The sequence below is a fragment of the Podarcis cretensis genome (assembly GCF_951804945.1).
Source record: "Podarcis cretensis genome assembly, chromosome: 6".
Taxonomy (NCBI): domain Eukaryota; kingdom Metazoa; phylum Chordata; class Lepidosauria; order Squamata; family Lacertidae; genus Podarcis; species Podarcis cretensis.
The window spans coordinates 75190726-75321610 of NC_137175.1; the positions used below are offsets into that span (position 1 = coordinate 75190726).

The window sequence follows — 130885 nt, forward strand, 5'->3', positions numbered from 1 at the left end:
GAAATGCAGTTCAATGATTCCTGTACGTTGATATAAATAGCGAAAGCAAAAAAACTGAAAGTTAGAGCAGCTCATAAGGTTGTTTAAGAATTTCCTGGATACCATCTATTTATATGAGCAGGCCTTCCAGACAAACCTATTTCTTCCCCTGCAATTTGCAACTGATTGGGTTTCATTGTTTGGGCAGCAATCCTGTGTATGCTTACCTGAAAGAAAACCCAACTGAACTCAGTGGGACTTATTCCCAAGTAGACATGCATAGGAGTACAGTGTTAGTAAATTAAGAACTTTGACCCTTTGAACTAAAGCAATCAAAAGATACCATTCAGAAATTTATTTATTTAATTTAATCTAGAGGGGCTTCCTCCCAGGTACACGAGCAAATTTAAGCACTTTTGCTAAGAAGTAAAATTTACTGGATTCAGTTGAACTTCTGAATGCATATACCGTATTTTTCGCTCTATAACACGCACCCGACCATAACACGCACATAGTTTTTAGAGGAGGAAAACAAGAAAAAAATATTCTAAATGAAACAGTGGATGTATGATTTTCGTGGTTCATGCTGTGGCCACAGACATGTGATCTGACGGTGAGTTTGAGGTAGCCCAATGCAAAAATCCTGAGGATCCATGTGGATCCATGCTTTGTAACCACGTTTTAAGTGGGGAGGGAAGGAAAAGCACTCAAGGGCCAAGGAACACGCGTGGAGTGGGTGGAGAAGGATGCTGTTAATAATGCAGAAGAGGGGTATAAGAGGAGAAGAAAGCAGGCTCTGCTTCTCTCCCTCCTCCCTGGTTCGCTGAAAAACTTTGCTGCTATTTAGCCAGCTGAGTGGGGAGAAGAGAGGGACAGAGAGCCTGCTTGCTTTAAAGGAGCCAACCGGACAGGAGCCGCTTACACTCGTGTAAGCGGCTCCTCTCCTCTCCCGCTTTGCTCCTTTAAAGCAAGCAGGCTCTCTGTCCCTCTCTCCTCCCCACTCAGCGGCTCTTCTCCCGCTTTGCTGTTTCAAAGCGAGCCACGGAGGAGGGAAGGAAGGGGAACCATGGATCCTCTGCTCACGACTGCAGCAGATCCCCCCCGCCACCCGTAGGCATTCCCTCCATAACACGCACAGACATTTCCCCTTACTTTCTAGGAGGGAAAAAGTGAGTGTTATGGTGCAAAAAATACGGTAATTAAAATCAGGGTACAGTGGTACCTCGGGTTACAGACGCTTCAGGTTACAGACTCCGCTAACCCAGAAATAGTACCTAAGGTTAAGAACTTTGTTAAGAAACAGTCCTAGGTTTCTCTCTTCCTTGTACTCACTCTGCAGAGCATCTGTGGCATAAAATTCATCCTCCTGATTACTTAGCTTAAGACAGAGAAACTGAAAGCAGCATATAAACAAAAGCAATCTTTTCCTTCTCTTATTCATAATTGTCATATATATCCTAAGTGTATTTTCCAGTTAGTAAACATTTTTGTATGTTTTGTAGTATTGTTGTACTTTTTTTCTTGATTTTATTGTTATGTAGTAAAGGGCAATAATGTTGAGCTGTTTTAATAAAATATAGTAACCGATACTGTATTTTGAGAAACACTTGAACAAGTAACTGTTTAGCATCTATTAAATCATGAAAAAAAATTTATTATATAGTTACATATACACAAAGTTAAAATTTCAGTCAATAGTGTCATTTGGAACACATTTCAGTAGGGCATGAATCTGTGGGTCATTTGGTAAGCAGAGGTCTTAAAACTAAAATTAGTGTTTTTGCCATTTTTCTCATAAACATTTTCCAATTTTACTTGGTTTAAACAGAATTTCATTTCCTTTTAAAATGCTGAGACCAGTCATATGGTAACATTTACACTTCCCATACAAAATTCAATGTACATTTTTATGCAGGGCCAAGGATATATAAATATATACAAAATAGACATTATTTGTAGTTAACATACTCTGATCAGGTCCATTAGCAACACATCAAAAGCAGATGCACGGAACGGTTAATGGTTTTCTTTAATCCTTTAGAACGAAGTGTGACCATTAATTATTATATAAAATAGCACAAGTAAAGGCTTTAGATTGGAAACTTTGGTGGTTTCCAATAATAGAGATTATGTTAATTAAAAATAAGACACTCAACCAGATAAATGTTGTATCTGATATATCCATTGTGATCACAAACAGTTTATGTAAAAAGAACACATTTGTTCACAGAGCATTAAATATTGCACAAGTACACTTTTCCTTTGAAGACTAAGGACTTCCCATGTTTACAAACTGTAGTATGGTCCTTGAGTGGGAAGAAGTTGTGAGTGTGCATTTTCTAGCATGAGAAGCATACGGGAAATATTAATACTGTTAGAGTTGTCATCCATCCAACCTCTTCCCAGTCCTACTCTATGGCAACAACAAGTTGGAGATAAAAGATTTGGCAAATACAGAGGCCAATAGTAAGGTGCAACACATCACGTGTCAGATAAGATGTAAGAGCCAGTCAAGTCCAAGAACTTTTAAGACAGTCCTCTTGACCGTGGAATAAGCTCCTAGAGAATGAAGGCCAATACCATTCACAGTGATTACACAGTAGTAGAGTAAGACTCCACTCTTTTTTGGTTATTTTCCTTCTGAACGATGGTGTCTGATGTTTCAGTGTTTTCAGTATCACTGTCACTACTGTTTGCCACGGCTGGAGTCAAGTCCATCGGACCAGTCCTCCTGTGCAAGTGAAAATGGACCCCAGACTCCTGAACGTGGTTTGATATAAAGTCTTCGTCGGATGAATGCAAGGACTCATAATCTCCTATCAAATGGTTCACAATATGAATCCCATCAAAGGTGTGTGGGCCTGGGAAGGGTTTCTTGCCTTTTAGGCATCTGATCTGTAAAAAGAAAGGACAGACATATACAAACATTAGCCGACAGGCCTATCATTTCAGCTCAAGAAAGGAGAATATGCCCATATTCAACTAAACATTTATATCTTAAAGTACATCCGCAAGTTATAAGGACAGGAGTAGCATTTGAGTGTACACAAAATCACTGCTCACCCTCACCAGAAATAAAAACAAATGTGTGTATACATATCTAATGATCCCAAGTTGTCTGTCCTTTCATGAGCTGCGTTCAGAGGTTCCTGCTGACTGAAGATAGGAGGTGATTTTTGCCAATTCCTCCTTCCCCCCTGTGACCCCCAGCAATACTTCCCCCCACTGTTCAGGAAAGTACCCCAATCCTCTGGAGAGTTTTTGGTGGCAGAGGGGATGCTTCCTAGACAGCATTACATGGCATGAGACTAGGAGTGGGAAATCTGGGATTTGACATGGTGCAAAGGCCAAAGTTCAGAAAAAAATGTGTAATAGTAAAGAAGTACTTTCCCCTTAGAGAAAATAAAAAAACAGAACACAAGCACAGCAAGCTTTCACTAGTGAAGTCACACTTTTACTCCACCGTCACCTTCAATACATCTTTAGTTCACTATAGCATTCGATAATCAGCAGAGTACATAAACACAGCCAAATTTACTTAAAATTCATGTTAAATGCACCATCTTCTGTTCACATTGACCGGACAATTAAATTCTACTCCTGGTGCCCATTCTTAGAATTTACAGTGTAATGGTTAGAAACAGAGAGCAAATACTCTTGCTATTTAAAAAAAATGGGGGGGGGGGGAGACATTGACTGAGGAAAAGATGAATTCCAGAGATTTCAAAAGCAATTTCGCCAGCTTGTTGAACAAGCGCTTTGTTAGTGCAGTGATCTATACATTTCAATAACTGCAAATGGAACAACCTAGATTTCAAGCCAAAGGGTGACATGCTCAGTTCCTACATGCAGAACACCTTAAGTAAGATGCTACACTGTAAACAGAGGGACTGCTGAATTGAAATCAATAAGTTTACACAGGGGCGGGGAACCTTTTTTCTGCTGAGGGGTGTGTTTTGTGGGGGTACTTTGTTGGGGGGGCATGCTGGAGGTGGGCAAGGCAAAAGGCAGATGTTTGGCAATGTACCGTATTTTTCGCTCTATAAGATGCACCAGATCACAAGACGCACCTAGTTTTTGGAGGAGGAAAACAAGAAAAAAAAAATCTGAATCTCAGAAGCCAGAACAGCAAGAGGGATCGCTGTGCAGTGAAAGCAACAAGCCCTCTTGCTGTTCTGGCTTCTGGGGTAGCTGCGCAGCCTGCATTCGCTCCATAAGACGCACACACATTTCCCCTTACTTTTTAGGAGGGAAAAAGTGAGTCTTATAGAGAAAAAAATACGGTATTTCCCTTTTCCCACTTTCCCCTTCTCTTCCCACTTTGAAATTAAGCTGTGGTTCACGTGTAGCCCCCAGGCCACAAGTTCCCCCGGTCCTGAGTTAAGCCCTTATACAAACTGAAATTGCCATGGCTGCTTTGCATGAAGTTTATGCACAGTGGCTGACTCAAGCTGAAGCCACGTATTGAGCTATGAGTTTTATTTCACGAATATTTTGCAAGCGACACTTTGTGGGACAGTCCACTACAGCTGGCAATGGTGTCTGACAGAACTAGGAGCCCTCTCTAAACCTGATCTTGTGTAAATATTCACAAGAAGAGCTGTAGAATTCCTCCTTCTGGTTCTGTATTATGACAAAAAGAGGGAGAGAGACAGAAGGACACCGCTTGGGACATTTCTCAACTTTAAGCATGAATAAACCAGCCATCTTAGGATGAATTTCAACATCTTATTTTGAAGCTTTCTTAAGTTTCAAAATAGACATATTCGCATCCAAATGATCCTTAAAGTGACCCACACACCTTCTGAATACCTTGCAATATTTAAAAACAGCACAGTAATAGAACCGAAAGGAACAAACGAACAGCAAAATCCCTGTGGATAGCTCAGTCAGCAGAGCATGAAACTCTTAAGGTTGTGGGTTCGAGCCCTACTTTGGGCAAAAGCTTTCTGCACTGCAGGGGGTTAGACTAGATGACCCTCATGGTTCCTTGTAATTCAACAGTTCTATAATTCTCCTTATGCTGCTATTGTAGTACTAGGGGTTTGAAATTTGCCTGAAACGTGCAATGATGCAACATATCCATGACGGGCTCTTGAGTTAATGAGATGGTTAGTGTTCAGTATGGGTCAGGATTAAGGAAGGTTCCATAGGCTTTAGATTAAAAAAAAAAAAATTAAAGCGAGGTTCAGCAAACGGACAAGGAAGCTATTCTCTCCAACTCAACAAAGTTGGCTATGAGTTTACCCTAAGTGGCAAGACACCACATTCCAAAATGGGGAAGAGTACTGTGACCTTCCAGATAGAGGACAATTAATCAATAGTTCTTGTCCCTAGTTCCAGTCTTTGACACCACCTTCCACTTGTTTGAACATCACACAGAAAGCTGGTGCCATTTCCCAGCTTATAACTAAGGAAGAACATTCCAGGTCTTAGCTTCAACTGCAGGAGAGGGGTCTGTTTTCAAAAACAAGTCATTCTGTTTCTATCTCTTTTGACGGAACAGAACTAGGGATGCTGATCACAGAAGAACGTTCTTGTTAATACTAAAAAGCGGCAGAAAATCTCTTGTGTTACCGATATAAATCTGAATTATTCATTCTAAATAGATATGTGGACTCAAGCCCCCTTTAATTTGGTTTAATGGAAGAAGAATGGTATCAGAACATGGGGCTGATCCACAGCACATAGTATTAAGGAATGGAAATTCTCAAGAGATCCTGCCAAATTTAAATATAAGACACCATAGCATGCTGGCTACTGTCCCAACTATTCAATGGCTTTTATGGAGTTGTCAAAAATTTCAATGCCCATCATTAATGGTCTCCGGTGATGGTTGAAAGTGGCAGAATTGACTAGTGGCTCAAAGTACCTGATTTAGAGGCCCAGTGGATAGAGTACACATGTTCCACGGGGCCTTTTTAAAAAGACTCTCCCTGTACTTATACTTTATGTACTTGTTATTTACCAGGCTGTGTATTATTATATTTGAGAACACAAAGCAGCCATGCTTAGAAAGGTAGTCAAATTCATTCCACTTGAACTTTCTCATAACATGCTCTTACCTGTTGCTGACTGTCAGCCCAAGCATAAGCAAAAAGAAAAAGACAGCAGAGAAAAATTTAGAGGTTTAAAACATTCCTAAATAATCCAGATTAAAAACGCGCAAACTAAGGTAGCATTTTAAAATAAGAATATTTGCTTGAATCAACTCAACTTAATTTCAAGAGCAGATTGATTTTTCTGGGGGGAAATAGAGTATTAATTTCTATAGTCATTTCCTTGTTAAGACTGTGTGTGTGTGTGTGTGTGTGTGTGTGTGTGTGTGTAGAACTGTAAACATTTAGTGCAAAATTCAGTTGTTAAGTCAAAGTTCGTGAATAAGCCAGCTGTATTGCCTTGATATCAAACATGCACTTTTTGAAAGTAAGATCTTTAGAATTACGGTACTTCCATTACCACAAATATAAAAGGTTAAAATCTTATCAGTTATTACTTCCTTCAAAGAATCTTGCAGAACTGCAGCTTTGTGGTGGTTCTGAGAATTATTAGAGATCTCTGCTTTTTTGAACAGTTAGCATTTAATTCTTTCTCCTGTGTTTCCCTGATCTAAACTACTCTCCCTCAAGCTGCTCTTAGCTGCACATTGGTGTTTTCCACCATATGCAGGGATGGTAGGAAGTGGAAACCAGCAACTTACGGGGAGGGCGTGTGCACAAGTTCCCCTGGTGTATATAACATATCAACACAGTTCACATGTCACACTAAACCAAGGTTTCATGAGATGCAGACAACCACAAGCCTCAGTTTCCCTGTCTCCTTTTGTGTCATGTGGACAGTTTGTAACAAATTCCGGTAACTTTCAAAACCAGCCAACTTCAAAAATGTGCTTTTGAAGCTGCCTTTTTTTCAACTGGAGTTTGTTTTAAACCTTTAACCCAGATCTCAAAATATCTCAGTCGGTAGAGCACGAGATTCTCAGTGTTGTGGTTCGAGCCCCACATTGGGCAAAAAGATTCTTGCACTGCAGAGGGTTGGACTAGATGAGCCTCGTGGACCTTGCCAATTCTACAGTTCTTTGATTCTATGATGTAGATAACAGGACAAGGCAACTAAGGGGAAGTGAAACTTAATGTTGTTGAAGTCCTTCTCTTGGCCACATGAGGAGAGGAAAGGGATGGAGTGAGCGTGTGAGTCTGAGGATCAGAGTGGTTCCTCCCTGTTCACATTTGTCTTACAAATAATAATAATAATAATAATAATAATAATAATAATAATAAGTGGTCTGGCTGGGTTTCCCTTGCCACTCTGGGCGGCTCCCAACAGAATATTAAAATGGAATAAAACATCAAACATTAAAAACTTCCCTAAACAGGGCTGCCTTCATATGTCTTCTACAAGTCAGGTAGTTGTTTATTTCCTTGACATCTGATGGGAGGGCGTTCCACAGGGCAGGCGCCACTACTGAGAAGGCCCTCTGCCTGGTTCCCTGTGATCTCACCTCTCGCAGTGAGGGAACCGCCAGAAGGCCCTCAGAAATGGACCTGAGTGTATGGGCTGAGCGATGGGGGTAAAGACGCTCCTTCAGGTGTACTGGGCCGAGGCCGTTTAGGGCTTTCAAGGTCAGCACCAACACTTTGAATTGTGCTTGGAAACGTATTGTGAGCCAATGTAGGTCTTTCAGGACCATAGTTTACCGTATGTACACAACAATCCACTGTAATGAAGCAGCTTTGTCACAGCAAACCTCCCTAGGTTATGCAGTTGGCAAGAATACAGAAGCATGAAGGCTATATATTTAAAGTTATGCAAAAGACTTAATATTGAATTTCTAAATTTCCTTTGTTCTGTTTTAAAAAATATCAAGGTGGTAGCAGTTGGGGTTTTCAGCTTTTAGCAGTTATCAAGAGCAAAACTGCTGAAAGGAAACAAGAGGCTAAGGCAGGGCAGCTGTACTGCTTACATGACAAAGATCAAAACTAGCGACACACTGAGACCAGAAGCTTTCATGTCAGAACAGGAAAGCAACAACTTGATCAGGCAAGGTCATGACTTTTTGATCAGAGCATTACCATATAATCAAAAGTTTTGAAATCTTAATAGAAAGTGCGTGATTGAAAAGATAACAAGTAGTCAGAAGAACAGGCTTCCATGTCGTACTACGTAATTGCATCATCAAATTTTACTTCTTTTGTATGTTGTAAAGACGTATAAATGACTTTTGGCTGAATTTGGCCCTTGGGTGCCATTTTCAAGCAACACGTTTCAAAAGAGAGAGAAGTTACTTAAAACAACAACAAAACCCTCTTCTTGCATGAACATATAGAAATCAGCATCAAAAATTAAATGTAGGATTATAATCCTTGGCAGCTATTCAAGTGCCATGGTTTATTTTAAATCAATAGCTCTGAGGCTATTTATAGATCTCAATCTTTGTTTTTTTCTGGTAAACAGTTGGGAAAGGAAAGGTTGCTTAAGGTGACAGATTATGGCCTTCATGTCTATAACTGGGCCAGGAAAAGAAAATGAAAATTTTGTTTACCTGTGTCAGCATCATCTAGTAATCTACTGAAAAATCCGCTCAGCCCTATCTAACGATAGCTAAAATTATGTCCAGATTTCATTCAGTATTTCATTCCAACATCTCAATGCTGAAGTTAGAAATCTGCAAAATACAGGCCCATTTCCATCAATTTATCTGAAGTGGGATGATTATAACCAACTCCCTTCTCTCTGCCCTTCTCTCAATGTTATTTGCCTATCAAAACTTTCTATTAAATGCATATACAGTGGTGCCTCGCAAGACGAAATTAATTCGTTCCGCGAGTTTTTTCGTCTTGCGATTTTTTCGTCTTGCGAAGCACGGACTTTGGAAAAGCTTCAAAAATCACCAAAGTCTTCAAAAACCTCAAAAAAGGCTACCACACCGCGTGCTATGAGTTGCTCCTCGAAGTGAATGCACGGTTTTAAGAAAAAGGAAACAAACTTGCAAGACAAAGGAAACAAACTTGCAAGACGTTTTCGTCTTGCGAAGCAAGCCCATAGGGAAATCCGTCTTGCGAAGCAGCTCAAAAAACGAAAAACTCTTTCGTTTTGCGAGTTTTTCATCTTTCGGGGCATTCGTCTTGCGAGGTACCACTGTATTGATTTGATATATTTTTTAGTAGTTTCCTCTCTTTCTCCATCTCTCCTCTTAAGGATGTCTCTTGACTTCATGAAAAAAACAACAACCCCAAATCATTTGTATGTGCTTTAGAGGTTCAGCAAAAGAGACATCTCTTCCACTAGATCATGGCAATAATCATTATTGAGAAGGAAACCATCAGCTCTGAAAGTGAAGTACTCCTTTTTGGGGGGGGGATGCTAAAATCATTAACGAACATGAACAACCTGATTTTCTAGAATTCTGTAGTGTTTCACCAACACTATGCTGTTCCCACATACCTATGTTCACCACTAAGATAAAAGAATGAGGTTGAAATCAAAGTATGGAGCGAGACCCTATTATGAAAAATGCTACTGAATCCTCAGTTTTAAGTTATTCAGCATGAACAGCAGCTCTGGGTCTAAGAACACACAAAACACAGCACACACAGCTGAGGAGCTATACTTATTTTTACTTAAGGTCCACTAAGCTGCTATTTTAGATTGGGTGTTTGTTAACCACATGACCTCACAAGCGCTATCTTATCACATCACAGTTTCCTCAGACTGACCACAACTATTGAAATCTGACTCCGCCAGCATAGAGGTTCAGTATCTGACACGTACTAGCAAAAACAGCAACTTTCTAGCTGTCCAATAGCTGCGCTGACTTATGGGAGGGCAAATCTGGTGGTCTTGTCTTAACTGCACTTGCAAGATACCATGTAAGGAAAGCACATGATTTATTGCTCTGTAAGCTTCAACCACAAGTTGAAAAACTCACATTTTAAATCTGAGAGCTAACATGTTTCCTTTTCATGTCAGGGGGTTATGGGGCAAAAAAAGGGGAAAAAAAGGTTTGCGTTCTCTCCCATACTTGATTTGGGCTACAATGCTGCACTGTGGTTTTTTTAAAAAATTCTACCTAGAGTAAATGTCGTATTACTTATTTATTTAGAGGGGGGAAATCTCACCCTTAATCTTCCGAGTTGAGGCAAAGCTTTTAAATGCTTATCTTAAGATTATCACAATGGCTGCACTTCAGTGTATTGAAAAAGCTTTGCTCCTGAAAGCCTGACAAGCATCACTCTGGCAGCGTGTGCTGATGAGCCCAAGGGCAGGCAGATGAAGACAACAGCAAAATGCTATGATAGACCCACAAAGCTGATGGAATTCCATTACAGACCATGATTACCGAAGGGGTGGGAACCTGTGGCTTTCCAGAAGTTGGTTGGACACCAACTCCCACCGACCTCAGCCAGCCTGGTCAAGGGTCAGGGCTGATGAGGAGTTGTAGCCCAGCAATCAGAAGCTATGAATGCCATCAACCATGGCAAGCTTGTGGGATGGGCTACTGCTAAGTAGTAGCTCACTCTTACCAGTCTGAAAGGTCTCCTAAGATGGTCTGCTGGATGGAATGGCTGTTCCACTTCATGGAAACTGTGATGCAACACTGTTACATCTTCCTTTAATATCCACACGAAGAGGCTGGGAGAGATTATCGAAAATGTTTGCAAAGCGGTGCCATCAGTACGCAGATGGCATTTATCTCCCATTCCTCTTTTTTTATCTGAACCAAGTTAAGTTGGAGAAGCTCTGGAGGTGTAGGTAGGCTGGAGATCAGCAAATGAACTGAAACTAACATAGACCAAACCAACATGTCATTGGCCGGTAGTTCAAATAACCCTGTTTTGAATGAGGCTGCACCCTTCCTGCATAGTTTCAGGGTGCTTCTGGAAGCTCAGCTAATGATTGTAGCCAGGAATGTATTTTTCTGGCAGCCTGCATGTAGGTAGGAGTTGGGTAGCAGCAGCATATACCAATCAATTCCCAATCAGCTTCTGGACCTAATTCAACATGTTTACTCTGACCAATAAAACAGCTCAAAAAAATATTGGAGAGAATGGTTCCTTTCATATGCACTTAGGTCGTCAGATGGGCCCCCGATACAGATGCCAGCATAGTCTTAGACTGTCCTGCGCAAAGGAAAGGGTATTTTCTTCAATTAACATGGCTTTATAGAATTTTCTCACTCGAAAGGTTTGGCAGCTCTGCTTGCTTGGTTTATAGAAAGGTGATATACCGGTATATGAGGATTTCCATTTATGCAGTGGAGCTTATCCTCCTTCTCCTTGTGCACCCCCCCATCCCCCCAAATCTGATATGGAGGGTAAAAGGAACCCCCAGAACAGATTCAGGGGCATGCGGGCAGAGGAAGTTCTGTTGCGCAGCCAGAGACCACTTTGCAAAGAGACCCTTTGCTCTTGCTATATATTGCTATTTATGTTGCTTAAGTTAATTTTCTTGTGCTGACAACAGGCCATTGTTGGTTTTAACAATGGGCAGAACGTGGCAGGCAGTGGTGCGGCTACGTAATTTTAGATTCTCGACTCAAAAGATCTTATGGGGTCGCCCCTTTAGACAACGATGTATATGGCTTCGTTCACGAAGCACAATTGACCTAGCATTTTTCAGCCCTAACTCTAGGGATTAGACACCATGCAGCAATCCTTATGTTGACCATCGTTCAATTTAGCCAGCACATGATCTCTTCCAATAGGCTTACATGTTTTAAAGAAAGAGAATTCCTAAAGTACAGTGGCAGTTTGAATAAGCTACCCGGGGAACAGCAAACACCTATCAGGTGACCGGAAACGAATGCCAACCCATTCTCTTCCAAATACAATAATGTATAGCCTAACCATGGTGGTGTTAGTTATCTTACTTCTCAATGTTCCAAGAACATCATTACCCTACAGGGAGCCATGTTGCCCCAATATTTTCTGTTTTGGATCAGCCTGTTCTCTGGTTAAAGAGGAAAAAACTTGCCGGAATTCAAGTGTTTTGTCCAATGTATATTCTGCGAGGTCTCAAGTAATTTAACTTTGACTTAGGGAGTCATTCTGTGGAAAATAAAAATAGGAACCTCACTCTAGATGGGATTTTCCACTTATTTAAGGTTTATTCTGCTAGTAACTTTTCTGACTGAGATTCCTTTAGTTCAGTTTCCTGGGTAAGTCTGGTTAGTTCTCTAGAATACTATTTCCTGAAGTCTAAGTTTTATTTAGCACATTTAAGCCCTTTTTTCAAGGAAGTTGGCACTCTTAAATCAAACTCAGTAGAACAAAATGATCAAGTTACTAAAAGCGGAACAAAAAAATTGCAAAGCAGATATTAATGTACCTGGGCATCTTTCAGCAGTACATGTATTATTATTATTATTATTATTATTATTATTATTATTATTGAGAGATCACTACAGGAATTTAAAAGCCATACAAGCCCCCAAAAGCCTTCTAAACAGAAATGTTTAGCCAACCAGTAGAAGGCAATTTATGATGGGCAAGAAGATGATCCTCCCTTGAGAGAAATTGCAGAGCCTGGGTGCAGTGACTGAAAAAGGTCCTTTCCTGCTCCCAACTAAGGACACTTCTGGGGAAACACAAGAAAATCTCTGGTCATAACAAGCTTGCCCAGCGAGACAGAGCTGCCATCAACAGCTTTCCAGTAGTAGTATCACTACTGGAGGGAAGAATGAGAAAAACAACCATGTTGGAAATACAGTGATACCTCGGGTTACATACGCTTCAGGTTACAGACTCCGCTAACTCAGAAATAGTGCTTCAGGTTAAGAACTTTGCTTCAGGATGAGAACAGAAATTGTGCTCTGGTGGTGCGGCGGCAGCAGGAGGCCCCATTAGCTAAAGTGGTACTTCAGCTTAAGTACAGTTTCAGGTTAAGAACGGATCCCCGGAACGAATTAAGTACTTAACCAGAGGTACCACTGTACATGAGTGCCCCAGTGGAGCCAACCTGGCAGACCAGAGCTTGACACTGTTAAGCGGCAGTGATTCTGCTGCCAGGAAGCCATAGTTGTGGATCCACCTCTCCAGGCAGGCTGCTCCAGCATCTGATGAAGATCTAAATACATGGGTAGGCTGGTATGGGAGTGGAAGGTCCTCTGGAAACCCTGGCCCCAAACCATGGACAGCTTTTAAGACTCTACATCAGCACTTCATCAGGAACAAAACTGGGAGCCAGTGCGGCTGCTTCAATAATGGAGTTATATGCTCCCTGTTAACAGCTGCCACAGTCTGGACTGCTTATAGTTTGGTGCTCTTTTCATAAGCAGCCCTATGTATATTGTATACTACACAAACCCAAGTGTGATGTAACTAAGGCACATGTCACCATGACCAGATCAGGAAAGCAGGTCCCTACATATGCTCCCACTATTCAGCCTCATCCCAAGGTGGCCCTTTGCATATATGGTCTGAATTATTTATCCATGAGTAATTACTTAGTGTTTACAATTTCATTTTTACAAGCGGAATCGTTTAAAAGCAGGGCATTTGATCTGCAGCTGAATGTCGATCTTCATTAAGTCCATCTTGAGTTAGTTCAAGAGAAGTGCGATCTGAAGGCGAGATAGCGCCTCTATCAGAATCTGTTACCGTTTGCATTAGGTTGTTAGGACAGAAATATCAGATGGGTTAGAGCATAAGGTGCATGAAGATAGCAAGAATGAGCCTCGAGCTCTGATGCTGGAGAAGAAGAAAGTGCAATCTATCTTTCTTTCTTGCGAAAAACTTCCTATCTGAATAAGCCAAGCAATTGTTTTTGGTGTGGTTGAAAGTCAATGACACACAACGACGATTGTTTACATGTTATTTAGCTAAGAAGCATTCCCTTCTTATCACAGACCCTACCTGAGCAGTTTTGGGCCCCAGCTTATCTCATCTCCCCTTATGTGACAGCTGCCTGAGAGCAAAAGAAGGCAAGGCAACCAGGGGCCATAAATAGGGGATTCTTTGGGGCTGATTATATGAAATTGTGCTGTGCATATAGGGGTTGGGGTGAGTGCATATGAACCACCAGCAAGAATATTTTTCCCCGGGCTACAGCCGGGAACTACTTTTAAATCACTATTATTGCTTGCACAGGCTAAAGGAGGAAGACTAGACAAGGTCTATTGCATGCAGTTACTCTTCTCACAAGAAATGATACTAAGCGTGTGAAATATTAGTAAATATACTTTTATAAATATCAATAAAAAGGTAAAGGTAAAGGGACCCCTGACCATTAGGTCCAGTCATGGCCGACTCTGGAGTTGCGGAGCTCACTTCACTTTATTGGCCAAGGAAGCTGGCATACAGCTTCCGGGTCATGTGGCCAGCATGACTAAGCCACTTCTGGCGAACCAGAGCAGCGCACGGAAACGCCGTTTACCTTCCCGCCGGAGCGGTATCTATTTATCTACTTGCACTTTGAGGTGCTTTCGAACTGCTAGGTTGGCAGGAGCAGGGACTGAGCAACGGGAGCTCACCCCGTCACGGGGCTTCAAACCGCCGACCTTCTGATCGGCAAGTCCTAGGCTCTGTGGTTTAACCCACAGCGCCACCCACGTCCCATAAATATCAATACCGATATGTAAATAATATTACATAATGTATCCATTTAATTGCAGGAACAAATACTGCACGCAGTCCATGCAATACTCAATCCTAATTGAGGACATCACAGAATCCAACAATTTTTGAACTGGAAAAATATAGGAGGGGCTGTTTCAGAATAGAAAAGTTTTCAGAACAAGGTATCGGATGGAGCCTCACTACTTCACCATCTGAAACTGGAGGTTCAATTAATTCTGCAAAAACGCACAATAGCAAACATTTGCTTTTGGCTCTCCCTTCGAAGAGTCGCTCAGCATTATAAATCAGGTATTACTGCCATGAGATTTACAATGCAGAAACTAGCTACTGTTGTTGTACAGGAAAATACTATCAGAAGACGGAAAGGGTCAGAATCTGCATATCGTGGAACTACAGCAGACACAGAAAACTGTACGACACAAACGTATTTTTTTTTACACAGTTCCAAAGTTCTTCTTCAACTCTACAACTAGAAGCCACCATTCCTTGCTTCTGGCTCCCAAAGTATTTTGTGGTCTGTTAAGCTTGTGTGAGAAAGGCTATCAGTTCTAATCTTACGCACCACTCTTGTAATCTACACTGCACATTTGTTCCTTGCAACATCCAACAGGAAGCCAAGACAACTGTTTAGGAATACAGAGCATATAAAGAAGCAACAGGAACTCCCCACTCCCCACCCTGCCGGGCAGTTTAGGCAGTTTATAAATCAATCAGTATGAACTGGGAACTAATGCAAGTGAGAGAATATACTCTAACACAGTCAACAGTTTATTTTAGTCCAGACTGGATGAGGCTGTCTAGATATTTGTTCCGCTGACCCCTTCAAGACCCAGTTTGAACTGATGATCGTTCCAATGCACCTTCCTTTCTACGCATGGAACAATAGTGGCAATGAAGCCAATATGCCTGATCTATATGTCAAGCAGGAAGCACAAAAAGCAGGTGCTCCTTTTGTGTATCCCTCCCTTCTTCAGCTTTTCATAAACAACAACCATTTCAAAGCAGTTGTGGCCTTGCCTTTGTAGAACATAACAGTGGCCAAGAACAGTTGTGCATCGAGTGGAAAGCCATCTTAAGTAGGGTTGCCATATTTCAAAAAGTGAAAATCCAGACACAAAAGTTGTTGAGCTGTTGGGGTGTTTTTTTGTTTTGCAAAATCTTTAAAAAATGAAGTTTCTGAGCTACTTTTTAAATGAAATTCGCCAAAAATCCACACTTGTGACATGGGTTACGTCTGGATATTCCAGGACATTTCAGAGATTTTCGCCCATACGCTGTTTCTGAAGGCCAAATTCTGGGTGTGTAACCCTATCTTAAGAGTAGATGGAAATCATTAGTCAATCTTTTGGGCAAATGTGCCACATGTTTAGTCCAAAACATGAGATAATGGCACTCTAGTCTGCACTACACAGGACAGAAAGCCCTCACACACAGTCATCTTATTATTTTGCATCTACTGAATATAATTTTGGAAAGACAAGCAAAAGGGCAGGCCTTATTAAGCCCAAAGACCTTCCCAATTTTTCACAGACACCACCTACAGACACCACCTACTCTACTGGCACCACTGGTATAGTTTCGCTACCAATTATTTAGCAGAGACTATTTCATGATCTGGGGCATTCATGTGGTGCCTTATTTTGCTAACTTTTCGGTGCAAAATTGATAATTCACTTGGTCTTCCTAAGAACTTCCATTTAGGTCAACTCCATCCAGACACATGATTTAGTTATCTATAATTACTTTTAAAGGTTTATGTATTGTATCCTTTGCTTTTAATGATGATACTTTTATATATATTTATTTTTTATTGTTTTGTGGATTTTAGCCGTGCTTTATAACTTTATTTATCGACCACTTAGGACTTTTTGGGTCAGCAGTTTATAAATAAATAAATGCTCTACCTGCTGTATACTGCTGGTTTTTAAACATTGTTGTAACTCTTGTATACAAACATTTCAATTTCTTCTTTTGGGTTTTTTTTAAAAAAATTGTTAGGTGCCTTGGGAAAATTTTAATGGAAGGCTGGATAAAATGTTTTAAATGAACCCCCACCCCAAACAATTTTTGCTTATAGTGAAGATTTTTGTGAAGGCCTGTCCAAAAGTGAAGGGATGAAGAACAGAAGAGAGAAGTGGCTTCAAAAATAGGGTTGGGAAGGTGAAAAGTTAGGTTAGTAGTTGTATGGAGTGGGAGGGGAAGCTTGGGGTGTGTGTGTGTTAATGTGACTTGTTAAGTGGAGCACCTCATAATAATATAAATACACATTAGGGCAGATCTTCAACAGGTAAAACTTTGATGTATCCTATTTATAGTAGCTTAAAATATTAACAGGACCAGATTTTTTTTGTTTTTTGTTTTTTCAAGATCAGGAGTACCATACATTGATTTGTCTTTCAAACTTGAAAATTGCAGGCATGCACACTAAAGTAACTTCTATTTCTTTCCCATGTTTTGCTGAGTCATCTGTGAATGTCTCCCTCATTCAGTTGGCCAAAAGGTTGTGGTTGCATTGTGTATGCCACAACTTTAAAAGGAAGATTAGCTTACAAGGTCAACCATAGAATGCCTATGAATGTTTAGAGAAGCAAAGTGAGAGGGACCATTAATCGTTTGGAGGGCAATTTTTTTTATTATTTGCATTTATTGAGTATAGAGTTGTGTAAGATACACACTACAAGTCAGAGTGCGATTCTGAGGAAATTCCTGCTTCCATATTTTTTTAAAATATATTAAATTAAATTACATCCCTTTGAAGTTATGACATTTCGTTGTCTCAGGGGAACAATGCCATGTTTGGGATGGAATGCTGAGTAAAACTCATAACTGCCCACATCCATCTGCCTAGGATGTCTTCTCTAGCTCTCCCTCTGGGTTTCGAGACTTCAAAAGACGATCTATAAATTTTATACCTGTTTACAAAAGTCAGGTCTGAAATTCTTGGAATCCCAAAATTGCATTAAGATTCAATATAAGGTGTTTATGTAACGCAGAAAAATGTGTGTTGTCATCCTGAACAACTCCAAAAGAGAAAATAAAAGTGAAGTGTAAACATTAGCAGGTCCTAATTTTCCACAGAGTATCACAGAAGCAGAGTATTAATCTGACGAAAAAGCTGCGTTCCTAGGCTTGTTTATCTGGGAATAAACCACACTGTACAATGGGACACGGCCACTATTCTTCCTTATTCTCAAACTACTCTTCAATTATTAGGAGGTTTTTTAAAAAATTAAATATGCAAAAGAATAGAATTATAGGATGTAGGCTGCAATTCTTATGCAGTGGTACCTCGGGTTACAAATGCTTTGGGTTACAGACTCCACTAACCAGGAAATAGTACCTCGGGTTACAAACTTTGCCCCAGGATGAGAACGGAAATCGCACGGCTGCGGTGCAGTGGCAGTGGGAGGCCCCATTGGCGAAAGAGCGCCTCAGGTTAAGAATGGTTTCAGGTTAAGAATGGACCTCCGGAACGAATTAAGTTTGTAACCCGATATACCACTGTATACATTGGGAAATACCTCTCTCCCCCACAGTCCAAATCGCTTTCCTTTTTTCCCTCAAATACTTTTTATTGCTTTTTTGTAACAACAACAAATAAAAAAATACTCTTACATTCAAAAATTTGTATGTCTTCTTATTTACCCTGCGTCTTATTGCGCCCGGACTTCCTTCCATCCCTTCAACGGTTTTCATGTCTCAAATCTTTTCTTACAGTTTCTTATTTACACTGCATCCACATCACAAGATTTACTGCTTCTGGTTTCTTTGGGAAAGTGTATTTAAATAGTTTTTTCATTTCGTTATATATCATGTCCCAATATTTTTTCCTTTTTTCACATGTCCACCAAGTGAGAAAATTCACTGTCTTTTGTTTTACAAAATTTTACAAATTGCTTTCCAAGCAGGTACTGGACTGCAAACACTTGCTTGAACTCGCACATAAAATAAGCTCTTAACCTGCAACTCCCAGTATTAGAATGGGCGTCTGGATATGGATCCCATTCACAGCAGGGCAGGGCAGTTAGACTGCATCCTTACATGGATGCAAATTCATTTCAGATGCATATCTGAATCTTTACTGTATGTCCACAGTTCCGATTCCACCAGCAAGTGATATGCACCTGTAGGCTGTTTGTATGCACAGATGTCCTTAGCTGGATTGGAGTATAAATGTTTAATGCAAGATGGTTGGATATTGATTTCTCAAGTGAGTTTAACGATTGTTAAAGGTGCTGTTGATAAAAAGGCAAAGCAGGAATTCTGCTATAATCTCAAGTGAGATGGGCCATACAGAAGTCCCAGGCACCTCTGAATGATTGCTGATTTGTACGATTATTCATACACATCAGCGACAAAGCTGCATCTCCCAGCTGCTTCTGTTGAAATCTACTATGTTCATGTTTTGGACAACATGTACTGCTGCTACATTTTAGAACAGTGATATTTTCGCACAAAATATATCATTTGTACAAGTATATCACGTTTCTTGATGGCAGAAAGGAAAGAATACAGATAGATGAACATTCACGTTAAGAGTGGAAATGCATAAAAAAATAGGACTGAAATAGTAAAGTCATTTAAAAACTAAAAGCTGTTTTATTTTCAATGCAAGAACTGGTGGAAATTTATTTCACATACAGGCAACTGCCTCTTAAGATGAAAAATCTAAATAAATCAAATGTTACTGGACTATTACACCTCTAACGCACATAATTCTTACAATTCATAATTCTTAATTCAGTTGGGTTAGATGTTCCAAAACACTGTCAGATTATGGATGTTATTAAGTCATGAGGAATCATTAAATGAAGAATGTTAAAAACACTGAAACAGTAATTACCTACGATCAGCAAAAAAGCCCCACATAAACCAAGTGGTTCAAGATAACTAAAAGAAACAAAAGTGAGCAAAAATTATAATCTTTGGCTTACCTCATGATTGAGCTCTGCTATCTGATCTTTCAGTTCTTGGATATACTGACTTGAGTCGGAATTATTAAGCTGTCCTTGAAATTTCCCTTCTTCTTTCTGTTCCAGAAAAGATGTAAAAAAAAAAAAAAAAAAAGGTTGATCAGGTAATACTATATTCCCTTTTATACTATTTCAGAAAGGTGGATTCAGAAGATAACATCATACTTAGAATACACCACTGAAATCAATGAATTAAGTTATAGATTTCCACAGATCTGCTCCAAGTATGACTTACTGGATACCACCCAGAGCTTTCCAGATTTATATAATGTACTGTATTACCTTTGTTTTCTTTATTATTAAAAAAAAACCATGCTTATAACTACATTAAAAAAACAGAATTTAAACAGAATACGAACATGCATTCTATTTCAGAAATAATAATACTACCCTTCACCCGCAGAACTCAGGGCAGTTCACAAAAAAACTATATAAAAGCACAAAATACATGATAAAAACAGGAACAAAAAAACAAACCAACTAATATCCCCAGCCACCTCCCATAAACACATTTAAAAGGAGTAGAAAGTAAAATTAAAGTAAAAAGGTAGCGGTTGGGAGAAAGAATCTATTTCAAAACCTTTTAACAATAGAATAGTAATCAATTATTCTTATCAAACCTGACTTCAACACAGCAAAAAAACACAATGTATTTTAATTAGCCCCAAATCTGTGGGATCAGCCTCATATAACCAACATTCTTTATTTAATGCCATATAAACCTTAAAACTTTTCTGACTTGTTTTTCATATTTTGGAAGTAATTTATACTTTCCTGAAATATAGCTGGGTTACATTATTAGTGTTCATAGAATCAGAGTTGAATGGGACCCCAAGGGTCATCTAGTCCAAACCCCTGCCATGCAGGAATCTCAGCTAAAGCATCCATGACAGATGGCCACCCAACCTCTGCTTAAAAACCTCAAAGGAAGGAGAGTCCACCACCTCTTGTTAGAGTCTGTTCCACTGCTGAACAGCTCTTACTGTCAGAAAGTTTTTCCGAATGTTCAGTCGGAATCTCCTTTCTTTCAGTTCCTTCAAGCACTCCCCATAAGGCTTAGTTTCCAGACCCTTGATCATCTTGGTTGCCCTCCTCTGCACACGTTCCAGCTTGTCAACATCCTTCTTAAATTGTGGTGCCCAGAACTGGACACAGTACTCCAGGTGTGGTCTGGCCACTGCAGAATAGAGTGGAATATCAACTACCTTTCACTCAGAGTAGATCCATTGAAATCAATGGCCACAACTCCGATATGCAATAGGTTTCGAAACCAAGCACGCTGATCCCTCAGGATAAGTCTGGTTTGTTAATCAAAATGTAATTTTTAGAAAGTGCACAAATACTTAATTGTATGCTTCTGTTTTTGGTAGCCACAGAAGCCACAGAAAGGAGAGATTCTATATAGGTTTAGCGGGGGGGGGGGGCTGCTTGCCAAAGGCTTGGCCATGAGAGATGGGGAATTCTGACTTCTTCTGAAAGCTTGGTGGCACATGAATCATGCTCACCTTTGGGGAAAACAGACATGCTCTTATTTCATAGCTAACTAATCGGATTATCCATAGTTAAGTTGGGAAAAATGGGTTGTGGAAGCTAAGCTATCTTGCAGCCTTTTCTCAGTTTGGTCTGCTTTATGAACTTTTGCTATTACATGGTGATGACATTTTACACTGAACACATAAATTAAGTTTATTCATTAGGGCAGTTGTGGGGGATGCATGGCCTTTGGGTGACTGGGATGATTCATTTTAGTTTTTCAGAAAACGCATCACACTGCTGAAGAGTACAACAAGAGTTTCCTGTAATTGCAAAAATAGAAATTCTCTCTTTAGAACTCTGCAAGTCCTGGATATTAAAGAAAGGTGCTATAAGATATAAAGACAGGCTTCTTCCCATGAAAGGTAAGAGTTTACTGTTGGGAAGGTGCCTTTAGTTTTTCCTTAAAAGTGAATGCTGGAGGCCACAGATAAATTTGTTCTGCAGAACATGCTAAACCTGAACACTGACAAACAGAAGCAACAGCAGATTTCTTGTGTGAAGTTTAACTTTTTGTACTTTAAAAAGCATGAAAAAACCTATTAACAGATTATATACACACACACACTCTTTTGACTAATTTATATATGTAAAAGAAGAAGAAGATTGAGATCCTGGTATCAGTGTAAATGCTCTCAATTAAATCCTCTTAATTTGGGGTTCAAAAAAATAGGGTCTAGTCTTATACTTGGGGGTGTCTTATACATGGAAAAATATGGTAGTATTTTAAAATATGAAAGTATTCAAATTACCGTAGATCAGCGTTTCCCAAACTTGGGTCTCCAGTTGTTGTTAGACCACAACTCCCATCATCCCTAGCTAGCAGGACCAGCAGTCAGGGATGATGGGAATTGTAGTCCAAAAACAGCTGGAGACCCAAGTTCAGAAAATACTGCCAGAGATGGACATGTTAGTTGTATCCACATAAAGCATAAATTAAACCCTCACCTCTGTTTTGCTTGGGATTTCTTTTTTTTTTTGGGAGGGGGGGAGAACCCAACACTTTTAGCTAATCCCCCCGACAAGCTCTCTAAAATGTGATTTAAATTAGGGACTTGACTGTAATTTCCGTAGTAATGTGGGTGTAGCGATACTAGGGGCACTTTAGATGTTTAATGCCAACATGTCTTACACTTACACTTACACCTAAACTCTTCACAGAAAGCTGTATGCTTTAAGGTAATTGCTATGACCCAGCTCTGACCCTGAAAGTAGAACTCCTAGATTCTCAAATGTGTAAAACTACTTTGAAGAAGAAATGCATCTAATACAATTATTTTTCCATTGCATCTTTCGTATGCCTCCCGACGAAGAAGTTAGCTAGCAGTTTGTGTTTTCAATTGCAATCTTTTTATCGTGTGTGCATATATGTTTGTTGTACACAGCTTTGCCTTTAAAAAAATGTAGTATATAAGTATTTTTTTATTATTATAAACAAGTGAATAAATCTGGAACAGTTTTAAGAAAGAGCTATGAACTATAGGCTTCTGAGCAGCAGGCACACTGCACATAAAATACAGTGGTACCTCAGGTTACATACGCTTCAGGTTACAGACTCTGCTAACGCAGAAATAGTGCTTCAGGTTAAGAACTTTGCTTCAGGGTGAGAACAGAAATTGTGCTCCGGTGGCACAGCGGCAACAGGAGGCCCCATAAGCTAAAGTGGTGCTTCAGGTTAAGAACAGTTTCAGGTTAAGAACAGACCTCCGGAACGAATTAAGTACTTAACCCGAGGTACCACTGTACTTTGCTGCAATTTTATAAGACTTGAAGTAGTGTATCACTGAAGGGATTTGAGTTCCTTATGCTTAGATAGAAGCAGCAATTAGATTTTGGCAGGGTAGGAAGTGGCCGCCAGGATTTTGGTTTCAGAATCTTCACAGAAGTTTGACTTAAAAGGAAAGCTCTGTGGCTTCCTCAGAGAAATTGTTTTGAGGCAAGTCAATGCTATACTCGCAACGTTATAACTATTGTTAATAATCAAATTAAGTGCTGTGTTTTAAGACACAGTTTAGCAATGTCTTCTCAGTCAGTAAGTGCAATAAAGGACCCCTGGACGGCTAAGTCGAGTCCAAGGTGACTATGGGGTTGCGGCGCTCATCTCATTTTCAGGCTGAGGGAGCTGACGTTTGTCCACAGACAGCTTTCTGGGTCATGTGGCCAGCATGACTAAACCGCTTCTGGCACAATGGAACACCGTGACGGAAGCCAGAGTGCACGGAAATGCCGTTTACCTTCCCGCCACAGCGGTACCTATTTCTCTTCTTGCACTGGCATGCTTTTGAACTGCTAGGTTGGCAGAAGCTGGGACAGAGCAATGGGAGCTCAGTCCGACGTGGGGATTCAAACCGCTGACCTTCTGATCGGCAAGCCCAAGAGGCTCAGTGGTTTAGACTATAGCGCCACCCATGTCCCAAGTGTATGTCTCAATAGGCCCTGCCCACTTCGTGTACATTGTCATGCTTAGCAAGTCTTCCCACCCCAGCAGCTAAAGAACTACAGTGATACCTTGGGTTAAGAACTTAATTTGTTCCAGAGGTCCATTCTTAACCTGAAACTGTTCTTAATCTGAGTCACCACTTTAGCTAATGGGGCCTCTCGCTGCCGCCGCGTGATTTCTGTTCTCATCCTGAAGCAAAGTTCTTAACCCAAGGTAATATTTCTGGGTTAGCATAGTCTGTAACCTGAAGCGTCTGTAACCTGAGGTACGACTGTACATCAGAACTGTTGTGTATGTACAGTCCCAATGCTATGTTTAACACACTCCGAAGACTTGAATATACCTATATGCAAGTCCACTCACTTCTGCCTACTTTTGACTACTGAGCCATCAGTCAAGTGTCTTAACAAAGACCACTGAAAAGCACTTCTCTGCGGTAGTATTCCAAGTGGTCAGTGAATCAGTGTGGCGTAGCATGGTTAGAACATAAGACTAGGACCTGGGACGCTGAGGTTCAAATTTCCACATAAGCTGGCTAGGTGACTTTGGGAGAGTCACCCTCTTCTCTCAGCTTAATGTACCTGGCAGGGTGGTTACCAAGAGAAGGAAAACCGTGTGCATTTTGGAAGAAACGAAGTAAATAAAAATAAAATATATTATACTTTTTATTTTTAAAAAAGCAGAATTTAAGTTGTAGGGTAGGAGTGAACAATGATTACAAGGCTCCTTTGGGCAGGGTATCAATTTAATAATAAATAAATAATATCAGCATAAAAAAGGTAAAGGGACACCTGACCATTAGGTGCAGTCATGGCTGACTCTTGGGTTGCGGTGCTCATCTCGCTTTATTGGCCGAGGGAGCCAGTGTACAGCTTCTGGGTCATGTGGCCAGCATGACTAAGCCGCTTCTGGCGAACCAGAGCAGCACATGGAAACGCCGTTTATCTTCCCACTGGAGCGGTACCTATTTATCTACTTGCACTTTGATGTGCTTTTGAACTGCTAGGTGGGAAGGAGCAGGGACCAAGCAACGGTAGCTCACCCTGTTGCGGGGATTCGAACCACTAACCTTCTGATCGGCAAGCCCTAGGCTCTGTGGTTTAACGCACAGCGCCACCCGCATCCCTCAATATCTAAAGGGGAGCTCACACATAAGGGTAATGGAACCCTGTCGCCAATTTCGTAAACGGGTGTAAAGGGCAGGCAGAATTATTTCTACACTGAGAGGAAATGTTAAAAAGTTACCCAACGTGTGTCAAACTGAAGGGGAAAAGAGTGAAAACACAAAGTGTTAGGAAGTGAAAAACAAAGGGAACAAAGGGAATGGTTTACACTCTTACTTGGATTTCTAGTTCTGCAATATGTTGCTGGAGTTCTGCCACAGCTGCTATGCTATCTGCCTCTCGGAGCCTTACAGCCATGACTTCTTCTTTATTCTAGGGAATAGAAAAAGTTCAGAAAAAAAGTGATTCCAAGTAAGTTACAGGTAGCAAGCTGACTCACATTTAAGGAAAAACTGATTTTGCTCTAAATTCATTCAAGAAGCTACTTCAAGAGACTGACTGACCATGCTATCAAAATAAATACAACAATATTAATGATTTATTGGTGTTGCGGACTCTCCTCCCCCAAGATCCCCCCCTTTAAAACAATTTGACCTGTGAGGTTTTAGTAAGCAAGGATAGGCAGTCTGTGAATACAAGGATATATATAACATTTTTGAATGATGCTGCTCTATCGCCAAGGAGAATGTGCAACTGAAGGCAGCCTCTAAAGTTACATTTGCCATTGCAGTTCTCTTTCCAGCATTCAAAACATACAAAAAAATTAATGCATGCTGAAGATACACCCTGCTCTGCACTTCTGCGGTCTGAAGTAGTAAAAGACGGTCTGTCCCCTACGTGTTACATTTCTGCTTTTCCCATGTGTGTGAGGGTACGTGCACAAGAAGCACAATAAAAAGGGACAAATAATTAAAAACAGGAAACGAACTGTACAATGCAGAATCTCATCCTGTCTTCAGAGGCACATCCTCGACATAAACAGGCATCCAATTAGCATTTGCTTAGCCCTCAAGGTATATTATAAAACTGTACATTACACCCAGTTGTCGCAAATGAATATACACACTCCCGGAAAGTCCCCTTACAAACAGTGCACGATTAAAATGTAAGGCGATGACTAGTTTTAGGATGATAAATGGTGCCAGAAATCACCAAATGTCCTTAGATTTTTGCCTATGGCACCTCTGCTTACAATGGATTCTGTAATTCATCAAAACACTGAAATTGAACTGAACAACTTGCATTTTACAAATATAAGGCAAACACCCTGAGTACACAGTGGCATAGCGTGGGGGGTGCAGGGGGGGCCGGCCGCACCGGGCGCAACATCGGGGGGGGGCACGCTCGCACTCGCAGCTCTCTGCCCCTACCTGGCTCACTCAGGGTTAGGGGGTGCAAATTACTTGCCTTGCCCTGGGTGCTGACAACCCACGCTACGCCACTGTGAGTACAGAAATACACAACTCTCTTAATCATAAAGTGAAAGGGTTTTAAAAATCAAACGTGATGTCAGCTTGTTTAATACAATTCTGTAATAGAAATCCAATATCCATCCTGGGAAAGCTTGCAGGTAGAATTTGCTAGTTCTCCCAAGATATCTTGGTTTTAAAGTGCACAGATAGTGTTCTCTGCATTTCTGTTTTGGGTTACCTTGCATTCAATCTCTGCCTGCTTTCGCTTTGATTCGGTCAGCTGAGCCAGAAGTCCTTTGTTCTGAGCAGACAGATACTGGACCTTCCCTTGCAAACTGGAAATCTCTTGTTCTGCCCTCCGCAAATGGTTGCTATTTATCTGGTTCTGATGTTTAGGAGCGATAACAAGGGGGAGAAAGAGGGATTACGTTAGCCTTGACCTCAGTCTTCTTATACATTTGCAGTAGTAACTATGTGAAAGCTAGTGCAAACCTAAGGGTTGTAACTTCCACTAGCAAAGCAAGACAATGATCATTTACTTGCTTCTGCAACGGTTTGGTCAGTCCCAATCTATTAACTGTGAAAAAACTTTTTTTTGGGGGGGGGACTATAATTAATCAGTAACAGTGAATTAATTGAGGAAAAGGGTCAGAATTGATGGAAAGTTAATTCCAACAACAACAACAACAACAACAAAAGACAGACACCAAATGGGAAAAACAGACTCACTCGTACAGAGGAAAAACCTAAAAAACCCCAACAAAAACAGGATTCACTACAAAATAGAAACAACAATCACACAAATAAACCATAAACAGTCAGAATAGCACCAGTGGAAAGAAAGGTCTACTTCAAGGAAGGCAGAGAAAAAACCCAGCTGTTACTCTTAAGGGAGGAGCAACTTAGAAGTTTCTCTAAGCGTTGGTGTTTTTTCCCTGCTTTCAGGCGAGTGGAGGATAACAATCCCTACTCGGTGGTGTACTAGTACCCACTCAAGAACGAAAAGTTACACTTAGCAGTATTTTTTGATGTACTTGTTTTGTGTGTGTGCCGCTTATATGAATGTGCTGCTTATTCAAAAGAAGATATTTGTACTCAACAAAAACACACCTCTCTCTTATGACACATATTGCACATGTGATCAGATAGAACAATTGCACCCCCTACAGGCTGAAAGTATTGTGGAAACCAGCGACTTTTTGCTGCATAACAGATAAAATAATATTAAATAGATTGGTGCAATCACGGATGGGTTTTTAGTTTCGGTACTGATCTGTTTATTAAAATGCTACAGTTATTTTTACTGATGGAGGCTGCTCAATTGTTTTAACAGCTGCTTCTCGTTGTTGTTCTCTGCTATTTTAATTTAGTTTTTATGTTTTGCCTTACGGTTATTCGCTACCTTTTATATGGAAGATATGAATGTCTTAGCGCTTTTGTTGCCAGAGAGCATATATTGGCAGGAGAAGCTGGATCAAAACACAGTTTCACGCCAACAAAACATATTGCCTAAGAATCCACATACTTCCACCCACTAATCAATTTTTTAGACCAGTTTAGGTATGATGTGTCAGTCTGACCTCACTATATTCTAAGTGACTTTAAAAGTGGCACCACATTTTCAAGATTGGACAAACTCCCCACACTATTTATTACAGGTTAGAAAGTACAATAGTATCATTAAAGAATTCTCTTCTCTACTGGTCATTGCCAGCATCCTTCAGACATTAGTTGCACTTCGAATTTATACATTGGATCTGACTAAGATCTACTCAAAGTAAACCTATTGAAATTAATAGACCCAAGTTAGTAATGTCCATTAATTTCACTGGGTCTGCTCTCAATGGACAGAGCTCTATACTTCCCAGTTCCAAACCTAATATACTACGTTTAGATATGCAAGTGGTTTTCATACTTAGGGAGTTATTTCCATGCAGTACCTGACATTCAGTTTCCTCTGGGTGAAGATGCCCTTACCTGTGTTTCCATTTCCATCATCCTTTGCTTTACTTCTTTCAGCTCAGCTTGTGTTTCTGCTTCTCGGAGCCTGACGGTCATGAGTTCATCTTGCAGTTCATTTACAGCGTTCTTTTTAGGGGGGTCTTTCCACCTCCCGGTAGTGCGAACTAGATGGCGCTGAAAACATTGCTATGTTTTAACAAAATCCCCAACTTGAATTAAAATAAAAAATAGTAATAAATCTTCAACTGGCATAAGGATGCAGGAGAATTCATTCAACTTGAGTAACCAAAAGCAGGAAAAATATGGAACACAGAGATTAAAGCAGCAAATTTTCAGCAGCTGAGCACTAAACTGTACATATACTCATAAGGACAAAAAGGCACGTCAATATCTTGAATGTTTTTGCTAATGATTTAAAAAAATGCCCAGGCATTGAAATATCTACTGTCTCTCCATATTTTCTCACTCCAAAATAATGTTTAAACTGCTTAAGACAGCATTATTTGAAGTCCTTGGCAATTGATGACTAAAAGCCACTCTAAGATTATAATGTATAGCTGCTTGGGTGTTACTCTCATTGAACTACTCAGTAGAAGTTACTTCTGAGTAAATAAGCTTCAAGACATTCTGCTTACACAGAAAACCGCCTATTTCGCAGAAAGTTTATAGCTATTCTCAGCTGCAGAGGCAAATGTAAAAACCTGCATTTGCTAAACAGGGGATCAAAATGAATGGCAGGGGCTCTCTGCAACTAGGACTCATTCATTTGCGGTCTCTTCTCATGATCCCCAGCCTCTTCAAACATCCCTCTTGTACACTAGCTCTCTGTAAGTCCAGTTTACACAATGCATTGTTGAATCAACTTTAGCCCTAGGTCTTAGGGCTTGGTCTATAGCCTTACCTGCCAGTGTTCCTCCAAATCTTTAACTTGTTGTCTAAGTTCTTTTAGACCCATTAGAGCTTCTGCTTCTCTTAGTTTCACTGCAATCAATTCTTCTTGAAGTCTAGCAATATTGTTCTCATCAGGGAAGGAGCTGTTCCTCTGCAAACAAAACAAGCTCTTAAGAAACCGAGAGTATAAGGCAGGCTTTTTGCATTAAACGATATGTGACGTAAGTGAAAGAAACGCAAGGGCCATCTAGCTCAAACCTCTTGCCACTGCGTAATACTTTTTGAGGTGGCATTTCAGGAATACAAAGCGCAGAAAGAATGCCCCCCCCCAAAAAAAACCTGAAGGACATTAAAATCTTCACAAATGAAAATGCAATGGATCAATGGGCTTAAAGTTTCAGTGAAACAAAACTCTCTATCTTGAGCAGGATCATTATAGAAGGGGACCTGCTAACCTATTAGTTAGTTCATAAAATTTATACACTGCTTGATTGTAAAAAAATAAATAAAAGTAAAACCTCAAAGCAGTTTACAAAAAGATAAAACAATAAAAATCAAGGGGGGAGGGAAATACAAACCTGCTCTAAGACATACAAAATTTAAAACATTAAAACGAGTTAAAGTTATCTCAACTTTCTAAGCATCTAGGTAAGGTAAAGGGTAAAGGGACCCCTGACCATTAGGTCCAGTTGTGGCCGACTTTGGGGTTGCGGCGCTCATCTCGCTTTATTGGCCGAGGGAGCTGGCATACAGCTTCCGGGTCATGTGGCCAGCATGACTAAGCCACTTCTGGAGAACCAGAGCAGCGCACGGAAACGCCGTTTACCTTCCCCCCAGAGCGGTACCTATTTTATCTACTTGCACTTTGATGTGCTTTCAAACTGCTAGGTTGGCAGGAGCAGGGACAGAGCAACGGGAGCTCACCCCGTCATGGGGATTCGAACCGCCGACCTTCTGATCGGCAAGTCCTAGGCTCTGTGGTTTAACCCAAAGCGCCACCCACGTCCCATCTACCATCTAGGTAGGTTTGTCTAAACAATAACATTTTTTGCATGCCTTGAAAAGAGTAAAGTGAACTCACCTGCTTGGTCTCAATAGGCAGGGAGTTCCGAAGGGCAGGTGCTGCCACACGAAACGACCCGCGTTCTTACAAAAGCAGAACAGTTTTCTGTGCCAATTCTGCCGATTGAAGCAGCCAAGCGGGCCCATGTAGGATAAGGCGATCTTGTTTTTAAGGGCTTTAGATACTAATAGCAGGCCTTTGGTTGATCTGATTTACATCCTATGCCCTTTTAAAATGTTTTTTTTTGGGGGGGGCTCTTGGGTTGTTGTTTTTATTTTTATTAGGTATTTGGTGGTTTTATATCTTGATTTTATTCTGTGAACTGCCCTGAGACCCCCCAGAGTATAGGACGGTATATAAATTCAATGAACAACACCACCACCTTAAACTTGGCCTGGTAGCAGCATGCAAGAATTCAATATGGATAAAACAGGAAAGCAGAACGATAGCCCACGCTAAAAACAGCTTGCCTGAAGTTTAAAGAGAGAACCTCTCTAGGGAGAGTTCCTAAAAGTGGGAGCTTCAATAGAAAAAGCCTGGTCTCGTGCCCCAAAAAACTGTGCTTCTGGGTAGGACACACGCCCTCCCCATGCTAAATCTAGTTGTGCCAAAAGGGACCGACGTTTTACGGAATGTTATGTTAAATTCCAAGGACTCGTGAAACGGTTTCACTCTGCAAAGCATTCTGGTTTGGACTTGCCTTTTCCATCTCAAGAACCTTGTCTTGCATTTCCTTCAAGGCACAGTGGGATTCTGCTTCGCTCAGCCTTGCTTGCACCAACTCTTTCTCCAGCTGCAGGACAAAGTCTTCACTATAGCGGGAGCTGCACTTTTGCTATATGGAGGGAGTAAGTTCAGCATTAAATGAGAGGAAGCAGTGCACGTGTGCTCAGAAAGCAAGAGGATGCAATGGGGAGGGGTGCTGCTGCTGTGAACTATGAAGGTTTTCCCCCCTCAGGCATTTCCATTCAGACTTACATACAGACAAAGTTTATTCCCACTAGGGAGCAGACACTAAAAAACAAAAACCCTGCTAACTTAGGAACCAGTCCTATTTTACAGTGATTTTTATAATACCCCAAACCTGAAGTTTAAGTAGTGGAGCAGGTTGCTTTTTTTAAAGCTGTGGAAACACACCTCCAGTTTTCTGAGGTTTAGTTTTGGTCATCCTGTGAGTCAGAACTTTTCAGCATTTTGTGGCGCCACTGCAAGTTTGTCCCTGTTGACAAACTAGACCCAATCTTCAAGATACAACAGGGGCTATTTTAAGGATTAAATATTTTTACTTTGCCAGCTAGCCATTAAGTCATTGTGTTCTCCCAAGTACAGTTCACGTTGAGTCAGCCAGTCTGCTGTGGTGACTAATGAAAGGCTGGGCCTTGCAATTCCAGGCCATCTTTATTTGGCAAAGCCGCTAGAGCTATTCTCCTCCAAGCACAATGGAGCTTCACAGAGCACTTGCGGGAAGCTACTCTTCATGGCAACAGATCTGCATTTGCGCTTCTGTTGCTGAGGATCCAGCTAAAAGGTTATTGCGGTGGATCTCCCTCAGGCCTTTCACCAGCGATATCACCATCGCCGCATTCAAGATGTCACCATTTCCTGCAAGTCGCAGCCAATAAACCATAGAGTTTAATGAAAGAATCCCAAAGGGTTATGCATAGAACAATTTAATACAGTACAATAGCACATTGTTTTTTACACTATAGGTTAGTGGAAAGATGTATGAAAAGCGAAGGCATGTAAGTCATGTGGGTAATTTATTTTCTTCCTGGTTTTCCCCGTAGGGCGGGAAGGAGAGAAAGAATGTGTTTAAATCTGCAAAGCTTATTTTGGCAAACTTAAACTTTCTGCTTAAACGAAAAACTACCGTCCACAACTTAGCATATAGAATCGTGTTTTGTTGATTTATGTTTATAGACAAATTCTAAGGATGTTTGCTCAGAAGACCCTTCTTTCGGTTAGTGGCACTTAGGCCCAGGTAAGTATAAACAGCAGCATCAAAAATATACTAACTTTGACACTGCAATTCTATACCTGCCTACTCAGAGTAAGGCCCATTTCCCCCCAACGCTGATGGGAGGACAACATTTGGAGGTTTCCCAATTCTGGTGCACAGGATTGAATAGTGAGGTTTCTTTTGTACAAGCAAAAGGTATGGGGAGGTGCAGCAGACACGCTTCTAAGCAGCTAATTGTAAGAAAACAAAAAGTCCTGTCTGCTTTTCTCATGAAAACAGCAAAACTCTCCATGTGTAGAAATGCATATTAGAGCTGAGAGACCTGTGTTTCTACAATGTACCCAGGATTTACCATTATCTAATGCTGTGGGGACTGCTTTACATTTGAAAACAAACGTTCCTACGACACATTTTGAGCGAATAAAATCTCATATCAAAAAGCATTTCACTCATTCCAAAAGAGAAAACATTTCATAGAGCTTCAGGGGTGGGGGCGGAGATTGCAGTGCCACCTAAGTAGATACAATTCTTACCTTGAATCTCCGTTTCAATGAAATTTCAGTGGCATACACTCCCAAGTGACAGAAGGTCTGAGAGTCAGTTCGTTGGAAACTAAGCTTAACGAGCTTGCTTTTAGAGAAGTGTGCGATAAAAACGGAAAGGGTTCCAAGAATTGGGCTTTTTCAGAATCTCAGTGTTGTTGTGTTGCTGTTTTTAAAAAGCTATGCTGGCCCCTCTTCTTGTTCTTTGTTTTATACCTCAATCCACACTGTATGTAAGAATTGCTTTTTAACCTCCTTATTCTCCCAATCACCTTGAGACAGTGATTTATCCAATGCCATCTCCATTTGATTCATAGATAAGTAAGGAGCACCAACCCCAATATATCAAATACCAAGCAATTCAAAATTATTTCACGGTAACAATCATCCACCAAGAACAGGAAAGGAAACACAAAGCCTAGAGATTTGCGTTTGGTGAGTATAATAATCTCCCCTTAGCTTTCCCAGGAATACAGCCTCTGTCTTTACACTTGTGCAACAGTCTCCAACACAATAGTAACACAACACTATAGTAATCCAAATCAATTATTCAGACTAGCTATATTTCTATTCCGTCCCCTGTCCCCCGTCAGATGTATTCATTTACATGTATATTTTCATACCTATGAAAATATCATTTTTAATTCCACATTTCATTACAAGACATATATTCAACACATAAATAAATTTTTGGATTATTCCATACATATCTATTGATTACGAGAAAGCTAAAGAACAAAGTAGGAAGTTTCCCATTTTGGTTGGGTTCCAATAATATTACTTGTGAGAAACAAATTATGGGACAAAATTAAGAGCTACCAAGATCAATGACCTGTCACATAAAGTTTATTATTCAGGGCATGCTAGAAAGGAACATTTATGTTATCATAATTAATTACTCTTCTTCCAGTAATGAAGTCACTCACTCACACACACACACAAAATATTTTCTTAAACAACAGCCAGGTGAATTGAGAGCACATGTTTTACCCAAGGAAACAATCATACTGACATTATCTCAGTATTTTAAAGTATGAGATTGAAACCACAGGTATCTATTTAAAAAATAAAAATAAAAATGTCAAATTATTGGTTGTGCAGAATCATCTTAAGCACATTCACCTGTCAGTCACACAAAGTTCAATCGCCTTACTGCCTAAGTGGTCAAATTTAATTTCTCTTTTTTTCCCACTAGGTGGTGCCCTAAAATTTTGAAAACTGTGCTAAGGGTGATCAACCTAAAGGCCTGCTGTCAGCTCAGGCTACGGATAGAGGAGGAATCCACCTTTAAGCAGATTTAAGGTTTGGTTATTCCAACCCAGCCGAGTCCTGTTTTGCACTGAACTGTGTCCTCTCTTCAAGTTCCTTATACATCACCAAGACACTCAGTTCCCATCATCTCTATGGCTATATTGGTTGCTAGTGATACGAGCTGGGAGTCTAACAACCTCCAGAGGGTTAGGAACCCCTTAATCTAATTATTAAAAACAAGCTAATTCGTTTTCGCTTAATTTTTATCCATGCATATATCACAGAGAGCAATATATATAAAGAGGAACAGAACAGAGATCATGCCATGTCCAACAGAAATAACCAGAAGTGAATGAGAAAGAGAAGAGAGTAGGTTACTACCAGGTACCTTACCCCTTGTTGCTGTTGCTGGAGCTCCCTGATGGTATTTTCAGCCTGCTCCAGTTTAGTAATGACCTCATTACTCTGCTGTTTGATGGTGGCCAGCTCCCGTTTTATGAGGTAGTTTTCCTCAGCCTCCTGGGCCCTTGTCACTTGTCCCTTAGGACATAATTTTCTTTTTAAAGCAATTGGAGGACCGATCCAGGGAAGACCGAGAGTTTTACATATTTATTCTGCCATATGGTTAAAATCTTGCAAATCATCACAGAACTGTTACAGCCAGTACATCAATTTAGCGAAGTAAAGGCAGTTTAGCACTGCACCGCATTAAACGCTTTTAGTATCCGCCAGCAAGGTCAATTATGTATTTGCATTCAGCAGAACTCTGTTCATGCATATATTACTCCATTGTGCATGCATATCTGTTAGAAGTTTTGTAGCTGGTCTACAGAATTAGCGCTGAAACAGAATTAGAGCCCAGCAATTACTCAGAATTTCGGGCGCCATTAGAATGAGCGTGCAGAGATATGCCTAAATATTATTCTAACACAGAGCTGCTAGATTACAGTTGTTTAAATTTACGAGGGTAGATATTCAGTTGTAAAAATGCATGTAGTTATTAATGCATGCATTAAAAACAGAAAGCTGTTTTTTTAGAATCGGAAAGAGTGAGATACTAAAGAAGTATATACCTGTATCAATCTATCTGCCAAGGAAGCACTTTCCTACAAAAAGGAAAAAAATTCAGATAGGAGTAAGAGAAAAAAAAGGAAAACCAAGTGACAAAATCAATGGTGGAAAATTATGCCCAAATTCTACCAACTTTCCATATACAATGAACTCCCAAATATTCATTTTTTTCACCCATTAAAGGTGGTACGGTTTAACAGCCAAATCTCAGCAGCACAGGCAGAAGACTTAATTCAGAAAAATAACACCGAGCTTCAAATTTAATAATATTCGTTTAAAGAGGGTAAGTTGTTTAATTTTCAGTTGGCAGTTTATTGCATGGAGCAAACATTATACGGTATGCAAATTCATGTAGAGCTCACTTGATCAAGCTTTGTGAAGTGAAAGGAGGTATAATTTGAGCACATTTCAAAGTTTAGCTAGTGAAGGGGCAGAGCAATTTGTACAACAGCAGTATTTAAAAGGCAGGAGTCTAGTGATGCAAAATGTCAGGCACGAAGAACAGTGAATATATGCAAAGTATATCTGATCTGATTTCGGACAACTCTTATCACTAACGCTATTACAGTTTAATCTTCCCTTGCTCAGATTTTGCAGCAAACTAGAATCTTCACAGCAATCTAATAATCCAGGCAGCTTTCAACCTGGAAAGGTACAATTTAACCCATACACATCAGTTAGTTTACACCTCCCTTAATGCACTTACAAATTCACAGAGAAGGCAGAAACTGTTAACACATCCACATAAAAATTGATGCATCAAGAAGCCAAATGAAGCTGTATCAGTAGAATCAGAAATGTATTAATTAGCATAAATTAAGTGGAAACTATCTTCAAGCTGAACGCACAATTGTTCTCTGAAGTGAGATTTGTTTAAGAACAGAATTTCCATCTTGCTTTCCTACTTTTGTTTTATGACAGTAACGGCCATTCTGTTCCCCTTGGAACCATGAATGCACATTGGAAAAAGTTCACTTTCCACGCTTATGGGAAAAGACCAAACTTCACTCCCCACACAGGGAGAACTCCTCTTTTAAGTCACAAATGAAGACTTCTGCCAACTATAATTTCAAAAACTAGGAAGCTATAGCTGTAAAAGGCTTGAAGGCCTAGAAAAAAATACCAGAAAAAGGAATCCAATCTATTCCTATTCAGCATCCACTAGAGATAGACAGCGTATTCTTTAGTACGATTAATGGGAACAAGTATTCTAGAGGCAAGGGGAAAGGCCACAATATCATAAGATTATTGGGCAGAAGGAAATTTTCATATGACAAAGGAAAACCATGAGAAAGTGATTTGGGTATAGAAAAAGACAAAACCTGCCCTTTCAGAGTTGCCCCAATGCTTGAAGAAGAAACACCTGTATTAGAGATCAAGGAAAGCTTGCCTTCTACCAAAAGGATAGCCAGCCACTCTCACAATGGTTAGCAAATGAGTATCAGTCTCTAGAAGCTTATATGTCGTGCTACAGCAAGCTTGAAGTCTTGCAAGGTTGGCACATTGGCAAGAAGATGGCTGTCAGGGCCGTTGGTGCTAAGGGCAATTGCAACAGACCGGAAAACAGTCTATAGAACCGTTGGAAGGATTGGGTTAGATCTGGACTAGACGCTTCCGTCACCTGCTCTGTTTGGATGCCATCGTTTCCTGGGCACTGGAAAGGTACCGTAATCACTGTGGATTTTGTTTGAGAACAACTCTGTACTGTCTTGGAATTCAGAACAATAAAGAAAAACACATCACAACCTTGCTCAGACTATAACAGGACAATGTTACAAAAACCTCCTCTTTTTAAGAGAACCGCGTCCCTATCACTAAGGCAAAACGAAAAGGAAATAAAGAATTCATAATGGGTTCTCCTATTCCTCCAACTGCCCTTGCCCATTGAAAGAACTGAGAAATAAAAGCAGTAAAAGTATTACCATGATAGTGGGACTAAAAAAAGCAGCAACACTGAATGAGAGGATCATCTAGAGGACAAACATGCTGCCTCAGGCTTGCTAGCCCATTGTCTAGTCAAGGCCCGTGTGACATGTAAAAAACAGATCCTCAGGAGAGAATGACTTCCTAAGACTGTTTTCTCACCAGTGCCACAAATATACTCGAAAATTTTCAAGTGGCTGAAAGAATGGAGCTGAAGTTCTTCCAAGGCGTCCAAAACACCCACCCACAACACAACTAGGTACACACACAGTTCAGTTTTTTGCTTCAAACGCTGCCTCTGAAACTACTCAAATTAACAGACTGCCTATACTAAATGGGACACTTGGGATTTTTTCAAAAATAATAATAAAAGCATACATTCCTCAGCACTTTATAAACTGTTCATATTATTACGCCCGTGTCAGTTATTCAGAAAAAATTTACAATATAAAATGCTCAACTCTCCTGTTTGAGCACCACCACTCAACAACCCAAGGGATGACTGTTTCGTCTATCACTAGTTTGTCTGGTTCTGGCACCCTGCAGTCCTGTTTCCCCCTAGCCATCAAATGATCAGTAGTGTCCACATGCTTGGAATAAGAAGGAAGCTCTAATGGCTTTAAGAAGGATAATAATAATAATAATAATAATAATAATAATAATAATAATAATTATTATTATTATTATTATTATATACCCCACCCATCTGGCTGGGTTTCCCCAGCCACTCTGGGCGGCTTCCAACAAAACTAAAATACAATAACCTATTAAACATTAAAGGCTTCCCTAAACAGGGCTGCCTTCAGATGTCTTCTAAAAGTTTGGTAGCTATTTTTCTCTTTGACATCTGGTGGGAGGGCGTTCCACAGGGCGGGTGCCACTACCGAGAAGGCCCTCTGCCTGGTTCCCTGTAACTTGGCTTCTCATAGCGAGGGAACCACCAGAAGGAAGAAAATGTTTCCAGGTACAGTTAGGGTTCTTCATGAAGCCAAAGCGGGCCAAGAGATTGAGATGAGGCAGAATAGAAACAGTGAGAAGCCCTTATTTTCCACAGCTCTTTGGTGAAAAAAGTAAGAAGGATGGGTGTTCTGCTCTCAATCTGCCTGGGAACAAAAATTATAATCCAAACTAAGAGCCTTCCCTTATCTACCACACTTTGTTACAGCTATCTGCTTTAACCTAAATTAAGAATGAGCTCTCTCAACTTCATCATACTATTCAGTCCAGGGATTGAACTTGAACAGAATGCCACTGAATTAAGGAAGAAGACTGCAAGTCAAAGCTGTATATGTGTTGTGGTTTCTATGGTGTGCTGAACAAAAACAAATAAATAGAAACTTGTTTTCGGTTTCTGAATATATTCTATACAGTGGTTATGCAAAGTGCGAAATCATTTCAGACACCTGGCTTAATGTTTCAGTGCATTTGGTGATGCAAAGAACCAAAATAACGTTGCCACAAAACTTTGTCCCAGCTTCCTTCCAACAAGGAGATTGTCCAAGGACACTGATCTTCCATCCAAAATTCATTACATACATCTTTCAGTTTCATTGTCTGACTTTTCATAAACCCAATGCCTTGTTCTTCAATAAAACTGTTAATTATTAAGGGGCCACAGAACGCTTTGTTGAATTCACTTCTTTAGTTACGGTTGTACGGAAAGCAAGTGCTCATAATTTAGAACCCTAAATTGTCTAATTATGAAGAAGCATCATGACACTGCCATAAAGCAGACATTAGCAGTGTTGTTCTTGCCAATGCTATTCATATTAGTACAGCTATTCAGAACTGCACCGGTATTTTAAAATTTGTCATCAAATACAGGATAATGGTGACTAGAATACTTACTTTTTCTAGTGTTTCAATGCGCTGTTTTAAAAGTCTATTTTCTGTCTGTAATCTCTGAAAAGCAAGCAAAATTAACTGAGCCCTAAATGCAGTGAGGAGACAGGAAGAATCCAGTAACCTTCAAGGCCCACTAAAGTTACAAGATACCATATCACCTGGTAAACATTACATGGAAACATCCTAGATTTCTCCCCTAATTATTCCCTCATAAGAGTTTCAAAGCAGATGGGCAATTTAAATTAACTGAGAAGTCCCAATGATCACTTTATATGCATGGTGCTTCTACTTTAGGGTGCTGATTCCACACACTTGTGGCAAAGTCATGCTTCTATGAATATTGTTATATTGGAAGGTCATATGATCAATTATAAATTATACAACCTAATGCCCAGCATCACAAAGAGCTAAATCCTGACCACATTCCCTTGAAAGCAAGACTGTGGATGCAGCCTGTTAATTCAGATCAGTAGAAGGCCTTCTGAAATTATCAGTGTTACTAAATTGCTTGCTATCACAATGCAGATAGCTTCTTTAAAAAAAAGAAAGAAAGAAAAGAAACCTTGCTGGAATGCAACGTGGAACCTTTGAGAAAAATACGGTAAATTTAAGGTCTGATGGTCACTTTGGGTGACACTGCTGCAAACAGCAGGGTGGAGTGTCAACCAGTCAGGAGAGAACAGAGAGTTAAAAAGAGAAGCTGACAGTTAAAACTGTGAGATAATGCTTGGAAAGGACTTGGGATGGGTGGATAGGGGTTTGCTAGGCAGGACAACTCACGAGTATTTCCCTGAGGAGAAGGAAAAGATCCTAGAAGTGGGCTGGAAGAGTTCTTACAGGCAGGACAAATCTGTTTAATTAGAAACAGTTCTAAAATGGAAGTTTATCAGTAAAGTTCTCAGTTATTTCTGTAAAGCATTTCTGCCTGGAACAAAAGCTCTGGGCCTTATCAGGGTCACCATTAGGCTTTAACCCTCATTGAGTGTGTTTAAGTAAAATTCCAGTTTTGCTTCCGTTGGGACTGATCCTTACTTTGAGGGATAAATGGCCACGGGTTTTCTTTTCACATCATCAATATTAGCAAACCCTGCCACGTACATAGAATCTCACACCTCTCAAGCGTTACTCCCAGGGAGTGTCTAAGTTTTAAAGCACCCTCAACCCAGCCACATTCCCTCGTTCGCATCTTTACTGAGGGAGCCTGCCACATTAGGGTTTTATTTTCTTACATATTCCTCCACAAAACGATCATTTCCCAGCCCACACATCTTTCACTGCAGCTTTGTTTTAAATGTACCTTTGAAAAGTGGAAAGTTACAGGTACTATATTAGCTTTCCATAATAAATGAGGATGCACTATGGAAAGTTAATATGGCACTTGCTTCCACAAAAGACTTGTTATTTATTCATTACCTTCGTATCCTGCCTTTCTTCCAAGAACCTCAGGACAGCATACAAATAGTCCCTGCTGCCCAGGTAAGGATTGAAAATATCCACATTAGTTACAACACTCTCTCACAAAATTCCACTTACTTTAATTTCAACTTGCTCTTCCATTTCTTTTGTTTTTATAGTGGTATATTCTTTTTCTAACCTGAATAAAAAAATGTAAGACATTTTTTTTAGTACAGTGGTACCTCGGGATGCAAACGGGTTCCGTTCCGGAGCCCCGTTCGCAGCCTGAATAGAATGTAAGGCGACTGTGCGTCTGCGTGTGCTCAGGTCGTGTTTTGTCGCTTCTGCGCATGCGTGTGACGTCATTTTGAGTGTCTGCGCATGCGCGAGCAGCGAAACCAAGAAGTAACGCGCTCCGTTGCTTCCGGGTTCTGCGGAGGATAACTTGAAAATGCTCAACCTGAAGCACATTCAACCCAAGGTATGACTGTATTGTGTGCATGTGCTGAACAGAATAAGTAACATGCAGATTGACTGTCAATATTCCTCTGCTGGACTCCCACCAAAGCTTTTGTTTTTCATTCACTAAACCTGACTTTCCTCTCCTTCACACTGAAACTGTACGTCCATGAAAAAGGCACAATTCTTTGTAATTCTTTTCACCATGTCTATGGTCTTAAGGCAGCATTGTACATGAGGTTTTGTCTTAACACACATGGTGAAGTAGAAAAAGAAAACCACACGAAACATCACCATGGAGTAGTTCGCTGTTAAGTTTACTTGTTGCTGTTAAGTTTACTTGTTGGAAAGCAATAACTGTCAGCATGTGCCTGGCAAAATGAAAACTTGTGAAATCTTCACCCAACAAGGTAAACCTCTTCTTCCTGTGTATATCCTTAAAAAGGTAAAGGTAAAGGACCCCTGACAGTTAAGTCCAGTCGCAGACGAATCTGGGGTTGCGGAGCTCATCTCGCTTTACTGGCCGAGGGAGCTGGCATTTGTCCACAGACAGTTTTTCCAGGTCATGTGGCCAGAATGACTAAGCCGCTTCTGACAAAACTGGAGCAGCGCACAGAAACACCACTTACCTTCCCGCCAGAGGGGTACCTATTTATCTACTTGCACTTTGACATGCTTTCGAACTGCTAAGTTGGCAGGAGCTGGGACCGAGCAATGGGAGCTCACCCCGTCGTGGGGATTCGAACTGCCAACCTTCTAATGCAGGAATATGCAGCTGTCTAACCTGCAACCCTGACATTATGAGCACCACATTCTCATTGTAGCGTGAAATTGTCGATATATGAATTAAGTGCCCATGCTTCAGCAATTGAGGCCTCATTTAGAACTCAACAGAAAACACACACCAAGTTGCACTGCTTTCAAAAAGCAATTATAAATGGGAATTGTGAAGCCCATTTCAAAAGCCCATAGCTAAAATGCAGTGTGATAAGACAGCTTTCTAAACAAAACAAAAAAGGACCTTAGCAGTAGATCTGCTAATATTGCTTTTCTGAAAGGAAGTTAAGACTTTATATCCAATGGGACCCCTTTAGTTCCCTGGAGATTCTTTGATTCAGTTGAGACTTATATGAATTAAAGAGCTGAGAGGGGAAGAAGGGCACAGGCAAAAACAGAAGCTTCCACTTGGCTCAAAGGTTTCCATGAACGCAACAACAGGAATAGATACTATCCAAAAACAGATTTTAATTTTATTTATTTATTGCCCATCAGGTCCTAAACAGTAGCTTTTGATACACAAATCTCCGTCAAGCTCTTTTTTAGTGGCACGCTTGTCTGTTTTGCCTGAAGAGTTTCTGAAGCTCAATAACTAGTTTGCCATTTTGTGACTTTCAGTTGATGTGGATAAAGTTACTTTGCTAACAATGCTTTTGCGTACAGTGGAACCTCGGGGTGCGGACATAATCCATGACGGAGGCACGTCCGCAACCTGCAGTGTTCACATCCTGAAGCTCTGCGTCTGTGCAGGCGCAATTTGGCACTTCTGTGCATGCATGAGCGGCGAAACCTAGAAGTAACCCGTTCCGGTACTTCCGGGTTTCCCGCAGTCTGCAACCCGAAAACACGAAACCTGAAGTGTCCGTAAAATGAGGTATGATAACATAGGCCAAGGTGGCTGATGTATTCTCCCCCTCCCGAGTGTGATACACAGTACTCTAGTTAGTATCATTGGCAAAGAAACTGCTGAGACTCTTAAATGGAAGCATGTTAAGAAGATTTTAAAGCAATTCAAAACCCAGGAACTCTTTTAGAGCACAGATGCTATTTTATGCAAAACGTACTACCTACTTTTTCATCTTTTTTGCATTGTATTTGACCTGGTAAGCTGCTTGGATTAATTTATCTGGCCCACCATCAAACTGACGCGGAACGACCTTCTGAAAGTGCTAAAAAGAAAGCACACCGTCACGGTAATTAATACCAACATTATACGCAAACATTCCAGCAATTTGATATGTCGACGTCACATTTAGCTTACTTGTAACATCCCTTCCATGTCGAGCTGCATCAATTCTGCTTGATTCATTTGGAGTAGTGCTAAGCCGACCCGAAACACTATCTCCAAACCCTAGGAATAAGGTATGTGTTTTACTTCAGGTAAGCATTTCGGATATCTAATATAAATATTTTTCCCATTTAGCTGAATACTGACAAAATTAATATTGACAGATTTCAGCGCCACACTTAAAAGAAATGAGGCTCCGCTTAGATTGACACAGAATGTCAAGTTTAACCCAAGTATAGGAGGCAACTGCTAGGGACCGAGGTCCTTTCCACCCCCCAGTAAAATATTTAAGGGGACCGCCCCCCCCAATTGATGGGCATTGTCATTCAAATGGTGTGCATGTGTTGTGTCATGTGATCAATTATGTGGGGGCGGCCCTTACCTGGACCCCTATAATATTTTATTCAAGTTGGCACCCCTGAACCCAACTAACAACCACAGTCTACATCAGAAAGAGTTGCCTTGGGAGATACAGTGTTTTGATTGTGACAACAGGCATTAGACAATAGCTTACCTCAGACATAAAGATATCAAATATTCTTGTTGCAATTGGTAATGGGAAAGATGTAAGAAAAATAGTTAAGAACCATGATGAGGCATACATAGAGGTATGAAAACTCTGAGCCTGGAAATGTACATACAGCTCTGGCAGTTGCTCCTGAAAGAAAATTTACAGTTGTTGGGGTTTTTTTTAGTTAAGACTTTCATAAATCATAAAATAAGTATCTATTTATAAAGGACTACACTTTGAAATGGTGGTCTCCTCCCTCTTTCCATAATATGATTTATATCATCTGAAGGCCACAGACTGATTAGACAGTTCCCATGTAATTTACCTCAGACTGAATCGCTCTGCATTTTGCTGTGTGAAAGCATCAATACCCATCTAGTGGTTATGAAGCACTGATGTTCGCTCTTACTGAGAGTATTAAAATAGGGATAACAAGGGAGTGTGAACAAAATACTGGAGACAAAGCTGTTCAACTTTCTTAGTTCAGCAGGGTTTATAGACTGAAGCGCTGCTCTCCACTTCCTGAACTCTGGCCAATTCTCTACACACCATTCCTTTCGGAAGTGCTTTTAATTTATGGCCTTCCACCTCTCTGCCACCCAGTTCTCCTAACTCACTGCTGAGAAAGTGGGAAATATCTGCAACTTTAAAAACAAAAAGAAATGAACTACAAAGCATGCAACTGGTAAACGATCTCATATAGATCTATATATACCTGTATCATCCATTCAAACTGATACATACAAAGGCCAAGCTCAGCCATACTTGGCTTGAAGAGTTCTCGAAGTCGATAATCTTGCATTAATTTAACGAACACACAAAACGCTTCCTCCTCGGGCATCTGTTTTGAAGGAGAACCAAGTCAGGAGCTCATTACTCATTGTCATAAGTAAAGTAAAGGGACCCCTGACCATTAGGTCCAGTCGTGACTGGCTCTGGGGTTTCAGCGCTCATCTCGCTTTATTGGCCGAGGGAGCCGGTGTACAGCTTCCGGGTCATGTGGCCACCATGACTAAGCCGCCTCTGGCGAACCAGAGCAGCGCACGGAAACGCTGTTTACCTTTCCGCTGGAGCGGTACCTATTTATCTACTTGCACTTTGACGTGCTTTCAAACTGCCAGGTTGGCAGGAGCAGGGACCGAGCAACGGGAGCTCACCCCCTTGCAGGGATTCGAACCGCCGACCTTCTGATCGGCAAGTCCTAGGCTCCAATACCACGTGGCTACAGGAATCATACAGGTATACATGGCGGGGCGGGGAGAAATGATGTTTCCTAGCCCTTCATAACCAATTTTCATCTGTAGCTCTTTTTTATTGCAGTATCTGAACAAGTGAAAAGAGAATGCTGTTTCTCAAGCCCTAGTGGCTTGGTAGTCTCATTGTGGCGGCTGTTGTTAAATGGAAAAAGCATTGCAGATACTCCCTACATTACAAGCTCACACCCAGGTTTGGAAGCACTGGCCATATTTGGATTATCCATTTTCGGATTAATGAGCATGCACAAGATTTTGGCTCCTGCACACAGCTGCTTCACCTGCTTCTCCATGGGAGGGAACAAGTCAGGAAGCTGCAAGCTAACCATAGTTCATCGTTGCATTTAAACCAGGAAACTATGGCCGATGGCTTCCAAACAGGCAGAACAGGATGCCAGAGGGGCTTAAAGTTGGCTTCCAAACAAGCTACGATGTGGAAATCATTAGCTGCTAGTTCATTAGCTGCTAGGCAAGCCATAGTTAAGCTTCCTGGCTTGTCCTGAGTCTTGTGTGAAGGGAAGAATGAAGCATTTGCACGAAAGAAGATCAGGCATAACTTGGCTTATTAAACGGAGATTTGCTTGTCTGAATGTTGTCATTGCCTTCAAACACTTGCAACCTCTGGCCAATGTTAAACATTGCAGTAGGGTTTTTTTAAATTAAATAATAATAAAAATAATAGCCAGGAGAGTTAGTGGGTTATGAAAGCCATGCTGGGGAATCTCAAGCTTGCCCAGGAATTTTTACCCTGTAGAACAGGTTTTCTATTACTATATTCTATAACATCTATGCAGAATGAATGTCATTGTGCCTGGGGCCAGGGGGAAAGCTACTTGTGGCCAAACATTTCTCTTTTAACAAGCAGGGAACAAATACACATTTACATTCTAGGGGCTAGCCGCCAGAAGATCAACAAGAAGCAAGGCTCCAACCTGACTCACATTAAGCCCGGGCTTAGAATTTACTGAACTGTTACAGTAAAACAATGTGCGTTCAGAGTCTGTGGTAAAGACCAGTTAAGATACCCCACAAGAAGAGCCCCAGTTCGTGGATCCTGTGTTACGCTTTATCATCATCCCGTTCTGCTTTCCAAAGTAATATATAGTTTTGTGAAGCAGCGTGGTTTACTTACCTGCATGAGAAGCAATCCAACAATAAAAGCACTTCCTTGGCAGTAACCAACCTCACGGTCCACTAATGAATAAGCCTAGAAAAGGTTTTTAAAAAACTGGTAAGACTCCAAGCAGCAGAAATCACTGCACATTTGCTTCCAAAACCCATCACATTTATATACCACCTTTTCTACCAAATATAAATAATAATTAAATTTGTATTTATACCCTGCCCTTCCCGGTTCAGAAAATCAGGCTCAGGGTGGCTAACAACAAATTTAAAATACTTAATTGTTGCAACAAAAACAGCATAAAATACAGTATAAAATGTGAATAACAATAAATTCAGAATTCAAAAATCAATTTAGGGGGAAAATCTATCCAACAAACATTAGATGATCACCAAGGCTAGCTGACTAAATTAGTCCTGTTTGGGCCAGCGAGACGACCAGGGGAGAATTAGCTGTGGGATCCCAGAGTGGGTAATCTTCATAAAAAGGGGAGGGAAGGGGAATAAAAAATCAGGCTAAGTTCAAATTGAAAGCCAGGCGGAATAACTCTGTCTTACAGGCCCTGCAGAAGGAAGTTAAATCCTGCAGGGCCCTGGACTCATGGGACAGAGCATTCCACCAGGTCGGAGCCATCACTGAAAAGGCCCTGGCCCTGGTGGAGGATAATCTGACTTCCTTAGGGCCTGGGACCTCTAAACTATGATTATTCATGGACCTTAAGGTCCTCTGTGGGGAATACCAGGAGAGGCGGTGCCGTAAATACGAGGGCCCTAAGCCACAAAGAAGAATAGCGGGGTACATACATGGTTCTCCTGCTCCCCCATTTCATCCTCACAACAAACCTGTGAGGTAGGTTAGACTGAGAGTTGGTGACTGACTCCAAGCTCACCCAGTGAGCTTCATGGCTGAGTGGGGGATTCAAACCCTGCCCTCCCAGGTCCTGGTGCTGCACTCTACAAATATTACACCACTCTGGTTTACACTACAAGGCAAACCACTTCCAATACCCAAAGGAGCACAGAATATGGTGGTGGTCACAAAATTCTGCTTCTTGAGGATGCTACCTATTACCTTTCAAGCATGTTTTTAGCGCTTATTGTTGCAGAAGCGTATGGGGACTTGCCTGCTAACATTTCAAAACTCAGAGAAGTCGCTGGATAAGGTTTTCCATTTCTTCCCCTGCATCATTGCCCCTGTCTTGAGCAGTAAATGCAGAAGTAACCAAAACAAATGGTTCGAATTTGATCAATGTGCACAGGGTTGTATGCAATAGTGTTCATGCACAAGAATGGCTGCCCAAACATGCAAAGGAACTTCCCCTTCATCTCCTCCCCCTGCAGCCTACCATGTGCCTCTTAAAATCAGCTCCAAAGGGTTGAGAAACCATCCAGAGCCAATTCCGGGGAAGAGTAGAAGTCATTTTGGCACCCTTTAATTCATACAGGTTGCAGACTTCAGGTTTCCTGGGCACATCGCCGTCATCACCGTCAATATTATCCTTATTATTATTTAACATAAGAAACACGAAGTGCACAGAGATTCTGCTAATACAGTGGTACCTTGGGTTAAGTACTTAATTCGTTCCGGAGGTCTGTTCTTAACCTGAAACTGTTCTTAACCTGAAGCACCACTTTAGCTAATGGGGCCTCCCGCTGCCGCCGTGCTGCTGCTGTGCAATTTCTGTTCTCATCCTGAAGCAAAGTTCTTAACCCGAGGTACTATTTCTGGGTTAGCGGAGTCTGTAACCTGATGCGTATGTAACCTGAAGCGTATGTAACCCGAGGTACCACTGTATCGGATTAAGTTTACATTCTACTGAAACCCAGAGGCTGTATGCATGCTAGCCTGAGAGGATCCTGGCTACAAGCTGAGATGCTAAGATGCCACAAACGCATGGCAAGAGGAAGAGGCAATCAATTACGTGGCGGGGCTATAATGGAAGCAGATCTGTATGTCGGAGGAAAAGTACAGTACCTAAAGGTCAAATGACCACTCATAGAAAGTGTGGGGAAGTGAAGGAAGCAGAGGGCTTCAGGAAGGAAGACTGGAGGCAGCAACAGGAATGGAATACGAGGAATGGAAAAGGGAAAAAAAGAACAGTGAGCAACAGATGTACCTGGAAATTTGCCTAATGGGCTCTTTTCTCAACCTTTGCACTAGTATGAGGACACAAGCACAGAAGGGTCTGTGTGCAGATTGTGGGAAGGAGTGTAGAGGCAAGACATGTTTGCAATTTTACCCCTCTGCTACCCGCAAACATGCTAAGTGAAAAACCAGCAATCCTAACTGGTAGGCGGTCAACATTTGTATGTGTGCTATTGGTTGAAAGTGGGGCAGAAGGCTGAACTTATCCTTGAAATCATGAAGGCTTCCCTCCATGCTGTACAAGAACTCCCACTATAGCTGTTAAATACACGTCCAAAACAGAGCTGAGATCTTCCTTTCTAAGGTTTCTGATTTGAGAGATATGAGTGTCGGTCTCCTGGTTATCCCCACCCTTCCAGCTGTATATTTGCATGTTTTATATCCCACGGCATTTTAAAAAAGGAAAGCGTGTTGATTACGTATACCACCTCTGATGTGCTGCGCAATGCACAGTAACGAGCTGCACCACGCTTCCAATCAAAAGGAAACTGCAATCAGCAGGAAATGTTTCGAGTGCATTCGTATGAAAAAGTCAATCGACAGTTCAACATGAGCTCATTCTCTTGGCTGGCTTAATGTCTACAACAGATGTGCCTGACTTGCAACAACAGGGTAATTCTTCCCTTCGCTGTCAGAAAGTCTAATTGCAATTGATGAGCCCAAGTAATTTCCCAAAGGTCAGTCCACGTGCTACATTCCAGTATTTCTCTCATGGAAGTCTTACTCACATGAGCCATATGATATGCAGGTCCCAATGTAGCAGCAGTTAATGTCTTTGAAAGATGAAAAATACAGATGGAAGAAAATGGGACAGCCGAGATCTACGATATACTGGCTTATATGCTACGCTGCTTGAGAACCAAAATGTTCTGGACATTTCCTTTGTTTTAAAACAAAAAACTTTTAAGCCCTCCCCTAAATTACTATGAGGAACGTGGGTGGAGCTGTGGGTTAAACCACAGAGCCTAGGGTTTGCCGATCAGAAGGTTGGCAGTTCGAATCCCCGCAACGGAGTGAGCTCCCGTTGCTCAGTCCCAGCTCCTGCCAACCTAGCAGTTTGAAAGCATGCAGTGCAAGTACATAAATAGGTACCATTCCAGCGGGAAGGTAAACAGCGTTTCCGTGAGCTGCTCTGGTTCGCCAGAAGCGGCTTAGTCATGCTGGCCACATGACTCGGAAGCTGTACGCTGGTTCCCTTGGCCAATAAAGCGAGATGAGCGCCGCAACCCCAGAGTCGGCCACGACTGGACCTAATGGTCAGGGGTCCCTTTACCCTTTACTTTTAAATCACTATGATTGGTACACCATGGGAAAATAATTCGCTGTAAGTGAAAGCTAGTCTTATCCATCAAAAAGATCTCCCTTTCTCCCTTCAAATATCTGGCACTTTTACCAGTCAACATGTTTTCATTGATTAGGGTGGCGCATTTTTTCGTAGAGCCAAACCACAGAGATACCCAGTAGCAGCCTGGGTATTCGCCCATCTGTCATGAGACACCTTGTTAATGATGGGATCTGACTCAGAAATGCAAAAACCTTCTGCCAAATACCCCATTTTGCCTTCTAATTTGGGGTACACATACAGCCGATAAATACTCATAAATATAAATTCATGTGCATGTATGTACACAAGCATAAAAAAGTGAGTCTTACGCTAGGTTATACCAAGGGACCAGGGTGGCTAAAAATTAATGGTTTTTTTTTAAAAAAAAAACAAATTTAAAAATCGGATTTAAATTGCTTTTGGAGGAAAAATCAAAAGATAGTTTTCTATTTAAGTCACATTATAGTCCAAAGGCTATTCATCAGGAAATAAGGATTTGAGTTTTTCATGTGTGCTAAAACTCAGTTTAAGGTTTTTGGGTTTTGTTTTTTTTAAAAAAGTTTAACCACATCAGTTAGCAAACATGGATACATATGCTATAATGTTATTGTTTTAGTTAAATAAATTGTTTAAATTGTTATTAAGTAAGAGATTGTTTTAGTGATCTGTCTGGGTGATGGGCTGTTCAGGGGAATGAAGGAAGTGGATCTGTGTGAGATGGCAAATGGCTAGGTGGTACAGTGGTACCTCAGGTTACATACGCTTCAGGTTACAGACTCCGCTAACCCAGAAATAGTACCTCAGGTTAAGAACTTTGCTTCAGGATGAGAACAGAAATTGTGCGGCGGCAGCGGGAGGCCCCATTAGCTAAAGTGGTGCTTCAGGTTAAGAACTGTAGTTCCATAAAGAAGGGTGATCGCTGAAGAATTGATGCTTTTGAATTATGGTGCTGGAGGAGACTCTTGAGAGTCCCATGGACTGCAAGAAGATCAAACGTATCCATTCTGAAGGAAATCAGCCCTGAGTGCTCACTGGAAGGACAGATCGTGAAGCTGAGGCTCCAATACTTTGGCCACCTCATGAGAAGAGAAGACTCCCTGGAAAAGACCCTGATGTTGGGAAAGATGGAGGGCACAAGGAGAAAGGGACGACAGAGGACAAGATGGTTGGACAGCATGAGTTTGACCAAACTGTGGGAGGCAGTGGAAGACAGAAATGCCTGGTGTGCTCTGGTCCATGGGGCACAAAGAGTCGGACACGACTAAACAACTAAACAACAACAACCTCTGTAGTTAGAAAAACACCGATGCTGGGGGAGAGAAAAACAGGGCAATGTTTGATTTCTGTTTGAATCCAAGGCTTGGAACCCCTGGAATCATGCACTGCTTGGAGACTGGGGTGCCATGCAACAATATGCTCACTATATAGAGACATAGCTTGGGTGTCACGGCTTAAGTTTAGTGTCAGAGTGAACATTTCATATTTATATACTGCTTAATCCATGAAAGAGTCTAAGATTTATGATTTACGTTTATAAAACCATTAAAATATGATAAAACACAAAGGACTTACACTTTATCAAAATATAAATAAAACGGCAGTTTTAAATCAAAATATAAATAAAATCGCAGTTTCAAAGCAAATATTTGCTTAAAACAATTACTTTTCCTATATGAGCTGCTGACTTACCTTCATTACATTAAATAAAACCTCCTGCCCAAGGCTGTCTTTTTCTTTAAAAAAGTCGTGCTCGGGGTACGTCCTAGCAATGTCCCTTCTTATAAGTTTTTCAGAAGGTGAAGTCATTTTCAAGAGTTCCGAGTATTGATCCTTAATTGGCATATTTTGAGCTGTGCATAAAAGCTGCCAAACTATTGCTCGGAAATGATGCGGTATCCCTTTTCGAACAAGTTCCTAGAGCGTAAAAAATAAATAAATAGAGCGTTTATTTATTAACTGCTCTACTTGCAATAATCTCAAAGCGTGCAGTTTACCAAAATCCTCATATTCACGCGCACATGTTCTCATTTTTTAAGAGGGATGTGATAGCAGAAAGACAAAAAAAAAGGCAAAAAAGGATAATATTGAACACGTAATTGAACACAATTACGTTTTACTGTCTCCTCTCTTTGCACGCACTGCCATTGTTGCTGGATAAGTGCTTTCCGGACTGAAAAATAAAACTGAGGGGGGGGACACACACACACACATCAGACAAAGAAGGCAAATAAAGCTCCCAAAGGAAGTAGCTGAAATGGCTGACTAATGCCCATGGCTTCTCTGGCTGGCAAGGGGGGTCCTTGCCTGCACACTCAATGAAATTCCATCAACCTGCTGCCAGTTGTCTCTCCACACTCCCATGGCAACCTTGCCTGGGAGGCTGTTGGCCTGCAGTTCAGGGGTGGCGTGCCAAGTCCGAGGCCTTCTTGCGGCCCTTTGAGGAAGGAAGAACTAAAGCGAGTGAGCCAAGTTATTCAAGGCTGGCTGCCTTCTTGGTCCCGAAAGAGGATAGAGATAGTCAAAAGTCTTTTTTTCTTTTTCTTTTTTTTAAGGGGGGGGCACATTTTATCCAGAAGGCTAGTGTGGGCATTGTGGTTAGAGTGTTGGACTGAGATGAGGGAGATTGGGTACCCAATGGCCTTGAAGCTCCCTTGGGTATCCCGTGATCAGTCATATTCATATTCTCTCTCTCTCTCTCTCTCCCCCCTCTTCTGTTATCTTCTGCTCTGTTTTCTCTCTGTGTGTCTCTCTCAGCCTGACAGGGTTGTTAACTCGGATCCCACAGTTAATTCTCCCCTGGTCTCCTTGCTGGCCCAAATAGGACTAATTTAGCCAGCTAGCCCTGGTGATCATCTAATGTTTATTGGATGGATTTCCCCCCTAAATTGATTTTTGAATTCTGAATTTATTGTTATTCACGTTTTATACTGTATTTTATGCTGTTTTTTGTTGCATCAATTAAGTGTTTTAAATTTGTTGTTAGCCGCCCTGAGCCTGATTTTCTGAACCGGGAAGGGCGGGGTATAAATAAAAATTTATTATTATTATTATTATTATTATTATTATTATTATTATCACAGTCTACGATGCCAGGCATTACATTCTGAACCGCCAGATTTTAGAGAGTGGTATTTCTAAATGCGGACACTGCCAACGACTAATGATTTTGAACACTGCCAATCAACACACCTTAATTTGCTTCTCTTTCTTTTTCCGCACATCTTCCCAATCATTCACAATTCTTCCCCAGAGGATCCAGGAATCTTCCTCGAGGTGGCTGAGGTTGCTAGAAGCTGATGAACTAGAAACAAGTGAGGACCCGCTGTTTCTTCTTGACCCATCGACGGAGCGCAGCGATTTGCTGTCGGTCTCCAACAATCTGCGGTAAACACAAAACACTTTGAAGAAGAGGCCAGATTTTGCATTTGAAATTGACAGCTCTGCCATGAACTAAACTTAAGCACGCTTGTTTGCACGACCTCCTTGATTACCCTTTGAGACTAAACAAAGTAACAAACAAACCAAGTTTAAATATTTTAGCACTGGAATCAGAACCTTGTTCTTTGAAATGGTCGCCCCCCCCCCCTAAGAGAGTATTTAATGAAGCTCACAAATCAAAAGGTAGAATTATTAAGGGGAGAAATGGAACACACAGGTGGGTTTGGATGGGTGTCACAGCCAGACTCCAAACATGGAAAGGGGGCATTTGCCAGGAAGAATCAGAAGGTATTGAAAAGCTCAAGTATATCCCCTGCTCCTGATCTGTCCCCATTCTATATTTGCTGTAATAGAATACACACATTTAGGGGAAATGTGTTTGCTGGCAATTCCATTCTTGATGTGTGAACAAGTTGTAGCTAAGTATTAAAGGTAAAGGGACCCCAACTCTGGGGTTGCGGCACTCATTCCGCTTTATTGGCCGAGGGAGCTGGTGTACAGCTTCCGGGTCATGTGGCCGGCATGACTAAGCTGCTTCTGGCGAACCAGAGCAGCGCACAGAAACGCCGTTTACCTTCCTGCTGGAGTGGTACCTATTTATCTACTTGCACTTTGACATGCTTTCGAACTGCTAGGTTGGCAGGAGCAGGGACCAACCAACGGGAGCTCACCCCGTGGCGGGGATTCAAACCGCCGACCTTCTGATCAGCAAGTTCTAGCCCCTGTGGTTTAACCCACAGCGCCACCCGCGTCCCTAGCTAAGTATTAAGCCCAACTTATATTAGTAAAATAAGTGAGGTTGAAACCATGAACATACTAAGTAGTGACTAAGCCTCATTTAACAAATGAGTAAGTCCCGTTGATTGGACTGAACTGATGCTATCATCATCATCATTATCATCTGCCAATAACTGGGGGAAAGTTCACTTTCCTCTCCTCTTATAGTCCGAAGCCCTATCAGCAGTTATATATTGCTTACAATTTTGCTGTTCACTTGGATGTGTTATGGTTCTACTTTGGGACATTTGATTTATCAATGACAGAAACAAATCCCAAACTATTTTCTCATTTGTGGTTTGCTCTGCCAAAATGCCCAAGTTAGTATTGTAAGCTTCCCACCCCCCATGCACCCAATTTCCCTGCTCCATTCACCACCTCCTTTCTAAATATATTGAGCAAATGAGTTGAGATTACTAAACTTACCCGGCACTTTTCCTTTCAGGCAGCCTTTGCCAAGCCGGTGCTCTCCAGATGTTTTGGACTACAATCCCCATCACCCCTGGCCAGTCATGCTGCCTAGAGCTAATGGGAGTTGTAGTCCAAAAACATCTGGAGAACACCAAGTTGGCATAGGCTACCTTAAAGGAATAGTTGTTAGGTCATCAACTTTATAGAAATACTTTAAACAAGCATGTGCAACACTGTTATGCTGAAAAGCAAATACCCAAATGCTTCTATATTTCCAGTTGTTAAGGTAAAGGTAAAGGGACCCCTGACCATTAGGTCCAGTTGTGACTGACTCTGGGGTTGTGGCGCTCATCTCGCTTTATTGGCCGAGGGAGCCGACGTACAGCTTCCGGGTAATGTGGCCAGCAGGATTAAGTCGCTTCTGGCGAACCAGAGCAGCGCACGGAAACACCGTCTACCTTCCCCTCAGAGCGGCACCTATTAATCTACTTGCACTTTGACATGCTTTCAAACTGCTAGGTGGGCAGGAGCAGGATCGAGCAACGGGAGCTCACCCCGTCATGGGGATTTGAACCGCCAACCTTCTGATCAGCAAGTCCTAGGCTCTGTGGTTTAACCCACAGCGCCACCCGCATCCCTATTTCCAGTTGTTAGCTTAATGAAAATTGCCGGTTAACAAAGAACGACAAATTCTCATAAACTGTCGAGGGAATGAGCCACCTATGATAGAACTAGACCACTTTATGGCTTAACATTAATCCAGGGAATATAGAATTAATGTTCTGGAGGCGGGAAGGGGGAACTTACAGCAGGCGCTGCTCCATTTCTACTTCCTTAGCTTTTTTAGCATTTAAGATTATCATAAGCTTATGAATCAGCTGTAGCAATAGCTTTTCTGTCACTGTTTATGTTTAAATCAACCTTGAACTCAATTAAAACAGCAATTATTTACCTGAACAGGCAAGATGTGAGGATTATCCGTAACTAAAAATTAGGGTAGGGCACAGGACGGGAAAGCAGGGAGAAAAGGAAGCACAAGGCCCAAATACAAGATTTGGAACTGGAACTCTTACCATCAGTGCGCAAGTGATGGACTACTTTTCGAATGTTAAGACATGGCTCATGAAATTTAATAATTTCTTACCCGACTTGGTCTACAAGGCACAACTGCTACGTTCCTTGCATTTGCAAAACACAAAGAAAACCTTTCCCTTACAAGCAGTGCAGTAAACAAGTCCAAACTCCAGATAAGCATAGAAAGTGTGGTTGTCTAACTCTTGAAGAATGAAACAAATACTTCACCATAGCAAGTCATAATTTTGCAAACCGGACTGGGGCAAACGTTTGTATTTTGAAGTATTTATCCTAATTCTCTGTTGTAATCCTTACCTTGATAAGTCCATGGTTCCTTTTTAATTCAGAATCTGCAGTTTATGATAACGTAAGCAGTCAGTAGAAAAGAAACCACTTCATTTCCATCAATGATTTACGTTCCTCAAACAGATTCCTGATTGGTTAAGAATGAGCCATTCCAATTTATATTGGAGGGGAACTTAACCCCGTGTGACTTTAAAAAATAAAGAAACCGAGTACTTGTCCAGAGAAAGGTCCCCTACTTCCTTTTTTTCACACTTCCGGTTTTTGTCAAATCTTTTGCACATGCTCAGGTCAAAGTTTGTTTTCCACAGTGACGGAATGTGTAATCTGAATCCTGCAGAGCTCTGAAGAACTGTTAGGTTCATACATTTAGTGAGTGAAAGCAGGCAATTCCTCAGGTTTCTAAGCAAGTTTTCAATAAGGCTTTCTAAACACTGGTATTCCGCTTTGATCTCTTAGGATTACAGTAAATCTAAAGGAATTTCCCATTTTAAGAACACACACAGACCAGCACCTGAAAATAGTTACTTCCGTTTTCCGAAGAATATAAGTGTTACCAAAACAGAGAAAGAGAGCAAAAGTGAAACAGAGAATGGATGGACTAGGAGAGATCTGTGATAAAATGAAATGACACAAAAGGCACTCTAAAAGAAAAAGAGGACACAACAACAACAAAATCTACTGAAGTGTATAAAATTATAAAGATGGGCACATAGATGTATCCTTGCTGGCATTCATGACTTGTTTTTAGGAGTACAGATAACTACTGTTCTATCTGAGTGCTACAGGGAGAGAGGATTTACAAGAAAATATATTCATCTTAGGGGACGCGGGTGGCGCTGTGGGTAAAACCTCAGTGCCTAGGACTTGCCGATCGTATGGTCGGCGGTTCGAATCCCCGCAGCGGGGTGAGCTCCCGTCTTTCGGTCCCAGCTCCTGCCCACCTAGCAGTTCGAAAGCACCCCTAAGTGCAAGTAGATAAATAGGTACCGCTTTATAGCAGGAAGGTAAACAGCGTTTCCGTGTGCTGCACTGGTGCTGGTTCGCCAGAGCAGCTTCGTCACGCTGGCCACGTGACCCGGAAGTGTCTCCGGACAGTGCTGGCCCTCGGCCTCTTAAGTGAGATGAGCGCACAACCCTAGAGTCGGACACGACTGGCCCGTATGGGCAGGGGTACCTGTACCTTTATTTTCATCTTATTTGGCTAACACAGTCTCTCGGAGACTCACAATCAAATTAAGAAACAAACAAAAATTGTTAAAAGCGGCCATCGAAAGGTAACAAATCAATACACGAAACATAAAACACCAACTTCTTAAACAAAACAAAACAAAAAATCACCAAACTAGAGGATACCAGCAGGACCATATTCCATCAAGAAAAATAATAATTTAAAATTTAACATACTTGGGCAATGATATAGAAGGGATAGTTTTGACAGTGGTGATAAGGGACAGCTGATATACAATGGGTACCTGTAACACTCCTGTAGTTGCACTGTTTATAGCAATCAACCACAACTACATACTGTAGCTTGCTTGGAATTGTGAATGCTCCTCCTGTCAGCCCCTGTGGGTGACACACACGTCACAAACCAACCATAGTCTAGCTTGTCTTGTTGCATGGCCCCAGATCATGGTATGCTTTATCTGTTTCAAACAAACTACACGTGGAAAACTAGAAAGACAAGTCAAGGTTTGTTCTTGGCTTTTTTTGTTTTGTTTAGCACTCACAGTTGGTTTGCAACAAGCAAGTGAACTATGATCTGGGTTCAAAAGAGAGGGGGAACTATTTGTGCTGCACGTAGCACCTGGGGTGAGGGTGGGGGGAGGCACAGTCACAAATTGAGCCATGGTTTGGCTTGCCGTGTGGACAAGGCCAAGTAAGAACACAAAATGCCAAAGCACAGGGACCTTGATGAAGAGACATTGCTCAAGTCAATTTTATTTATAACTATTGTACTTTAAGGACCGTAATGTGATCTTTTTTGCATTCAAGCCTATCGAGAAGGCATTAAAAACAACAACAACAACAACACAATTGTATTGCAGTCTTACGTACAATGTTTGGGTGAGGCTGTAGTGTCACAACCCTTTATTGTGACAAAAGCTATGGTCCGTCTGGTCGGGGAGGAATATGAAACTGAACCGGAATGCAAGGTATGTAAGTCTTGATTAAGAAAGAATTCCCAGTGTTCTTCCGAAAAACCAGATGGAAACTTGGGAGATTTAAAGGCAATTATATGTTCCACATCTTTGAACACACTAGCTTAGCTTTCCAAGAAAGAACAGGAACATGCTGCTGTTGTTGTTGTTTTAAAACCAAGCCACCCACCTGCACAATTCGACATGCCACAGGTTGCCCTGACTCACTCACCTGGCAGCAGACGCGCATACGACAGAATGGCTACGCCGCAGGCTACTGGATACCTTCCAAGCTGAGCTTATCGCCTTGCCAGGTAATTATACGGCTCGCGACCAACGGCCAGACAAATAAAGCTGGAAAACATGCCCCGCCACTGGAACCGATTTCCGAACCTGAACACCGCCAGGAAAGCTAAGCTGCCACTCACCTGTTTTGCTCTTCTAATTTGGCTAACAGCTCTAAGTCATCGGGACTCAATTCCGCGGGGGACAAAGGAGACAACGCTGGAGTCGAGAGCGTGGTAGAGGAGGATGCCGTGTGTAATGAAGCAGATGGACTTGCCACCTGGCTGGCCATTTGACTGACAGTGTTCTTCACCCATGAGAGAGTAGAACTCAGCTTCCCTGTAACCTTGTCTGTCGCCACCTGAGGAGGAAAGCATACAAGGAGGCATTTAACAGCTCCCTGGTCAGGAATGGCAAGCACATAGCCATAGGTGTTTAGCTGGATCCCTCCAGTGGTTCCACACACACACCATCTTTGCTTTTTCTCCTTCCCTTTCCATGCAACTGTAATTTGTTCAGTCACATAGAATCATCTCAGATATCTATTAATCATCACTGCTGAATTTATTTTATGAGAAGAAAGAACTGATAGAAAAGCGAGCATTTGCAAGTTCTGAAAAAGCAACATCTAAAACTTGCTAATAAGTCGGCCTTGCTAATAAGACTTCCGCAAAAATGTCTAGTCCCACAGCCAAATTTTACTAGCTGGCCTGCTCACAGATATCTTGCCAGTCATCTGCGTATTAACAAAGAAGAGAACCAGTGCGAAGGATTTTTGAGTTTTTTTGGGTTTTTTAGGAAATCAAAGTTGTTGAGCTTTTCTTGGGAAATCGTGGGTAAAAATACCTCATAAATAGGACATTGCAGAGGGCAGGCTTCTGCTGGGGGTGGGGCAGAACCTCAGATAAGTGATTACTTTCAATGCTTTTCAATAATATTTGTGAATCTAAGAGGAACAGCTGCACACCCCCCCCCAGCCCTCCCTTGGCTACACCCATGACCAGTGCTATTTCACATATATACAGTAAAAACAAAGGAGTTTTGTGGCACCTGAAAGACTAACATTTTTAACGGCATGAGCTTCTGCAGACTCAAACCTACTTCTTTAGATGCATGAAGTGAAATCTTAGCTGGCAGGTGAAGAAAATATGAAGAAAAAAGAGTCAAGGTGGGAAATGCAAGGCAAAAAAATTACAGCCGGTGATAATTAAGAGATTTAAATGTATGTTAAATACCTTTTACAGTAGCAGATGGTTGATAATTTTTTCTCAGCATTGCTGAGATGACGAGCAGTGAGAAAGCCAGGTTTGCTTCAGGATTAACCATGAAATCATTCTTGGTTAAAACAAAATTGGATTTCAGGGAGCTCCAGAAAAGCTAAATCACTAAAATGGTCACTAAAATGGCAAGCACAATTCAATGTAAAGTGATTCACACTGGGTCTTTTTTTTTTTTTTTTTTTTTTGGCCAGCTTCACATATAAACTAGTGGGGTCTGTACTTCAGTGACTGAACAGAAGCAAGACCTTAGATCCTTAGATACAGTGGAAAGATCAATGGAGTTGTTGATCCAGTGTGTGGCAGCTATGAAAAAGCAAATTCCATGTTAGGGATCATTAGGAAAGGGACTGGAAAAAACCTGTCAATGTCACAATGCCATTATACAAATCTATGATATGACCACACTTGGAATACTGTGTTCGATACTACCCGGTTGCCCCAGGTTGAAAATCATTAGGGGCACAAAATTTAAACAACCGGTGCTGCCTCAGTACCAATGCGCACTGTCTACTTCTGAAAATATTGATCTCTCTGAGGTAGTTTTTGTTACGTGAACGGTGTCACCATACCCTCCGACATGTCCCAGCACAAAACCAAGCCGCACTCTCATGCAAGTCACGTGACCTCCGTTTTTGCTGTGATCTCACACATTTTTGGGCGCCAAGCTCTCACACGAGAACGTTTCCAAGCACAATTCAAAGTGTTGGTGCTGATCTTTAAAGCCCTAAATGGCCTCGGTCCAGTATATCTGAAGGAGTGTCTCCACCCCCATCGTTCTACCTGGACACTGAGGTCCAGCGCCAAGGGCCTTCTGGCAGTTCCCTCACTGCAAGAAGCCAAGTTACAGGGAACCAGGCAGAGGGCCTTCTCAGTAGTGGCACCTGCCCTGTGGAACACCCTCCCACCAGATGTCAAAGAGAACAACAACTACCAGATTTTTAGAAGACATCTGAAGGCAGCCCTGTTTAGGGAAGCTTTTAATGTTTGATGCATTGCTGTATTTTAATATTTTGTTGGAAGCCGCTCACAGTGGCTGGGGAAACCCAGCCAGATGGGCGGGGTATAAATAATAAATTATTATTATTATTACTATTACTATTATTATTATTATTATAACATGCCCACTCCAATGGGGTGGCCAAGACAGTTGAAGGGCATGTGCCACAGAACCCCTGAGTGAGTCACGTGGACCCCCTGGGGTCTGCGGACCACCAATTAGGAACCACTGTTGTAGGCATATGGTTGGTCACTGTGAGAATAGGATGCTAGACTATATAGACCTTTGACCCGAGTCAACAGGGTTCCCCTTATCAAGGATGCTGGATTTTTTGTTTTGCTTTGCTACAGGGTAAGCTGTACTCATTCTGCTCCCCTGTTTGCTCCTGCAGGCCTCTCGTGCCAATGTTTGTCTCTGATTCACCTCCATAAATTTGAATACAGAGAACAATGCCAACCCGGAACCAACTATCTCATTTGCCAGCCGTATTTACATGCAAGTGGTTTCTTCTTGTTGGTGATACTTCACAAGCCAAGACATTTGTTTTCTTTGGCACAATGGAAGCAACCAAGAGCAAGGCAGAAATTGCTCTGTGCCAAGAAAAGAGAAAAACTTTCACTCCGAGAAAGTGCTTCTACATTAGTGGAACCCAAAAACACCAGTTTTTTTTTTTTAAATAGCCACTGACTGAACTTGAAAGGAGAAGTAAAAAACTGCAGAAGTAAATATGCATAATTTTAGCGTGCTAAAAAAACCACAAATCCTCAAAGAACAGCAAACGTTCCCTCTTCTTTTAAAGCAATGACAGGTATTTATTCCCCCACAAAGCAAGTTTCCAGAGAACTTGAAAATGTTGTTTGGTCTGAGCCCAGGGGTTTTCTAATTTGCATGACTTGTTGACGCTTTAATTTGAAATACTTCTGCAGAACTGCAAAACACGGTCACTATGTACCTGTAAATGCCAGCACAGGTTAGCATTTTTGTTTCTCAGGTAACACAATCACCATGTTTAGCAAAAGCAAGAAAGGGACATGTCAAGGTAGGCTTGACCTTTCCAGTTTGTCTCATACAAGTGCTGAGCACAAATATATCCAGGTTTCACACAGCAACCTACTGAAAATGCTCTTCGGAAATTTCACGTACAGACTCATTTAAGGGCCAAATCAGACAAGTTGAGGCAGCCTTGTTGTTTATTCACATGTCTTCTCTGAACCCACATTAAACAGAGGGGTTTTCTTTTTCTTTTTTTACAACTAAAAGGGCACATGGAGAAGGAAAGCTTTCCTTTCCCCTTCTGTTGCCTCAAGCATTTTTCTGCCCAGATTTGCTCACTCCAGGTTTTGGACTCAGCTGAAAAGAGGTTGCTCTTGGTGAGAGATATTTAGTTTTCCTCACTGACATACCCCTATTATTGTAAAATGTAATCTACTTAATACATGTACAGTACCGAATACTGTCTCTCTGTGTTAGTACGTATATGTAAACTTGCTTTTTTACTCCTGTTAGTACATGTTACAGAATACAATGTTTAAAGGATAGCTTTAAAGGAAATTGATGTACATTATGCATTTGGGTAAAAAATGTTCAGATTCCGGCATTGCAGGGGGTTGGACGCGATTGGGACCCCTTGCATCTCTACAAGTCAATGAATTAATAATGAACTAGAGTCTATTGATTCAACAGGTCTACTCAGGGTAGTAAAGGTAAAGGGAACCCTGACCATTAGGTCTAGTCATGGCCGACTCTGGGGTTGCGGCGCTCATCTTGCTTTATTGGCCAAGGGAGCCAGCGCACAGCTTCTGGGTCATGTGGCCAGCATGACTAAGCCGCTTCTGGCGAACCAGAGCAGCGTGCAGAAATGCCGTTTACCTTCTCGCTGGAGTGGTACCTATTTATCTACTTGCACTTTGACGTGCTTTCGAACTGCTAGGTTGGCAGGAGCAGTTACTCTTCTCACAAGAAATGATACCAAGTGTGTGAAATATTAGTAAATATACTTAAAATATCAATAAAAAGGTAAAGGTAAAGGGAACCCTGACCATTAGGACCAGTCATGGCCGACTCTGGGGTTGCGGCGCTCATCTTGCTTTATTGGCCAAGGGAGCCAGCGCACAGCTTCCGGGTCATGTGGCCAGCATGACTAAGCCGCTTCTGGCAAACCAGAGCAGCGCGTGGAAATGCTGTTTACCTTCCCGCTGGAACGGTACCTATTTATCTACTTGCACTTGGACGTGCTTTTGAACTGCTAGGTTGGCAGGAGTAGGGACTGAGCAATGGGAGCTCACCCCGTCGCGGGGATTCAAACCGCCGACCTTCTGATCAGCAAGTCCTAGGCTCTGTGGTTTAACCCACAGTGCCACCCACATCTCACTCAGGGTAGTAGTAAGCGTGTAAGTACACACTGTGCTCCTTCTGGGGTAGTTAGCCCTAAACAGCTGGAATGACTCTGACTAGCTGGCTAAACCAGGTGGGGATAGCCAACAGGTCTCAAGCCCTTGGTGAGTTAGGGACTTCCCCTGCAGGTGGAGACAGGCTGCAGCAGGTTGAGCAGACGAGACAAGTAGCGAGTCCAGTGGCCAAAAAAGTGGTTTCTGTATATGCTGTAGAGGGAAGTGAGGGGCAGATGGGGCTCATCAACCTGGGAAAGCAGCCGATCTCAGAGAAGGAAAACTCTGGTCCTAAACCTCCACTGCCTTGCAGTGCATCTTTGGGAGAAGAAAAGGCTGAGGAGAAAATCCCTCACAATTCTGGAGCAAAGTCCCCAAGACGGTTGACTGGCATCTTCTACACCTCCTTCCTGCAACTGCTACAGCCAAACTGGTGCCAAACACATTGCTCTGCTTTTCTTTGGACCACATCAGTGAGGACAAGGTGGGGCAGGGCTTGTCTTCTGGGCAATCCAGGACCTCCATACCCACTGCCCAGGCTTGTGTCCTGCAGAAGAGATCTCTGGTGCAATGGTTCGAATTCACCCTGGAGGCACACTCCATTGTCTCTCGAGACAGACAGATGCCAACGGCTCTTGCTTTTCGCTAACCTGTACCGGAAATCACTAGCTCTCCAATACCGTTTTCTTGACTTATACGAAGCGTGTCAGATTTTTCATGACTTAATGAGATTAATGGAATCCACACCTCAAAATTCATTGCTTTTATATCCAAACTCAAGTGTGAATGCATTCAAACCTAAGTGAGGACAGCTGAATTGATGAGATGCGAAGGAAGAAAAGCACACCTGGGGGGGGGGGGGAAATATCACCTAGATTTCCCAGCGCGTAAACCAAGCAATGGTAAAATAATAATAATAAATGAATGTTATGCCCTCCAATTCATCTCAAAACACCCAGGAAATTCCCATATATTTGCTGGTAATCTATGGAAAATAAGAATACACAACAGGGATGAAAGATAGACCCTGATACTTGCCAACAACACGCACCCCTTATTGAGCAGTGCAGTTCCAAATGGTATCACACCATATCTGTTATGTAGCAGTCTCCCCAACAAATGGCAGCCTTAGAAATTACAGTAATATCCCCTGGAGGCAACATGGCCCTCAGGCCGCACAACAAGGAATTTATTATCTGAGCAAATACTTCTTATAAGGCTATACCTGTGCACCTTATTTCTTTCCCCCATTAAGTGCTAATGATGCTTCTCCTGTGGGTCAGTGGCAATATTTTTTATTCCTAAATGGAAGTACAGTAGCCAAATCATAAACCATGTGTAAAGTTGATGGTCCACTGCAGAATGGAAAATGGATTTGCCAAGTTCTAAGCCATGGGCATTACTAATCTACACTTACTTAATGCCTACATGTACCATAAAACACACTAATGATTACTTTACTGCTGTTTAATGATAGCCGGTACCTTAAATATTATGCTACAGTAAGTTATGTTGTCATTCTAACAGGGGGCCAATGTCTAAATGAGGTGTTTGCAAGACGGGCAATGTGTATTATTTTGTGGGAAGTAATTATAGAGGAAGTAGAAGACTAAAACCCCAAATGATGTTTTTAAGACTTCACAATTTTATAGCATTTTCCCATAAAACAGAAATCATTTAGAAATTTTCTTAATCCCGGCCTTCAGAAAGATTAAAGAGATAATCTAAGACAGGGAATACTAATATGTATTAAGAATAAGTATATTGAAAATTGCAATAAAAATGCTGGCTAGCAATGCTATTAAAAAGTTACAGGAATGCAAGGTCCTGAATATCCTGTTTAAAAAACGAGATGGAAGATATAAGTTACTCCTTCTCACATTCAGCTCTTCAATATGACCAAGCATTATCATATATTAATATATTTTTACTTTATTCTCTTTGAACATTATTTATTCAGTTAGTGGATTGTGGTGAATGGAGCTATTAAACCCAACGCTTAAGAAAAAACTTCTGTTAAAAATAACATGAATTGGCACAAAATTACTGTTTTAGATAAGAATTGGCATAGTCTTATATTTGCATTGACCTACAGATGTACTTAACTTTCCTTTTACTGCACTATCAGGCTAGGCAAGATAATATCCAACCAATAAAAACAAACAGGCAGAACAAAAGAGGTTATAGCAACTATAACCATCAGATAGCTCTTGTTAGATGGGAAAGCAGCCAAGCAAAAAACAATTTATACTCAACAAGAACTGAAATAAGATTTACAATGGAATCCTATCTTTGATGTGCACCTGCTGAATGAACTATTAAATCAGGCCAGACAAATCTCTTTTTTGATAAGTTACAAGCTTCGTGGATCAGGGGAATGTTGTGGATCTGGATTTCAGTAAGGCTTCTAACAAAGTCTCCCTTGTTATTTTTGTGAAAAAGCTGGTGAAACGCTGGCTGGACAAGGTAACTGTTAGGTGGGTTTGTAGCTGGTTGATTGACCGAACCCAAAGAGTGCTCACTAATGGTTTCTTACCATCCCGGAACAAAGTGAGAAGTGGGGTGGTTCTGCCCTGGGCCCGTTATTGTTCAACGTCTTTATAAATGACTTGGGCGAAGGAACTGAGGGGATGCTCATCAAATTTGCAGATCACACCAAACTGGGAGGGGTAGCTAATGCCACAGAAGACAGAATCAGAATTCAATATGACCTTAAGAGATAGGAGAACTGGGCCCAAACTAACCAAATAATTTCAATCAGGACAAATGTTAAGGTTCTACACACCTAGGCAGGAATAACCAGCTGCACAAATATAAGATGGGAGACAGCTGGCTTGCCAGCAGCACATGAGAAAAGGATCTAGGGGTCTTAGTGAGCCACAAGCTTAACACAAATCAACAGTGTGAGGATGCAGGGGGAAAAAGCTAATGCTATTCTAGGCTATATCAAAGGAAGTCTACTGCCCAGATCAATGGAAATCATAGTAATGTTCTAGCCTGCCTCGGTCGGACCACACCTAGAATACCCTGTCCAGTTCTGGGCGCCACAATTTAAGAAGGATGTTGACAAGCTGGAACATGTGCAGAGGAGGGCACTCAAGATGATCAAGGGTCTGGAAACCAAGCCGTAAGTGGAACAGTTGAGGGAGTTGAGATGTTTTAGCCTGGAAAAGAGAAGACTGAGAGAAGATAGGATAGCCATCTTCAAACATCTACAGGGCTATCACCTGGAAGATGGAGCAAGCTTGTTTTTGATTGTGTATAACCCAGCATGTGTGATAGCATGCTAATCATATTTCCATGAAAATTCTATCGATACCAGTGAAACATCCATTCTATTTACATAGCAAGTTTAGGATCAGGACACAAGAATGGAAAAACAATTTAGAGGAGTAACAGATGCTAATCTTATGCTAACCCTATGCTCATCTTACATTAAAGTAGATTTTATCTTTCATCACCTTCTACAAATCTCCAAACCCACAGAAGTGTGCTTCAAGGTTGTTTTACATGGGGATCAGCCAGTAAAAATTAGGGCCGCTCTGCCCATTATATATCAGCAGATTGCAGTTTCCCCCAGCTAAACAAGCAACAAGGAGCAACTGCTTTTTGGGTTTCCTCAGTCCTGCCCCAATGGGATATATACACATTTACCTCATGCATGCTACAGTTTATGGGTGTATATATTAAATGTTTTGTACGCTGGTACAAAAAAGAAGGGGATGACAGAGGACAAGATGGTTGGACAGTGTTCTCAAAGCTACCAGCATGAGTTTGACCAAACTGCGGGAGGCAGTGGAAGACAGGAGTGCCTGGCGTGCTCTGGTCCATGGGGTCACGAAGAGTCGGACACGAGTAAACGATTAAACAACAACACAAAAAAGAAAAAAATGTGGAAAGCAGCCTTAGGAGACAGACCTAAGAGATACACACAGCCCTCACCACATTTATTTGAAAAGAGGTCCAATTGGGTTTAATTGCATTTACTTTCAAGCTATCTCGATACCTTACTGCTAATGGCAGGTCTCCCTCCCTTCCTTTCAGAGGGGAAAATGCAGTTGTTAAAAGAGTGAGATTCTACTCCTGTTATTTCTTCCCACAACCCACTAGTGTCAGCTTAACCCTAGCCCTAGCACCTGGTCCTTACAGGCCTTACAGATTTTATTTCCTGAAGAGATTTTGTTTAAATGCAGTTAGCAGTATGCAGGAGCTTGAAAAACTGAAGGGCAAATGAGAATCTTAAGCGTGTCACCTATTTGTAAAATAAAGAAAAGGGAATTATGCTGGGGTAAAGTCAACTGTCCACATTAAAAACACAAAATCCTAGAAAACCATGCACCAATTGCCTATTCTTAGTCTTTCTCTAGTCTTCATGAACCTCCTGAATACAAGCCCTGCCTTGTATTATCAACCTTCTTATCAGCCATCTGCTGGAAAAACCATGTAATTTCCCTCTAACCACAAAACATCAGGCCTCAGCATCAAACAATGTGGAGAAGGTGAGGAAATGGGGTCAAGGGGAAAACACACAATACCCCATGACTTTTCAATATGCACCTGACAGCCACTCCCCCAAATATTGATGTGAGCTTCTCTGGCCTTGCTCAAAATCCCAGCAACCATCAGAAAAACGAAAAAATAGTGTCAAAATGTAAGTAAATCTTAATCTCAAACTAGGCTATAGTAGCCTGCCTCAGGAAGGTAACAAGTGCTGAGCTGCTTTAGGGACAAATTGCATGCTTTGCTGGGAAATCTTTGATTGATCTCCTGGTGTTTTGAGTTTGTTTGTTTTTAACTAAATACATCTGCATGCAGAGAAAGAAGGTGCTGATTTGATCAGTAAAGCAGCATTGGAAAAATGCAGCGGGAGGAGGAGGGTTACCTCCCTCAATTTAAATAACCCTTCCCCAAAAATACTGTCTGCTGATTTGCAAGGGGAGGGAGGGGGAGGGAATGCAGCCATGATACAGGCACTTATATACTTCCCTGTGGAGCAAGTAGCAGCGTGAGAGAAGCAATTTAGAATGGGAAAATAGTGCAAGGGAAAGTGTTAAACATCTCCACCCTGGCACCACTTGAGGAATCAAATCAGTGCCACCCCCCCCACCCCCACCCCCACCCCTTTGCCCAATCCAACTATATTTAGTACAGACAAAATGAGACCAGTGATATAATAAACCAACTGTAATGTGTGGCTTGGCCTTCAGCCTATCTCCCAGAGTTTTTAAGTTGGATATCCTAAGGGGATAGCCCTCTCTCTATCTTTTCAACTCAGGAAACAAACATCGTTGTTCCAACTGTAGTAAGCTTTTGTTTTTCCCCCAAGGTCAGCTTTCTCCTCCCTACAAAGACGCCTGCACAAAATAAAATTTCGGCCTCCTCCCACTCCACTCGCTACTCTATGGGGGAATTCCAAACACCCATTGTCTGCAGCTTTTCCCACATCTTTGCAGATCGGCTAAGCCCCACAGGCAAATCAAGAGTGGGAATAGGGAGGGGAATACACGCTATCCCTAGATTCGGAAGTGCATAGTTTTCGGCTACGCTGAATTTTCACCCAAGCCTCCATCATTGGAGGTCTGAGCAACCCTCACCGATCTGAGCTTGCACCTCTGCTTTAAACATCATTTATTCTCTCAAAAGTTTCATCACAGTATCTTCTGGGGTGAATTTTCGAGGAAACAAACTCTTTCCAAAAGCAAACTGAACTTCCCGGAAAGCTATCCTGGACTGAACCTCAGCATGCCGAGTATACAAATAGCTGACTTAACAGGGATTTTTTAAAAACACTTTTTTTTTTACAGGAAGTGGGTTATGATTCTGTGGAAAAATGACAATATCCTTATGCAAGCTCATCACTCTTATGCAAGCCTTCTGGTTTAGAATTTGTCAATCTGAAGTTAATGTCTGTCCAAATTGCAACTCGGCAGAAGAATGTTTGGTACATGAGTATTTATAATGGACAAAATCTTGTTTTGAACTAGCAGGCATAGACTCATGAAAGTTTAAACAGGCGGATCAATATTTCCAATGCCTCAGGGATGCAAGAGGATCAGTCACTTTTAAATAAATATCTAGCACCTTCTTAAGGACCACCTCAATTCATTCTACTGTCATTTAAGCAAGAGATAGGCATCAGTCAACATGGTTCATGTAGAAACTTGTATTTCAGTTTGATTCTGTTAGGTGCTTGCAAGCCAGCTGAAATCAACATGTTACCCCTCGTAAAGGCCACTGGGCTCAAACTAGATGTCTTGGGTAATTCACTCCCCCAGGCAAGATCCACACATATCAACAGAATCTCTCTTCTTCCACTGCAAGGGTAATGGAATCTTCTTATGATGCTATCCCAGAGCGTCTTATGGGCGAAGGGAAGGGAAAAAGCAGCTCAGGAAAAATGGTTTCAAGCCTTAAACAGGGAAAACATACCAGTCTCCGTAATGGGTGGTGCAACCAAGCCAAGTCAAAAGGACCAGAGGCCTAGAGCTTATTTTTCCAAAACAGTGTCTCAGACATACTTAAGCTTCTCTAAGGAACTAACTCCACGCCTGAGCTCCTTTGGGGATCTTCCTTCCTCCCCATCTCAACCAAGTTTTGCAGGAGAGAATGCAGAGATCTTAAAATGCAAGCCATCTGTGTGCATGTATGTAGCTTGCCGCTGCCATAAAAGGATCTCCAAAAGGGGCACATCTGATTTTAGACACCTCCACCTCTGACCGAGAATTACACGCAGGATAAGAAAAAATATTCTTCGCCATATGTGGTTGGGATGGGATTGTGGAGGCCCCTCGTGGACCTAGTGTGGATTGACGGGAGCCACTTAGTTCTTATGTGGGGGGGGGGGGGAGGTTAATCCACTATATATCCCCCTTCCCGTACATGCATCCCATGGGTTGAAATCAATCCTCAACAAGTGAGCTAGAAGGCTGACGTTTTGTGTCACACCATCTGCAAGTGCGACCTTTCTGTGGTGAAGCAGAAAGCGCTCTGCCCTTACTCAGGGGCACTCTTGCTGATAGCTGAGCATCTGTAAGGAAAACCCGGTCGCATCTCTGAGGGATTGTGCCCTGTCTGATAAAGCCGGATCACTTGGAGTTGGTGCTCAGCCTGGGAGAGCCAAGAAGGGACGTTGCCACAAAGACTAACCACAGACACACACAACACAGGGGTCGTTCCCCCGCCGCAGAGAGGAAATCCGGTGGGTGGAAAGGAGGAGGAGGAGGAAACCCCGACGAAATCCCGCACCAGCGCAAGCAGCGCGCTCTCCGATGTTGATCTGTTGCGATTCCTTTTGCAAGACGCCTGCAAGACGCGGGGAAGGGAGAGCCTGCAGAGCAGCTCTCTTTGCAAGGCCACAACAGGCCCGAGGAGACAGACAGAGACAGACAGACAGACAGAGAGAGAGAGAGAGAGAGAGAGAGAGAGAGAGAGAGGGAGAGAGGGACGGAGGGAGGCGTCCACACCTTCCTGTCATTCGCGTCTCCAGGGCGCAGCGCGGCGAGGGGGCTCCGTGCGCCCTGGCCCTCTCCAAGGCCACCGGGCTCCCCAACCCCGGCACCCTTTCCCCCGGGGTGGTGGGTGGGTGGGATCTTCCCATGGGGTCTCCTCCTTCTCCCCGGGGTGCAAAGGAGCGATGGGGGCCGCTCGCTCACCTTGGAAGCCTTTGCCGGGGAGAGGAGGCGAGAACATCAGTTTCCTGGGCAGCCAGCCTGGCCCGGAGCCGCCGCCGCTTGTTGCTGCTGCTGCTGCTGCCTCGGAGCTTCCCCGCCCGGACGGCGTCCCGCCTTTCTTCGTCCTCTCTTTCCCCCTTCCTTCCTTCCTTCCCTCCCTCCTTCTCTCTCCACCCTTTCTCCAGCAGCTCCAGCCTCGAGAAAGCGGGCCACGTCCCTGGGAGAGACCCGCGCGCAGGCGCACGCGCCCCCCTCCGCCGTCGGGGCAGGCGACTCGAGGCTGGACGAGAGGGCGAGCGGCGGGGAAAGGGACGCCGCCGGGCAGCCGGGCTGCAACGCCCCGCGGGTTGGCTGGCGAGGAAGGCCGGCCTCTCGGCGGGGCTGCCTTCCCTGCCGAGGAAATAATGCGGGCTGCGCGGCATCCAGCAGCCGGGCAGCTTTTCTCGCGCGTGGTTTGGCTGCCTTGAATGCTAACTTGATTCTCTGCTTTCTCCCAGTGGGGGAAAGGGCACTATCTCCTTAGGAGAAAACAAGATCTATGGTGGGAACTGTGTTGTCATAACACATGGGTTCTTCCTAACCATACTTCTTCTTCCTCCACTCCTTCCTTCCTTCCTCCTCTGTCTTCCTTAGTTTCTTCTTCCTCTTCTTCAAATTTGTATACCGCCCCCATAATAAAATATTAAACATTAAAAAGACTTACCTATACAGGATTGCCTTCAGACGGTTCGGGGTCAGATAACTCCATGCCTCCAACATTTCTCCAATGAAAACAGGGACATCCTACCATACCCTCCAACATTTCTCCAGTGAAAACAGGGGCATCCCAAGGAAAAGCGGGACATTCCGGGATCAAACCAGAAACCAGAATTGCTTCTGTAAATCCGGGACTGCCCCTGGAAAACAGGGACACTTCCGCTTCCTTTGGAAAATCTCAACAACAAAATAGTTTTTGAGCTTTTTAATGATAAATTGCTAAAATCAACCCTAATTAGAATCATAACATAAAACCATACTTTCACTCGCCCTTTTTCACAAGACACCACACGCAAGCAGTTCAATAGTAATAACTATTACCAAACTTAAAACCATGGAGAGACCTGGTCTGAAGAAAGACATTGGATTCTTACCTCATTATACATGACAAAGCCATTTTTCACCTTCTCACCCCTTGCTTTTTCCTGTAAGACCTATTGCAGTCGTTAAGAGTCGTCAACAGGCTCATCACAGCTATCTGCCAATCACCCAATCCCACCACCCTTCTGAGTAATACCCCTCCCCACCTTCTCACTATATAGAAGGGTCTGGTGACTTCTGTTTCAGTGTATCTGAAGAAGTGTGCATGCACACGAAAGCTCATACCAAGAACTAACTTAGTTGGTCTTTAAGGTGCTACTGGAAGGAATTTTTTTATTTTGTTTTGACTATGGCAGACCAACACGGCTACCTATCTGTTATTTGAATATGTCATTTATACTACTACCCAAAGCATCACTCCTAGCAATAACAGTATCAAACTTTTTGATAACCAATAAAACCATATTCTACAGAACCATATTTACAAAAGTGAATAAAACCCAACCATGTAAGTGTGTAACTACTTATTTCATAAAATTTATATACTGTTTGATTGTAAACAAACAAACCCTCAAAGCAGTTTGGTTCTAAACTTTCACTAGGAAGTGATTCTGAAAGTTAAGGAGGAGGGGACGAAATCCCTTTAAGTAGGTTATTTGTTGCCCTCTCGCAGAACCTTGAATACTGGACTTGTATACAATTTTTTTTAAAAAAAAATATGAGTACAACAACTACTAGCTAACTGGGTTGTATCCAACATTAGTCATACTCGGAATAAAACCATTGAAATTAGCAAACATTATTAATTTAAGTTCATTGGCTTTGAGTAGAACTTGGTTGACTACAACCAACTATCACATTAGGGCACAACCCCCCCGCCAATTTCATTTTAAGGACTTTAATGCATAAAGCTTATAAAAAAATACTTTTGTGCTTACTTACCGCCTTGAAACCCCTGCGCCTGGAGATAGTATCCACAGTAGAAGAAACGAGCATTTCTCAATGTTAAATGACACACCCCGGAAAAGGGGCTTTAGGGCTTATATAGATAACTCACTCCCACCCTCAGAAGAGGCGGAGCTAGTGACTTGGCTGGATTCCTCCTGTATGGAATAATCCTGTCTCCTGTTCTGTTCAGCATAGCATTGGTTGGGGAGTTCTAATAGATTACAGGATAATAGGTGTTTAAAGATAATAGGATTGATATTTACTTGAGAGTGGGAATTCAGTGAAATTTACTTATGAGTAGACACACATAAGGACATGGGTGGCGCTGTGGGTTAAACCACAGAGCCTAGGACTTGCCGATCAGAAGGTCGGCGGTTCAAATCCCTGCGATGGGGTGAGCTCCCGTTGCTCGGTCCCTGCTCCTGCCAACTTAGCAGTTCGAAAGCACGTCAAATGCAAGTAGATAAATAGGTACTGCTCCGGCGGGAAGGTAAATGGCGTTTCCGTGTGCTGCTGTGGTTCGCCAGAAGCGGCTTAGTCATGCTGGCCACATGACCCGGAAGCTGTACACCGGCTCCCTCGGCCAATAAAGCTAGATGAGCGCCGCAACCCCAGAGTCGGTCACAACTGAACCTAATGGTCAGGGGTCCCTTTACCTTTAGACACACATAGAGTATACCTCTTAGCCTTTTCTTCTCCCGAAGATATCCCACAAAGCATTGGAGGTTTAGGATCAGAGTTTCGAAATTATTGGGTGAGAAAGGAACAGTGAGAGAAAGAGGTCAAGAGTGAGCGCCGAGAAAAACTTTTGAACAGCTGGAGTAAGGACCACTGCTTCAGCAAGTGGGGGTCCAGAGAGGCAGGAAGGCAGAGGCAGGGAAAGAAAAGCAGGAGGGGAAACAGAGTCAGGCTCTGGGTTCTGCGTTGAGAGTTCAGATGTTCAGGTAGAAAAGTGATTTTGGGGGCAAAGGACAACTTCAGCATCGTACGACAGAACTGTAATCAGCATAGAATTGGAGCGGCAGAACCAAGGTCCCTGAAGCCCTGTGTTTATGTGGCTTTCTACCCGAAAGCTTCAAACCGTATTTCGGCACTGAATAGGTAGATGATCATTGGTAGAGCATTTGCCTGCATGCTGGAGGTGCTAAATTGAACCCACCTGGAACCCAGGAGAACTGCCACTCAGGGTAGACAAGACTAGATTAGATGGACCAATGGTCTGACTCAGTAAAAGGCAGCTTCCTAGATTACTATGGAAGAAGCCTCCTTCCTTATGCAGCCATGTTTTCCCTAAAGACTAACATAGCCATGGCACTTACTGAGGAGGAAAAGGCAGGCCTCTGCCTGCCCCCAGCCATTTCTTTTATGGAGAGCCATGGTACAGTCTTTGAAAGACTATAATTAAATTTAGACTCTTGATTGAATGGGCCTGTCTCCAGAGGACATTCCTACTGGAATGTTGTCTTGATTGTATTACATTTTTCCTGTGATAATGATTTACAACTTCATCTCCCTTGAGGTGATCAACGTAATACCATTGTTATGCGATAACCTCCCTTGCTTTGCTTGCACAGGAGAGCAAAACAGCACTGTTTTAAACTATTATAGTAGGCAATACCAGAGCGGTGAGTCTCCTAGGCTCTTGTAGCCACTGATAGTTGAATCTGTCCTGTCCTCTTTCAAAACTGTCCATGTTGGTGGCCATTACTACCTTTTGTGGGAGCAAATTCTATGTGCTGTATAAAGAAGTAGAACATTCAGCTTCACTTAAGGGTCCCTGGGGTTTAGCATTTTGAGAGGGGTTTTCTCCCTTATCTGCTTTCTCCACTCCATATATACGGTTATCTTGTACACCTCTATTATGTCTCCCTGTTTTTCTGAACAACAACAAAAAGGACGAAGCCCAAAACGTAGTAACTTTTCCTCACAGCTGCCTGATCATTTTTGCTTGCCCTTTTATAAAGTGGGTTTACAGGAAGGTCAAACAGGATCTATAGAAACCTCTTTCTGGCTGGTAGGCTTACATGTAGAATGTTTATGTGACAAGTTTCTCCACAGAAGAATTGGGACTCTGCTGTGGTCTCGGTCTTTCTGCTCAGACCATCTTAATAATAGTCCATGTAACAGTTTGTGTGGTGGAACATTCTGCAAAGGAGAGAGATGAGAGGAGGAATACGGTACTTAGATTCCTTTTGTGGCATCCTTGTTAGTAGGCTACCCCTGTCAATTCTGCTTTGTTAATCCTGTAGCCCTATATCTTCCCTTTGCAAAATTGCTATCTTTCTACTGAACACGCTTATAAATTTTGACTTAGACTTTTGAACAGGATACCTGCTTGGGCAGGAGGTTGACATATACGTGCCAACTCCTGAAGTATTTCTAAACAAGAGAGGACTACACTAAGCAGGGCAGCTATTTCCTTTTCAGCTTGCTGATCGGAAAGTCAGTGGTTCGAATCTGTGCAAAGGGGTGAGCTCCCGCTGCTCTGTCCCAGCTTCTGCCAACCTAGCAGTTTGAAAGCATATCAGCATGAGTAGATAAATAGGTACTGCTGCAGCGGGAAGGTAAACGTTTCCGTGCGCTCTGGCTTCCGTCACAGTGTCCCGTTGCACCAGATGTGGTTTAGTCATGATGGCCACATGACCCTGGAAAGCTGTCTGTGGACAAACGCTGGCTCCCTTGGTCTGAAAAGTGAGATGAGTGCCGCACTCCATAGTTGCTTTTGACTGGACTTAACCATCCAGGAGTCCTTTACCTTTACTTTATTCAGCTTATAAGTGTAACATGGATGTGGCAGTGGGACAAACTGCAGTATAGATTCAACATCCTGAATGGGGCACGGGCAGAGTATCATGTCTGGTGGATGTACAGCACTGAAATAGCTTCACAACTGGTTGTAGTACAAATCTTGCAGTGTTATGAGTGGTGGATATATTGTACTATTGTGAGGGACATTGTGATTCATGGGCACGTCACAATTACTGTTGTCTATAGGGGAGAGACTCTAGCTGTTTCCTCATTTCACTTTCCTGAAATTTACTAGTGAGTTGGATTGGTGCTGAGCATAGGAGCCCTGCCCAGCTCATACTGGATTAAGCAGCACTGCATCAGCAGTGAACTTTCTGAAATTATGGGCTCAGGCTTCATAATTCCAGCGCAAATGACAAATGAATCAAATGTATAAAACATACTTTTAAAAATTTGTCAGGAGACCACAGGATTCGATTTCTGTTTTTCTACTATTTCATACTGTTTGCATATTGTATATTTATTTTATATTGTAGTATATTTTTCTGTGTTGTATATTTACTTTATTATCAACATAATTGAAATAATATTTAAAAAAACCCTCCTCCCTCAACAGATCACTGTCTCTAAAAGCATACAAACTAACATTTGACAGGTGGGGAAACAACTGAGAGTGGTTCTGTTATGGAATAGTGCAGTATTGGCCAGAGAAGATCCATTCATCCTCAGACATAAACTCATTGAGAGGAAGCAGCCTTCCTTGGGTCAAAAACTACCCCAACCAACCTCACAGGGTTGATATGACTATAAAATTGGACAACCACATATGGCTTTCTTTAATCGAAGAGTAAGATACTGGTGTATTTTTCCTCCCTTTTTAAGAAAGTCCTTTTAGACATTTTCTGCAGCAAAAGAGTAGGACACATTCTTGCTGCTGGAAGTTATTCTCTGCTTCTTCCAGCAGCACAATGGGACACATATTCCCAGTTTTGATCAAGGGACCCCATTAAAAAGGGGGCAGCTCTTTCATTATGTTCGTTTGGAGGAAAGTCCCTAATCATCCTCTCTGTGAAATGGGCTGAACTTTACAAACACATTATCCTGAATATAATTCCCACTCCCAGCAATGCTCCCATCGAGAGAGTGAGCATTAATGAGAGACGATGTGGTTCTCAAATGCCCATTTTTTTAAAAAAAAAATGCAAATAGCATACAGCTGACGGAACCTGCATGTCTCTGAATGCTTCTGAACTACAACTCCCAACCACCCCTGAGCATTGGCTGGGGCTGAATGGAGTTGGAGTCCAGCAGCGTCTGGAGGACCACATGATGCCCGTCCTGGGTATGAAGAATCCGCGTTGAAATGTATGAGCAAAAGCCGCTTAGCACCGCGGCGCCACTAGGTGGCGTACCCGCTGCCTTTCTGCTGAGCGCGTTGCCGTCACACTCAGAGCGGCGGAGGACACCATGAGCTCCGACGACATGGATTGGCGTCATCGCTGGCGGCGCAGGAAGAGGGACGCGAGAGCGAGCGGCGGGCGGAGAGGATGAGGGCACTTCCCCTCCAAGCCTCCAGGGGGCAGCGCTCCCTCCCTTTTCAGGCGGGTAGGGGAACCTCTCTCTGCCTTGTCGGCCAAGTGACGTGTAACGCCTGCGCGCTGAGCTCGGCCTTTTCCCCCAGCGCTGCGGCTTGCGGACGTTTCGCTGCGCGGCCCCCGGCCTAAGCGAAAGCGGACAGAACCGAGAACCATGGTCAGTACCGGCACCAAATGGACCAGGATGGGAAGGGGAGAGTCGGCTCCGCTTTCTCGAACCCCGGCTGCCCGCTTCCTTGCCCGCTGCCGGCCGGATGGATTCGGATTGCGCAGCTGGCAGGCCCGGCTGCGGAAGCGAGTTCCAGCGTGGCCTAATGGCTGCAAGCAGCCACCTTTAAGCCGCTGCCAGTAGAAGGGCCGCGGCTGGTGCTCCCCCCAAACACGCCTCCCCGGGTCGGTTTCTTTGGGTCCCCCCCCCCGCCTCGGGTTCCCCCGTTTTGGTTCCGTTTGCATTTCCCGTCTTCGGTCCGCCCGCACAGCGCCTTTTCCCCCCGCGCTCCGACTTGGTTGCATTTTCTTCTGCTGCCTCTCAAAATCTTCCAGCCCTTGAGCGCAAGCAGTGGCGAAGAGTACGGGCCTTGCGTGTCTGAATTCGCGCCCCCCCCCCAGGCGTGCACACATGATTCCGGGCCTGTCTTCACGATAGCTGCGCGATCGGGAAGCGGGGGTGGGGAGGAAGCGTGATGGATAACTTGCAGGTCAAGACGCAGGTCGTCTGGAGGCGTTGCGGGGAATTGGAGGGTGATTCTCGAATCGCAGGTCGTTTCTGGAAGCTTTGCGCTGTGTTGTGTCGGGGGGGGGGGGCGGTCAGCGATGCTTAGAGCGATGCCCCCTTTGGTCCCGTTTAAAGACTGTCTTGGAAGAGCCACATGTCTCACCGCGTGTAAACATCTACAGTACATCAGTTTCATCCCGACTTTGTCAAATACGTGTCACTGGTAAAGCTGGATTTGCCGGCATGTGTGTAACTTGCCGAAAGGCAGGTTCTAGAGCTTTAGCTGCCATCCCAACCCAGGGCCTGTGGACCTGTCTTGTTGTTGCCTATAGGAAAATGTAATGATGCCAAGGTGTGATGACTTTTTGAAGCAAGGCAAGGCGTTGGTGGGATGGTTTTATTAACGTCTTCTCCCCTCTAGTGGATGGTCAGCATAAATCCTTCAGTTTTGGGAAGTCTTGATTTCCACATTGCCATCCAGACACTTTGCTACTTGCTACTTTCAAACTTAGTATTTACTATATTTTCCCCATCATTACCATAAATGCTTTATGTAGTCCAATTGTAGTTACTGGATTCTGGAAAGCTTTGAAACTTTCAATGGCATGTTATATTAAAACAGTAAGCATTTTATAATTGAAGATGAAGGTGTCATTAATGGGTGCTAAGCACTTTGCTACTGAGCAGGTTTGAAGACTTTGCTTTCCTCTGCATCACAGCCATAAAGAAGTCTTAAGTTTATAATATGTGTTTTTTAGGCTGTGTGTGCACTTTTCAAACACATTTCCATTTTTCTCCTTGTTGACTTAAGTTCCTGCTATCTTCACTTGCAAGATTGTTATGCAAACATTTTTGACATTAATGTTTCTGTGTCGCATTTATTCAAGGGGTTCGTGAAAGTTGTCAAGAATAAGGCCTACTTCAAGAGGTATCAAGTCAAATTCCGAAGAAGGAGAGGTATGTTTTATTTTTTGGCAAGCTTTCAATAAATTAGATGGATGTGGCCTTGAACCTGCAGTTTCTAAATACATTCCAATCTGTCACCTTTCTGTTTCAGAGGGAAAGACTGATTACTATGCTCGTAAGCGTTTGGTGATTCAAGATAAAAACAAGTACAACACCCCTAAATATAGGATGATTGTACGTGTCACCAACAGAGATATCATTTGCCAGGTAAAGTCTCCTTTCTGTCCTTGACTGTACTGAAGAGAGCTGCTTTGCACTTCACAAATTTCCTTCATAGAAATGCCTATGTGACATGTACACAAGCCTTTATAAAGGAAGAGAAGAACCTAGTATTTTTCTAAGGTAGTTCTTAAAGGTAAAAGGTAAAGGTACCCCTGCCCGTACGGGCCAGTCTTGACAGACTCTGGGGTTGTGCGCCCATCTCACTTAAGAGGCCAGGGGCCAGCACTGTCCGGAGACACTTCCGGGTCACGTGGCCAGCGTGACATCGCTGCTCTGGCCAGAGCCAGAGCCAGAGCCGCACACGGAAACGCCGTTTACCTTCCCGCTGGTAAGCGGTCCCTATTTATCTACTTGCACCCGGGGGTGCTTTCGAACTGCTAGGTTGGCAGGCGCTGGGACCGAGCAGCGGGAGCGCACCCCGCCGCAGGGATTCGAACCGCCGACCTTTCGATCGGCAAGCCCTAGGCGCTGAGGCTTTAACCCACAGCGCCACCTGCGTCCCTAAGGTAGTTCTTAGGCAGAAACTATTCTAAACTCTAGAATAGGCCATATCCTGTGACAATACTTCCTTTTGTAGGAAAGCAAGACTTGGTAATGGATAAATTTGAGGAGGTGTTTTGAATGTTTTTTCTAAGAAGAAATATTTAAAATAAGCCCTTTATTTTTTCATCCCCTGGAATTCTTTGCCAGGTATATGCATTATTGCATATCCACATTTCCTTTTTGGCTGTTTCTCAAAGGAGCTTATTGAACAAAGCAGGTTCAGTTGACTCCAAGCTCTGCTTTCTGCTACTTAATTTCTGATGTTCTTCTCTGTACAAAGATGCATGTTGCATCTCAAAATGTTCAGCATGCTTTCATTAGGAACAAAAGAGCTACCAGGCTGTAGAAAATGCTGAGAGTGAAGGTGAAATTATTCTTTCACAAATCTTTGTGTGGCATTTTCTTTTAACTGTTTTATTAGTTCTTCTAAAAATCTTCCCCTGTTCCCCTTCCTGTTTATGAGAATTGTGTAGAAAAGAAGCAGGGAACAAATTGCTTAGACATTTCTCGGGCTATTTAACTGGCTTGGCGACCAACAAGTGAGCATTGAGAATTGTAGTTTTGCAAAAGGGCTAGTAATCACTAGTATAACTCTCAGTGCCTTTCCCAAACTAGAATTTCCATGGTTCTTTTGAGGAAGCCATAACTTAAACTAGTGTAAAATCAGTTTTAAACTTATACTGCATGTGTTGCATTTCTGAATTTGGTAAGGACTGACACAGAAATTGTCAGAATTCCATTTTGAGTGTAACTTCTGATCTTGGATAAGTGTATGTCAGTGGTTTTCAAAGCTGTAGATCTTTCATCATCTGAGTGTGAGATATTTTATGCTTAATTTACCTGAATTTGGAAGACAGGACTGCTGGACAGCTTTTTTTTTAAAAAAAACCCACTTCAATATCATTGGCAAAGTTGCATTTTAAAAAAATTATTAAAGATTTCTTGGTTTACAAAAGTATGTGCGATGTCTCTTTTTCAGGTTACATTTTCTACAGATGTGTTACATTAGGGAGAAGGGGGGGGAGAGGTTGAGGGGGGAAATGATCAGTGGAGACAGGTCTGGTGGTAATGCTTCTATTCTACTTGGCAAAGTTGCATTTGATGGCTTGCTGTTGTAGACCCTTTCATGCGGAAATTGCCATGTGCTAAGTAAATCTTCAGAAGTACTATTGATTTCCAAACCTATGAATGAAACAGGTTTCTTTAGTCTATACATCTCTTACTTTTTGATAACAGTGTTCAAAAGTCTTTGCAATTTGGGGTGCAAAAACAAACAAAAAATGGACTAAATATGTATATCATCACTGGCAGTCTTTCCCCTGTTATAGTTTCATATTGGAATGCCTTGGAAAACCTGGAAAAGGTTAAGCATGTGCCATACAGTCCTGAGGAACCAGCTGTCCTGGATGAGAAGCTGAGTGGTAAACTGTCCTGGTCTTATAGCAGCACTTGCCTAACTGCCCTTATTGCTGCCGCCACCATTCTTTGTAGTTGGATAACTAAAATGCAGGACTATTGTAGCTACTGTGTATGTGTATTCTCCCTTTGTCTATGGCTTAAAGTACCAGTACTTCACAGTCAAGAGAGTCTCAACATGTCCCTCTGAGGGCATGAGAAAGGAGGAGCAGGATCAATAGATCAACGGTAGGGGGCAAGGTGGGAACTGAGCAGATGATGAAGGGAGAGAATGATTTGGTCAGTGTCTTTAATAAGGTTTTATTATTCCGATAAAGATCTAGCTGTTGCTGATATGTGCTTTACTCACTCATGCTTCTTAGGTAGATATACAGTGTTTACAGACATTGTGGCTACACTCTGGTTTGGGGGAAAAACCATGGGGGAAGGTTGGCACTACAGGACTGCTGACTTTGATGGCACTCCTCAAACAGAGGGAAGACTGTAGTGAATTAATATTGCAGCTGTTTGGTTGGAGGTTGCCCACTAACCTTGCTTTTGTTGTCAGATCGCATATGCCAGAATTGAAGGCGACATGATTGTCTGTGCTGCATACGCTCACGAGCTGCCAAAGTACGGAGTGAAAGTAGGTTTGACCAACTACGCTGCTGCCTATTGCACAGGCTTGCTGCTGGCCCGCAGGGTATGTATCTATACTGAAAAATCAGAATAACATCTGCACCAGCTTATTTGACAGAAATTTGGACACACAATTTACAAATAATAGAAATTTAGGGTTTTATAGTACTGGACTGGCTTAAAGTGTATGTCTGTAAGAGGTGGGATATGCACAACAGCACTTACCCAGTCTGTTTCTGTTTTAGTCCTCAAATACAAACCTGGGATTTTGTATGTATTAGGATGGCACCTTGTAAAATGAACTGGGCAAGAAATAAATACTGGGTTAGAGAAGATGGCAGAACATTGGGTTTGGGGGGGGGGTGCGTCTGTGCTTCTGTCATTTCAGCATATCGGCCACCAGTTATTCCTTAGTACTTGATGAAAGTAAAGTTACTTTCGCAGAATTCTTATATCAGTGCAATTTCTTTAATGCAGGCTTCTATTTCCCTTCCTCTGTAGCTCTTGTTATGTTCTCCCACCTTTCAGCCATGGCTTTAAAGATTTCCTTGCATTGTATGTGGTAGAGGTATGGCAAGCTCAACTTAAATTTAGTAACTTAGAATTCTCACATCAGGGTGTTATCCAAATGGCAAATCCCATGCTGAAAATGGGCTGGAAAACATTTTGCTGACTGTGGTCTCAAAAAGTTGCTTCTGTAGAATCACTTGTGCGCACGATTGACTCCTAAAAGATTGTTGGTGCATGAGTTAATGTCTTTAAAATTACCGTATTTTTCGCTCTATAAGACGCACCTAATTTTTGGAGGAGGAAAACAAGAACAAAAATATTCTGAATCTCAGAAGCCAGAATAGCAAGAGGAATCGCTGCGCAGTGAAAGCAGCAATCCCTCTTGCTGTTCTGGCTTCTGGGATAGCTGAGCAGCCTGCATTCGCTCCATAAGACGCACACACATTTCCCCTTACTTTTTAGGAGGGAAAAAGTGAGTCTTATAGAGCAAAAAATATGGTAATAGCTTACCATTCTGGTCACAACTGGCCCTTGGAGTGGGTTGCAAACTGCCTGTCTTTCTGTCTCATGATATGTGGAATGTTTCGCCAAAAGCCTGTTTTGGTCTCCAGTGCAGTAGATCTATGAAGAAGAACTTAGACCTCTCTGCCTTGTTTGTTGCAGCTTCTGAACAAATTTGGCCTTGATAAGATCTACGAAGGTCAAGTTGAAGTGACGGGTGATGAGTATAATGTAGAAAGCGTGGATGGGCAACCTGGTGCCTTTACGTGCTATTTGGACGCAGGCCTTGCTCGCACTACCACTGGGAACAAAGTTTTTGGTGCTCTGAAAGGAGCTGTTGATGGTGGTCTTTCCATTCCACACAGGTAACCCACCCCCACCTCCCGGGACTGATAGTTCAGACATTTCCTCTAGAAATGGAGATGTCTTTGTTTTGAAATTTAAATTCAGTGTATTTAACTTTCACCATTGGTGGTGCTTAATGCTACTTGCTGCATCTTGTCACTTGGCCCTGGGTATGATATTCCCATTGCGGACTTCACTTGCCGCCTCCTCTCTACCACAGTCTTCCACATACCAGACGCTCAGTGATCTAGCTCATATGATAATTACCACCATTCATCACTTTGACAGCAGCAGTAGATTGTACAAGCAATACCCAGAAGAGTAAAACAGGTTGTCGTTTCTGCTGCCCCACCAAAAAAACCCTTTATTACAGTCCTCCTTAATAATTCACCTTTTTCCCTTCTTGTCTTCAATCTGGCTGCTATGTGATGATGTCCCACTGACTTGAACATGTTGTAGTTGGTCCTTGGCATGTGTATGAGAGAGCTCAGTGTTTCAAGACGGGACTGATGGCGGCTGAAATTTCTGGCTGGTCTTGACTGATTTTTGCTTAAGAAATGCTTTCTCCCAAATGTTAACAAGGGTTCCTCAATTCATGTCTCACAGTACCAAACGTTTCCCTGGTTATGACTCGGAGAGCAAAGAATTCAATGCAGAGGTCCACCGCAAGCACATCATGGGCCAGAATGTTGCCGATTACATGCGTTACTTGATGGAGGAAGACGAAGATGCTTACAAGAAACAGTTCTCCCAGTATATAAAGAACAACGTGACGCCTGATATGGTAAGAAGCTTGCTGTTCACAGTGATTGAAAAAGCAAGTACTAAGAGTGTGTCTTGTGTCGAACTGATATTGCTGGCAACAGACACTTTTATGGGAAAATACTAGCAAGTATCTGGGATCCTTCAGATCTCAGGCCTGGTATCTCTGTGTTATGAGCTTTGCACATCCCTGAAAACATCTTATTAAATAATGACCTATCATTCCATTTGTAAATCCACCACAAATACGTGTCCAGTTTCCTGACTGCTTGTAAATTCCCTGGTTAACTCCTAAATTGTCTTCCTTTCTGCTGTTTAAAAGGCTCAAAGCTTGCTCAGACCTTTGGAGTTCCTGTTTGATGAGAGAGCATCTTGATAGTAGTAGCCTTGGATTGGGAAGCAGGGGGCAGAAAGCGCTGGGAATTCAGTTGGACGTGAACAGTCAGAGGTGCATGAATTCCTTCTTTCTTGCACTGCTAATTGGATATGAGGAAATGGTCTTAAATCCAGCCTTGCTGGTTGTCACTCATCAAGCACCAGCACTCTTGCTGTGATTCAGATAAAATTGCTGATATGCAAGGCTAGTTCAAACAGTCCCAGCCTGCTTGAGTACTGAAAATTGTAAAAACTAACTAGTGCTGTGCATATGATGGATGTTCATACACAGGTGTTTCCCACCTCCCACTTCTCCCAAATGTGAATTTGTCCCAAGTTCCTCTAATTGTGGGTCTCTTTTATATGTACTTAAATGTTGGAAGAAAGGTCATACGCATGAACTCCATATTGATTTGTGTGTTCCTTCTGTTTCCTTATCTAGAATAGTTCTGGGATGTGTAGTTATGACAACATTGTATATGAGTTATTTTTAAAACATTACTTGCTATAATACATTACAGCGGGGGGGGGAGTGCCAAGTAAATTTTGGTCAACATGTACAAAATGTAAAACTTATTTCTAAAATCCTTATTTCAGATGGAAGAACTGTATAAAAAAGCCCACGCTGGAATACGTGAAAATCCAGTCCACGAAAAGAAACCCAAGAGGGAAGTCAAAAAGAAGAGGTGAGATTGTCATTTTCTCCGCCTGCAAGATGATATGCTATAAAGAAATGTTTGTTACTGAAAGTGCTGTGCCACTGAAACTTTTTGAAATGCATTAACACTGAAAATTGGCAAATACTAGGATGGGAAGATTTCTTAGTTTTGTGGCAGGAATTTGCATTTTCAGAAACATTTTGGCTTATTTGGAAGCTTAGTGTTAAAGCCCTATGTGCTTTAACAGCTTGGGCTAGATCGTGTTAGGCTTGAGGGTTGCATCCAAGCTGCTAAGGCTCTTCCTGTGTTGCAGCCTCCTTCATGAGCTTGGTCCCGGCAGAAAGTTCTGCCTTTGCAAGCTGGGTGCTGCTTATGGACCTTAAGATCTCTGCTTAATGTAGATCAAAACAAAAAAAAAGGATCTTACAAATGGCAGTACTGGCAGTTTGAATATGAGCAGCTGTAGAACAGAACTGATAACAGTTCATTCAGTTCGTTATCACTTAACATGTATTTCATGGGCTGCTCTTAATTCGGTTGCAGGAGAAAAGCAGCAGTTCCACTTAGTTCGTATGATCGTTCTGGCCTGCTTCATAGGCCAGAGGTGTTTTGGCTGCATTGGTTATTAGTGTTCTTTGGTATGACAGAGTTTTCCATTCTATGTTGAAAGTTATTGTCTCATAGGATAGTGGTTGCTTAGTTTTCAAGTTAATAGAACACCTTTTGCTCTGGGAATGTCATCTTAACTTTTAAATCGCCTCAAATCCTACTCTTCTAGGAGTCTCCCACAGGCATTTGTAAAGCTTTCACGGGTCCCAGCCATGTTCATTTGCCTACCTAGTTTAGTTAGTGGTGAGTGTAAATCTCACAGAGCTTGGATGTATTCCTGGTGGACCTGCCAGTCTGTATTTGGAATAAAGCCATCTTTCCCTGAGGGTTTTGAAGGGTATTTGAGGGAGGCAGTCATACATGTGAACAACCTGTGGCTTTAGGGCCGCGTGTAATATTTGGCTAAATTTCAAAAGTCCCAGTTAGGTGATCTTTGGTTCTCAGCACAGCAAACAAGGGCTCCCCATCTCTGCACTATATCCTTGGCTACAGTTAAGTGATTTGAATTATTTTATGCAGCCACATAAGAAAACTTTGCCCTTCCCTTCTATGTTAAGACTCACATCAGGTAGATTTAAATGTAGTTGGAAAATTAAGCCACTGCAGAACTGATAACCCCAGAAATTTGGGGGGGGGGCAGTGACATGGTAGGTCCTCTGCTGTAAGCATATGATGCAGAGTTATAATAATCCTGCCTTCTGAGGATGGACTGTATTGATGTCATATACTTGCTGTTGGAGTTATAGCATACAGGCATGTTTAGAATGATCTGACATTCCTGGGAAGAACGTCACTGCCTCTCAATACCTGACTATGTTACATGGTAAATAAGATAGCCCTGAGTGGCACAGTGATGGATTAAAAAGGTAAACAAAATCAATGGTAGCCTGTAGAGTGGCACTTTGAAATAGTAGGTTGATGTCAAGTTTTTCCCTTTTTAAAAAAGATTGCTCATAAGGCTCATGCCTTATGCTTAATGCACCAGCAACACTAACACAATCTCTTATTTGCAGGTGGAACCGTCCCAAGTTGTCCCTTGCCCAGAAGAAAGATCGTGTGGCCCAAAAGAAGGCTAGCTTCCTAAGGGCCCAGGAGCGTGTGGCTGATAGCTAAGAGGCCTTCCATAATTTTCTATGGAGATGTCAGAAAAGAGAATAAACTTATTGAACCAATGTTGTAAGCATTGACTTACTGATGCTACATCATAGCTGCTGTTTGATAACTGAACACCTGCTGGCTTCTTCTTTTTACCTGCTTTATTCTTTTATTTAAAATACAGATTCCACCCCTTTGCATTTATATCCCTCTTTTCTTCTGCCAGGGAGTCCAAGGTGCCATAAGTGTGGTTTCTGAGCAGTTAACCCATCTAAGTGCTTAGCTTCAGGAAATTGGTGGTCTCATGTGGCCTTCAGACTATGTGAGAAGATTGGAGTTTGTTTCTTTTGCATGTGTTGGGCTCCTGCTTATCAAGTACAGATTAATTATGGAGAATGATTTCTGAGCCAATCAGGACAAAAGCTTTAAGGGACACTACCCTGTTCTGTCCAACTTCCATAGCCTAAATTAGGGCTTTCTCAAAATCGAACCTTGAGAGGGATGCAGTTCAGAGCGGCCCTTGCTTCATCATGGAGTCTGTTGGTGCTCAGCTGAGGACCTCTTTGGATATTCGAAGTTCACTTTCTTAATCCATTCATGTCTTGGAAATGCAAACCAACCCCAATCCCTCAACTGGGTTCAGCTCTAGGAACAGTAGTTGTTTTTGCATGAACTTAGCATCACTCCCAAGCCTTAAATGACATGATGCCAGTAGGGGAGGAGGAAAATGGGGTGGGCTTTAGAGAATGGAACTGGCATGCAATTATGCTTGCCGTATGTGTGCACGAAGCATCTTCCATGTTGCTTGTCTAATTCAGTCAAAGTGGCAGAACAGGCACTTTGGAGAAGAATGTTGGCTCTCTTTTTAAAACAAACACCTTCCCTTCTGTAGGGTAGCAGGCACCGTTATAACATTTGAGGTACGAGCCATGGAGAGAGATGGCAGCACCTTTCTCTAAACCAAACAGCCCTCTTTAAAATATGAGTGGAGAGTGGGAAGAGTCAGATGGCAGCACTCAGTGGGTCTAAGTATGGATGAATCCAATCCAGGCCTGACAAAAGGAAAGTTGTGCTGTAAATACTTGTAAAAGCAAAAGTGTTAGAAAAACCTGCCTACTTCCTCACACGTTCCACAAAAGAATGACGTGCTGTTAGACCTTGAAGAAATTCCAATGTCAAAGCATTTGCTAAGATTGCAGGAAGGATAATCTGATAGAAGATTTAAGGGCTAGCTGTGCCAGGACCAGACATAATGCCCAACCATCTAGCAGATTTATCAAATTTATTTTGAGAAGAACACAGACAAATTTGAGAAACTTGCCCAGAATCAGATTCCCTCTATATTTGTAGCAAGACCTACCTTATCCACCTCATCCCTGCTGCTGAAGGTGAGCAGTGTGACACAATAGATTATGTTACATGAGACTTTGGGTGTAGTCCCTACTTTGCCTAGGTGCCTCTTTGTTCCTGGAGCAAGTTGTTATCTCAGAGCCTCAGTTGGGAGGATATCTCCTTGCAGCAGCCTGACTACGTACTAATAAAAAAGATAAGTCCAGTTGGCACTGAAATGTCATCAAAGGGGCCAAGCAGACCTTGCTGGGGAGATCATTTCATCAATGAGAGCCACAACTAAAGTCCCTCTCCTTATTGCCACACCCAGCGTCCCCCAGAGGTGAGACCTGTGGAGGGCCTGAGGATCTAAGGGTCCAGGTAGGTTCATGCTGGAGAGACATTCCAGAAAAGAGTGAGATCCTGAGTCATAACGTCATCTGTTAAAACCAGCACTTTGAATGGGTCTTGGAAGCATAGGCAGCCAGTATAGTTGCAATTGGTTGTCTTTAATCCGTTCACCTCAAAACTCAATAGGCAGCCCCATGTAAAGTGCATTGCAATAATCCAATACTGATGCTACCCAGTCAAAGGTACCCCTGTCCAGATACAGTAATGGTTGGGCCACTAGGGGGCAGTACAAACTAGTCATGCCAAGAATTTAAGTTTATCCTTTGAAGAAGTGAGGCAAAGTAGCATATTGACTCAGTGGATTTCATGGCAGTTCAGGTTTCCCATTGATGAACTGGCAAGGTCTACTGTGAAGCAGTTTAGACTTTGATCTGTTAATTATTTCACTACCAGATCGGGTAATGCAATTATATAGTGTATCAGGCCTTGTGAAAAGGAATAAGCAGATGTTATTAAGCAGGTATAAAATGGAAACCTGATGGTACAAATGGACCAGTTTTGTCCATTCTATCTTCCCCATTTGGTTTCCTGTATTTGGAGGGACCAACTAGAACACATGGATCCATGAGTGCTTAGCTTTCATGCCCAAGAACTAGTTAGCCTTTTGTCATTTCCATTATCTTATGAAGAACATGAATACTTTACTTTCACCAGAAAACTGAGGTCTTTTCCCTCCTCTATTAGAAGTTATTGTTCCACGCCACTGCCAGAATGGGGAAATAATTCCAGTTTATTGTAAACAATTCATATTCAAAATGAAGTCTCCTGGAGATGGTGATTTAACAGCAATCAAAATGAAATACAGTACAAACTGCATTGCTGACAAGTTCCATTATTCGAAAATTTCAAATATCTAGAAATATTTGGCTCAATATTTTTTCCCACTGAGCAATGACTTTAACAATATTGACATTCAGGTTTATCCAGCATGGATATGCCTAGTAAGATAAAAGATTTGTTTAGTGGTTGCAAATATTAAATGCTGCCTCTTAAATAACATCTGTTAATTTAAAAACAAAGTGGACATTGTGCAAGAACATTGTTAGTAAAAATATTTACACAAGGCAAAAATGCGCAAGATTCTAGAGCAAATTATTAACACTTTACACATTGTACAGGGAACAAAGATGGATTTGCTTTGTTAAGTGCATGTTCATTATGTGGGGAAAAAAATCTTAAGTTGTGTTGACAAAAGAGCATGTTAAATACAAGAAACCCAGATGAAGAGATACATTAACGTAAGAGACTTCATCATTTTCTCCCTCTTATAACAGAAATACCAATGAATCAAGTGAAGGGTGAAGAGAGTGAACTAGTGTCAAGTTAAATACGCTGAAGAGCTCTGTCAAAACAATGACAGATGTCATTTGAATAGGTAGAAGTGGATGATTGTTTGATGCAACATGTCAACAACGAGAAATTAAAGTAAAATAAGAGCTATGTGTTCAAATTTGCCATATTTGTTCAGAACTGGGGACTGTGCCCCTAGCCCTAGAAGAGCATATAAAATAGAAATTGAAAAGTACCACACAGTTTTGAAAACATTACAACTCAGGACCATTAAATGCAATTTCCTTCCAGTTTGCCACAAGTTCTAGAAAAAGCTTCGAAACTGCATAATGTGTTCCAGAGTCTACTTCAAAATATCCAGATTTTCAAAGTAACATGGTAAGTTTGACCCACAAAGCCAGAGCAATTAACTTATACAATGTTTGGATGAATGGGTTTGCATTCAAGAATTTTGGCTTACTTGGTTCAGGAACACAGCTGGGTGAGATCAATATTAAGCATATTTGTTTCTTCAATATCAATGCTTAACCATAGAAATTGACAGGACTTGGCTTATATTTCGACACACTTGGGAGTTGCTGAGCTGTAATAGAATTACTTCAGAATAAACATGTGACAGAATTTGGCTGTTGGATGCTTACCTTTGGCCAGATTGATTTTTAACATTTTACCATCAGACAAACCACAGCTGGGTTATTAATTGCACTAAAGTTATGAGTTTGCCAACTCATGTATAAAATTCAGTTTTAGTGTCCCACAACTCTTTGCCTTCAGACTGTGTAATACCTTTTGTTACACATCTGCTTACATTAAGACCCATATGATTGTAATTTATCAGTTTAGTGTCATTAAATATTGCTACTACAAGATGTGTGGGTGCTTAAAATCAACTGCTAGCATGGGAAAACACCTACTTTTAACTAGGAAGTTTCAACAACTTAGTAACATTCAATGTACGCATGAGGTAAATGTGTATACAAATGTATAAATGTAACAAAAAGTTCTGGTTTCAAAAACCTCCAGTTAAAACATGTTCAATTGTCACACTGAGTTTCTTTCTTAAAAATCAGTAATGTGCAAATTCTGCCATGCTAAAATTAGTAAACAATCTCAAAAATATTATTTTCATTTATAAACAGTAGCTTGGATTCTACCATGTTAATTTCTAGTAGTGGTGGGTCTTGTGGCCAATGTTTGTAAAGTTACTTTCACTTTTCAAAAAGCCCTCAAAGGAAAAATTAAAAGCACTACAACCCATTTTGTAATTTGGGGGAGTGACAAGAGAAGAAGGGGTAGGGAGCAGCAAGAAAAAGAGTAACTTACAACACTGTTTAAGGGCTGCAGCCTTCTTTGGGCTTGGGGGATTCTTCAGTACTCTGCTTCAAAAACCTCTCAGGATGCAAACAGGTTGAAGGTTACTTTACAACCCTTTGTTTGACAAGCCACATTTTCACATGCAGGGAGTATCTGAAGTGCCTAAGTACTTGAACGTGATTTGTATTCAGAAGTAGGACAGGCCATCTAGAATTGTACCATGTGAATTTTTTCCTCAACAGGCAAGTTTTGCTAAAAAAAAAGAAAAGTATCTTGATTCTGCTCTTCTAAAATTATCTTAAATGTGAATAAGGGCAAGAGGAGAATGTGTAACCTGTATTCTTTCCCTAATGGGAGTGTTATAGCCATATGGCTTCAGTAGTCTCTGCCAGGCAGATATTTAGAGAACATACATTTTCCAACTGGAAAAAAAATCACTGTGGTGGCTGTGTTTGAAGGAGCATTGATGAGAGAGGAGGCTAAATAAAGATTTTTTTCAACGTTGAAGCTGTGTTTGAAAAAAAGTAGTCAGCTCCTACAGCAGCAACAATGTTCTTCCGAGAAAAAGAAACTAAGAATCATTTGTATGAGATATTTTCTTCCACAGTAGCGTTTTCAGGTTGTTGAGTATCAAGGAATGCTCCATCTCCATCTGGTTTGCTGAAACTTTCAGGGCAATGCATGAGTACAGCTGTTTCTCTAACTCTTCATGTATTTCCAGAGGAGCCCCACGAAGCAGGTAATCTTTGAGCAGCTGGCACACCTTTGCCAAATTTGGCTGAATTATTTCTGTGGTACATTTCATTTTACTTTGGTCACATACAGTTCTGCAGTCCGATCCGTACACACAATCCAGGTCAGACTCACAGTGACGATCTTTAATTAGTTCTTTCAGGTTCATTTCTGGCACTATTTTTCTCATGTCCACCATTTTTAAGTCATATTTATCATTGTAACCCAGGTTTTTGGCACTCGTGTCGCACATAAGAAAATTCCCATAAGGTCCATGGAAAATGTCTTCCACAAATTCTAGAAGCCCTATGGCTATTTTTGCCTTTCTAGGCCATGATGGAGTAAACCACTGATCTATGCTTCTTCTGAATCCAGAGGGAATGAAAAGTTCTATGATCCACGGAAGGCTTATTCCAAAAAGAGAGGTATATTCAACTTTTTCCATCACATATAGATCTCCACAAAAACCTAACAGTTTGGGAGTATGTTCTTTATCCTGGAGAATTACCATGAGCAGAAATTCATTCAGCTGGAGAAGCGCCCATGCTGACTTTGCTTCTGGCAAGGAAACTCGGCCATCTTTGTTCCCATCAGCAACAGACAAGATGAGATTAACCAGCTCTGGAAGATTCCCCTGCTCTCCTAGTTTTGCCTAAAAAGAAACAAAAGATATATGATAAAATTATGTATATATTTTTTTAAAGTAACAACCAACATAATGCTATAAATGCTGGTGCGTATTTCTCATTCTCAGTTCCTGTTTCTAGTAATGTTAGGGAGGCTATTCTGGTTCAAAGGCATTTAGGAACAGTTTATTACCGAGCTGCACAGTGCTCTGTGCTAAGTAATGCAGCCATTTTAGCATTATTGTATTGTTCTGTAATAACTGAGGTGGTATTTTTACAGTCGCAAAAGAATCTGTCCAGTTATCCATTTAAAAGAGAACTCCAAAACCTCTTTACAATGACCCACCAAATGGAAGTTTTACCACTTACTTTATAATATGTGGTGGCCTCTAGGTTTTCAAATAATCCATCATGCAGTCTAGTCCTGAAGCAATACCTATATTAGGGGTGGTGAACCTCAGGCCCATGAGCCAATCTTGGCCAGTGAGGCTATTTCTCCCAAACCCCACTTACCTGTCCACCAGTTAGTGACATTAGCTGGTAGGCAGGGGGGTGTCACTTCTGCCGAGCACTGCTTCATAGGAAACACGATGGCAAAGCAGACCTCAGCAGCCAGCTGGATTGAAACCTATGCGTCATGGGGGCATGGAAAACGTGTGTATGAACTTAACAGTGCTTAGTTTGTCTTTTGGTTGCTATTTTTTTATGTTGCTAATGTTGTTCTATTGATTATATATGCTGTATAGATTTGTTGTGTGTTCAGCTTATTTTGTTGCTTGTTGCTTTGTTAACAATGTTCCACAGACTGTAATTGTGTTACTGATGATTTGTTATTTATTCCATATGATTATGCTGTATTTGTGTAATGTTCCATTACGTTCTATCATGTTATTGCTATTTATTGTTTCTAAGCCTTGAGATTCATTTGGATGAAAAGAGGCATAGAAATATAATAAATCAAATCAAATCAAATCAAACCTTCTACTTATTAGTTGGCAAGCAGAGGGTTTAGCCTTGCTTGGTGCACTTTGCCAATGGATTCTATGCAGGGAACGTTCTGGCAAAGCAAACCCCTCAGCCCACCTCCACAGGTCAACACGTTACATCACCAGGAACTGGACTGCTGGGCCAAAAAGGTTCCCCATCCCTGGCCTATGTAAAAATTGGGTGGTGTGTAGGGGATTAGGGACATCACCAGTACTTTGAGCTCACTAGCCACCACTAGAGGTAGGTGGTGAGAGTAAATACTCACTTTAAAGAGTCCATAGACCATCTCCTTGAATTTCTGAACTGTAGTTCCTCTAGTTGGTTTATCAAACAGAACAGTTTTCTTTCTCGGTTCTAGTTCAGTTCTGAGATCAATGTGAGCAATTTCTTCCATTTGGCATTTTATTACACCTTGTAGATTGCCCCAGGCCCCTAAATACATCTACACAACACAGGAGAGATTGAGATTCTGGAATTGACTAAATTTTGATGAAAACAACTTTCATTGATGAAACAACTTTCATTAGCATGGTGCCTCTGTTAATTGGAAAGATTTAATGTTTATATACAAGTATTAACAAAAGTATTGCAGGCAGCAAGTGCTTTCTGAGAAACGTCCCTGTTCTTTTTGGGCACAGAAGAGACTGCCATTGATAAGGTAGTGCCTACTGAGATGGGTGCATGAATCATAAAAAGTACACTCATTTTCTTCTTCAGGACTAGTGATTTTAAAACAATAGAAATATGCCTATGAATAGTCACATAAGACTCAGATAAACTATTGTCTAAGATTTCTTTAACAGTCCTGCTCAGTATAATACTTTGGCAGATTCAGGGTAACTGCCTGTGTATCAGGGATGGGACTGTACAAGATACAAGATATTTAAAAGCTATCCAAAGCTTTTAGTAGTCTAGCAGTAAACTCATGTCATGTACAAGGATCTCAGTTTCTCAACTATGTACTTCATTTTGCACTGATCGTGATAGATATTCAAAATGTACCGCACTGGAATGCAAATACTATCTATAACACCCAGATGGTTATTTAGTGATATACTAAACAAGCATATTTAGTGATATGCTCACTTTTTAAAGTGAGCACTATATTCTACCACTTTTATGGGGAGATTTTTTTTAAGGGCCGAAGTTCCTACATAGAAAATAATGAAAAGAGGGGTGTTTTGTAGTCTGTATCAAATAAATCCATCTACAGAAGTTTAAATATGCATTCTTTTAATCCAGCATTGAATTTAAATCCCTGTTTTAAAATTCTGCCATATTCATTTTCTTTCCATTAACTATGAGTGATGACAAGCTCAGACACGTATTGAATGTAAAGCAAATCCAAATGCCAAACCTTAGTTTGAAGCATTAGCCTTACAACATATTACTAAAGTATATTAAAAACAGATTATTCCATAAAAAGATCTAGACCTAGCTAAAGTTTAACTGTGACTAAGCAACAGAACTCATTTCATTTGGGTGGTATTCAACTGTAGACTTACAGAAATTAATGGACCTAACTTAGTCATGTTCATTAATTTTAATGGGTCTAATCCAAGTAAATCTTAGCTGAATACTGTTTCAATGATAATCACAAGTAGCTGGGTTGGGGTCATAATGTTCTCCACTGGCTGGCGATTCAGATTTCTTCTTTTTTTTTGCAATAGAACTGCATGACATTACAAACCATTCTAGCCAGACTCCTTTTAGACGGTAACCAAAGGCAAACAAAATGCTGTGGCACCCAAATCCTAACAGGTGCTCTTGTTCTGTGGTCCAGCCACCCTTAAACATGTCACACTAAGGGGTTTCTGGAAGGTGAGGGTGTGCCCTTTTCCTGTTTGTCAGGAGACATAACTTCCCAGTCACCACTCTCTCTAGTGCTATAAAATGTTAAAGGGTTAAGGCTACTATTGCCAAACCTGAGTACCCTCTTGTTATACAGTGAGGGGCTTGGGGGAGTTCAGCATACTAAGCAAATATGTCTTTCCTGAAGCATTCTAGTGTGATATAGAACTAGTGTAAGCTAACAAGAGGACTTCCCAAAATCCTAGTCCTCTAGCCAGAATACCATAAGGTGCTCAAAATGGCCAGTCTCCCTGCTCTTCAAATGACACCTTCGACATCCCATAAATCCTGCAAGTCATTGAACACACACAGGGTGGTTGTTGTTGTTTTAAAAAGTTTAATTTTCTTTGAAATTTACAAATGAATTAACTTCAATACACTGACGTAGTCTAAATATGCAGAAACTTATTTTTCAGGTGACATTATTTTCCTGCCAAATTTACCACCCAGGTTCAGTATTAGAAGAAATGATGCTGCCAGTATCCAGCGTTTTTAAATCATGAGGCAGTATATATAACATGAATATTTTTGAGTGCATTTCTTCTGTATTTGATTCAGAAGTCCTTTTGACAGTAATATACCAAAGTTGTCCAATTACCAGATTTATCACTGCTTAATGTTTTTATGAACTTGACAAAAATATAGAGCAGACATACCTGATTGCTGGGCTTGGTTGACAAACATTTTCCAAAATACAGAGTTTGTCTTGTACATAGGCTACTACATGCTGATCCATCAATAACTCCAGTCTTGTACTTATCACACTGGAAAAAATGGCAGAGAAGACCACTATATGAGTATCAATACATTTTCTACCTCCAATGATCGGGTATCCCGGGGACCCAACCATCCTGATTCACTTTGAAGGTTCCTTTGGTCTCAAGATTCCAGACATTTTATTTCTATTTTCATTGTCTAGTCTCCCTTTGCTCCCACTGCCTTAACCATTTTCTTCTTTTCCAACAAAACAAAAGAAAGAGCATTTTCACTCCATTATTGAATGCTCTTCTAGAAGATGCAGTGATAGGAAGATTAGGCAAATTCATGGGAAGCAAGGCTATTGTTGGCTATGATAGTTATGTTCTGCCTCCCTTGTTAGAGGCAACATGATTCTGAATTCCAGTTGTAGGGTGCCAGAAGTACGGAAACTATTGTCACATTGAAAAGCTTCCCATGGGCATCTGGTGGCCACTGTGACAAGAGGTCACTGAAGCAGGTGAATCTTTGGCCTAATTCAGCAGGGCTCTTCCTATGTTCTTATATTAAACTGGGTTAATTATCTGAAGAAATATCGAGTGCACAGAAGAAAAGTTATTGTTTGAGCCTATACCTCATTTTGATACACAGTAGTGAATAACTACAAATTGCTGAAAACTGTGCTATTTACTATACGCAATAGCAAAAGATAACATTGGTTTATTTTATATATATTATAATAATTATATATAGAATTAAAATATTTTAAAAACGTACTTACTATTATTTTCTTGCAATCATGCCCTCTACAAAGTTCTGTGTAAGATGAATACTGAACGTAAATAATCCAGCTGCCAATAAATACCCCTAGCCAGGAGAAGAAGAGATACTTCATCCGCATGTAAGAGAAGCGAACCTTTAGGTAGAGAGACAAACAAGAGGGGATGGGAGGGAAAGGTGTCAGTAATATTTTATGACATCTTGCATAACCTAATTTCACTGTGCTAAGTAATAGCTTTGGTAGTAAATAAAATGCAAATTGGCATTAGCTTCAATCCAAACAAAGTAGAGAATTTTATTTCACAGCATTGAAAGCAAACTCAATTACATTTATTTTCAGTTCTCTCCAGAAACCTCTGGGTGAACCATTGGGAGTTCAAGTTTTGCCCTCATATAACAGGCATAGGCAAACTCAGCCCTCCAGATGTTTTGGGACTACAACTCCCATCCCTAGCTAACAGAACCAGTTGTCAGGGATGATGGGAATTGTAGTCTCAAAACATCTGGAGGGCCGAGTTTGCCTATGCCTGTCATATAGCCACCATGTGAAGTAGGTAGGAGTAACTGGAAGGAGAATTAGAAAGTAATAATTAATCACCACTTGTTAAAACTGGTCCAGAATAATCCAATATCTATTCAGATTGATATATACCAATAACACAGAATTGTAGAGGTAGTTCTTTTATTTTCACCTGAGTAGGGAAAGTATCTTATCATTTATATCTCACTTGTCAGCACCAGCAATAGCAAGAAATGGCAGTTTCTGAACTTAAGAATTTAAGGATTTTACACACACACACACACACGTTTTCTATGGAAGTTTTACGTACTATCATGACCAGGATTAGGACTTTGGGGAATGAAGATTCAAATCCCCACTGAGCCATGATGCTCACTGAGTGACCTTGGGCCACAGGGTTGCTGTGTGGATAACACTGGAGAAGGGAAGAACCATGTATACCACTTTAGCTCCTTGGTGGAAAAGTGGGCTATAACTGTAGTAGTAGTAGTAGTAGTAGTAGTAGTAATAATAATAATAATAATAATAATAATACTATCACAACAGTATTCGAAGTAGCCTGACACAGGAACTAGCCAGCTGGCACTACCAATGTTTTAGATGATCCAGTATCTATGTCTATACATAGGTTTAGCTCTGGAATTCATGTAACAAGCCACTTTTGATTAAATACCACATTTGAAAAGAATGCAAAGGGTGGCAGGTTAACCCCCTCTGCAAAGTGCTTCAGTACCAATATTTCTTTACTCTCCCACTTTATTGCCTGGGAAGCCAGCTACCAGATATGTCTCAGAGGTATTCACTCACCACTTACTATATAGTGCATATGCTATGCCTACTTTTTCAAACAAAAGGTATGCAATATTATTGCTCAAGTAACAAAACTATCAAAAGCCCCAATTCAGGAAGGTGTAGATCAGAGGTATGTGAAAGAAAACCTAATTGCCTTTTATCCTTAAAACATGATCCCTTCAAATCAAGTTTCAGGTCAGAGATGGGTCAGTAAAAGAAAATGCATTCTTTGCCTGCCTGTATTGTACCCAACCTGTGAACAAACAGACTTCAGTTTTCTTTATATGAAGAGACAAACAAAAAACACCATTATTCATATATAAAAGTTTGTTTGAAGTTAACAGGAATCAAATTTGACTTTGCCTGGCAAACTAGTTGGAGTGTTCATTCCTTACCTTCCATAAGGCTTTTAATGCATTTCTCTCCCCGCCCCCCGCCCCAGCAAGAAAGTGAGACTTGCTGCACTACTCCCCCCTTTTAAAAACATTGGCAGACTTTGGTCCACAGAATGAATGTGGTATCTCCCTCTCTGTAGGATTCATCCATACATTGCTTACTTATGCTGTCACTCTTTTTTGGCTCCTTTTGAAGGTGTACCACTTACGTTTTTAAGTAGATTTTGAAGAAAGGAAAGAAATTACTCCATTTGATGACTCCATGTCATCAAAATATTGTGAGAAAGAGTTGCTTTTTATTCCCAGACTTCTAAGTCTAAGTTTGAAACAGGCATTTCATGTGAAATTATATAATGAACTACCCTCTCTCCCCATGTCAACTTCAAAAAGAAGCAAAATGGAGAGGGCTGCCCTACAATTCTCTGCTCAAACCACCCCACTACCACTTCAAATCATCCCACAAAACCTCCTCACCCACAGCATGTATGGAGTCTGATGGGGGCCGGGGAGGAAGAGTGGTTGTAGGGTGAATTAGGAGTGGATGTGCAACAGGCAAGGGAAAGAGTTGAGCATCCATGCCTGCTGATTCTCTGTTTCCTTCTGTTCCTTCCAAAGGTGCCTTTAAAAAAAAAAATGGATTTGCCTGCAATTGTTTGTAATGCCGATGCTGTTCCTTGGAGACAACTATACAGGTGAAGCTGCATCCCTTGACTAGACAGCAGATCCTGATTAACAACGCCCTTTTTCGTTAACCCAGAAGTACTGTTGTAAGGATCTAGCATAGTCTTAGACTTACATTTATACAACTGGCTGAAATTTAACAATATGCAGCATTGTGAAAGAAGGGAAATGAGAAGAGAGAAGTTACAAAACAGGAGAGCGGAAGTCTACTCACAACCCATGACATGGATGGCATTCACATACCCTCCAACATTTCTTCAGTGAAAATAGGGGCGTACCATTCCATAATGATAATTTTATTATTTATACCCCACACATCGTACTGGGTTGCCCCAACCACTCTGGGCAGCTTCCAACATATATAATAACATAATAAAACAATAACATTTAAAAAACCCTTCCCTATACAGGATTGCCTTCAGATGGCTCAGGGGTCGGATAACTCCATACCCTCCAACATTTCTCCAATGAAAATAAAGACATGCTAAGGAAAACTGGAACATTCTGGGATCAAATCAGAAACCGGGATGGCTTTTCTAAATCAGGGGCGTCCCTGGAAAATAGGGACACTCTGAGATTATCAATTCATATGCACAGACATTTTAAAAAGGAAGAATTTTCAGGAAGCTGATGGACCTTGTTTTCTCTTATTGTATAGTCTAATTTTGGCTTATATTTGTTTGTCTTGGATTTGGTTTTGAACTAAATATGAGTTACTGAAATTGATTTATTGGATATAAGTCTTAGGCCCCAAACCTCCACAAACAATGAGGCTGAACAATCAGCAATCATAGAAAAGCTATCACCAGTGTGCCCTGGTTATTTTTATGGGGTCTAGGAGATAGTCAACTGGCCACTACTGGAAAAAAGTATGATGGATCAAGCCATTTTTATGTGTAAAGAAGGACTCATTGACAAAACATGGAATTCAACAATTAGACAGATTACACTGAATCAGATTACACTGAAACAGATACCAGGTCCATGGGAAAGAAGCTAAATATATTGTTTGCATCCTTCTTGTTTATTATTTATTTAAACTATTTCTTATCTACTTTTCATTGCCTTCACCTACAAAGATATCACACCAGGGAAGGTACTTCCTCCAGAAAATGAATCAGAAGAGGCTTTATGGCGAAAGGAAATTAACCCATAGTAACCAGAACAGTAATCTCCAAACACCAGACTGTATTCCCTTTCTCCACAAAAGAAAGTTATGAAGTCAGATTAAAGACTCAACTGCTATCTATGGCATGCAAGAATGAGCAATAAAACTGTAGACTAAGCCTATTAAGTGCATATCAACAAGAATTAGACAGAATGTTTATTTCTTAACATTAGAAAAACAGATACTGCTAAAGAAAACTCTCAGCATAGCATTTATTATGTGTAAAAAGCCTACTGAAAATCACATTTATGGCACAATTAAAGTTATAGCCAATAGTATTACTAATACAGAGAATTTCACGTTTGCCAGTATCACAAGACTTCATGTGTTTATATTCTACTTCCCAGTGTGCTTTGAAAGACTAACAGTTTAAAAGCTACAATGTCAAAGTTACCAGCCAATAAAATCCATTGAAATAAATTCAACTAATTAGCAGCAGATAGCATCAACAGCCAGTGAAACCCAACATAATTTAGAATAAACCCAAATTCTTATAAAGGTCTATTTTTACCAATGCCCTCAATATAGAAAGGCAGGCAGGGGTTTCTTTAAGCAGGAAGCTGCTGCTAAAGAGGCTCTGACCTTGTGATAGATGGGACACCCATAGCCAAGGCTCTTCACAGACAATCCTGATAACACTTGTGTGGGGAGGGCATATGGTAGATTACAATAACTCAGAGGTAGAGCATCTCCTTCGTATGCAGAAGGTTACAGGTTTAATCCCTAGCATGTCCAGCTAAGGCTGGGAGGGAACCCTGCCTGAAGTCTTGGAGAGCTGTTGCCAGTCAGTGTGTAGGCAATGTTGAGCTACATGGACCAACCGTCCGACATGGTATAAGGTAGCTTCCTATATTTCTGCAGGTGACCAGAGTTCAAACAATGTCATTATTTTAAGAGTACAGAAAAAGCATCTTCAGATGCTCCAAGTAACTGGAAACTAGTACAGCTAGCCACCCAAAGTCACTTTCTAGCCATTGCATTCTGGACTCTAAATAACCAGACAAACTGCAAAAATGTTTCTTGATACGGTTGATGACTTCTTTTCTTTCATTTCTACATTAATGTGATTATAACAGTTTTCTTTTCAAATGATTCAAAGACTATACTATGTTAAACTATGTTAAAGCACACTGTGAAGTAGAATATAAATAAATGAAGTCTTGTGATACTGGCAAACTTTAAAAATACTATAATAAGTAATAGCTTTATAATTGTTTAAGTCAAATTCTTATTTTCTCTAGGATGTTGAAATGCCTTTCCTTTCCTTCACTTTCATATAATCTTTCTTGACACAAAGATCTAATGCACATTGTAATTAAATGTAACTAAGAGTACTGTGAAACTTTTATGTTTGCTAATAAAAATTATGAAAAACAAAACAAATTAAAATATCCAGGAGGTGTCATGAAAACGAGCTGGCAAAATGCACTTCTACTGATGTGACCTTAAAATAATTAGATGTTCAATATAAAAACTTACACATCTACGAATACTAAAGAAAATGGCTTTGTTAAGTGATAAGAGGTTATTTACAAATATACAAGCCAACTTTGCATCAGTTCCCCACAAAGCTTTAACTAGTCATGGTAAGGCAAAGTAAAATAACAAGCATTTAGGGGGGAAAAACTGTGACATCAGAATAAAATTGTTTCAGAGCTAGCAAATGATTTTCTTTCCCCTATTGCCTTTCTCATTCCCACTAATCCTCTTGGAAATGAACCAAAAACCACAGAAAGAAAAAACGCAAATGACGACACCTAGCAAGGCATTTACAGAGTCAATATTCTGTTAAACAGTGTGAACTGCATGGTAATTAGTTATTCACCATGTGAGATGCATCTCAAACAGCACAATTTCTGGCAAAAGTTGAGTCTGGAAAGGTTCCAGAGCACATTGATACTAGAAACAGACCTAGTCAGAGATGATGATGAATAAGATGCAGTGCTTTGAGCTATTGTATTTTAATATTAAAGGGCTACAAAAGAAGTTTAAAGCAGCCTTCTGCTGTTCCATATCTCCTTGCTTTAGTTCCCCAGATCCTTCATCTTCTGCCTTCCCTGTTGCATACAAGATTTGTTCTGCTGCCAGGAACTAGAAAAAGGTGCAGCCTGGGAGCTTCATAATCACCCCTTCCCCCCTCACTACCACAACCAGGGAAAACACAGCAGAGATTTCTGAATACAGCAAGTCTTGGCTTTCTCTGTGAAATAAGGGATAGCCAACAAGTCAAGTCCCATGGCATGCCTAAGGAACACACACAAAAATTCTGCTGTGGTTGCCAGGAGCAGCACAAGGAAGCAGATGGTGGCAGGAGACGGACATGCTTATTCAGTTGCCACTCACGGGGTTAGGGAAATTCTATTTCCCCAGACAAGCTGTAATTACAAGGCTAGTTTTAAGTAAAACATGGTCTGGTAAAATAAAAAAGTGTTTTATCACCTGTTTATCATGTTTGTTTTGCACAGAGCATGAACAGTAATTCTAAACTAACAGTTCTATCAAATTTCCGGCAATTAATATTATAGTTTGGCCAAATAACCAAATCAAGTAATTGAAATATGTGGCTTCCTGTGGATTTCTAGTGTCAGTGTTTTTACAGAAGCCCATGAGATTTAAAATCCAGATTAAATGGGAATCTTAACCACATGCAGCCACAGTTAAACTCAGTGCCAGCACATCCCCTAATTACATTGAAGGCAGAAGACAGAAATTAAATGCCAAGAGAGAAACCAGTACAGCAAGTACCCATTCTAGAGGCTACCTCCTAAGCTCTTAAACATTTTTAAGAGGGAGCCATCAGCCCTCCTACAAGGCTTACTAACCCATGAGAGTGGAGATCCCTATAACACTTAAAGCATGTAAGTCTTTTTTTAAAAAACCCCACAACAACTCCCTTCCTTCCTCTCTTTGTCAAGGCAATACAAGGGTATGGCAGCAAACTTCATCTACTATAAACAAAGTTCTAGAAGTGAAGATGTCAGATCTTCAACCGCAGGTAAACAAATCAGAAAACATTAGTGTTCTCCATATAATTTTGTTGTCATAAAAAGATGTCAAAGTTGTTTTTTCTATTAACCATGTTCTTAACATCCACACAAAGCAAACACAAGGCAACTGTATCATGATGTCTTTCGAAAACAACATTCCTAAGAGCAGCTCTGTGTAGTTTAAAAATTGCTTTACCTTTCTCAAAAAAAAAAAATCCTTACTTTATTTTATACTATGTTCCTTTTAGGGGGGTTCACTAAAGTTACAGAACTAAGTTAGAATATGTACTAAGTTAGAATAAGATTAAGATGCTAACTGGATACATCAGAAATGTATGTATTATAGAAAGCAGCTTACAAATATGGCACCAAATGCATTTGTCAATTATAAATCTCTAACAAGTGTTTGAATATGGAAGCATATTCAAGTACTGGAACTGAACAATGATGCTGCAATGTGCTTCATTGAATCAGATAGCTTCTAGAATTAGTTGTGGAGGAGGAAAACGATGGGGCTTGAAACTGTTCCAAGGACACAAAGATCTGAGGACAAGCTAGAAGAAAGGGGCATGATGGAGATGCAATTGTGTTGGATTGTGTTGGGAAAAGGCTTACAATTTATGTTCGAAGAAGAGAAACCTATGAAGCAGAAATGTAGGACAAAGGCACAACTGTAATATACCTATACTTTGCAGGTGTTATGTTTCACCAAAATAAGAAACAAGGCAATTTCCTCTGCTTTACAAATGGGAAAATGCAAGTGCTCAGTGATAAAATTATATTCTATGCTGCCTACACCATATGCAAATATACATGAACACACACTGAGTGAGAAACATCTGATACAGAAACAAGATATAGTTCTTGCCCAGAGCAAAATATAGATCCCTGTTAATGCTGTTTATTTTTAGGACAGACTTACACACATACACAAAGATAAAATATTGAAGTATCTTGACCTTAGACAGAGAGTTACATTTGTCTGACCTTGCAAGCAGCCACATCACCCTGTTTAGCAGAATGTTTGCACAGCTCTCTCCCAATGTACCCTAACCAAAATTAGTTTAAATACTGGCTGAAATGTTTAATGATGTTGCCTTTGTTATCATAATCTTGATTTCTTTGTAAGCTACCTTGATTTTTTTTTTTTACTGAAGGGCAGAGTATACCCTTTAAATAAAAATAAAACAGAATACAGTTAACAGGCTTCCTAATTGTCCGCCAAATCATTAACCCCTTCTGTGTTCCATGTTGCTACTAGATAGTCATTTGAAAACACAAGGCAAACTGAGGACAAAGACTATGCTGCTCTTCCTTGCTTTTGCCTCCCTAAGCGTCTGCACAATGAAGAAAGAGCCCCAATTTTATCCAAAGTAGCTCTATGGTACTAATATAAGTTTTCAACCATGTAAGGAAAAGGTAAAGGTAAAGGTACCCCTGCCCGTACGGGCCAGTCTTGACAGACTCTGGGGTTGTGCGCCCATCTCACTTAAGAGGCCAGGGGCCAGCGCTGTCCGGAGACACTTCCGGGTCACGTGGCCAGCGTGACATCGCTGCTCTGGCGAGCCAGAGCCGCACACGGAAACGCCGTTTACCTTCCCGCTGGTAAGCGGTCCCTATTTATCTACTTGCACCCGGAGGTGCTTTCGAACTGCTAGGTTGGCAGGCGCTGGGACCGAGCAGCGGGAGCGCACCCCGCCGCAGGGATTCGAACCGCCGACCTTTCGATCGGCAAGTCCTAGGCGCTGAGGCTTTAACCCACAGCGCCACCTGCGTCCCTGCTTTCAACCATGTACAAAAATGCAAAATAGCAAAAAAATACTAACAGATACAGATCACCAGTAAAACACCCGGTTCAATAAAGTATCACTGAAGTGCCTTCAAATGAGTAACTTCTGACTGCTTGGGATACGTTCCTAATCAATGAAGTTGTTCAAGTTTCCAGCTTGGACAATGAAAAGCACCAGTCTTTCCAGGAAGCAATTCTTCCAACTTCTTGTGCTTCTTTTAAAAGACATCCCCCTAAATGTACATAATTCTCTGCTTTACAACACAGAGAATTAAAATACATTTAAAAATATATATTTTAAAAATTGCACATGAACCAACAAGGTACCTGAAGTCCTATCCTCACTTCACCAGCCAAAGGAACGAACCAATCTCTTCTCAGTTTATACCAGCTATAGCAGCCTTCAGTTGCTTCCTTCATCACAACACCATCACGAACCTGGTGCCCTCTAGATATTTTAGAATATATCTCCTATCAATGTAGCCAGCACCATGATGCCTGGGGTTGATGAGAATCATAGTCCAAAACACCCAGGGACCAACAGGTTGGCAAAGGAACAATATTTCATTTGCGACATATAGGTTTTAATCAATATAAATACTAATTTAAAAAAAATTCTAAGTGGAAGCAGACACCACACTGACCATGTTAAAAAAATACTGATAAAACAAACATTTCACTTAAAACACTGGGGTAACTGTCTGCAGTGCCTAAGTAGAGAATTGTGCATAACGTGTAGGAAACATTTTTAAAAAATAATAATAAACAGCACATTGGATGAATTAAATCAAGCACACAACTTCCAGGAATGACTGGTATTCTTCATTCAAGAGAATATGGTTAAGAACTTTAATTTCCTTGGAGGAAGTTATTATTCTTTGTAGGATACTTTGCTGCCTCCATTGCATCCTCAATTACAGTCTGGTCTAAAGGAGGTGACTGAACTGGTGACAGCTCACTGTTACCTGTTTGCAAAGCATTTTGAGGATAAAACCGCTTGCATCCACCAGGCTCTTGACTCCAGTGTTATAGCAGATAAAACCAGAGCACTGTCTAGTATTGTTATATTGGATGAGATTCTGTTAGCAAGGCTTGAGGATGTGGACAAGGTGCTTGGCTCAGTTAAGGCGGTCACTTGTGCTCTGGACCCTTCCCCTCTTGGCTGTTAAAAATTGGTAGGGATGGGACAGCTGGCTGGGCCAGGGAGGTGATTAATGCCTCCTTGTGAGAGGGGGTGGTCCCTGCCTGCTTGAAGGAGGCAGTAGTAAAACCACTCCTTAAGAAACCCTCTCTGGATTTGGAAAATCTAAGTAATTACTGGCCAGTTGCCAATCTCTTTTTCTTGGGCCGGTCCTCTTGGAGGAAACTGATTTTCTAGATACATTTCAATTGGAGTTTAGGCCTGGTTTTGGCACAGAAACTGCTTCGATCTTCCTGTATGCTGACCTATGTATCCTTGTTAATTCTCCTTGACCTCTCAGCAGCTTTCAACAGCATCGACTATGGTATCCTTCTGGAGTGGATGTCCAAGTTAGGGGTGGGTGGTACCACTTAGCAATGATTCAGGTCCTAATTGGATGGTCATATCTAGAGGGTGATGCTTGGGGCGTGCTCTTCAGCCTCATGGAGCCTTCAATGTGGGGTCCCTTAAGGTTCAATTTTATCCCTTATAACAACTACATGAAATTGCTGAGTGGGGTCATCTGAAGTTTTGGAGTAAGTTGTCAGCAATATGCTGATGACACACTTCTCCTTTACATCTGCTGGTGTGGCAGTGGACTGTTGTGTTGCCTTGGTAATGGACTGGAAGAGAGCCAACAAAATGAAGTTCAATCCTGATAAGACTGAGGCACCGTTTGTGGGTGGTTCCCTAGACTGGATGAATGGGAGTTTGCTTGTTCTTGATGAGGTTACACTCCCTCTGAATCAGTGAGTATGTAGCTTGGGGGTAATTCGGGGTCCATTGCTATGACTTGAGGCTCAGGTGCCCTCAGTGACACAGAGCGTCTTCCATCAGTTTCAGCTGGTAGCCTAGCTGTGCCCTCATCTGGACAGGGATAGCCTAACTTATGTTGTCTCTGCTCTGGTAACATCTAGGCTAGATTACTGCAGCATGTTATACAAGGGCTGCCTCTGAAGATGGTTCAGAAACTTCACCGGCCAGGTTGCTCACTTGGCCAAAATGGTTTGAGCATATAACACCAATCCTGGCCTGAATACACTAGCTGCCAATTAGTTTCCAAGCCCAATTCAAAGTGCTGGTTTTGACCTATGAAGCCTTAAATGACTCAGGACCACAATACCTCAGGGATCGCCTCTGCCCATATGAACCACCCCAGACCTTGTGACTATCATCTGAGGCCCTTCTTCATGTTCCTCCTCCATGAGAGGCTGGAGGTTGGCAACCCAAGAACAGGCCTTCTCTGTGGTGGTTCCCTGCCTGTGAAATGCTCTCCCCCAGGGAGGTTAAGGGATAGGTTAGATAAGCGAAGTACATGGATGTGTGATAAAAAGCACAGTATTTTCTTCACAGTTATTCTGATACAGATTTATACATAACACACATACATACATATGACTGTCAAAGAGTCCTGCTGGATCAGGCCAGTATCCCGTTCTCACAACAACCAACAAAATTTATACAGGAAGTCCATAGGCAGGACATGACTGCAACAGTATTCTTCTCACTTGTGCTCTCAAAGAACTATCACATAACCAAAGGCAGATGAACATGTGTAAAACTAGTACATCTGGCTGTTTCTGTATTAGCCTCTCTAACAAGATTAACACTTTCTAAAGCACATTTTCTGCCTTTTAACATTGTGTCCTATCTTGCAGCTGACATGAAGCTGCAGCCTTTCAGTGCAATATCTTTCTGTAAACTGCATAGAGGCTTTCCTAAAATCAAGTGGCATATAAATTGTTGTTGAATTTATATATATAATATAGATTCAAACTGTTGAACTGTGGAGGTGAGAAACCAGCCGGGTACATCTGAAATCTGGAAAAACGGTACAAAATTCATTGCGCAAACTCAAAAAATTCAAGTTACATAGGGAGGACCCCAGAACCACTGAGGAGCCCCGGAACCAGCAGATTAAGCAAAAAACGCTCCAGAAACAGCAGGGACTGGGAGGGAGGTGAAGTGGAAGAGTGGAGAAAGCTTGGGCAAGCAAGAGCCGCAAATGGCCAACCAGGGGCGCTAACATTAATAAAATATTGGGGGCGGGGGGAGAACTAAATCCCTTCTTCACACAATCGCAAGACTTGGCACACATACCCCATTTGAATGGCAATGCCCATCAACTTTTGGGTTGGTGGCCCGCTCAAATATTTTATTGGGGGGGGGGTGCACAAAGGGTCCTCAGGCCCCTAGGAGTTGGCTCCTATGTTACTACCTCCATTACAACGCCTGGTAGGCTGGCATAGCAGCCAACTCCGGGGGGGGGGTCTTCGCTCCCCCCCAATATATCTATGAGGGCGCCAGCCCCGCCCTCGCCCCCCAAGTTTTTGGGCATTGCCATGCCAACCGTGTGCGTGCGCTCGTATCATGGGATCTTTTATGCGGGACAGGGCTTAACTGCCCCACCCCCACCCAAAAATCAATTATTTTATTCAAGTTGGCACCCGCGTAGGTAGGCTTGTTAAGGGGCAAACTCCCAAGGGAGCGGGGTGGGGAGGGAAAGGGTGGTGGGCTCGTTGAGCGGCCTTCGTAAGCGCTTGTTCCCTTGCTTCCCGTGGGAACGGCGCCTCCCGCCCAGGTGCGCCGCCCCCGCCTCCCGCACCTGCCGGCCTCGCTCCCTCCCCCCCCTCCGGAGCTGCGGCCGACGCCGCCTTCCTCCTCCTCCTCCTCCTCCTCCGGCCGCAGCCCCTTCTCCTGACCCCGGTCTCCGGCCCACCCCGGACTCACCTGGCTGTAATAGGGCTTCCTGAGCCAGGCCCCCGCGAAGAGCCTCCTCGCCATGGTAAAGGATGGCACATCCCCGCAGCGGGCCGCGGCGGAGTCCCCGGAGGAGGAGGAGGGGGGCGGCGGCGGCGAGAGAGGCGCCCGCTCTCCCCTGCGTCCGCCCGGCGCTGAGGGGGCCGAGGGGGCCGCCGGCCTTCTTCTGTCACCGCCGACGAGGCAGCGAAACGTGCCCGAGTCCGGGGGGAGGGAGGGGGCGGGGGAGAGGGGAGGCGGCAACGGCTCTCCCGACCCCGCCCCTCTCGGCAACTGTCAGAAGGCGGGCGGCGCGAGGGAAGAGGGCGGCTTTTTCTCCTCAGCCTTCGAGGGACCTGAGGGACGACACTAGGAGGCGCCGCTTCTGCCGCCGACACCCGCCCGCCCGCTGGCGCCTCCTCTTTTCTCTCCCCCTCCGCGTCGGAGCGGGGGCGGGGAGGCTTCCGGTTGCGGAGGGCGGCGACGTGGCGCGCAGCCCCGAATCTCCCCTGCCCGCAGCCGCATCGCCCTCCAGTGCGGAAGTGGCCCTGGGTGGGTGGGAGGGTGATAGGAGCCAAGTCCTGGGGGATCAGGTCCTTTCAGCACCCAGAGCCCCGATAGAATATTTGATTTCCCCTCCACCCCGCAGTTGATGAGCATTGCCATTCAAATAATAGTGTGCATTTGAGCGATGGAGGACTTAGCTGCCCCTCCCCCCAATAATAGTGTGCATTTGAGCGATGGAGGACTTACCTGCCCCCCCCAATAATAGTGTGCATTTGAGCGATGGAGGACTTACCTGCCCCCCCCCATATTTTGTTCCAGTTGGCACCCCTATGTGTGTCTTCAGTTTAGGAACCCTTGCCCATTCCCCACCTAGCTGGAATTGATGCTTTTGAATTATGGTGCTGGAGGAGACTCTTGAGAGTCCCACGGACGACAAGAGGATCAAACCTATCCATTCTGAAGGAAATCAGCCCTGAGTGCTCACTGGAAGGACAGATCCTGAAGCCGAGGCTCCAATACTTTGGCCACCTCATGAGAAGAGAAGACTCCCTGGAAAAGACCCTGATGTTGGGAAAGATTGAGGGCACAAGGAGAAGGGGACGGCAGAGGATGAGATGGTTGGACAGTGTTCTCAAAGCGACCAGCATGAGTTTGACCAAACTGCGGGAGGCAGTGGAAGACAGAAGTGCCTGGAGTGCTCTGGTCCATGGGGTCACGAAGAGTCGGACACGACTAAACAACAACATTGCTGGTGGTGAAGCGGTGTTTCCTGGGTTGGACTACGCTCTACGTGGGTCTACCTTTGCAGGTAACCCTGAAACACCAACTAATCCAGAATGTGGCAGCTAGACTGGTGACCGGGAGTGGCCGCCCAGATCATATAACACCGGTCCTGAAAGACCCACATTGGTTCCCAGGACGTTTCTGAGCACAGTTCAAAGTGTTGGTGCTGACCTTTAAATCCCTAAACGGCCTCGGCCCAGTATACCTGGAGGAGCGTCTCCACCCCCATTGCTCAGCCCGGATACTGTGGTCCAGCACTGAGGGCCTTCTGGCAGTTCCCTCACGGCGGCGAGAAGTGAAACTACAGGGAACCAGGCAGAGTGCCTTCTCAGTAGTGGCACCCGCCCTGTGGAACGCCCTCCCACCAGATGTCAAGGAAATAAACTATCTGGCTTTCAGAAGACATCTAAAAGCAGCCCTGTTTAGGAAAGTTTTTAATGTTTGATGTTCTATTAATTCTGTTGGGAGCCACCCAGAGTGGCTGGGGAAACCCAGCCAGATGGGCGGGGTATAAATTATAAATTATTATTATTAGAGAAGGTTGCCCCTGGGCATGTTTAGAGTTCTCTTCATTTTCCCCTAGCTGCGCAAGCACACACACACACAGCTATGCATATAGGGAGAACCTTTATCATAATAAGGGACATCAGAAGAGTCAGGCCAATGGTCCATTTAGCCCAGTTGGTCATTCTCCCCATGACCAACCAGATACCCCCTGTGAGCAGGACCTGAGCCTAAGAGCATGCCCCCCCCCTCCAGCCATTGGTATACAGAAGAATGCTGTCTCTGTGGAGGCAGAGCAAAGCCATCACGGCCAGTGAGTAGCCATGGTTAGCCTTATCCTCCATAAATTTGTCCAAGCCCCTTTTAAAGCCATCCAAGTCGGTGCCTGCCGCTTGCCTCTTACGGGAGGGAGAGAGTTCCATAGTTCTCGGTTAACTTCCTTCTTAAAAGGAAGCCCTTCTTCTCAGCACATAGTTAAAGTATGGGATTTGCTACCGCAAGATGTCTCGAAAGCTGCCAGCTTGAATGGTTTTAAAAGGGGATTAGATAAATTCCTGAAGGATAAGGCTACAGAGGACTACTAGTCACAATGGCCATTTATGGCATCGAGGATCAGAGGGAATATGCTGGGAAGCAGTTGCTGGGAAACAGGAGGAAGAGAGGGTTATTGCCCTCATGTTTGGTTTGTGGGTTTCTCACAGGTCTCTGGTTGACCACTGTGGAGCTGCATGCTGGACTGAATGGGCCTTTGGTTCTGATCCGTGCTCTTGTTGTTGTTGTTTAGTCGTTTAGTCGTGTCCGACTCTTCGTGACCCCATGGACCAGAGCACACCAGGCACTCCTGTCTTCCACTGCCTCCCGCAGTTTGATCAAACTCATGCTGGTCGCTTTGAGAACACTGTCCAACCATCTCATCCTCTGTCGTCCCCTTCTCCTTGTGCCCTCCATCTTTCCCAACATCAGGGTCTTTTCCAGGGAGTCTTCTCTTCTCATGAGGTGGCCAAAGTATTGGAGCCTCAGCTTCAGGATCTGTCCTTCCAGTGAGCACTCAGGGCTGATTTCCTTAAGAATGGATAGGTTTATTCTCCTGTTATTATTGCTCATACTTTCCCAACAGGCCACAGCCAGGTACATGAGTCCTGATCATTTTTTTTTAATAATAATTTTTATTAATTTCCAATAAAAACATACAATAATTCCACATCCAAATTTTCACAAATTGTCTCTTTTTTTTGGACTTCCTTCAACTTCTCTGCGAATCCGTATTTAATTTTAAGTTATGCATTTCCTAAATTTGTATTGTCATTAAAATACGTTCTCCTTTCTATTCCCTTTTAACAATACTTCTCAAATTTCACAGTGCTTCTTGAAACCCCACTAGCGTTATCTGCCCATCGCATACGCTTTTCAGATATTCTACAAATTTCCCCCAGTCCTCGATGAACTTTTGGTCTCGAAGATATCTAATCTTCCCAGTCAGTTTATCCAGCTCTGCATAGTCTAACAGCTTCATTCTCCATTCTTCAGTCGTTGGTACAGTGGTGCCCCGCAAGATGAATGCCTCGCAAGACGGAAAACCCGCTAGACGAAAGGGTTTTCCGTTTTGGAGGCGCTTCGCAAAACGAATTTCCCTATGGGCTTGCTTCACAAGACTAAATGTCTTGCGAGTTCCTGCGGGTTTTTTCCCCTTCCCGCCCCCTTTTCCTAAGCTGCTAAGCCGCTTATCAGCTGATAAGCCGCTTTACAGCTGCTAATAGCGCTAATCCGCTAAGCTGTCAATGGGCTTGCTTCGCAAGACGAAAAAACCGCTATACGAAGAGCCTCACGGAACGGATTAATTTCGTCTTGCGAGGCACCACTGTATTTCCTCTTGTTTCCATTTCTGGGCCAGTAAAACTCTTGCTGCTATAACTGCATATTGAAAAAGTTTGCAATCCTTTCTTTTTATTTCATTTCCTAAAATCCCTAAGAGAAAGGCGTCTGGTTTCTTTACAAATGTATATTTTAACATCTTTTTCAATTCATTATATATCATCTCCCAGAAGCCTTTCACTTTCTTACATTCCCAGTCCTGATCATTTCTAGGTGTGCAGTGCAAACAAGCGGTGTGTGTTGAAGACTGGACACCCATGTCACGCAAACCAATTTCATCAGAGTATTTAGATTTAATATTAAATTATAATGGAAAAAGTCCTTCAGCATCAGTGGTGGGTTTATGATCCATCGGGTCCTGTGCACAGCCCTTTTAGGGAGTTGAAAATATGATGGAGTTAATAACATGTTGCTATTAAATGGTATTTTTTGTTTCTAATTAATGATATATGTATATAGAGAGAAAAGAAAACACTTCTATTCACTTGAAAATTAACTTTATTTAAAGGAACAATATGGATGAAAATTCAATGATTTACATATTTATAGATATAAAATTTATACATGTTTTCTTCTACACTTCCTTTGCACAAAATTGTCAATTAACTTGTCATATTTTACATCTTGCTATGCAGAACTTTCAATTGCTAAAATTGCTAAACTCATTAAATGCTCTTGAGATATAGCAGAATGTAAGTAATTTTTGACTCTTTTAAGGGTGTCGAATGATCTTTTATCAGTTGCATTCATATCTGATGAAAGAGAATCAGGCTACAAAGTGATGTCGCTAATGTAAGGAACCTCTCTTCTGTCTTCTGTTTTGACTGGAGTACATTTTTCATCACTTAGTTGCATTTTCCACACCATCTTTACCTTCAAAAGTGACTGAATCTGTCACATCTTTTGTGGGAAGTTGAGGTCCAGTGTTTCACTTGTTTTTACATCTTCAATACCTGCTGCTACAGCTTGATTCTTCCATTGCCTCTGATGCATCATGACCCTGAAGAGCAAGTTTTCAAAAAGGCAATGACCGTATCTGTTCTTCTTCATGCTCTTATCTTTCTCTATTCTTTTTCTGCTTTTCACTTCCAGATGTATAATTGTGTTTCATATTATACTTTAAGGTAATACCATGCAATGAGCCTGTGGAAGAGTGTAGGAGTTTTAAATCAGGTCTGCAGATCTTCTGGTGGGCTGTTTTGTTTCAATAGGTTAAAAAACACAATACAAGACTCTTGCCAATTGACTTAGAAATAAAATGTCAGGTAATATTCTATCCAATCAAAGCATGATAACAGCCTAAGGGGTTTAAATTGAGCAGGGGTGATGGGATTCAGAATTATGAGCCATAGAAATAAATGTTATGACCATGCAATGAGTATATCTGCCTCCCAACGAGTATGCTCTGTTCTTATTTAATAAAATGATTCTGCAGCAGTAACTTCAGTCTGAAATATAAACTCATTGGTTTGTTGCCAATGCTAGTTCTACTCAGAGTAGCTCCGTTGAAATTAATGAACATGACAAACTTAGGTCATCCATTTCCATGGGAGTTGCTCCGAGTAGGACTTCTAGTCATTGCTGGTCAGCCACATAATACACAAAATCACTGCTAATTCTTTTACCAAAATGCCAAGGGGAAAAATCCAGAAGCAAGTGGCTCTAGCACCAACAGATAGCAAGTTTAGATTCTTGCATTGTGGGGGGTTGGACCAATGACCTTTGGGGGTCCCATCTGACTTGATGATTCTATAATCATCACTGTAATGTTAAGATAATTCAACCAGTGTTCCATTTCACCAAAGTCTGGAGCAGTTCCAGCCCAGGTTTTACTAAAAAAAGGTTGCAAGGCATACAGCATCAACTGGTACCTTCTCAGTTAACAGTGTACAGTGGTACCTCGCAAGACGAATGCCTCATAAGAAGAAAAACTTGCAAGACAAAAGAGTTTTTCATTTTTTGAGTTGCTTCGCAAGACGAAAACGTCTTGCAAGTTTGTTTCCTTTGTCTTGCAAGTTTGTTTCCTTTTTCTTAAAACCGTGCATTCAGGGGGTGCAGTTGCGACTTGACTTCGAGGAGCAACTCATAGCACGCGGTGTGGTAGCCTTTTTTGAGGTTTTTGAAGACTTTGGTGATTTCTGAAGCTTTTCCAAAATCCGTGCTTCACAAGACGAAAAAATCGCAAGACGATAAAACTCGCAGAACGAATTAATTTCGTCTTGCGAGGTACCACTGTACACTAAAAACACGGGGATCCCTTAGCTGCATGTTACTGATGTTTTTACTGCTTCTTATAAAGGGGCATGATCTTACTGTTGATTTAAAATTGTTGCTTTTAAAGTCTTTACAACTGGCTTTGTATGCCAGTTTGTTGGGGATACTTGTCCTGAAACGCAGAATATATATATTTAGAATAAATACAATGAATCAAACTAGTAAAACCCTAATACTCCACTATTAAGTGGCTTCTGTGGTTCTATGTTGGTCTCTGATTTGCCTTTATTTGAATTCACTGGGCGACACTGCTGGGCATCTGTCATCCATGCTTTCAAAGTGACTCTGATGCAAATCCTAAATAGCTGCATTCTTTTCAAAGCAGATGTGGGCTTTGCTTTCACTCCAGCAATTCTCCATTAATAATAGACATTAGGATGATTAGTCACAATGCACGACAGAGAAAAACAACAAGAGGTTTACTGATGGGTGAATAAAATTACACTTCTATCCTCATATGTGTCACAGCACAAGCCTCTTACATCACCAGTAAATACAATTGAGCAGGCAGTTCATGACAGGCTTTATGTAACCGCAAGTGAATTAGCAGTGGTTTCACACCTCATTTGTAAAATGTTACTTCTGTGTCAAAGGAGAATGGTGCACTCTGGTAAATTTAAGGTAGCGGCCCTATGCACACTTATCTGGGGAAAAGGATGCAATTCTGTAGTGGAGATTCACTGAACGGCCTTAGGAAACAGCAGAAGTGCAGCTTTGTTGGCAGAGATGAAGCTACACCAGTGGAATAACGCTTCCACCTGTAGAACGGATTAGTGGTTTTTAGTACTGCTGCTTCAGTCTATCAGGCCAAGTGATTGAGCTGATGTGATGGCACGGAACATTCATCAACATTTCAACTACACAGGGACTATACTGTCAGAAAGTTCACTGTGAATGGAGAGTTGTCAGTTTGGCTGGGGCAGAAACCTCACACGAACTCTAGAAATAAGAATAGGTTTGTGAAAATGAGTGAAGACAGGAAGGAAGGAAGGAGGCAAGAGAACCCATAAGCAAGGTGGTTGGAGGAAGGTTGCAAGAGCATGTTATACCAACCATCTCGTCCTCTGTCATCCCCTTCTCCTTGTGCCGTCCATCTTTCCCAACATCAGGGTCTTTTCCAGGGAGTCTTCTCTTCTCATGAGGTGGCCAAAGTACTGGAGCTTCAGCTTTAGGATCTGTCCTTCCAATGAGCACTCAGGGCTGATTTCCTTAAGAATGGAGAGGTTTTCTTGCAGTCCATGGGACTCTCAAGAGTCTCCTCCAGCACCATAATTCAAAAGCATCAATTCTTTGGCGATCAGCCTTCTTTATGATCCAGCTCTCACTTCCGTACATCACTACTGGGAAAACCATAGCTTTAACTGTACAGACCTTTGTTGGCAAGGTGATGTCTCTGCTTTTTAAGATGCTGTCTAGGTTTGTCATTGCTTTTCTCCCAAGAAGCAGGCGTCTTTTAATTTTGTGGCTGTTGTCACCATCTGCAGTGATCATGGAGCCCAAGAAAGTAAAATCTCTCACTGCCTCCATTTCTTCCCCTTCTATTTGCCAGGAGGTGATGGGACCAGTGGCCATGATCGAACATAGAGGGGCTTAATTCTGAGTAAATGTGTAAAGGATCAAAATGCCAGGATTGTGGTGGTGTTTCATTGCATAAAGTATTTTTAAAAAATAAAAAATTAAACAGCCGGTGTGACTGATTTTCATTAAGATATGTTGTTACTTGGATAAAAGCTGACTTCTACAGTATATAGCTATTGTCCTTGTGGAAAAATGCTCTCTTAAACAAATTCTAGAATTTGAGTAGCACTGTGAAGTCAGAATGCCAAAGATTCTGCTGAGTGTACAGTGTCCTACATTGATTAGGAACACTGAGCGCTAGAATTCCTCAGGAGCAAAGCCACTGTAAATTATGCAAAACAACTAGCAACGTAGTAAAAATATTCTGCTTTGGTAAGAGCAAAAAAGTGTTGCCGTTGAGGATGTTCTTTTCCTATATCAGCAAGTCCAGATGGGCTTCTTTTTTTGTTCCTCGTGTTTTCTTCTAGCATATTCGCAGAAGTCTGAGCACAGAGTGGGATGTTGCGCAGCACAGCAGAAAGAAAACAGTTCAAAATGTTTGTTTGTGTCATTTCCTTTTGTACCCTGCAATGAACATTGCAACAGATTACAGCGGTTCAGAACCACATGCATGACCATCTCTCTAAAAAGCACATGCAAAAAAGAAGCGAGAATAAAAATGCCATCTAATCCCAGCAGACTAAAATCTTAGTTAAACAGAATGGATGACCCAATGGGCGGGTAAAACACTTTTTGTCTTGGATGATATTTTGAATCCAGGTGACAAACTGAACCTTTCAAAGCTGCATTGAGTTTTTGGTTTCTTAGAATCGCTGAACAATGCCGAGTGCCATGCTGATTTTACTGTACTGAAAAAGAGAAAGGAAGCATGCAGATTCATTTTATTATTTATTTTAAACACTATTTATGGGGCATATTACCAAAATTGGGCCAATAATGAAATGTGTGAAGGAACTGGGGGTGAAGAGACAGAAAGGGGAAGGAAGAGGTATAGGTTCTGTGGTCAGAAAGGTGATTCAAAGATAGTGAATGATAACAGTTCCATAATAGTGCAACTCAGATCCAAAGTGTGCGATCAGCAGCCTTATTTAACCAACATGTTGAAGTCAAATTAATGCATGAAGGGGTTAATACCATAGAGTAAGCTGTCCTGCCAGGCTTAGCGATATCCACTTCCCGTCACCTTGGGAGGATGTGGTAATCAGGCCTTTCCTCTTCTTCAGTCTACCTGAGAAGCTCAGTGTGCAAAGAGGTTTGAGCCAGTTGCTCCAGATCAACCACATGGCTCTCACAAGCCACTCTTGCATTCTAGGAACTCTTAGCTCTTTGTAACTAAGCCACGTTTTACCGCCTACACAGTTTTTCTGAAGCCCAGGAAACTGACTTATGAAGAGTTTGTAAGTAAACCACTTTTTAACTTACCTAACATGTGGTCTTTTTCCTATGCTGTGTTTCATATTATACAGCCTTCCTTCCTTCCTACTATTCTTTCTTTCACCAACACAAAGGATAGGACACAGAGTCCTCATAAGCTTAAAGCTAATAACATCTCTTACAGTGAAAATCCTCATCATTATATACTTTACATGGCTGTCTATTTGTATATATTATAAATTTTTATATATGGATGTTTTATGATGGCCTATATGTATAATGCCTACTAAAGGTTTGGCAAATTAAGTAAACTTAAAGTCAAACCAGGTGATAGCAAACACACATACACAGCTGCACTCCCAAGGCTGGAGGGAAGGACCACAGATGGTTCAGCTGCCTTATCCAATGGACACTCATTGGCAAGCCAGAAGTGAGGGCCAGAATTAATCAAAGCCATTTTGTAGAATTCTGTACCTTGAAAGGCTCAGTTGCCTTGCCTCTCTTGTGGTATTTCACCCTATAGTAAAAACCTTCCTGTTTAGGCAGGTGTTTATTTTATAAGTGTTTGCTTGAGGCTTCAATTTTATTTTCTGCTGGTCTTGTATCTGCTTTTTATTATAATGCATTCCTTTGGAATTTTATTTATTGTTGGTTTTAATTGTTGTCAGCTGCCCTGAGTGGTGTATTGGTACCAGGGATAAGGCAAGTTTATACAACAGGCAGGGCCTAAACAATGTCTTAACGAAGTCTAGTGTTTGCAAACCCTTTTATGGAGGTGTGCAGTGGTTGCTTAAGGTAACATGAGCTGGCTTCCTCCTTGCCCACACCTTGAACACACCTTGATTTTGCAAGTAGTTGAACTCCTTCCATCTCTGACGTTTACATAAAGGCAGGTGTATGCGATGTTTGATTCACCTTCCTGAAGTGTTGTCTGAGACTGCTGGGAGTATGGCAGAGTTCTTACTTTGGAGAATTTAAACCATGCTGGAAACACAGTCTGTCCATCCGTCAGCCAGGCAGCCAGCCAGCCGGGCCATCTGTCTTTGTTTTATCTGTTGGCAAAGCTCAAAGCCTGCCTTCATTGTGCTGATCTGAAGCCGAGTTCATTTTTCACAAGTTGCTGAATTGCACTATGCACATTTTGAAATAAATGTGTCTGAGAACTGGTGGAGGCACCAAGACAACTTTTGATTGCAAGGTTCTCATTGCATGAAAGAAAAGAGTATGTTCCCGCTAAAACTTAAATTGGGCATAAAAAGTGAAATCCCAAGTTGATACTCTGCCTCGCCATCAGGTCTGCCATCATGATGCAGTGATTATGAAACCACAGTTTTTGAAGGGACCAAATGTAGCCATATCACTGTTTCCAACTTCCCTGTGTCATGATGCTCCATGTTTCCTTGTCAGCCAATACTAGGAGGGAGAGCAGGGAGCCAGACACATGACTGCTCTTTCCAATAGCAGCAGTGCATTTAGTGTAGCCCAATTTGCCCTTGGGATAAAGGTAAAGGACCCCTGGATGGTTAAGTCTAGTCAAACTTGACTATGCTGTGTGGGGCTCATTTTTGCTATCTGGCCAAGGGAGCTGGCGTTTGTCCGCAGACAGCTTTCCAGGTCACGTGGCCAGCATGACTAAACCGCTTCTGGCGCAATGGGACACCGTGACGAGTGCCAGAGTGCATGGAAATGCCGTTTACCTTCCTGCTGCAGCGGTGCCTGTTTATCTACTTGTGCTGGTATGCTTTTGAACTTCTAGGTTGGCAGGAGCAGGGACAGAGCATCGGTAGTATATTCACAGATGTAGTTGGCTCTTGCCAGTGGAAGCTCACGCTGTGATAGATTTGCGAGTCTTTAATGTGCCACAGGAACCTGTTATGTCAGCTACAGTGAATTCCGGAGCGCAATTAAAATGATCAGCACGTGCCCTTCGACCACTGCAAATGGGAAAAGGCAAGGTTAGGCAGCAAAGGACAAGGAGGGTGTTCTGAGTGCAAGCATGAGCTGTTTGCGCAGAAGCATGCATCTTCTCACCCCCAAGTTCTGTTTGTTTTATTTTATTTTCTCCAAGGCTGCTGAGCTGGGTTGAAACATACCGTTTTGCTTGAAACATACCGATTGCTGCTTTCGCTGCTCTGGCTTCTGAGATTCAGAATATTTTTTTTCTTGTTTTCCTCCTCCAAAAACTAGGTGCGTCTTGTGGTCTGGTGCGTCTTAAGGGCAATGCAATGCAGCAGCAGTTCCTCTGTTGTTGTTGTTTTGTTGTTGTTTTTAAAGGAGACGTATATATACCAACAATACAACTACAAAAGAATTACTCAAAATACCAGTGAGTATAACTAGATGTTCTATGCAGATTCAGGAAGCTGTGGCTTTGAGGGGAGTATGGTGAGGAGATGCTTAACTCAATCATTTACACTTGGAGAAAAACAAACTAACCCCAAAGCACTCATCCCAAGAACTGCTTTTCTCTGGCACTTTGTAGGGGGGGGGACACCTGTGGCTGATTTGGAACAGGTAAAAACAGTATATCTCTGAAAGCAGAGATATAAATGTAAAGCAAAGTCCTGTGGCAACAGAGTGTCAGGGACTGAGCAGAGGAGGAATGGTGGAGACCGCCTCCCCAGCCTGACCCTTCCAGAGGAGAAGAAGACAGTTCAGAATTATGACAGGGGTTTGAGGGACAGCTCAGAGGCAGATGAGGGAGGAAGCTGGGAAATAATGGGAGAGGAGGAGGAAGAAGCACCAGAGGGGGGGGGGACGGACAGCTGACACAGTGTCTTTAGAAAGCATTCCAGACCCCCCTCTCCCAGAACCTGGCAGGCATTGAAAGTAGGAGAGCAGAGAGCTCAGAGGCAAAGGGCACTGCTCAGCACCCTAGTGATGATGCATAATGGGAGAGAGGAAGGGGGTGGAGACTCACTTGGAGCAACACCCTTATTCCGAGAGGCTGAATTTCTAAGCCTCTCTCTGTGAACATTGAATAAAAAGCAATTGGTAAGAACTTCCTTGTCTTATCCATTCCTGGCAACCTACCGTGGCGTTGGATTCTTGGCTACCTGACACAGAGCGGGAAAACGAGGAATTTCCTCAAACCAAGAGTTCATATTTGTCGTTGCCTCCACTAATATGTCATTGGAACTACTCCTGTTTGTGTTGGTGTGTGTGGTTTTGATTGGGCAAGTCTTACACGGACTCTCAACCTGGATTTCTGGGGTGTTGGGGTTTTTTTTGGGGGGGTAATATATTTTCCCCCAAACATTTTCGCAATAATCTTCATATCAAATGGTTACATTGTTTCATAAATTGACTTCCCATCCTCACTTCTGCAGTGTTTTTGCTCAAACGTCCTCCACTGTGTTATATCCTTATCTATTACACAAAGTTTCTCTATTACAGTGATTTTGTCCACCTTGGATTTCCCATCCAGATTTGGGGGCAAGGCCTGGGCAAGCTCTCGTAGATGCTCCCCGTTCTGCACTTATCAGTGAATTGCAACCCCACTTCCCTGTAGTGGTGCTGAGCAGCCGATTTCAGCATTGGCGCCAGGCCAGCGCATAAGCACAAAGGGGAAGGGATAGAATACCCTCCAATATTTCTCCAATGAAAATAGGGACGTCACATTCTATAATGATAATTTAACTATTTGTACCCCACACATCTTACTGGGTTGCCCCAGCCACTCTAGGCAGTTTCCGACATATATAATAACATATTTCAACATTAAACATTAAAAAACACCCCTTCCCGATACAGGATTGCCTTCAGACAGCTTGGGGGGTCAGATAACTCCATACCCTTCAACATTTCTCCAATGAAAATAGGGACATCCCAAGGAAAAGTGGGACATTCCGCGATCGAATCAGAAACTGGACGGCTTATCGAAATCAGGAACGTCCCTGGAAAATAGGGGCACTTGGAGGGGCTGGGATAGGGAAGCCACCAGCCTATTCCTCATGGAAGTGTGATAATGCCTCTGGCTTGCCTAAATGGAAGATGAAGAGGTGTCTATGCATAGATCCCTTTGTGGGTTCCCCCATGAAGGTGGTTTGCCACCCCTGGCATAGATGAATGGGATGCTAAAAGTTGTTGTTGTTTAGTCGTTTAGTCGTGTCCGACTCTTCGTGACCCCATGGACCAGAGAACGCCAGGCACTCCTGTCCTCCACTGCCCCCCGCAGCTTGGTCAGACTCATGCTGGTAACCTCGAAAACACTATCCAACCATCTCGTCCTCTGTCGCCCCCTTCTCCTTGTGCCCTCCATCTTTCCCAACATCAGGGTCTTCTCCAGGGAGTCTTCTCTTCTCATGAGGTGGCCAAAGTACTGGAGCCTCAGCTTCACAATCTGTCCTTCCAGGGAGCACTCAGGGCTGATTTCCTTCAGAATGGAGAGGTTTGATCTTCTTGCAGTCCATGGGACTCTCAAGAGTCTCCTCCAGCACCATAATTCAAAAGCATCAATTCTTCGGCGATCAGCCTTCTTTATGGTCCAGCTCTCACTTCCATACATCACTACTGGGAAAACCATAGCTTTAACTATACGGACCTTTGTTGGCAAGGTGATGTCTCTACTTCTCAAGATGCTGTCTAGGCCTGTCATTGCCCTTCTCCCAAGAAGCAGGTGTCTTTTAATTTTGTGGCTGTTGTCACCATCTGCAGTGATCATGGAGCCCAAGAAAGTAAAATTTCTCACTGCCTCCATTTCTTCCCCTTCTATTTGCCAGGAGGTGATGGGACCAGTAGCCATGATCTTCGTTTTTTTGATGTTGAGCTTCAGACCATATTTTGCACTCTCCTCTTTCACCCTCAATAAAAGGTTCTTTAATTCCTCCTCACTTTCTGCCATCAAGGTTGTGTCATCTGCATATCTGAGGTTGTTGATATTTCTTCCGGCAATCTTAATTCCGGCTAGGGATTCATCCAGCCCAGCCTTTCGCATGATGAATTCTGCATATAAGTTAAATAAGCAGGGAGACAAAATGCAGCCTTGTCGTACTCCTTTCCCAATTTTGAACCAGTCAGTTGTTCCATATCCAGTTCTAACTGTAGCTTCTTGTCCCACATAGAGATTTCTCAGGAGACAGATGAGGTGATCAGGCACTCCCATTTCTTTAAGAACTTGCCATAGTTTGCCATGAGTTCTTCAAGCCCCTTCGCCACGGCAAGGCAGTGATCCATGAAGGGGTGCTAAAAGTTATCAAATTGTAAATGACTGATAACTAATGTAAACAAGGAAGAATGCTGTACAGTGGTACCTCGGGTTACAGATGCTTCAGGTTACAGACTCCACTAATCCAGAAATAGTACCTCGGGTTAAGAACTTTGCTTCAGGATGAGAACAGAAATCGTGCAGCAGCGGCACGGTGGCAGCGGGAGGCCCCATTAGCTAAAGTGGTGCTTCAGGTTAAGAACAATTTCAGGTTAAGAACGGACCTCTGGAACGAATGAAGTTCTTAACCCGAAGTACCACTGTAGGCTCCTTCAAGGCTAACAGATTTATTGCGGCATGCAGTGACTAGATTCCAGTTCAAGGGATGAACAAATTGTTATTTGGCATAGATACAAGTATGGGTAGTTGTCTAGCAAGATATAGCTACCCTAAGCCCTTTTAAGATACTGGGAAGTGATTATTCTCGTCCCATGTCTTCTGTTATGTGAACATGTTCCAGGAAAGATATTGGGGGGAAATGGCAAAGGTTTCAAAGAAGAGCAATGGAAAATATTGATTAGCTGTAAAATGCACTATATTATGAGGCACTAGAAGAGCTGGATAAGTAGGTTATCAAAAGAAGGTTAAAAGGTGGTTCATTAATAGCTCACAGTAAAAAAAAGAAAAGGGAAAAGTAATCTGATACCGCACACCTCTTTAATCTATGAAACGAACATCCTCTCAAGTGTACTTCCTTGCTGGCATTTACTTATGACATTCAGATTTTATTCTCCCTTTACTGTGTTTGGAGTGGGGCGGCAATCCTGGGGTTATCACACTATATCTTCACAGTGACTCCATGAAGCAGAATCATAGAATTGTAGAGTTGGGAGGCACCCCGAGGATCCTCTAGTCCAACCCTCTGCGATGCAGGACTCTCAACTAAAGCATCCATGACAGATGGCCATCCAACCTCTGCTTGAAAACCTCCAAGGAAGGAGAGTCCATCACCTTCCACGTGAATCCATTCCACGGTCGAACAGCTCTTACTGTCAGAAAGTGCTTCCTGATGTTAAGTCAGAATCTCCTTTTTTTGTAACTCGAAGCCATTGGTTCAAGTCCTATCCTCCAGAGCAGGAGAAAACAAGCTTGTTTCCTCTTCCATGTGAAAGCCCTTGAGATCTTTGAAGATGGCTATCATATCTCCTCTCAGTCTCCTCTTTCCCAGGCTAAACATGCCCAGCTCCTTCAACAGTTCTTCATAAGGCTTGGTTTCCAGACCCTTGAATCATCTTGGTTGCCCTCCTCTGTACAAGCTCCAGCATGTCAACATCCTTTTTAAATAGTGCTGCCTAGAATTGGACACAGGATTCCAGTTTAGGTAGTTTAGGCTTAAAATAATAATAAATAATATAATAATTTTTTATTTATACCCCGCCCTTCCCGGTTCAGAAAACCAGGCTCAGGGCGGCTAACAACAAATTTAAAACACTTAATTGATACTCCCAAAAAAAAAAAACAAAAAAAAAAAACAAAAACAAAAACAAAAAAACAGCATAAAATATGGTATAAAATGTGAATAACAATAAAATCAAAAATAAATTTAGGGGGGAAATCCATCCAATAAACATTAGATGATCACCAGGGCTAGCTGGCTAAGTTAGTCTTATTTGGGCCAGCGAGGAGACCAGGGGAGAATTAGCTGTGGGATCCCAGAGCGGGTAATCTTCATAAAAAGGGGAGGGGGAGGGAAGGAAGAGGAATAAAAGATCAGGCTAAGTTCAAATTGAAAGCCAGGCGGAATAGTTTTGTTTATTTGGTTTGACCAATAGTCAGTTTGACCAAGGCTATCATGTAAAGTTCATAGCTAATGATGTTTTGACCTTTGTCTTTCCCAGTCTAAGTGCCAAATTAGATAAGAAGTTGGTGATCCATGATCAGATTTATTATCTGTTGTTTTGGGAGTAACTAGAGGAGGGGGATTTGGATAAAGCTCCCCATCCCAGGTGCTCTTAGTCAGTCTAGGGCATATCCATGATGGGAGCCTAGTTGGCTCCCTGGTCACCTGTGTAGAAAAGGAACAGATCCCTTGTGAATCAGCTCCCTCTTTGAGGCCTGTTTTACACATTTAGCTGGAAGGTGTAGGAATTAGATGGTGAAAGAAATTGCAGCCTAGTTTGAAGCTGGCTTATCAACCTGGCTTACTCTGAAGCTGTTAGCCATCGTTTCCCAGGTCAGATGAATTGTATTTTTAAAATAATAATAATTAAGGGTGTTTTTTAGTCCATCCTTCGCCATACAATACCAGGACAGGTTATATAATACGTTTAAAACACGAGCCATTTAGACAGCATAAAAATGTGACTAATTTCAATAGAACCGAGAGCCGGTAAAGCATAATGCATAACTAAAAAAAAGAGAGAGAGAGATTTGCCATAAAACCCCAATGGAACCATGCTTTGGACTTAAAGAAGCTGGAGGAAGAGGAGAGGAAAGAAGGTGAAGAAAGAGCTGTGAGTGGAGGGCCCCCCTCTTCCCATCCTTTGGACCCCAGGGAAACACAACAAACCTGCTGTAGCTGGACATGGATGTGGAGAGTGCAGCTGAATGGGTCACAGTTGTGGGCAGGCTGAGGAAGTATCTGTGGGAATGTTGTGGATAGTAGGAGAGGCTATATTGATTAAATATTATCCTTCCTCACTCACACTAGTGAGCTAGTAGCAGAGCACATTCCCTTGTGGAAGCTAGTTGATGGATTCATTAGAACCATTTGAGTTAAGCAATCCAGTCTGGCTTGTTCCTGGTAAATCCCCTTTAAAGGGACGCAGGTGGCGCTGTGGGTTAAAGCCTCAGCGCCTAGGGCTTGCCGATCGAAAGGTCGGTGGTTCGAATCCCTGCGGCGGGGTGCGCTCCCGTTGCTCGGTCCCAGCGCCTGCCAACCTAGCAGTTCGAAAGCACCCCCGGGTGCAAGTAGATAAATAGGGACCGCTTACTGGCGGGAAGGTAAACGGCGTTTCCATGTGCGGCTCTGGCTCGCCAGAGCAGCGATGTCACGCTGGCCACGTGACCCGGAAGTGTCTCCGGACAGCGCTGGCCCCCGGCCTCTTGAGTGAGATGGGCGCACCAACCCCAGAGTCTGGCAAGACTGGCCCGTACGGGCAGGGGTACCTTTACCTTTACCTTTTACCCCTGACCATTAGGTCCAATTGTGACTGACTCTGGGGTTGCGGCGCTCATCTCGCTTTATTGGCCGAGGGAGCTGGCATACAGCTTCTGGGTCATGTGGCCAGCATGACTAAGCTGCTTCTGGTGAACCAGAGCAGCACACGGAAACGCCATTTACCTTCCCGCCGGAGCAGTACCTATTTATCTACTTGCACTTTGATGTGCTTTCAAACTGCTAGGTTGGCTGGAGCAGGGACCAAGCAATGAGAGCTCACCCCGTCGCGGGGATTCAAACCACTGACCTTCTGATCGGCAAGCCCAAGGCTCAGTGGTTTAACCCACAGCGCCACCCACGTCCCTTTAAATCCCCTTTAGTTCCCTCTTAGAAACAATAATGACACAGTATGGTCCTGAAGGCAGGCATTAGCTTGTAGTTACAGTTACAGAGAAAAGTGTGGGATGAGTGCATGTGCTGCTGGCTGAGAGCCAGCACACAGCAAAGGCATCAAGAAGAGATGGGATCAAGAGAGTCAAGAGGAAGATGGCTGTATGACTGGCCCCTTTATAGGGTCTGCCACGGTCACGCCCATCTACCTGGTCAAGTGGAGGATGCTCCAGACCAGGTGTGACAGGAAGTCCTCCTGGCTGGAGCAACATTCCCCTGTGTGTCCACTCTGGGCAAACAGGAAATGTTGTATTTGACTGCTTTGGTGATATTACATCCCACAGTATCATCCAAGAGAAAGAAAAAAGAGAGCGAGAGAGACTGACTCTCGGGTGATATCTGCTGTTTCCAGGAACTCTTCTCGTTGTGATACTTCTATGGGTGAGCTGAGAGTTTATTTGGACCTAGGGTGAGAACCCGGGATCTGAGAGGGAGAGTGTGTCAGAAGGAAAATGAATTGATACTGATTGATATTATATACCAGTTACTTAGTATTAAGGTGATATTTTTATATGTGGCTGTGTATTTTTGTAATATTTTGTTTCGCTTGTCTGTCACTGCTTCAGTTTTTTGTACACTGATTGGTTATTTAATATATTTAAAAATATATCCAATCAACAACCTACTGAAACCAATCCATGGGGAACTATTTCAATGGAATACTTCCTGGTTTGTTTGTTCCCTCCATGAAGGGAATTGGGCTGCCAATAGGCTTATTCAAAGTCTAAGCCTGAATTCTCGTAATGACATAGGACACTGAAATCCTTGAAAAAGAAAGTCTTCAAATGAAAATCTTCCTAGGGAAAAGTTAAGGCCTTTGGCAGATACCCTTTGTTTCTGAGTACTTAACACAGTCTAGTTTCACCCCCACATGGAGTTGTTATGGCACACTATTACCGTCACAGGAATTCTTTTGTTTATGAGAAACTTCTGTCTCATACATGGTCACTGTTCACTGACTATTTAAATGGACACAACATTCTTGTAGCGAATTCTGCCAGGCTAGTAGACAGGTCCGCTTTGTGCATTATAACACTGATAAATACCGTGGCTCTAATGTTTTGTTTTAAATGAATCCTGGGCCAGCTCACATGATTTTCAGTGGGACATTCCACTGATGAATTAATTTAATGGTTTTGAGTGGGAGAGTTGGTGGGATCTTGCATCCTGATTCTTGCTTATTCCGAGGGTTGACGCTTTTTATGTTTGCCTGAATAAACATTCCTTTTGTTTAATTGCTCCTGTTTCACCTGTGAGCTGCTCAAAGCTGTTGCCACTCCTTCCACAAACTTGCCTAAGGGAAGAAATGTGCTGCGATTCACAGATTCACATAAAAACAAACCAGGTAGTATTGCTAAATGTGCTGAGCTTCCTGGCATCTCAGAGGAGGATGCCTAGTGAGCAGGGGAAAGCGACTCCCCTTAAATAAAGGAAGGAAGCTTACTCGGGTGTAAATTTAAAGGAAGCTTACTCGGGTGTAAATTTACCTGGCACAGAAGTAAGAAGGGAGGGGGGGGGAACCCTGAAAGAGACAGAATGAAACAAGGGGGGGCATTTTCTAAGAAGGGAGGCCAGGAAGTCCTATAGAGACTGATATCAGGACTGGACTCAGATAGACAATTTTGCTGGCCATGGAAGCCTCTACATTTAATACCAATTTTCTTAGAAAGGAGACATTTTCATAGGCATATGCTTAATGAAATACACACACTGCATTTTAGCTTGAGAGCAGTTGGCTCTACTAGGCTTTTGCAGCAGAAACATTAGTTTCTTCACAGCACATTTCAAAATACTGGAAAAAAATACTGGAACACGGATATAAACTCATAAACTCAAACGTTGCAACGTAACATTATCTACCATCAACTTAAAATCATACTCCTCACTCAAGCTACTCGGAGGAAGACTCCTTGGAGCCTCTCTCAAATAACAAACATTTGCACACTTCATTCTAATGATATTTATTTATTTATTTATTTATTTATTTATTTATTTATTTATTTTGGTCCTGTTTAAGATTGATGAGGCCCAACATGGCTTCCTTAGATTTAAAATTTTGAAGCATGTTTGCATTTAAGAACAGTCTGTGGATGCCGGAGCCAATGTAAACACAAACACTTTAAATATTTCCAAATCTTTGAGTACATCTCTTATCCTTTTTTTTTTTTTTTTTTTTTTTTTTGAGAAACTAAGATCTCAGATGCGTGGGCTCCCAGGCTGGGCTTTTATATCTACTGCCTTCTGAGCACCATTAAATTTACGGTTTCACGTTCTAGCTTTAGGTTATAGTTTAACACCACAAATTTGATGTGTTCAGCTCTCCCTAAGGGTTCAAACCCTGATTTTGTTGAAGGACCCCTGGGGTGGCTACTGTGCCCTGGGTTCCAGGTGGTGGGCCTAAGCCACCCACTAAAAGTTACAATGGTCTCATACTTTGTACTTGGAAAGACCATTTTGCCCCTTTATTTTATTTTCTTTTTAATTGGAGATGACAAGCTGGAGGGGCATATTAGAATCCTCTCTGGGGCAAAAAGGCTTCATGGAAGCTTTGTTGCCAGGAGGAGTCCAGCTAGGGTGTTTAGTGAGCTCCCATTCTCTCATATGTTATTATTAGGCCTTTTTTCCCCCCCCGTTAACGAAGTACGCTAAAGACAGAAAGAGTGGACGCACACACACAAGGGAGGAGGGGCAATGGGAAAGAAAGGGGGGACAGAAAAAAAGACCCTTTCAGTACTTGAAGTATCCTTGACTAACACAATTCCTACTTATCTATAAACCACGAATTAATTTCTGGAAATCTCAAACCTGAACCTGAAACAAAACCACGGGTCTCTCTGCCCGGAAACTCAAACCACGGGTCCCTCTGCCCGGAATTCCTTTACCTCAGCGCTGTTTACAAGACTAATCCTAGTGTGGGGCCCCAATTTGTGAACCTCCCGCTCTACCCTCCACAACAGCCTCCTGCCTAGCCGTTGAGACTAAGTTCGGAACCCCTACTGGACGCTTGCGCAGTGCAATGCCAGATTAAGGCCCGAGAAAATGAAGGTTTGGAAAGGAAACAAACAACCTTGCGTTCTCACGTACCCGGGTCATCCCTAACAAAGGTCGCCGGGCAGGAGGGGCGGCTTGGTTTGCATAATTAGAGGAGAGAGAGAGAGAGAGAGAGAGAGAGAGAGAGAGAGAGCTTTGAAGGACGCCTCTGGATGACTCCGAGAGAGGGACGTCAGAGAAAATAGTAAAGGGCCACGCTTTCCCGGACTCAATTCCAAGACGGAAAACGGGGGAGAAAAGGGATAGAGAGATTAAGACGTTCCTGGATGACCCCGCGAGGGAACGTCGGAAAACAGTAAAAGTACCACAATTTCCCCGGTCACGTTCCGCGTAAGAAATTGGGGGGAGAGAAAGAGAAAGGTTTTGATGTTCCTAGACGACCCCGAGAGGCAACGTCAGACAGTAAAGTTCCACGACCTCCCTGGCCACTTTCCGAAAGGGGAGAATCGGGGGAGAAAAGAATAGAGCTAAAATGTTCCTGGCCGACCCCGAGAGGGAACGTCAGAAATGAAAGAAGGAAAGTCTGGCTGTCGTGAGGACGTTACTTTTCCACCCCCCTCCCAATGTATTTACTTCAAACCATACTCACGTTTGAAGATGTCCCCCGCGGATCCCGGGATCCTTTTTCTTTAGCCGGCTTGACCTCGCCTTTGCTCCCCCTGGCTGGGCTTTTGGTGATGATTGATTACCGCCCGCAAAAAGGAGGCAGGGAGAGGAAGAAGGATCCCTGGGCTAAGGTTGCCCAGTGGCGCCCGATCCCCTCTATCTCCCCTCTCACCTTTGCAGGAGAACCAAGTGTCCCTTCGTGGTCGCCAAACTGTTACAGGAAAAATCCGAGGGCTCCCTTGGACAAAACAAAGACACCAACCAGGATAACTTGGAGCAAAACAGCAGCCTGTAGACTTGGCCTTTATTGAACTGTTGCAACAGGGTATTCCCCTCACTTGCAGGAGAGAGGAAAGACCCAGAAGAAATAGTGTGCAAGGTCTTATAAAAACTTTTGAAATTCCCCTCCTCTAGATCAAGCCCACCCCCAGAAACATCATGCATACATTACAGAAAGGAGGGGTTGAGGGAGGAGTTGTGGTGGTAACATCATGCATACATTACAGAAAGGAGGGGTTGAGGGAGGAGTTGGTGGTAACCTGAGTGTCTTGTCACCTGGCTGGTTCCTCCCTTCCCCCCTCCCCATGAGTCACTTCAGGAGACAAAGGGGAGTTTGCAGTTTCCTGCCCCCAGAGGGAAGATCTGATCATTGTCCTTTGTTTCAGTCCATGCTGAATCCACTCCCATATGCAAGTTCTTTGTGATCTTGATTGTCTTCTGTCTGGGATCATCAGGGTTGGTATGGGCAGAGCTCCTGTGGATGTGCTGAGACAGTGAAGGGATTATGGCTGACCAGGACTAAGCCACCCCCTTTGTTAGTTCTTGTCATATGGAGTAAAAATAAAATGGAACAGTGCAAATCCGATGTATGGTTGATTTTCTATGAATTTATAACAGAAATGTGGCGTATGTAGTGTGTGAGTGTGTGTGTGTGTGTGTGTGTGTGTGTGTGTGAAGTTTATACAAACAGAATGATTGGGGGGGGGGGTTCCTGCTACAGTGTGTGTGACAAATTCCAGAGGGGCCATCTTGTTAGGTCGCAACAGATTGTAATGGATTGCTTTGAAGTCATTGCAGCACCAGATGGGGGGAAAATATCAGCCCCCATCACCACCCTGTCCTGTATTTTGCCAGAATGAAGGTGGGAACCTTAGTGATAAATCTGTTGCTAACTGTAGTTCAGAAACATCTGGAAGGCCACAGGTTCCCCATCCCTGCCCTGCTAAGACCCAACCAGCAAGCCATAATGTCCAAGGCAGGGATTTCTTTTCTGTTATGTACTGAGTTGAACAGGATCCAAAAGGCAGCAGTCTGATTGGTCCTAGAACAATAGGATTCAGAATGCAGCAGTCTGATTGGTCCACAGGAGCCATCCAATCCAGCTCCAGGTGGAAGGGAATCCGCAACCTGATTGGCCTACAGGAGAATCCCGGAATTAGCCAATCATGTGGGGCCCATTGTGTAAATAATGTATATAAGGCAGATTCTGGGGGAACTTCCTTCCCTCCTCACCACTATGAGCTGAATAAAGAGCATGAAATCCACTCTCGACTCCGAGTTTATTTCATTTTCCCAGCCGGAATTTGCCAGAACTCAGTTCTGGCACTCCTCAGATGGGTGCCACTGCTATTATAAGAGAACAAGGGAGGCGTTCATGATGAGTTCTGGCACCTCTTTTTCTAGAAAAATAGCACTGGTCCTAGGCTTAATGCACAGGCACTCAGCCCCCCATTCCTAACGAGGTTACGGTGTGTACATATGAAACGCCTGCGTTATTTTGCGCAATATATTCAGCTGATTGAGGCTGCCTAAAAAGTGGGCTACGCACTGCTGCCACAGTCTAAATGTTGCCCTCTTCCTGAGAGGTTGGCTCGTTTTATTCACCAGTTACTTAATTCCCAGACACATAATTTAAAGTACCTCTGGGCTAATTTGGCACTGAAGAGGAAATAAATGTAAAATATTAATAGAGTGATTACAAATTTATGAGGCACAGAGCCGCTTCGTTACCTATGATAGTCAGTATTAATGTAAAAATTACTAAGGAATTAGATGGCATAAAAGTGTCATTTAATACTTATTA

At 42.3% G+C, this 130885-nt stretch overlaps 3 protein-coding genes and 2 long non-coding RNA genes across 10 annotated transcripts; 3 read left to right on the forward strand and 2 right to left on the reverse strand.

The window, feature by feature from the left end:
• Window positions 1-1612: 1612 nt before the first annotated feature.
• EVI5 (ecotropic viral integration site 5) lies at window positions 1613-69773 on the reverse strand. Of its 4 annotated transcripts, XM_079981314.1 has the most exons (20): window positions 69509-69772; window positions 57336-57553; window positions 51950-52139; window positions 50450-50674; window positions 45301-45375; window positions 43631-43756; window positions 42919-43062; window positions 42378-42467; window positions 42188-42285; window positions 40019-40079; window positions 38489-38542; window positions 34720-34752; window positions 34040-34186; window positions 30594-30728; window positions 28841-28981; window positions 27955-28113; window positions 26216-26362; window positions 24842-24937; window positions 19490-19585; window positions 1613-2874 (listed from the first exon to the last, which is right to left on the reverse strand). In XM_079981314.1, exons 2-20 carry the CDS (start codon window positions 57482-57484, stop codon window positions 2572-2574), a joined length of 2469 nt encoding a protein of 822 aa, XP_079837440.1. In that variant the 5' UTR covers window positions 57485-57553; window positions 69509-69772; the 3' UTR covers window positions 1613-2571. The 4 variants fall into 4 exon arrangements, with proteins under 4 accessions (XP_079837440.1, XP_079837442.1, XP_079837441.1 ...); XM_079981316.1 differs by lacking the exon at window positions 34040-34186 and having other exon boundaries at window positions 69509-69773; XM_079981315.1 differs by lacking the exons at window positions 57336-57553; window positions 69509-69772 and adding an exon at window positions 54776-54804.
• A 6119-nt stretch (window positions 69774-75892) lies between these two features.
• On the forward strand, window positions 75893-85307 carry RPL5 (ribosomal protein L5). The gene is made up of 8 exons (XM_079981701.1): window positions 75893-76051; window positions 77497-77566; window positions 77667-77782; window positions 80304-80438; window positions 81548-81750; window positions 82337-82514; window positions 83465-83553; window positions 85149-85307. Exons 1-8 carry the CDS (start codon window positions 76049-76051, stop codon window positions 85246-85248), a joined length of 894 nt encoding a protein of 297 aa, XP_079837827.1. The 5' UTR covers window positions 75893-76048; the 3' UTR covers window positions 85249-85307.
• Window positions 77791-79214, forward strand: LOC307218952. Its single transcript, XR_013840180.1, has 2 exons — window positions 77791-77917; window positions 78304-79214. It is a non-coding gene; the product is annotated as an uncharacterized lncRNA (long non-coding RNA).
• A 2375-nt stretch (window positions 85308-87682) lies between the features above and the next one.
• On the reverse strand, window positions 87683-110063 carry DIPK1A (divergent protein kinase domain 1A). 3 transcript variants are annotated; one of them, XM_079981604.1, is made up of 5 exons: window positions 109695-110063; window positions 95248-95382; window positions 94427-94534; window positions 92185-92361; window positions 87683-90958 (listed from the first exon to the last, which is right to left on the reverse strand). In XM_079981604.1, the coding sequence occupies exons 2-5, from the start codon at window positions 95365-95367 to the stop codon at window positions 90146-90148; spliced, it is 1218 nt and encodes a 405-aa protein (XP_079837730.1). In that variant the 5' UTR covers window positions 95368-95382; window positions 109695-110063; the 3' UTR covers window positions 87683-90145. The 3 variants fall into 3 exon arrangements, with proteins under 3 accessions (XP_079837730.1, XP_079837729.1, XP_079837728.1); XM_079981603.1 differs by having other exon boundaries at window positions 109688-110063; XM_079981602.1 differs by lacking the exon at window positions 109695-110063 and adding an exon at window positions 107489-107722.
• Window positions 110064-115317: 5254 nt separating this feature from the next.
• Window positions 115318-115689, forward strand: LOC307219030. The gene is made up of 2 exons (XR_013840275.1): window positions 115318-115387; window positions 115483-115689. It is a non-coding gene; the product is annotated as an uncharacterized lncRNA (long non-coding RNA).
• The last annotated feature ends 15196 nt before the right edge of the window (window positions 115690-130885 follow it).

Coding starts and splice junctions, on each gene's coding strand:
- EVI5 (XM_079981314.1), bottom strand. CDS start 57,484: ATGGCCAGCCAGGTGGCAAGTCCATCTGCTTCATTACACACGGCATCC. Junction 28,114..28,840: donor ATTTGGAGGAACACTGGCAG/GTAAGGCTATAG, acceptor CAATGTTTTCAG/CGCCATCTAGTTCGCACTAC. Junction 26,363..27,954: donor TGATGGAAATGGAAACACAG/GTAAGGGCATCT, acceptor CCTAAACATCAG/AACCAGATAAATAGCAACCA.
- RPL5 (XM_079981701.1), top strand. Junction 80,439..81,547: donor GCTTGCTGCTGGCCCGCAGG/GTATGTATCTAT, acceptor TGTTTGTTGCAG/CTTCTGAACAAATTTGGCCT. Junction 82,515..83,464: donor ACAACGTGACGCCTGATATG/GTAAGAAGCTTG, acceptor TCCTTATTTCAG/ATGGAAGAACTGTATAAAAA.
- DIPK1A (XM_079981602.1), bottom strand. CDS start 107,542: ATGGCGAGGAGGCTCTTCGCGGGGGCCTGGCTCAGGAAGCCCTATTAC. Junction 92,362..94,426: donor CAACCAAGCCCAGCAATCAG/GTATGTCTGCTC, acceptor TGTGTTGTGTAG/ATGTATTTAGGGGCCTGGGG. Junction 90,959..92,184: donor TGGTCTATGGACTCTTTAAA/GTGAGTATTTAC, acceptor GTTTCTTTTTAG/GCAAAACTAGGAGAGCAGGG.